Below are 109,759 nucleotides of genomic sequence, written 5' to 3' on the forward strand. Positions count from 1 at the left end.
AACTAAAACCAGTTACTGTTTCACTTTCATCCTGAACTTTTCACAGCTCCTGGTTCATGCTGGTGTGTTCTCTCTTTTTGTGATTTCTCTGAATTTTAGTTCGTTTTTTTGGTTCTTAATATTAGCAAGTTGTCAACAGGAAAGTGTTATGAAAGGGGTTGGGAGGGTGGCCTAATGGTTAAGGTGTTTGCCTTACAAACACAAGGTACAGGGTTTGAATCTCACAGGGGATAACTGGCTAGGCTTAAAATGGCTCGCAAGAGCAGTTAGCCTAGTACTAGCCTATGAATCTATGAAACCTATGAATCCTTGTAGGTATATCTGAGCAGGCATTATGCATCACAGCTCTGATAGTCAATGTAGCATTGTTTACACCAGTGTTAGGTCTGAGTATGTATTGTCCACCCATGTGCCACTTGGCTGAAGTGTACAATGTTGCCAGCATGTGTTAGTGAGTGGACAGTATGTGTGTGATGTGTGCATTACAAATTAGCAGGTGTACATCTGTGAACATGGTGGGTGCACACTGTCTGCATGTACATGCATAGTGGACATGGACGTGCGACATACCCTATTGTACACATTGTTAACATCTCATGGTATCTTTCGATGGCCAGTATGCATTCTACTACAGATATGTACTAACATGGGTACACGTGTGTATGACATGGGTTGACACTATGCTGTGGGTGATACTGTTGATATGTCAGTGATTTGCAGTCTGGTAGTATACACCACCTCAACAGCATGACTATAACCAATCATTAGATGATTTCCTGACAAATGACACAGTTGTAGGGAACTCATTAACAGTTGGATCCTTCCAGTACTATACTATAACAGTAACCAGTGGTATTGACCACCACACGTTCCTGGGACCACACCTGTGTGGCATATAGCCCTCTTGGGTACCATGCAAACACACTAGGGATATGTCCATCCACATCTGGAAATGCATGCATTGGCCTACACTGCATTCCCTGGATGGGACGCATATCCTACACAAAGGTATCATACAGACAGATACCTGTTGTCCAATACATGCTGTATAGCAGTAAGCAGACTATGGCATAGTCATCCACATTTGCTATACATACTATCCTGATAGTATCACATAGGTGGTAGCCCTCAATATGTATGTTGGGTACCAATGTGTACATACAGACACGTGTTATGTCATCTGTCCCTTGGTATCCACATATCCATAGTTATTGTGGGGTCCCTCAGTGTTTCACATAACACATTAGGGGCCTGAATGCTTATCCACAGGGCTGTTGTACACCTATGACTATCCATTATTGCCAGTCGTCGTTGTGTATGAACATGTCTGACATATACCCCAGGCAATTACCCTCACTCACAGTACTTTATAGTAAGTGTCATGGGTGTGTGTGGCACAGATGACCTTGGCCACAGAGCACTACAGTGGCCAGGCTTGTCGCATACATATGTGACCTACGATCTGAGAAGCAGCGGAACAATCTGTCAAAGGAAACAAATGTATTCATGTAGTATGCAGGCTTCACACCTATGTACTGATTGAGGACACATGTACACATTTATTTGCCAGGAAGATACCTGATGTGTGCAATGCACATACTGTTATAATCATATGTCATACCATAGTAAAAACAAAACCCACACTGCATTGACCAACTGTGGCACACACACACTCAGCAATTGCAGGATTCAAACCCCTACCTAACTATATGTTATGATACTAGAGAGATACGCATTAACACTGCACACTATATGCTTTACTGGGATGTTTCTGTTCTCCTGCTATATTTTTAGGATGCTGACGTCATCAGACATTCCAAAGAAGAATGTACCTCTTTTAATGTGTTTTTCCAGTCTCCAAAAAGGCCACTCCTCTCAAAGGGAATCACACACATACACACCCCCCCACACACAAACACACACTGTCAGCGTTTGCAGAATTCAAACCCCTACCTAACTATGTTATGATATTAGAGAGATACGCATTAACACAGCATGCTATATGCTTTACTGGATGGTATCTGTTCTCCTGCTTTATTTGTAGGATGCTGACATCATCAGACTGGACATGGTAATGTGTGTACACTTTGTTTTATGCAATCCCAGGAATGAGCCATGTGGGTCGGCAGGTATCAACAGCTTGAACAGGACCCCATGATTCTCACCTTGTGTGATCTATCTGTGGATACACTGACATTCCTTCATATGTCGACACATATCTATGCACAGATTGTTGGATTTGTGGATACGACACATCTGTGATGTTGATGAAGAGTTATTCAAAGTCTATGTGGGACATGTGTAGCTCTGTTCAGTGATGTATGTCCTGGGTGGCTGCCTTGCAAACAGTGTAGCATGTTTGGGAACCATGATCTGCACATGAACATACCACAGCTGGTAGGGTTGTGTTTCTCAGATTCCAATAGCTCTGTTTATGACTTCAACCATGATGGACTCCACGGCCTTGAAGATCAGACTTCATAGGCTTACTGGACTATACTTCCCTTGGTGTGTTGTGCACCCACACTTGTGGGGAGTGCCATATGTTGCTGTAACACATTCGACAGTTCCAGATCCTGTGGAGAGGGTGAAGCTCAACAGACTGTTCAGGTGCAGGGTATATTTGTTCTGTAGTTCATGCATGATACATATTGGGAAACAATGTACTCCAATTGCTGCCATGCTTTTGGCTTTGGGGTAAGCTGTTCAGCCATTCTACATGTGCTATTTCCTGGTATGATGACAGGGACTATCATTAGTGGGAGGTGGGTATATATATATATATATATATATATATATATATATATATATATATATAGGACATATGAGTGTACATTACTATTTATGACATAGCTGAAGGACATGCCATGATTCTCAGTCTGGAGTCCTTCTCAGCTACTCTTTACAAAACCCCAACAAACCTGAGCACTAATCCCGGTTATACTCTTTTACACACTTAACACCCTACTGATCCTTTGTGATCAGGCTACAGAGTGTGTCATCATAATATACTGGCATGTCCAGGGGTCGGTTTCGTGTGTACTCTCCAGTCCAACTAGTGAATATTGTGGTTTTGACACAATGTCACATCTGCCTCATGTACACAGACAACCCTCTCCTCCTCCCAACACACTCAGGTATATGTGAGAGATCCAACAATATTGACATACAGTAGGCTGAGCTCTCTCGACCCATGATTGGCATAGTATATCAGGTGGTGAAGGTAACCACACACACCACATATCAGTCTCGCATACACCTATAGTGACAGCAATCAAACCCCATTATCACACATACATATAATCAGAGGCTCTACATACACTCTGTCTAAGCAGCAGAGACCTCCAAAGCAGACACACAAACTGCTACCCCACTACAATACCCACATATCACATAGTTCACAATATCAGTGTGCCACACAGTCACTGCCCTTCGGGCTAAACAACACACCTGATACACTTGTAATAGGTGACACTTAATGTCAGACACACTGACGTCCCACTCACCAGGCCAAACAAGGGAATAGTCATGAGCTGTCTCTCAGGTGCCAGGATCCGCCACATAACACATGCACTCAGGTCACTCCAGAGCAAGTCCAGGACTGGCTCCATCATTGTCCATGCTGGTGCGTACAATCTCAGATGTTCCTCCCTGGACCACATGACATGATACATAGAGGAACTCTCTGATCATGTAGCCCAGGCCAGTATGACCCTGACCCTTGTCTAGCATCTTACACTCACCAAGTATGATGTCACAGTATACCAACAAACTGATCACGTTTAACAGTTGGCTAACATATTGGTGTTATTCAAAGGGGATACAGTGTTATGTCAGCCTGAGGTGACATGCTAGACATGTCACGTAGCTTCCCTATGGACAGCTTGCACCTGCCACCCTTGGACTTTTGAATACTGGCTAAGGCACTTGCTGCCACCATAATGCCTTTTAAGCAGGGCTCAAAAGACAAACCCACCTCCATAGACATTACAAAGTACATGACACTGAGGGTAATGCTGCTCAACACCAGATGTGTTACCCTCAAATTGCGCCCACTCAGGAATCTCCTCAGTATGGAGAATAGCAATATCTGTGCACTAACAGACACCTGGTTCAGGCTCCCACATGCACACCAGCACTACCAGGTTATATTTCATACCATGCTTTCTGACTATAAAACTCGGAATGGCTAACACAAATAAGGGGAATATCCATATACATCACAGATACACATACCTCCGGGTTGGTAGCACTGCACAAAGCATCACAGAGCATACATATGCACCTAACATTGTGCAAATCTGCCTTTTGGTTTGTTGCCTGCTACAGACTACACTCCCAAACTCAGCAACCACACTCAGCTTTCCTGGGAACACTGGACAATATGTAGGTCTCCCCAAACACCGTTATGTTGGGTGACATCAATAACCCACACATTGACTGGGGATAGTACTCAGGCCCCAACATCCTCGCCCAACAGTTGCTACTATTTGTAAACTCAAATGCTGTGGCCCAACCGGTCACCACACCCACAAGAGGGGACAACATATCGGACATGATCATCACCAACATGGGGACTCTATGTTCCACACCTGCGATATACCCCTCATTGGTAAGGTCAGAACATATATTTATCTCACTGGACATCCATATCCAGTCCCCACACCCATCCTGGGTAATCTTGGTGAGCTTCTCAAAAGCAAACGTCACACTTCTCCAAACCAACGTGGTATCCTTCAGAGACCCTGGGACAGTGGTAAGTATGGATCAGACTGCTGAATCCTTTACATACACATTCTATGGACACCTAGTGGACTGCATGGATCGTGCTATCCCAAATAACAACTGGACTCACTCCTCCAGTGGCAGGGGACCTGTCTGGTAGACCCTGGCCATTAATGTGCTATACAACAAAAGGAGGAAGCTACTACATGACAGAGCACAATCCCAGACAGGGAAGGCATCTGTGATCTGTACTAGCAGACAGCTACAATCACTCATTTATTTGTCAGGCCCATTTCTAACGTACAATTGCACCAGACATGTAGGACACTCTCTCACAAGGCCTACTTCAGTTAATTCAGGTACCTGGCTGGACACTCACTGATATGCTGTGAGTTACTGCATACTGACTAAACATACCCTGAACCCACAGACATTGCCAACATCCTGGCAAACAGGTTCAGTGCAGATGTCTCCCCCCATCCCCCCCTAAGGAGCTACTGTCCATCCCAACAGAGTGTAACCTCCCTGATATCACAAATAAACAGGTGAGTGCTGCCCTCCCCATAGCGGACAACACAGCATCAATGGGACCAGACTGTGTCCTGGCCTGTGTCATACACGGCCTTCATGACAAACGTAACCCTCGCATTACGTCACTGTTCGATATCAGAGTTACTGCAGGATATGTACCCAGAGAATGGCGTGCAGCGATAGTGGTCTCGCTCCACAGAGTTGCTGCCACAACAGACCACAGACAGTATCGGCCTATAAAGCTAACTAGCCTGTTCTGCAAAGCTATGGAGCATATTGTAATGGGACTCATGCACATAGACATGGGGAACCTACAGACACTGGGTCCTACACATTTCAGCATTGTTGTGGGCAGATCTTGCCTCTTGGACCTGTTCGTATTCTTTAGTTACCAGGTCCATCAGTGTTGGGATGGTTGTCCACACAGCCTGCCTGGACTTTGCACAACCCTTCAACACAATACCCCACTCGGCCATTATGCATAGGCTCACCGGCATCAATATTGACACATATCTCACACAATGGATTGCTACCTGGATCAGGGATAGCACCCACATGCTCAGTGTTGCAGGTGACATGTCTGACTATACACCAGTTACACATGGCATCACACAAGGATCAGTCCTGGGACCTCTCTTGTTCAGTATATATTTGTGTGACGTACAGGCTAACACAGGAGGAATATGGCTGACCATGTTCGCAGATGACTGCAAACTGGGTGCCATAATCAACTCTCCAGCTGGCACATGCATACTCAAACAGGGTTTCACAGAGATAGGATGACTGGTGCCTGAGCCATGGCCTACGGCTAAATGCCATTAGTTGCATAGTCATCCCCTTTGGGAATGACAACATGCCCACACATTACCACATAGGTAGTAATCTATTACATACGTTAGTAGTTGTTAGGGGTTTGGGGACACAACATGTTCGTAATCTCGCCTTTGACAATCACATTGCCAAAGTTGTTAGACAGTACCATGCTTGGTTACTATGCCACATTTGGGATGTACCTTACCCGACACCTGTAGCAACTGTAATGGCCACAAATGTTACTCAACAAGCAGATGTAGGGACTCACACGGATGCCCTGCACAGTTCAGATACAGTAACTCTAGCTATACTCCGTCGCTTACCACCTACACGGATGTGTTGTGTGCCTATAGTTTAAGGAAATATCTGACTCAGAATTAATGGACATGCTCCACCTCAGGATATCTGACTCCCTTGGAGCTACACACTCCAGGGACATATACCTCAGCACAGATGTTAATAGGACATGCTGGAGGGACAGATTCTTATCCCAAAGGCTCCACTCACTCCGGAGTGTAATCCCGGTTTCGCATAGGCAGAGCCACCCACTGACCACCTACAGGAGACATCTTGACAAGTGGATGGGTGATCGTATGTTTACCCATGGGATATCTTCTGGGTCCCTGCTAGACAGAAGCACAATACACTAAACGTAAATGGGCTATCTTGTGTGACCTACTATTCACAGGCACAGTGTTCTGATTTGACAGGGTTGCAAAAGCCAAACACACTCTGGCTATGCTTGTACATGCCCTAGGGCAGATAGCCTAGTATCAACCTCTGAACCTATGATAATGTTCAGGATGCACAATGTTTATTGCTGATACTGTTTGCAGGTTTTTATCGTCTTTGATTTCCCACTTTCTATGAACCGCTTAGGTATTTGCAGAACATATTTGATTATGACAGGGTTCCACTATATTATATACGTGTCTGTTGTCATATAACTGTATGCACAGGGCAGATTGCTGGATAGTGAGAGGTTCCTGGGTTAACACATGCAACTGCCTGATATGTGTGGCCCACTGCTGTACTCCGAAATGGCCTAAGTGAGTGAGCATGCCCAGTTCAGACTGTCAGTGTTCTGTTGCCTGACATTTGTCTCATTTATTCAAGTGTGTGAGCATGCCCAGTGTGACCTTTCAGTATGTTGCTGTCTGAGGTCCACTACATTTGTTGATGTATGTGTACATGTCCAATATTAACATTTCTACTGTGTGTGTTGAAAGTCAGGTTCTATTCTTACTGCAGGACTCACCTTTGTGTCATAACTCGACAGGGATTATGCTGTGTCTGCAGGGTTTCCATGGAATACTTTGCATAGACTTATCAACATTTCTTCATACAGGCTAACCACTGCAATACTGTCATGGTTTAGTGGTTCAGTACTATGACTGTAGTGCACAGTATCCTGGGTTCGAGGCCCATCACTGCTTATATTTTCATACTGAGAAGACCAGACTGCTTAAGGGCCAGTAGAGCAAATATGAGCATGTTTGCTTTTGTTCAGCTATGCCCTACTTAGACCCAGCTTGTCCAACATTGCTCAATATTAACCAACATTGCTGGACGTTGGCCAATATTACTCAACATTGACCACATTTGTGCTAGTTGGTGTGTGCGATTGTTTACATATACTACATGGTGGTAAATGCTGTTTAGCACTGCTTTATATTGCTTAACACATGGCAATCATGCCTCAGGTGATGGTGCAGGGCTGCCTATGTCGGATGCACATACTACACTCCCTATACATGTTTGAAAGCAGGTAGTGTCAACTTAGGCATCCCTTTTACTATATGTGTGGGTCAGAGAGAGGTATCATTTCCAGAGTTCCTACTGAGCCAGTGTATGTGCTATGCATTGCCTCTTTGCAAAGGCCAAAGCATACTGGGCACGCCTCCTTCTGCCTACTGGGGCAGGCTCAGGTTGTTCCTCCTCAGAGTCACGCTCTGCCTGTGATGGCCTTGGCAATGGTGAGGGGCTGTTTGACCCGGGCCTATGCTGGTCCTGCTGCAGCTGTTTTCGCAGGATCATATTATGCAGCATAGCACATACCATGACAATTTGGGTACATGTAGTTGGTGAGTACTGCAAGGCTCCACCAGATGCGTCCAGGCACCGGAACCATGACTTGAGCAGCCCAAACACACGCTCTATTACATTTCGTGTTTGTGCGTGTGCCTCATTATGGCGTTCCTGTTCAGGTGTGTGTGTTTCTGATGGGTGTCATCAGCCACGGCTTCAGTGCATAGCCAGCATCCCCCACTAGGTGACCATGTGGGATGTCCCCATTGGCAAATGTCTGGTACAGCTGCGTCAGATGCCAGATATGGGAATCATGGTAGCTTCCAGGGCAGCCAGCACACACATTCAGTATTATGCCCTGGGCATCACACACGACCTGGCAGTTGATGGAGGGGAAGCCCTTGCAGTTGAAGTAGACCCTACCCCGCTCACTGGCTGGTGCTTTGATGCATATGTGCATGCAGTCTATTGCACCCACTATCTCAGGGTATTCCACTATTTGCTGAAAGAGACACATATTGCTGGCCAATACCTCACGGGAATTGGGGAAATATACATGATCACCGACATGTGCTGACGTGGCATCCAGGAACTGGTGCAGTACCCTGGATGCTGATGCCTGTGATATCCCCATCATATCAACAGTTGGTCTCTGGAAGGTACCTGTTGCTAATATTCTTAGGACAACACATACCTTGGTTTCCACTGGGATGGGTTCCCCTCTGTTGGTTCTGTGTGTGAGGCATGGCCTGCACAGCTCAGCAATTTGCTGCAAGAGGTCTCTGTCCACTCTATAGCGTGCCACTATCTCCAGCTCATGTAGCCCCTGGTAGGTTACCCTGGGCCTGTACACTCTTCTCCGTCTCCTCACTGTGGGTTGTCCAGCAGCATTTGCATCATCACCACCCTCAGCATGTTGCATATGTCGCTTTATAACAGCAATGGGAGCCCCTAACATTTTTTGCCTCAGTAAAGCTTTTTCAGTTTTCACTTCTATTAGCTTACTGCAGTGTTGCAGTGTCTCTTGAGAGAAACATAATGGACTGTTTGCAGAGTTTTAAGTGCTGTGCTGGACTAGTGTACTGCCAGTGTAATTGTCTGATTCTGATTGTTTTCACCTGCTAGCTCTACTAGTTCTCCCTGTTAACTTCCTACTATTTGGTGTGCTTCCTTTTTCCTTTGTTTCCTCAGGGGGGAGCGCCGTGCACACAAGCACACAGCAGCTAACACACGCGCACACATGCTTACATGGACTAAAACTTGCTTATTCTTCTTAAAATGCGCGCACACTGGTGCAAACGCACTTACAACTGTTTACACAGCCTTACATATGCTTACTCAAGCTTACACACGCGCACACTGTCTTACTCTGGTTTACAGGCATGCACACTTGCGCATGCACGCTCAGCAAGAAACTTTGGTGTTATCCACGGCATACACCTTCAATTTCTTAACTTTACCTAGCCTACCTGTTGACACACCTCTTTCAGTAATATGTAAAGTCATCTGACACATGACACTCTGCTCCACTGAGCTTCACTTCTTTCATACATACCCCCTTCGTGATGTTACCTATCTTCTACTCTGTTACTCCCCTTATCCTACTCCTACACTCCACTGACTGTGCTCATTTGCTATGTAAACTTGTGATTCACTATCCTAACTCTCATTTGCATAGGATTGCCTACTAATGCTTGGTTACATCTCTTAGACTGAGTTTTCCACCTTAGTAACCTCTACTCGGTGGCCATGTTGTCTTCAGCCTGCCATTCACTTGCATTGTAAATTCATATTGGCTATAAAATCCACATTTGTGGATCTTAATTATTAATTTTCTGGTTTTTAGGGTGCAGCACGTTTGCACGGCTATGGGCTATGGTTAAACCCGGAGATCGGGATGAAAAAAAAGTTATTTTATTTATATTTTGCATCACTTCCCATTGCCAAATTTTTGGCCATTGGCATGCTTCCTCCTGTAAATGCATGCTTTTTATGGAGCTGTCACGGCTCTGTTTTGCTATTTGCAGAACCATACTCAGTTGTCAACGGAGTACATTTCTGCAATTAACACTACTCCTGCTCGGACAGGTTCGGGTTTCCTGGATCGCAAAATTACCTCATTTGCATAGCTTTCACCTGCAATTGAAGTAATTTGCATATCCAAGCTCTGTCCTTGTAGGACTAGTTTTGAGAGCTCAGTTGCACGCCCCTACCAGCTGTTCCTGGATCACTCGGCGGACATGTTGGCTGCATGGAGTCTTACTCTACTCTTAGACTCTGTGCAAGCCTTTGTGAATCTGGCCCATAGTCTGTGTTTATCATAGATGTGAAATTTGTGATAACTGCTCATGTTAAAAGAAAAGATAAAGAATTAGAAAAGTGTTGAATGCCATGTTAAGCCATGCGTATGGGCTGGCAGTTAACATTTTTGCTGATTCTTGTATAATGCTTATATAAGTAGTTACAGTTTACTACAGTTTAGATTTGCTTTTTTAGTGATTCTCAAGATACTGATATGTGCTGTTCTTGAATAAATCTGCTCTCTGCAACAAGCCTTTAAGTCCACAAGACTTCTGTCCATTAACATTGTCTACAGCTGCAAATACTTTATTGTGTGAATTGTTTGCTGTGTTCTTAGACTTTTATTTTACATCACCATTGTAGTTTTTTCACTCCGCCAATTGCAATAAAAAGGCAGTGTATGCATCCTGTAATCAGTGCCATCTATCAAAGATACTAGAGAAGTATAATGAATTCTCAGACTCATACCAGCACTAAAGTAGGTAGCCCTAATTAGTCCACTCATTTCATTTTTTCCAACTACATATAGGTTCATAGGTAGGTACTAGGCTATCGGCCCAAGGACCTACATAAGCCTAGCCAATAAAGTTCCATAGCTTACGCCACCCAAGAAAGCTATTTTCCTGTGCCACTGTCGAGCAGTGACACAGAAGTGATCCCCAGGGTGTATTTCCCATTTCCCATCCAATCATCAAGATTTTTCTTGAAGAGTGCTAATTAATTTTGCTTGACATAGATGGGTAGCCTGTTCCTGAGTATGGGAAGTCTCTGGGACAGGAATCTATCCCTCCAGCATGTCCTATTTATTGTGGTGACAAGATTTAGGTCCCTAGGGTGTGTAGCTCGGATGCATTGGGATTTCTTTAGGTGTAGCATGTCCAACAGCTCTGGGTTTGACATAGCTTTATATGTTAGGCAGAGATCACGTTGGAGTAGGTGATATGCTACGGAGTAAAGCTTTAGTTTTTTGAGGCAGTCAGTGTAGGGCAGGCCTTTCCAGCTGCTGCAGATGTTTTGTGAGGTACATTCCAAAAGGGCGTTGTACTCTATAATGGGTCTAATGAGTGTCAAGTAAAGGAGAACAATTACCTTTTTTTTCCTGGATGAGAACACTTTTATGATGCGGTGTTCCACGTAGGACTTCCTGACTACTGTGGTGATGTGACTATCAAACGAGAGACTACTGTCCACCTGGGTCCCAAGGTCTCTTATCACACATTCGTTGCTGCCTACGTGGTAGTTCATGGGTACAGAGTTTTTACCAAAGGGGATGACACTGCACATTTTGGCATTGAGCTTAAGGCCATGGCTCTGACACCAGGCATCTATCTCAGCGAGGCCTTTTTGTAGGATGTCCACATCATTTGTGGACTTGACTATGGCTCCTAGTTTGCAGTCATCTGCAGACTTCGTTAGCCAGAGGCCTTCTGTGTTAGCCTGTACTTCAGAGAAGTAGATACCAAACAGGAAAGGTCCCTGGATGGAACCCTGTGGGTACTCCACTTGTCACTGCTTTGAGGTCAGATTTGGAGTCTGCAACTTTTACAGTGTGTGTTCTGTCAGTGAGCCAGTTGGCAACCCATCTTGTGATGTAGGGATTTATACCTAGTTTAGCTATAATTCCAGAATGGGTGATGGTGTTGAAAGCCTTGGCGAGGTCAAGATAGGCTGTGTGAACCACCTTACTCCCATCTACAGCTTTGGTGACTGCCTCAAAGAAGTTGATCAGGTTCAGGAGGCATGATCTGCCTTTCAAAAACCTGAACTGGGTGGGATCCAGAGTTTGGAGGTTACCAATGTCTTTGTTAATGAGTTCCATGATGGTTCCCATTGCCTTGCAGACCAGGCTCGTCAGGCTAATAGATCGATAGTTCCCGGATCAGTGGTGGCTCCCCCTTTGTGGAGTGGGATAACTGTTGCTGTGCACCATTCAGTGGGCACAAAACCTTATGCGAGGCTATTATTGAACATGGTGCTTAAGTGGGGAGCCAGTTTGTTCTGAAGTTCATGTAAAACGCAGCCTGGGATGTTCTCCGGTCCAATGGATGCTGTGTTTTAGGCTTTAGAGAGTGCAGCTTTTATCCGTGTAGCTATGATTACATGGACTCTGCATTCCTCCTACATAGATATGGGCCTTTTAGGGGGGGGGGTAAAGTTAGCACTGAACCTATCTGCCAGGATGTTGGCAATATCAGCTGGTTCTGTAATTTTCATGCCGTTGTGCTGTAACTCAGAGCAGATCTGGGTGTTGCCATTGAGATTCTTGACATAGCTATAGAATGCTTTGTGGCTGTCCTTAGAATTAGTGGTAATTTTGTTTTCATAGCTAGCTTTGGAGGATCTTATAAGGGATCTCAGCTTCTTACTGAGGCTGACCAGGGAGCTCCTCCACTCATGGAATTTTACTCTCTTTTGGAAGAGTTTCTTCCTTCTGTTGTAGAGTTTGTTTATGGCAGGGGACCACCAGATCGGCTTCTTTTATTTGGAGGATAGCATCTTGGTTCTGTTTGGGATAACACGATCCATGCACTCGTGTAAGTGCTTATAGAGTGCATTTGTGTAGGATTCAGCAGTCGTAACTGTATTGTCCATCTGCATGGGTGTCATGAAGTTCACCACTTCTGCCTTAAGAAGCAGGAAGTTGGCTTTGGAGAAATTCTTTACCATGGTTTCCTTAATGGGGGGGTGTGGTGCAGGATGTGGATATCAAGAGTTATGAGCTTATGGTCGGATCGGACCAACAAGGAGCTGATCTTAGATGTGGAACACCGGTCACTCATGTTGGTAATGACAGGGTCTAGGATATTGTTGCCCCTGGTGGGGGTGTGGATAAGTTGATCCAGGGCACTGGAGTTTATTAACTCCAGAAAGCGCTGAGCTAAGGAGTTGGTACACGAGTAGTTTTCAGTTAATGGTGGGGTAGTTGAAGTTGCCCATTATTAGGGTGTTTGGTTGAACCCTAATATTTTCCAGTACATCAAGAAAAGGGGGAGTGGAAATCCTGGGGCATGGTGGGGGATCTGTAGCAAGCTACAATTTGGATTGCAGTTTTGCCCAGAGTTAGTTGCACTTGGATAACCTCAGATGCATTATGCTGAGCAAATAGCCTGGAGGTGCGGATATCTTAAAAGAATATGGACACACCTCCGCCTTTGGTGTTTCTGTCCAGGTTACATGGCCTAAAAGTGTGGTATGAGTTATAGCCTGGTAGTGCAGGGGTGCTCTCTAGAGCCTTGAACAAGGTCTCGGTCACTGCGCAGATATCGATGTTCTCCATTTTAAGGAGTGCCTCGAGTGAGTGCATTTTGAGATTTAGACTTCTAGCATTGAGTAGCATTACCCTCAGTTTTTACTTGCCTGATGTCCTTCATGGATGCATCTGCAGTCATAACAAATGGGTAGTCCTGTCGTCAGGCAGCCCTTCAGTCGGCCGGATTCCAAAGTCTGGGTCTGGCTTCGGCCGATGTCGCACTTCACCCGACGTCATCTCTGCTGGTCTTCGGGTATAAAAGCATCGGCCGACGCCATTTTCTTCAGTCTTTCTTGCCGCGGGCGCCCGAAGCAGAAGCTGTTCGCAAGTGCCGGTCGGTCAGATCCAGAGATTCCTTCTACCGAATACTACTTCGAAGACTTCTAAAAAGCTAAGTACCCCGTTGGGGACCTTTTCTTGCCTCAGCCGATGTCAGAAAAAGTAAACAATTGTTTAACCTGTGGGAAACAAATACCTCATAAGGATTTCCACTCTTACTGCCTACCTTGTTTAGGCCCAGACCACGACGTTGCTGCCTGTTTAGCTTGTTCTTCCTTCAACCGAACGCTTAGACGTCGGTCGGAGTTCGCTGAACAGTTTTTCGGCTCAGACTTTGCATACATTATGCCGTCGGAGCAACCGACAACACAAATAATTAAAAGCGCAAGAAAGGACCGACACTCGCGGTCCGTGGTTTCGGCCGAAACCACGGATAAGCAAACCGCGAGTGTCTCGGTTTCGGCCGAAACCGAGAAAACCAGTCAACCGGCAGCCGAATCCATAATTTCCACCGAGGCTTCAGCTACTTTAACTGAAACGGCCTCTGACACTTTACCTACTACTGCGGCCTCCACTGATTTATCGGACACCATCCCTTTGGATGTTTCCACCCCAGCACATGGTGCTGCTAGGCCTCCTAAAGCCATGTCTATCAAGGCCTTTGCCAGGGCCAAAGCAGCCAAAACTGCTAAAACAGTTCCTGCTAAGGCCCCTACTCACAGACATCCTTCTAGTTCTCAAATGCTTACCCTGGCAGAGGATTTGATTTCCTTAATTAGGGGATCCCAATCACACCCAGACAGGGCCTCTCAGCCTTCAGAAAAGAGACCTAGAACAGAACCTCCACAGCAGGAGTACTCTGATGATTCTTCAGAGGACTCGGATACTACAGACCAGCCAGAGGCTCCCTTGTCCACTTATGAAGATTCAGATGCTGATGAATCTATTCCATCGCCTCTCCTCCAGAAGAATTTTCTTTGGGGAAACCTTACATGCCATGAGAGAACATTTCCAGTGGCAGGAACAGGATTTCTCAGACTCAAGAAAAAGGCTTAGAACTTTTCTGCACTTACCACAACATAGGCCTTTAGCTATACCTCCTGTTTTGCCTGTTGTGGATGATGCATTTAATGATGTTTGCTCTGCTCCAGATTCTTTGCCTCCAGCCCCTGCCAAACCTGACAGATTTTACAGGGTACCCAACACCCACCACCACCTTTTCAGGGCCCCACTTGCAGATCCTGAGACTATATCCCAGGGCCCAAAGGCAGTAGCTTCTTCCAATACTAAAAACCCTCTCCCTTCTGAAAGGGAAGCCAGATCCTTAGACAGATGGGGCAAAAAAGTCTACACCTCGGCCACTCTCGCTGCTAGAGCTTTAAACTGTCAGTTTCACATGATCCAATACCAAGAATTTATGCTTGATCAGCTGTCTAAGAAAGTTTCCTCTGAGGAACCCTTAGATAAGAAATATATTTTAGAAATGGTAAATAACATACAGCAGGTTAGTAACCATTCTTTAAAATGTGGCTATGATGCACTGGAGGCTTCATTTAGATCAGCCATGACTGGCACAGTAATAAGAAGGCATGCATGGCTGAAAGAGCAGGTCCTACGGAGCAGGTAAAAGCAAAGCTGTTGGATGCTCCTATGGATAAGGACAGTCTATTTGGTACTTCTGCTCAACAAGTAATGAAGAAAATGGAAGAGAAGGCAAAATCTGTACAAACAGTTAAAGATTTCTTACAGGTTCAGCCACCTCGGTTTAGCAGAAATTGGCCTGCCAAAAATTGGTCCTTTCCAGATTCATCAAAGACCCAAAGAGGCAGGTACAGATGCTCTAGAGGCAGAAACCAACCCAGAGGAAATGCCTACAGAGGAAGACAGTGGCAAGGTAATAACCAGCGAGGTACTGCCACAACCACGGCCACTGCAACTGGACAATCTCAATGACTTGGCCCTAACACCACCTACCAGAGAGCAATTAGCAGCACCTTTAGGCAGAAAGCTAGCCTTATTTTCACAAAACTGGCATTATATCACAAAAGACAAGTGGATTTTAAAGACCATAGACCAAGGCTACAGGTTTCACTTCCACACCTTACCAGTAAAAAGAGGAATGCCAAACTTACCTCCAACTCAAAGAACAGAAGCTCAAAACCAGGTAATTCAGTTAACCAACATGAGAGCTGTGGAAAGGGTGCCAGTAAATCAACAGGGCAAAGGATTTTATTCCAGACTCTTTCTAGTCCCAAGAAAAGAAAAACTTGGAGACCCATTCTCGATCTGTCCGTCTTAAACACATACATCATCGTCCCAAAATTCAAAATGCTGACCTTACAACAACTTCTTCCCATGCTGGGCAAGGACTGTTGGCTGGTGACTCTAGATCTCAAGGAGGCATACCTGCACGTCCCCATATGACCAATTTGCAGAAGATACCTCAGATTCCTTGCAGGATCAGAGCATTATCAATTCTCAGCATTGCCTTTGGCTTATCTACTGCCCAGAGTATTCACAAAATGCATGGCATCAGTAATCGCTCATTGCAGGCTACAGAATTCAAATCTATCCTTACCTGGACGACTGCCTGCTACAAGCGGACAACAGAGACAAGCTGACAACAGATTTACAAAGGGTTATTTGCTTGCTACAAGCCCTGGGATACACAGTCAACTTAAAAAAGTCAAGGCTGATACCATCCCAGACAAGAACCTTCTTGGGTGCAGAACTGGACACAGTAAAACAAATGGCATTCCTGACTGCAGAAAAACAAGAACAACTACCTCTCTACTTCTTGGCATTAACAAAACAGAACAAACTAACAGCAAGAAAGGTGCTGCAGGCCTTGGGATTCATGGCATCATGCATAATTTTGATTCCTCGTGCCAGACTGCATATGAGAAAGCTACAGTGGTACCTAAAAAACTTATGGTCTCAACACAGGCACAGCTTAGAAACCGAAATACCACTAATCCCATGCCTGAAACAAGAATTCCTATGGTGGGCCCAAGCATGCCAGGCAAACCTAGGTTTGTCATTCCACAAAGGTCAAGCGAACCAAACCATCACAACGGACGCCTCAGACCTAGGCTGGGGAGCACACGTTGGACAAATGCATACAAGGATTGTGGACCCCAGACCAGCTGCACCTGCACATAAACCAAAAAGAAATGCTGGCAGTACAACTAGCAATTCAGAAATTCAAACCTTTCCTCAGGGAAGGACATTTATTGATAAGGACAGACAACACCACAGTGATGTGGTACATCAACAAGCAAGGGGCACGCATTCTTACCCCCTATGCAGAATGACTATGGACCTTTGGAACATGGCTCTGAGCTACAACATCCAGTTACAGGCAACCTTCGTGCCAGGGAAAGAAAATACCCTAGCAGATATGTTAAGCAGAGCCACCTCGGATGCTCACGAATGGATGCTGCACCCGGACATCTTCAAGACCATCACAAGAAATGGGGAATGCCACAAATAGACCTATTCGCATCCCCACTCAACCACCAGCTCAGGAAATTCTGCACAAGGACTTTTCACCCGCTTGCATGGAAGGTGGACTCCCTTTCCTTCAGTTGGAAAGGACTGACAGCATATGCATTCCCACCTCTTCCTCTGATACACAAAGTACTACTGAAAATCAAAGAGGAACAACCAAGGATGATTCTAATAGCTCCGAATTGGCCAAGGCAACACTGGTATCCCCTACTGAGGAGCATGTCTCAGGGGATAATGTGGTCAATCCCTCTGATGCCTTTGATGTTAACTCAGAACAACTACAACATCCTGCATCCAAACCTAAAGACCTTACATCTTACTGCCTGGAACATCACTTAAGAACAACTAACCCAGAACTATCTCAAAGGGTTAAAGACATTATACTGGAAGCCCGCAGACCTTCAACAAGAAGGAACTATGCAGGAAAATGGAAAAGGTTTGCCTCTTGGAGTGAGGAAAGAGGAAAAGAGGTGTCAAACATAGACATTGCTAACATCCTGGAGTACTTGGCAGAGCTTCTACACACAGGCCTGTCATATTCCTCCATCAAGATACATGCTTCAGCTATTTCTGCAAAATACAGTTCTGATCCTCCGGTCTTCTCACACCCTTTGCTTAGGCAATTCCTCAGAGGAATCAAGAATGTAAAACCTCCTAGAAACCACCACTACCAGCATGGGACTTAAATTTTGTACTAGAAAAATTGACACTTCCCCCTTTTGAACCAGCAGGAACAGCGGATCTGCAACACCTATCATGGAAAACTGCTTTTCTTCTGTCAATTACTTCAGCAAGAAGGGTTTCAGAACTCCAGGCCTTAATGGCAGTACAACCCTTCCTGATCTTCCATCGAGATAGAGTCTCCATGAGAACTAATCCTACATTTATGCCAAAGGTGGTATCTAGAGTGTCCTTAAACCAGGCAATCCACCTACCTACCTTCTTTCCAAACCCACAGAACGGGGGGGAAAGGCTCCTGCATACTTTGGATGTACATAGACAGTTACGCTACTACCTGGACAGAACCAAAGGCAACAGAAAAACTGACCAGCTGTTAGTGGCCTATGCACCAGGAAGGGAAGGAAAAGCAATTTCAAACAGACAATCTCCAAATGGATAGGAAATTGCATCAGGTTCTGTTACTCCTACCATGGAAAACCAATGCCACAGAACATAAGACCTCATTCAACAAGAGCCACAGCCACTACCACAGCTTTCTTACGAGGAGTGGCAACCAAGGACATTATTGAGGCGGCTACTTGGACCTCCGTGCATACATTTGCCAAGCATTACAACCTACCTCTATATTCCAGATCCTGAGCAGGGTTTGCCACTGCTGTACTGCAAGGGATCCTAACTACACCATAATTATCCTACTTCCTCCACCCCTAGTTTAGCTATGGTATTCTACCCATTTGTTATGACTGCAGATGCATCCATGAAGGACATAGTACAGTTTTGTACCTACCATAAATGTAGATGTCCGAACTGGATAGCATCTGCAGTCAGGATTACCCACCCTCCTTCCCCTCTGTGGTACTCCTAGGGTATTTACACTCCTAATAGCTAGCTGGGGGGGAGTCTCTTATGGTGTATTTGTTTGTATATATGTACATACTTGCCTACCTTTTGTATTTGCCTTCTACCTTATCTGTATACATTGGCATTTATCCAAATTTAGCCTTCCATGGGGGCAACTGGCATCTGGGGCAAGAAACACTGAAGAAAATGGCGTTGGCCGATGCTTTTATACCCGAAGACCAGCAGAGATGACGTCGGGTGAAGTGCGACATCGGCCGAAGCCAGACCCAGACTTTGGAATCCGGCCGACTGAAGGGCTGCCTGACGACAGGACTACCCATTTGTTATGACTGCAGATGCTATCCAGTTTGGACATCTACATTTATGGTAGGTACAAAACTGTACTTTCCTGCTACGGTGGTGAATTTGTCATTTGAACCTTGCCTAAAAAGGCACTATAGGGGCAGCAAGAGCCTTAGCCAGTATCCGGAATCCTAGGGGCGACAGGTGCAGGCCATCTGTGACAAAGCATCGTGGTTTGTTGATCATGTCATCCCAAGCAGACAGATACTGGATCCCCTTAGAATGACACCAGAAGCTTAGCCAATTGTTGAAGTCAATCATTTTGTCCTTGTACTGCAGTATCATTCTGGGCAATGGCAGAATGCTACTCAGGGCTAGGGTCATACCTGCCTGGGCTACAAGATTGGAGAGCTCTTCCATGACTATTTTTCAAGTAGTCCAGGGAGGTATGTCTCGGGTCATTCACACCAACATGGACAATGACGGAGTCATATTTGTACTTGTTGTGGAGTGACCTGAGTGTGTGGGTTATGTGGCTGATCCTGGCTCCTGACAGGCAGCTGGCAGTAACCTTCTCCTTGTTTAGCCTGGTGAGTGGGACATCAGTGAGCCAGACTATAGAGTCACCTTTGACTAGTGTGTTGGGTACATTGTTTTGCCTTATTGGCTGTGGTTGAGTGGCACACTGAGTCTGTGGGCTGTGCGTCATTTGGGTTGTGTGTGGGGATGAAGATTGCTTGCATTTCTGCTTTGCAGGTCGCTGTTGCTTAGCCAGATTATTATTGAGTCAGTACTGTCTGTAATATCAGTACATACAAGTGGAGACGTCCTCCTCAAAACCTCTCCATCAAGGCAGTTAAAATTTTGCCTTTCTGGGTGTGCTTTCTGAGCCTCACTTGCGCACACTCACACTCACTTGCACGCATACACTTGCGTGCACACTCACACGCATACACTTGCACGCACACTCACACGCATACACTTGCGCGCACACACTCGCGCATACACTTGCGCACACCCACTCTCACGCATACACTTGCGCACACTCACTCACACGCATACACTTGTGCACACACACACAGACTAGATAGCAAACCCTTCAGGATAATCTGGCTTTCTTCACGTCTTAGTCATCCACCACTGACAACTTCATTCCTAAATTATGGGACGTGATATGGCACAATGTACAGTAAGTCCCACAGTACTTTCCTGCAATCAACCTTGGTCTGGTCAGGTACAGCATCTCTTTACTTACCTATCCTTCATCTTTTGTTCACTGTATAAGGGATTCTGCATGCCAAACCTATATCAGCAATGTTTCTTTCTAAAGGAGTACAGCTGGATATTAACAGGCAGTTTGGTCATTGGTGCAAGACGAGTGAATGAAGACTTCTAATGAGCACCAGGCAAAATATTTTATGTTTTTTATGCAGTGCATACAGCTGAGGTTGAAAACTCTTCCTTCATACTGTGCAGGATGTTTCTGTCACAAATGCAGCCACTGCAATAGTTGGTACATCATCTTCTGATCAATAGGGGCAGCTGAAATTGCAGAGTCCTGCCTTATGGACAAACTAGTTAAATATAACAGTGCTACTCTGCTGGTTTATTTGCATGTAAATTAAAACACGCATTGATGTGAAATGAATAATATATACATATACTAGGTTAACAGGCACAAGCAGTTATGTGCCATAACCAGGTATGAACTGGAGTCTTCTCATGATCTGGAATATATTATCCAGTTCGCAAAAATGTTGCATAGTTAGATCAGGTATGTGGTTGTCAGTAATGAATGACCATAATAACATGTTTCTGACTAACAGACCCCACCTTTTTGGGACTGCTGCATATCCGCAAGTCAAGCTCCACTCGAGTAATCTGTACATGCGAACTCAACCTGGTCTGTGATATCAATAGGACTTGTTGGCGGAACAGATTTGTTATAGATTAATATATATATTTGTATATACACACACACATACATACATACATACATACATACACATGCACATATATACATACACACACACACACACACACACACACACACACACACACACACATAGTAAAACAATAGAGTCATTACTATTCAAAAACAAGCATGCTGATTGGACAGCTGAATTAAAGTCAAGCATATGCTAATAGAAGTCCAGCTGTTGAAGTATCACTGAGCAACGAGACTTGAAGATGAGAAGGCTAAATAGAGGATAAATGTAATTACATTATTAAAAGGAAATATAAGAAGTTAGAAAGGGACATGATTGAATAATAGGGAACATCATAGTTACCCCAAACCCAAGGGAACTAGAATGGATATCTACACGCATCCTCCCTGAATGTTAAGGGGCTTCATGAAAAGGGTGAGGTGCAGACACATAGGAGGGAATCCTCTAGTTTAGACAAAAATATTGCTGTTAGACACCTTGAGGACCCTTTAGAATACCCCCATTTATGGAGATTGGAAAGACTGAGGAACAGTCTGGTTCATTACAACTATTACAGGGGGAGAGGTATGGGACAAGAGAAATTTTAAACATGGATATTGATGAATTGTTGAACTTACAGAATGATGGTATTTCTAAGGAAGGTTGTAAGTTAACTTATAGGAACTTTAACGTCTTCGACTACACTCGATTACAATTTAACATTACTTTTTTTTAAGTTATTTATGAAAGGTATCAAATTCATCCTTGGTAGAAATAACTATGTTAGCAAGGTGTTGACTGACCTAAAATTATTTATTAGAAAAAGAATTTAGAACTGCTATTTGGTAGTAATGGTAACAGTAGGATCCAGAAAACAGACTAAAGGAAAAACGTACTTGTATTCCCCATTACACCCTCTTATTTATTTTCATAACGATTGATATTGCTAATTTATTTACTGTTATTCCCCATGATATTAGTCTTGTTTGGTTCAAGGAAGCCTTGTTTGAAATAGGTGGGTTGGAAAGGAATGTTTTCCACATTGTTTTGTAACTTATGGACTTGGTATTCAAAAATAACTACATCTCTTTTGAGAGTGAATTCTATAAGCAGATTTTGGGAGTGGCAAAGGGGGCATGTTGTGCCCTAGCTTATGCCAACATGTTACATACCTGGGAAAGGAAATGTATTCACAATTTGGAATACACAAGGTACTAGAATTATTATAGAAGATACCTTGATTATATTTGTATTTTCTGGACAGGAACATATGATAAACTTATGGAATTTATGGTTATTTAGGTTCCACCACAGATTTTTTACATTTTACCTATAATATATCGAGGGACATCCTTCATTACTTGGATATTCGCATTTTGAAAGAGGCACCTTCTGTTTTTAGGTCTATTTTATATCGTAAAGGGACCTTCTCAGATTTCTATTTGTTTTGCACAAATGCTCACCCTTACAAACAAAATAGAAGAACAATTAAAGGACAATGTGTATTATTTTATGTAGTTCAATTCAATAAACGTTTTTTAGTGAAGCCTTCAGATTGTGGCTTTCTGTCGGATCCGGACCAGCATCCTTTTGATTTTCTTGTGTTTATCTGGCAGAGGCTGGAATTACTGGTGCTGGTTTTATCCTTTACAGGTTTTATTGCAATACACACACACACACACACACACACATATATATATATATATATATATATATATATATATATATATATATATATATATATATATTATTGAAAAATGTGCCACTTTTTTTTCTGTGTGAGATCTTGGTATAGTGGGGATTGGAGAATATGCCCTTTCCCCACTGGAGCAAAGTCCATTTTCAGAGGAGGCCCGGGGAGAAAAGCTCCAGCATAAACAATACAAAATGATAAAAGATACACAAATAAAACTAACAATAATAACAGTTACAAACTCATTGGGATAGAGTACAGAAATGAGTATACAGGTTCATAAAAGCCTAGAGTTATATTTCAGCTTAAAATTCCTCTGGAAGAGGTAGGAGACTCAACAGTTGCTGGTAAAGAAGTAAATAACATTCCAGTGAGTAGCTTAGCCAGGTTTAGCGCAATGACAGTGCCAAGTATATTCCAGGTGTTGTTTAATTGCAGTTTTAAATTGGGCTAGGGAGGGGAGCAGGGTTATTTCAGAAGGTACTGTATTCGAGATCTGACCTATCGAGTTTGCGAAAAGGGCCATACCAGCAGCATTGTTAATTTTAGTAGTCTGAATTTGCAGCTTTTTTGAGGAATGGAGCAGTCTTGGGTTGTTATGGGGGAGGATGAAATTACTAAGGGCTGGTGTATTTTCAGGTTTGTGGAGGATTTTGTTAGTCCTGATCAGGGCATATTAGATAGTTCCAGCCATCCAAGCTGTTTAAGGTTGATACAGTGGTGTGTTCTAAAAGGCAAGCCTGTTACAAACCTGGCAATGTGATTGTAACAGGTTGTAAGTTTAAGATCAGTTTTATTAAGATTAATGAGAAGGGGGATGCATACAAGAGCTTTGAAAGGAGGTGTGATTGGGCTATGGCCACCTTGGCTGTTGGAGTGAGGAAGGCTTTGATTCTATACAGTGACCCAATTTTCCTATTGATATTCTTGATGGTTTGATTTACATGGTGGTCAAATTTTATGTTCTCAATAATGTCTCCCAGCAATTTTGTGTGAGGGTCAGGGGAGATACGTGTCCCATCTTTTGCATTTATGGTAAAGGTGAAGGGTACAGACTTTTGGTTAGGTGGAAAAAGGAGTAATTTAGATTTTTTGGGATTAAGTAAAAGCCAACGGTTGAAGAGCCAATTTTCTATGGTACTAAATGTAGTGTGGGTATCAGTTTCTAACTCCGTGGGGGTATTAGCAGAGCAGATCAAGGTGGAGTCGTCAGCGTATTGTATACAGCTGACATTATGAATGACAGTGGGCAAGTCATTAATAAAGATTGAGAACAGTAGTGGACCTAATATGGACCCTTGAGGTACTCCAAGGGTGTTTGGTAGTAGTTTGGAAAGCTTATTTTGCCAGAGGACGGCCTGTTGTCTCTCTTTTTTTTTAGATAGGATAAGAACCAGAGGAGGGCATTAGAGTCTAGGCAAAAAGTTTGCAGGGTACGAATTAGAAGCTGGTGATCAACCATATCAAATGCCTTGGAAAGATCCAAGAAGAGGGCAGAGGATGTTCTGCTGTTGTTGCAGTTATTGTTTATGGTGTTGGTAAATGTCATTAGGCCTAAGGTGGTACTATGATGAGGGCAGAAACCATGCTGGGTATTAGCCAGTAGGTGATTCTGAATAAGATATTGCATGAATTGTTTATGAATACATTTCTCCATGATCTTGGCCAGAGGGGAGAGTATAGCTATGGGTCTATAGTTAGAGTATTCAGTAGAGGAACCACCTTTATGTAAGGGAATTACATAGGATGTTTTCCAGATGGTAGGAATACAGGCTTCTGATATAGTGCAGTTGATTAGAATGGAAATTGGGTAGGCAGTGGTATCAGCAGAGATGTGAAGGAACTCGGCTGGGAGTTGGTCAGCGGCAAGTGTGGAGGTTTTTAGTTTTTTTAGCAGACTACGGATAAAAGAAGTAGAGACAGGCTTAAAGCTGAATGAGAGTTGACTATTAGAGGTGGTGGGGATATTAGTATCGGGGGGGCTAGGAGGCAATTGGGTGGCTATCATATAGATATCATATGAGCAAATCGCAGAAATTGTGAACTCTCATAATATCGAACATACCAGACCTCAAACTTCTTATTGTGGGGGGGTTGTGCCCCCACACCCCCTGCTAAATATACATTCCAACTCCGAGATCGCACTACAGTTAGGAAAGGGCAAATATCCCATGCTTCACTGTACCACAATCTCAGAAAAAGCACTTTGAGGTCCGATACATTCAATATTATGAGCGTTTGCAATCTGTGCAATTATATATAAAATATGCATATGGGTAAAAAAATCAGACAAACCATTCACTAAAAAAAATTTAAATAAAATCCAGCCAAGCAAGAGTTTTCACTGTGTGATACCTTAAACCTCCTGCAGTGGAGGCCTATGAAATATATATTGTTTGCAAGGATCAGTTGGCACCTCTAGTGGTGCTGACTGCATCCCACAATAGCTTGCACCCAGGGCAGCCACCCTCTTCGCCCTGCCCTTCCTCTGGCTTTGGCCAACATTTATGTTACTCTTATCATACTGGTGACTTGGCTCACACAGGATAATGTTAAGCAACACATCTTGACTGGCTAACAACTTTTCTTCCCAGTTCACATCACTTAAAAAAATAAAAACATTAGAAGCTTAAGTTTAAAGGCTACTATCCTGTCATTGAAACGGGAAGTTTTTCTGTCACCTTAGGAAAGCTTATCCTTTGCCTTCAAGATGTGCACACCTTATGATAACAGACATAGAGTTCAGAAGAAGACAAAAGAAAACTGCATGTATTTACCTTTAATATATATGCCCTTAGCACAGTCTGATCCTACACTGGGCACATCCGCAGTGGTTAGGACAGAGGACTAATGAAGGAAATCACTGAAGGGTCACAGACAGAATGATGCAATAAACAAAGAAAGAAGAAAATAGCTTACTGAGCTAAAATATATAATTTAAAATAACACATTCCACAGTCAGGACCTAAAATAAAATATAACTGCACAAATAACCTCTTCCAAGCAGATTTTATTAAGGTACACTTAACTAGGAACCATTTAGTGTGACACCTCTAATTCCTGTTATCCGGAGTATTATTTACAAGGTTTAGTACTAAATCATTTCCTTGCAGAAATATTATATGCTCTGTAGTACTTATGTAAATATGCAGGATGTACTGCCCTCTTTGACTGGCACAGGCTCCTAAGTTGTGAAGTTAACAATACTTACGAATTGCTGCTCTTATCACTGGAAATGCTTCTTTGTGACAGTGAGTTAGAAATGAAAGAACATGAATAATCTAGAATCCACTGACATCAGTTGCAAATTCTGTTCAGTTGTCAAAGTATTTCTAGTCACCTAAGGGTCACAGAGTTAAATTTCAACAGTCTTTGCACCACTGACAGTAGCAAATAAAAGGTACTGACTGAACCCATTTTGCAAAAGGCAAACTAAATGCTATATGCATGGTGAAGACAGCAGATAAACCTGAAACGTCGATGTTTGTACTTTACAGTATTCTTAAGGGGGCAGGACTGTAAAACATAAAGGATTCATTTTTGCACTTATACCACATTATGACATTTTCACAGTGTTTCTCCTTCATTTGGTGCCTTTTTTACAATTTAGTTTGTTAGTATTCTCATTGTGATATAGCAGATTATTTCTTTGGGGGAAGAGTCCTTTGCATCCAGTTTTGTAATTCAGTGGACTCAGGGTCTTACATTATGGTGACATTACTATGATTTCTGGTTACTAGTGTTCCTTTTCTTTTTATCTGCACCTAACAGGCATCAATAAGCAAGGAGAGAAATAAAAATCTGAAGTATTCAAAGTAAAAAAAAAAAATTAAAAAACAGAAAAAAAACAAGCCTAATAAAATTAATGCTATACAAAAATCATAATGTACTAGAATGCTGGTTTATAAATCAAAGTTTACATTGTAATTTGTTATGGTTTACTATTAAGCATAACCATAATGAAGCCTGTCTGTACTGCATCCAAATTACATTTAAAAAATTACATTTGTTTATTCAAGTTGCAATTATCTCCCACGTGGACATAGCACTCCTCTTTTGGTTCAGAAACAAGTCTTTGTTCATGGATCAGCTTGCTACTGGATTACAAACATTGTATTTTTCCATTTCTCAAGGAAAATTGTGACCAAGATCACTCGTCAGGATAGCCAGAGGTGATGAACAATTTGCTGATGAATGGTAAGGACAGCAATTTCAAGAGATGTGTAGCAAAGCTGTCATCTTGGGGCCAACACAATCAAATATTGTCCACTTAACTTTTTTCACATCTGCAAAAGTAAAGCAAAGTTAGTGCACAATTTACCACAGTCTTATGTTTAACCTTTTATAATTGTCCAAGAACAGTCTCTGGATCACATTTAGTATTCTTTTCATAAGAGTTCTAATGTCACTATTTTACACTTTATGTAGGGTAGTATGGCGGACAGGCACTGCCTCAATTTCTAAAGGCTTATGCATCCTTATGATCATAATGCACTTATAAAGTTGCCACAAATTCTTGCATCATAGTAGAATGGGAACCACTAGACATCCAGAGGATATAGCTAAAGGCTGTACAGTCATTACAAGTTTGTAGCAGGTTTTAAACCTAGAACTCTATAAATGCAAGGCTTGTAATATTCCCACTAAACCACCCTGTCATTAAAACCCTAAAAACTGAGGTCTGGTGCTGCTCAGTAATGACAATGTCCAACTTTAATCCAGGGGATTTACAGCTTTGTTTATTGATCAGGTTCACACCACTGTATGCATTCAAGGTTGTAGACACTAACGTGTGTGGGTGTACAGAGCTTGTGTGTGTGTATGTATGTATGTATGTGTATATATATATATATATATATATATATATATATATATATATATATATATATATATATGTATGTATGTATGTATATATATATATATATATATATATATATATATATATATATATAAACTGGCTTATGAAGCATTGGAAGTAACTTCAGAGTAACTTGTTGCCCAAACTGGAAGTCAGCAGGACTCTCCCTTTTCAGATCTGCAATCTTACTTCTTGTTCCTTAATATGGTTACTATACTGCTGTACAGCAGTTCCCCTTACTGAGTACTCCACTGTCAGCCACAGACATGACAGCATCGGCATAATGCAATGATGACCTAAACTTTTTATTTGGCTGTATTTATTTTATTTTTAGCTTGTTGAGCAATTCAGACCCTCTAGACACTTTGTTGGGGGGGGGGCATGGTCTAGTAAAGCATCACACTGCATGTATGTCGGAATTAAACCCAAGTTACAAAGTCATTATGTTTACCACTGTTGAGTTTCTGATTTTATGTAAAACATGCATATTGTATGCTAAAGCCTGCTTTACAGTACGAATCTATATAATATTACTGTAGGTACAACAGTATAGAGAAACATTTAGGTTTATATAGCAGATACACAGCTCATTCTAAATATATCACGGCTGGTAGCATTTAAAGCTTGTTGAATGTAGCACAATGGAGGAGTAATTAGGTGCCTTATGAGCACAGTTATTCACACTACTGCTCATACTGTTGTACAAGGCAATGGAGGAGTAATTAGGTGCCTTATGAGCACGATATTCACACTACTGCTCATACTGTTGTACAAGCCAATGGAGGAGTAATTAGGTGCCTTATGAGCACGGTATTCACACTACTGCTCATACTGTTGTACAAGGCAATGGAGGAGTAATTAGGTGCCTTATGAGCACGGTATTCACACTACTGCTCATACTGTTGTACAAGCCAATGGAGGAGTAATTAGGTGCCTTATGAGCACAGTTATTCACACTACTGCTCATACTGTTGTACAAGGCAATTATGAAACTCATGGAAAAGAAGAGCCATGGGCCACAGTCAAAATTCATGTTTTGCTTTTTTGTAAGCACTGCATCCCAAAACAATAATGTACAGACTGTACAATAATAATGAATAAAGTATGTATATAGGTTCTCTACTACACTTTTTAACAGTATTTTTCAGACCACATGAGATAGGTATTGTGGTACACAACAGAAAAGGAGTAGTCTAAAACAGGGTATGAATTCATCCAATCATTTTAGTTAAATATTCTAAGGTAAGTTTATAATGCAGTGAGTTAATGAAACTAGACCTTTGTAGCTTTTAGAGGTAGATAGTATCTTTTATAGTACCATTCTAATGCAGGAAACCATCATACAACAATATAGTTTTCCCAATCAATGCTATTAGAACAATAAAACTGAAAGACTATAAAAATTGCCAAAAACGCTTTCATGCACCTGCATGCACCCTCACACAGAAAGGGATGCTCGTGTGCATGCTCACACCACCCTCGCACGCTCACACACGCTCACACACTCACAAGCCAAGAAACTAGGAAGTAAAAGCAGTAAAATGCCTCTTCTGATAATTTTAAATAGATTTATTTCATATAAAATACTAATAAAATTATTAGAATGCATTTCTAATGCTTTAGAATAGACTGTATAGCATATTGCAAATGGTCATTGCTGTAGATATCAAGTTTAGAACAATGAAGTGTGGATGCTTCCTTGTAACAACACAAAGGAATTATTGTATATTAACAGCAGCTTTGCTCTAGGTCATCACAGCATAGTGCACAACATACAATGCAGCAGGTCTTTGACCAGCTCCATCTAATACTATGTGCAACTCCAAGCCCTACAGCATAAAGAGAATAATCTTCATGCACCACTTGATGCAGCTTCTCAAAGCAGCTTTCTAAAAAAACAACAACCATCTGAGTACCCTCTATCAAGTGAAAATAATCACACTCCAGTATTGCCAGACATGGGGTGTATAATGAAATTAGGAAAAAGCACAGCACTCCGAAAGCTATCATATGTTATCATTGGGAGAGGGTGCTAGGTATTAAGATGTCCTGCCATGGGCAGTACTTCAGATGGAACAAGACACCAGGTAGCTTCTCACACTATATAGTACTTCAACCTTCTTTAACTAATCTAGCTACTTGTAGTCCTTTCATACTACTTCCTTAAATCAGCACAATAAACAATCTGGGTGAAGGGCTCCTTTATGGGGACTGGGACTGGTAAGAGAACTCAGGACAGCAGTGATAAATTGTTTGATACAAGTCATGGAGTTCTAGAATCAGTGTAGCCAAATACAAGGTACTGTAAAAGAGTTTACATAACATTTGTATGTGTGCTGTTCTAGACATGTAGGAAAATACAGATATTAAAAACGACACAGATGCCTGAATGAATCTAAATAGTGTAGATCAGTAGGGCAAGGGAAAAGTAAGGTAATCTGTTCCCAGAAACTATCTGCCTTAGGATCTGTATTCTGGGATCAGCAATACAAAATGGGCATTTAGCTAGCAAGACAATCTGTACAATAAGTCACATCTGCTCATTTACTTAATCGCTTGCCTACTTTTTTATTGAGAAGTCAGTACCAATCGGCATGGTCTTTGGATAAATGTCACTCGGTCTTTTACATATATCTGAGCTGCCATCAACTTAAGCAGATGTGATCTAAGTTTAGCATCTCATCCAAAGGATGGCATCTCGCAACACCACCCTTTATGCTACCCTGCAGTGTCAGTACTGAAACTGGAATAAAAAAAACAAACCCACAGCCTTCTGATTTTCTGACATCAAAAGCGAGTGTGCTATATGCTGGCAGCTGACACTTGGTCTTCTAAGGAAAAGAAAGGGATAGAATACTCAGGATTTTTCTACTGGGAAAGCAAACGTATTTGGAACATGAACTGGCAAAACTAAAAGGATGTAAAAATATAACTAACTTCAGCATCATAGCTACTTTCTCAGAAGCAAACCAATAGTGTGTAACCATGCAGCAGGAAAAAACAGGAAACAGAAAAGCAGCTCACGTTGTCTTGCTATGCTGAGGAGCTCAATACAAACATAAAACGGATCACTTGTATAAAAATTCACAATGTCTTAAATCCACTTAAAAAGCCAAGGCAACTTCTTATGAAGTCCATTCATTTAGGATGAAAGCACTTAACCATCGTTTTGTGGTTAGAATAAAAGTGATTACTTTCGCACTGTTGCCTTGGCCAGGACACCAGGGAAATTGATTAAAAAAAGATTCCTTTATTCTTTCTTTACACTTTGTTGACAAGGGTAGTCCTACTAGCCCAATGGCTTCTTTTTAGAGGAGACACGAGGTGGTTTTCACATTGATCAAGTTTCAGAACATAACAGAGTCATGGCAAGTAGGTGGCAACAGGGAGCTGCTGAGGCCAAAGTTTTCCCAAGATGCACAAGGAAAGAAGAATGCAGGCCGACATTGGATTGTTGCAGAATACTGAAATATCATAAAACGTATTCTGAAGAGAAATAGTTGCTGCAGCATTAAGGAAGGAGGTCTGTAAACTCCTTTGTTGATGTCGATGATGGATGGAGATAACCAAAATGCTGATGAGTAATAAAGTTGGAGTACTAGGGTAGATTGCATGCTTGGAGAGGTAATGGGGGTACTGCCAGATGAATCGAGAGAAGGTGTTGAATTACCAGGGATAGGCATGGCTAGTGGAGTGACTACTTTTAAAAGCATACCCATGCAAAAGGGCGCTGCTGTGAGCAGTAAGACAACTTTTACATATGCAGAAATGATAAACAATGGAAAAAAGATGCGACTGCAGCTGAAAGAAGACGAGGACTGATGCAAGGACATCAAAACCAGAAGAGAGGAGCAGTGGTAAGAAGCAAAATAAAGAATTGTACATTATTAACTGGTATGGAGCTATGGACAGCATTATTTTACCTTTGGGGTTTAAAGTACAAGACATTAAAAACATTGATACACTTAGTAACCAATGTCTTTTTCAAATTTACTTTTGAAACTTTACAAATTTAGGAAAGAAATTGAGAAACTCATTTGCACAATGGAATGAGTATATTTTCAGAACATGAGACTGCAGTTAAGGAGATTTATATATATATATATATATATATATATATATATATATATATATATATATAAAATATGCTGTTCAGAACATTTGACATAGTGGAACCAGATTTAAAGATATTTTTTGTCTAACTGCAATAAGGTGAATGAGGTTCAAAAATGTTTGGAAGGGTGGTGCGTGGGCGGTATGAGTGACACTGGCTGTGCTTGAGGGAAATACAGTATTTCAAATGTTTTAACTGTGAATTCAAAAGGGGTTCAGTGATGCATTGTGGTTAATCTAAATTATTTTCTGGGGCGATGAGAAGCACCCAGTATAAGACTGCAACAAAAACAAGACATGATCAATTTGGAGAAAGGGATCATACCATCCAAATCTGTAGGCCTAAGTATAGAAAATGCAATGACTTTGGCCCTTTTTTGTTTTGTTTTGACTGTCCTTTACTACAGAAAGAAAGGTTAGAAGTGAATATTTCAGAATATGATGATAATATAACTGAAAATATTGATGGGGAAAGTATTATGGGGGAGATAAATGAAGAAGAAAATGCAACTAGTATGGAGAAGGATGAGAGGAATGAGGTAGGGAATGTTTTACAAAGAAAAAAATATTAAACTAGACGATACAAATTGATATGCAGCACTATGCTGTGAAGGAGAAGAGGGAGAATGTGAGAACAAAATGCTGATGAATCAATCTGAGGGAAGGTGCAGAAAAGGAAAATAAAAACTGGAAGCCAGAAATAAAAAATGAAAACAGCTGCCTTAGGAATATGTGCAATAAATGTAAACAGTATTCAAAATGATATTCGAGGTGTGGTAGTGACTGAATGCTGTAAAAAAATAAGTATGGCGATTTAGACATGAGATGCATGAAGGAATAACACAAATTAAACCAATATTGATTAAAAAGATTCTTTGGTCTGTGGGAATGATATGTGGTCAGGAAAAGTGAAAAGATAGACACGGGATGTGATGGTGCTAGTAACTAAAAGATTAGTAGTACTTGATATAACAAAAAGGGAAAGATATGCAAGGATAGTTGTAGTTAATTCATATACTAATATGATGGAGAGGAGAAATATATCTGAAGAACTTAAAGACATTATGCTATTAAACTAAGCCAATTATTATGGTAGGAGATTTTAGCAGCAATTTGACAAAGAAGGGAAAATCAACACAAATGTTAAATAACAGAAGTTATAAAACATGGAGGGTTAAAAGAGGAAAAAATAGAGAATGGACATATATACAGGGGATTTTTAAAACTGAAATTATGTGGTGTATTCAAAAGATATGAAAGAACTAACAGTCTGGGTAGAAATGATCACGTTTGCAGATCAGTATAACCTAAAATAGGGGATGACAGAGAAATAATAAAAATAGAAAATGAAAATACTAACTGAAGAAACTGCTAAACCAGATGAGATGGAAATAAGATTTTATGGGAACAGCATACAACAAGGGGAGTACATAATGAAAACTGGACAGATTGGTGCAGTGTTTATAAAGGAAAATATAAGAAATATTTTTGATTGTAGGGAAAAAGAGTGAATCAAAAGAACAGGAGAGTATATAATGAAATCATAGAAAGACAAAAATAAATAAAATGATGCTGTGGTACAATAAGAGAAATAGAAAGAGAGCTATATGGAAAATCAGAGAAAATGCTAAAATGTGTTGTTCACGCATAGATTTTTTAAAAGGAAAAAGAGCACGTTTCACCAATTTGAGAAAACCGGGGAATGGATGCAGTGTTTGATAAGGGAAATATTAGATACAGGCACAGAGAAATAATAATTGTAGAAAAGAGTGTGGGAGAATATATGAAACAGAAAGTGCAAGAAGAAATATGAATTGCAAAAAAAAAAAAACTGAAAATGTTAATTCTCTGGATAAGGAAATTGCTACAAGAGAAATGAAATAAATAATAAAAGGAAGGGAAAAATCAGCACCAGGAACAGATGAATTAGGTTATGAATATTATGAAGAGATGAATGAAAATGAGAAATTAATATTCTGTAAAATATTAAATCACTAGATAGAGAAAGGAATAACTGATGAAAAGATTTGTGGGTGAATGAATAAGTCCGCAATCCCCTTTTCCCATTTTTTTGCACATGGGGTCAGGGTGTCACTTCAACAGTGACAATCCTGTAGAGCCAAGGTTTACATTGCAAGGTGACTAGCCCTGCAGTGGCAAGTCTTCCACACCACACAGTCACATGCACACTCACACCTTTGGCCAGTTTAGTGTCCATTCCCCATATTGAATTTTTATTTAGCTGGGGAGTTCTCGTGAAGAATTTTGTTGGAGACGTTACCAGTTAATATATAATACAAGGCTTTAGACAACTCTAGAAATAAGCAGGAGACTAGTTTGTTATTAGCTCTACCTTTATTGACAATGTATAGGTTAGAAGTGTAGGGTCAGTACTACCAGAAGAAAGACAGCTATGATGTGTGAAGGACAGGCGATCTTGCAGGAGATAGTTTAGAAATTATTTCAGAATACATTTTTCAAGTATTTTGGAGAGGAAAAGATAATGTCACTATAGTTCTAAAGTTAGTAATGACTTTTGAATTTCCTTCTTTGTGCAGGGAATAACGTGTGACTTTTTCCAGAGAGAAGGAATGTGGGATTTCTGGAGTGATCTATAAGGATTGAGACAGGATAAGCAGTGCTATTGGCTGCTATTTTAGGGTACTCATTCGGAAGGTCATGAGCTGAGGCAGAGCTAGGTTTGAGTCCGTTTAAGAGTTGTTTTATGTAGGATGTGGGCACAGGTTAGAAGGCAAAAGTGGATGTGGTGATACGTGGCTGTTGGGCAGGATTAGATGTTGGGGAATCATTGGTTAGAGATGCTATATTATGTATGAAATAAGACTTGAATTATATTACAGTTTTTTGAGTGGTGAGTTAAGAGAAGGGTTAGGGTTGAATTTTTGGCTAGGATGCAAGATTTCTTTAATGGCTATCCAGAATTTTTTAGGGTTGTGTTTCCTATTCTGAAAATTATTAAAGTAGTTTTTTTTGTCATTTATTTGCTTTTTAGTACAATTGCAAAGCAGTCTGAATTTTTCAAGATATTGTTGTGTTTTACAGTTTTGCCATTTTCCATGCTTTTTCTCTAGCCTGCATTAACATTCTACTCTTTTTGGATAGCCAAATTGCATTATTTGTTTTTAGTCTCTTCTTTCTAGGAGGTATAAGGCTATTTATACATTAAATAAATTATAATAAAACTAAATGTTAGATATTTATAAATGGTCAAATCACAAAGATTCAAAAAAAGAAGAAAACCTGTTTTCTGCAGCATTCCTCATACCACCTGCTTTATATATACCAACTCAGAGAATGCATTGCAATTGGGAAAGTGCAAATCTCTGGTCACCATTGTACTGTGATCCCACACATATCAATACTGGCAATGTTTGAATATTTAATTTTCAAACTATTTAGCTGGTATTTCAAGTGCTTGAATGAAGCCCATACACACACACACATAAAGTTCTCACCCCCACAACACACCTGCTCAATGTTTTCTCCCACTGATTGACTGGTGGCCGCTGTGATTTTGTTTTTTTCCTCCTGCTGAAAACATTTTACTCAGCCGAGCAAATTGGGAGCCATGAACATTTCAGGGAGAAATCACATGGCTGATTAGCATTAGCCACTCCTGCAGACTGCTACATTAGCATGTGGCTTCACTTGCAAGGCTACTGTTTGGGTTGAGGCCTCCATGAGGGGACAACCTCAGTGGTTGAGTGATCTCTGAATATGGAAGACATATTGTAGTGCTGCAACCTTCTGAGCTAAGACTATCACATTGTGCCAAGTCTTTCTGAATCCAATTGCTTTTGTTTACCACTAACTACTCTCTTTGTCTGGTCTGTATTGCTCTATGGCTTTTATAGGAATCCATTGCATTACTTCCATATTGCCATTTCATCCTGGTACCTTTACTCATTGCTAAACTTTTAAGCAAATGTTTTTTGCTCATATTACCGTTTTCACATCCTGCACCTCAGTTGCATTTGTGTCACCCATTTGTTTCATATTTCACCCTTTCCCCTGTTACTGTCCATTGTTTCTTCACTTTGCCTTATCTAATGCCTGACTTATGACCCTATTCCACATAATTTTTGCTGGACATGTTCTGTATGTGAACTGTGGCATGCATGTCACTTTGTTGTTTACATAATAAGTCATATCTTCTTCTGAATCATCTTCTTCTAGCTTTTTCCCAGTTATAGGTCGCCACAGTGGATCACCTGTCCGCTCATGATTGGCAGTGGAGTTTTATGGTGTCAATTTGCCAGCCCAGCACTCAACCTTCCACAGAAGCCACACACACACACTCACTCCTAGGGCCAATTTAGTGACCAATCCACCTACAGCATGTCTTCTGGGATGTGGGAGGAAACCAGAGCCCCCGGAGGAAACCCATGTGACCAAAGGGAGGACATGCAGACTCCGCACAGAAGGCACCCCAGCCGAGGATCGAACTGAAGAACCTCTTTGAGGTGGCAACGCTAACCACGGCACCACTATGGCAGATATACTGTACTGCCTATTACTTTGCTACACTTGTATATGCTGCATTAGCCTGGAAATATGACTCTGACTATAGCTGGCTGTGTTGCCACATGCTGATTCCTGCAGCCCCATTGGCCACCTTTACTGGTCACACCTATCCAATGTGGGCTGTTGCTATACAGCACATTAGTGTATTCCAGGGGAATCTCTATGGTGCTGCAGTCGTAACGGTGTGTCCTTATCCTGAGACATACATTGTAGTAGTACTCATATGTTTTTTTTGTCCTTTATATCCCTCATATGTATTAATCTACCATGCCCTGCAGTACACAAACTGCAGACACTGGTGAAGAATTTCAACATTTTTTCTTTGGTATCTTTATGCCTTCAGTGTCATGTAACATGTCTCTCTTGCTTGCGCATTACAGGACTGCTGGCATTTTGTTGTTCAGTTTTTGTCTTCCTGCATTTCTTACCTGCTTATATCTGATGTATCTAGATGCACAGCATGTCTGCTTTTCAGTGGATGTACCTAACTCTGTTTGCTAACATTTTTTGTAGATGTGTGTGGCACTATCCACAGTTCAGTACCACTACACACTTTTCATATTTTTACATGGAGTTGCAGTCTCTTATTGTACAGCTGCTGTCTTACCTCTATCTTATTATTTGATGCACCTAGTTGGTTTTGCTTGGATTATACATTGTGCTATTTGTATACTTGTGGTATACATCAATGGTACAGAAACTGCACTGTGTCTTTCTGATAATTAACAATACCTATATAGATATAGATATAGATACAGACATAGTTGAGGAAAATTTATCCATGAAATGCTTTCAAGGCATGCTGCACTTCATGTAAAATGTCAAATATCCGAACAAAAAGTCATACAGTAGGTTTGTAAGCATCAGTAACAATCGCCTACAAATGCTACAAACATCTGTAAATGCATTCCATGGCATTTTATTTTGTTAATTAAAGGGTCAATATGATTATTTTTACAGCTAGCTGCTTTGCTCAAGTGCAAAGTTACAGGTCTTATTTCCGTTATTAGAGTAATGATTTTTACATTCTTAAAATATTCAGGTATAAGGCAATGTCTAGTGTCAAGGTACAAGAACAAAGGCATGTGCTGAAAGCTGACGTCCTTGAACTGTATTTAAGATTTTCACTGTTTTACTGATTTAAATACATGCATATGGCTTGCTAGCAGATTTAGAAGATAGCAAATGCTTTGCATTGGATTCTTAGATCAGACAGTGAACTGGTTCCAACACTTCAACGGGATCATTTTCTTTGTAATTTATTTTTGACTCATTATACTCTATTTTGAACTTCTCCGCAACAAAGCATACTTTACTCATTTTCACTTATGTTATAAACAATTCAGTCTAACCATTAAAATAAAAAGGTAAGAGTAATACCTAAAGTCTGTGTCTCCTTTTCAGGATCCCCAAAACAAAAAAAACAGTTCCTGCAATAAAACCGGTAATTCCGAAAGCAAAGGCCGCAGCACATAAGCCAGTCATCACAGGGTCCGAAGTTGGTTTCTGTTCTGGAACTGAAAAACAAACAAATATAGCAAAATATATTTCACTTTTAAGAATTTGAAATGAATTATGGCTAACAAATTTAAATACTACAATGAGATGCACATAAAGAGCTGTGACAGAAACAAATGTGTTTTAGGTTCTTACTGCATTCTGAGAAGGCTAGGATTGCCGAAGTACACTTGACTGACGATTTGCTTTCTGAAGCAGACTGTTTTGCCAACTGCACAACATTATGTGTGCTTTGAAATCTGGCTACTGAAGAACTGCATTTGTATAATGATTACACTAACAATACCGAAACTAATCCTTCCACCTTCCCAGCATGTCTCAAACTCTTCATGCAAGAAATCTGGACAAAGCCAAAAATAATGGGGGTACAAAGGCCCAAAAGTAGGGATATATTTTAAATGTTGCTCTTATAAACTTAGAAAGTTGTTAGAATAACAGGTTTTATGTTAGCACACATTTTCTGAAGGAAAAGACGTCTAAGACTCAAATGCATGTCATTATTTAGGGACTCCAGTCCCCAGTAGTTTGCCAGAAAACCACAAATTTTATAAGCAACAGATCAAAAATATGAGCAAAAATGTGTACATTCTGCAAAAATCTGGACAACTGAGACTGAGAGGTAAGTTCTGAGACATTCTGCCTTAATGACGAATGTTAATCTAAATAAAAGTCATATCAAGGAAACCAGTGCCCTGCTGATCATTTTGAGAAGACCAAAAGGAATATTTAGTTTTTTATATACATAGTGTTTTTCTGCTCTGGTCACTATACTTGCAATGTTTTATCTGGTCACTTATACTGGAATACAATTTTCTACTTGGTTATCCTTCTGGAAGTTTGTTTTGTTGTTTCTGGTGGCTTCCTTAATACCATCACATTTGAATAGCTACAACAAGGGTTTGTCCAGCTCAGGCACCTTTTGGATTGGATTTGATAATGATAATTAGTAAGATAAGTAAATGTGTTGAGACTTAAATGGTATCTGTGTACTAATATATGTATTGTCTTATGGCATGCTAGACCACGTAAAAAACAGTAAAATGTTTGCTTGAATTCTACAGAAGGAAATAGGAGCATAACTTGTGTGCTGACCAACCATGGACAAATGTAGTTGCTTGATGCATGTATGAGTACAGAAAGAAAAAAATCCCCTTTCACCATGGTGCTGTGACATCAGAGTTGATTATGTGAGTAAAGGGGTATATGGACACCAAAGAAATGCAAAATGTGAATGCTGTTTCTTTTGCACAGAAGCAGAATTTAACAAAATGACTACCACATGGAAGTCTGAGACTCAACAAACATACCTTTCATTTGCGAGTACATATATCACATTTGGAATGTACATTATATAATTTTAAAAAGAGGTTCACATTAATTTCTAAAGCTTATGATCTACTAGACTTCAGGAAGTTTATCTGTCTTACTCCTACGTCAATACTCCTGATAAAGTTCTGGATAAAAAGCAAAACCAGACAGCAAGAGGCTCTTCTGAATCGAACCATCCCAATGTGAGCCTAATGTTTTCAGTATATGCCAGACCAGACTGCTGCAGTTTCACAGCTGAATTGACAGCTGAACAGGACTTGGGGGGTGCTTAACAATTATTAAGCACCCCTCTAAGCACTGTTATAAACGTGTCACACTAGGGCCAACAGCAGACAGTACTGGCCAGCAAAGAACAGTAGCAAAAGGTAAAACAGCTTTATTTCTGTCTACTGTCCATGTCTCTCAACTCTTCTTGAGTTTGTGTCATAGTTTTTCTTTGTCACTCAAAAATGTTCTTAATTCTGGTAAATCACTGAGGATTGTGGGTAGTCAAATATGCCACATATTAGAATTTCATTCTTGTTATTGTTCAGAAAATACATAGTTGATGCAAACCCTGTTATTCCAGTTATCTCTTAAGTGAATAAGAACAATATTTAAAAAATGTCCCTGATTTTAATCCTTTGTCAGCCATTACTTTTTGCATTTGTCCAGAAGTCTTAATCGAAGAAGCTTAGAGATATAATGCTGTCTGCCTGGCAGTGATAATAGTTTTACAAGCATTAAAAGCTGGTAAAGCACTTCATGCTCCTGTGCTTTTTATCTGCAACTGGTAGTACATGGATCACATAAGGTTCCATGCGGTCACTGATCATAACATTTTATTCCGTGTTCCCAACATGGATGCAAAGATTCCCCTTGGAACTGAAGTTCTTAGACATCCATGTCTTATCTGCATAATAAACTGGTTATGATTGGATACCTGATCATTATACTCTTAGTTATTCTTAATATTAAATGTACAACTCCATTTTCCTTTAAGTCTATATTTAATGCTGTAGAGGTATGTAGATGCCAGGAAGGTTTGACAGTCTTTGCTTTCATCAGTGTTAGCCTTTTGATAAATTTAATTTGAAATAATTCCAGGAGATACTTCTCATTTTGCAAGTATAAACAGAAAGCAGTATTTGAGGACAGGTCATATTAAAGTTTTATACAAATTGCCCAGAACTCTAGCTTCCCTTGAAGTGAAAGATTTGTATATTGAACTTAATGATGTATTACTCTTAATCTTACTTAGTAGAGCATTGCACCTAAAGCTTAGTGTGTTGGACAATAGGGTCCAAATCCTTTAGATGTTTCATGATCTGTGGGTCGTATTGGTTTAGATTGATTTTAACATTTGCTTGGGGCCCGTGTGTAGTGCATAACATTGGTTACTGTGAAATATTAAACCCAGTTCCTACGCCCATTTAGTAACAGTCTTTAAGTAGTTATTTAAGTTGCTAATATCTTCTTTTTTGTACAGTGCATTATTTTTGCAATTATCATATTCTGATAACTAATAGTGGCCATTGCTATAAAAGAAGAAAACAAAACGTTAAATAACAGTGGTCTCAACAATGAATTCTGCAGTACACCCTTAAACAGAATTGCTCATTCAGAGACGTGATGAAACATTGCATCTTTCAGCTTTCTCTCAGTTAATCAGTTTGAGATTTATCGAAGTATGGATTAACTTAGCAATGATTCAGACTGTCAACAACTCCACTTTGGGAAACTGAGTTGAATACTCTTAAAGCCCATATACACAGCAATAATAGAGATGCCCATTCCTACGTCATGAGTGGAAGACTCACGTAAGTCTACGTTGGGTTATCACACAACAAATAGTGAGCAAAATTACAAATTTGAGTAATTTTTAGACAGAGTATAATGTGTGAAGGTACATTCTAAAGCATGCCTATTATAAAAGTGAGATTTATAATCCTGAAATTCTGTACTATGTCAGAAGAACCACCTTCTACTTTAAGTACAATTTCCAGTCATCATGAGCTATACCTTCCTGAAGTAATGTGTTAAATAATTTATGAATAGGAGTTAATACATAGTTTAACATATATAGTAGTTTACTATGTTTAAAATATAGACCTGTTTTACTCTGAGGTTTCTCCTTAAGTAGAACTTTTGTACTGCTTCTAAGGATATAATCAGGCACTGAGAGCCAGGAACTAATGGAGGGAGGAGATCAGTGCTCCAAATCCAGACTGGTACCATATAAAATGGGTATTTATCAACTGTACTACATAGATTGCTAGTCTTAAACACAGAAGATAATATTTTATCTTATTAACTCAAAGTAACTCAGAATATTTGCTATATTGTGAGGTAGTCCAAGAAAGACCTCACCAGAACTATAAGCATCTGATAATGTCAGCCGTAAATCATCTATGCAGACATAATAGTTTAGAAAAAAATTCTGAGGGCTGTATAGGTTTCAGCTGTGCATTTCCCACTCAGACTTGTCAAAATAAACAAAAAAAAAAGCAAGGGGGAATCTGTGTCTCACCCCATTTGACTGGCTGAAGCATGAAGATTCCTAATTGATAGGGCTGTTACTGTATTCTTGAACTTCATATCATATTAGCTAACTGTTTAGGAGCTGCCATCTTTTCTAAAACTAAACAGATCATATCTCTTACTATGAGAAAAGTGCCTTGTGCATATCTATGAAAAGGAAAGCCAGATCTGCATGTTGCAATTGTTATGTAAGTAAATGAATAATGATTGACTGCAAGTCCTGACTAAGCTGTTAAAGTTGTCTTCCGGAAGTGAATTCAGACTATGATGGTGAAATTACTGGAGGACTGGCCTGCAGTAGAAATGGCTGTAATTTTGTAATCCACATAATGCTGGCAATTTCTCATCTTAGCCAAATTCTGATAGGGAACAGGTGACTAATTAATAATAGAATATTAGTGAATTAAATTTAATATTGTTGTTGTGTCTTTTGACTTTTCTCGGTTAGGGGTTGCCACAGCGGAACTCTGGTCCGCTAATGATTGGCAGTAGATTTTTACGTGCTGAGTTGCCAGCCCTGACGCACAACCTTCAACGAAGGTACACCCATTCACGCATGTCTACACACAGAAGGCGCTCTAGCTGAGAATCGAACAGGACAATGTCTTACTTTGAGGCGACAACGCTACCGCAGCACCACAAAATATGTTGGAAGCTTTTGCAAAATTAAGAAGAATATTTTTCTGATCCTGGAATTTTATTTGACTTTAGTTTATTTATAATTGATAAGACATCCTGAGTAATAGCATCTGAAAACTCAAGTTTTGCTGACTTAAAGCTGAGCCTTTAGCAGACATTCTTTCAGTTGATGATTGCCATATGGTTGATTATACAGGTCCCTAAAAAGGAAAGAAAGGAAAAAACAGCAACATTCTGACACAAGAGGGACACACTGGAGCTCTCAGACTATGTGTACAAGGCAGGTATGAGCCTAGCATTGAGCAGTATTCTACCCCTCTCCAAGGATGATGCTGTGATATGAGGAAAAAATAGTTCAATAACTGGCTTAGTTTTGGGTTACATTCAAAGGGGGTCCAAGTCAGCCTGGGAGGACATGATTGACAGACCATGCTGCTTCACCAGGGATGGGCTGCATCTGTGCCCTCTAGTGCTTCAATTATTGGTAAAGACTCTGTCCACCCCCACAGTGCCTTTTTAGGCACTGCAAACATGATAAACCTACCAACATAATGAAACAAGCAAAGGAAAATTATGAAGGTATTACTGATCAATGCTAGGAGCCTGAACAAGAAACTCCATTCCCTATAAGCCCTTCTCACTCTGGAAGACATTTACACCTGTGTAGTGATTGAAACATGGTTTAAAACGGCACAGAGCACTCTGGTTGTGCAGGACAATAATGCCTTCTATACATTTAGACCAGCTACTGTGCAGGAGAGGAAAAAAGTTGGAGATGTCTCAAATGTCATCCAGAAGAGACTCGCATCAATGCTGGAAAAGACACATGATCCACTAGAGCTTCTTCATTCTTGGATGACTATCAGAAATGTCCTGTACCATATATTAACTAACTACAGAACTCCCTCTATGACAAAAGAAAGCCACAATGCCTATCTATAGGAACTAGAATCATTCCGTATTAAAACCAATACCATTTTCCTAGTCCATATCCAACTACAGACTGGAAAACCTACACCACCAACCTGCACTGAGATTCCTGGACTTTGTCTGGACAAATGCCCTGAAATAACTAGTCAGAATACCCAATAGGGGGAATAACATCTTAGATGTTCTGACTAATATGGCAGAATCTTACATCATCCCTTGCATATCCTCTTCACTTGTTAGGTCTGACCGTAAGTAACTATCTTTCAAAAATGGAAACTCCAGATAGAGATCCCTACCATCCAAAGTGCCTTTAGAAATTTCTTTAAGACAATCTACCTACTCCTAAGTGGTAGATTGGCAAGCTTCATGTTCCAACCAAACCCAGTTAACTCAACTGAATATGCAGAAATGTACACCATCACTCCACACACCACACACAGATGCAGCTGTATCCCATATGAACAAGTGCAGGGCAAACCTCAGAAACAAATCCACATGGTAGAATCAAGACATCAATAAGTTGTATAATAAAAGGAAAATAATTTTGACCAAAAGTAAGGAAAGTAATTCTCAGAATGCTAGAGCCCTTGTCAATAAAATAAACAAACATCTTAGGAACTTAATAAAATTCACCAAAGCCCAGTTTGAGGCTAAAGTAGCTACCCAATTAAATGACAAATCACAAGAAATGTTTTAATGTTCATAATCTCAAAAGCGCTCCACAGCAATGCACTGGCTGATTATTAACAATGTTACCTACACTGAGGCTGAAGATATAGAGAACCTACTGAATGATAAATTCAGTTTAACTTTACCCCTCCCTCCCCCTCTATCTGTCCTTCAAGATATGACTGATACTGACTAATCTCCATTTATCACACAAGACCAAGTCCTAAACATGCCAACAAAAGCTAAAAATACTGCATCACTGGGTCCAGACAATATCCCTGGAAGAATAGCATGAAGGAAGATTTAGCTACAATTCTAACAACACTGTTCAGCCTCAAACTCAGTACAGGTTTAGTACCAAGCACATGGAGAACAGCTACAGTCATTCCCCTGCATAACAGAGGACTTTCCACAGGCTCAAGCAATTACAGACCCATAAGTCTGACCAGCATCATATGCAAAGTCATGGAAAGACTTATCATGAAATTAATCATTCAGGACCTAGGAATCCTCCAAACATTGGACCTGTCTCAGCCTGGATCTGTCAAGGGCTGGTCATGCTTACTCAATCCAGTGAATTTTTTTGAAAAGGTCACCAAAGCAATGGATGAAGGCAAAATGGTACACACCACATACCTCAAAACCTGGCCAAAACTTTTGGCACAATTTCCCACTCATGCATAACAGAAAAGCTAAATAAACTGGGAATAATCCCGTATGTCACCCACTGGATTGTCAACTGGTTCACAGATAGGGAGCATATAATCAAAACAGAGGAAGTTACCTCCACAAAGAGACCAGTCTATAGTGGAGTCCCCCAAGGTTCTGTACAGGTACCTCTCCAGTTTTTATCCATCCTGCAGGAAGGTTTGTCTCAAATAACTGGTGTTAAAATCAAGCACTGAAACTAAATGCCAAAAAATGCATTATTGTATTCTTTGGGAAGTCATCTACCCCAGGGAAATACTTAATTGACAATGTGCCCCTAAGAGTTGGCCCAGTTGTTCAGAATTTGGGAACTTATTGAACAGTGACCCCTACTTTTGATCAGTATGTGTCTATTGTTGTAAAAAAGTCCTTTTATATTGCACAGCTTATAAACCAAGGGACTGCGTCTAGATCATTAGGTCAGTCTTTGAATATAACGCCACCTTTGGCATGTATCTGTCCAGACACATGCAGCAAATGGAATGCCCACAGAGATACCTTACTAAAAGGATACAAGGCCTAAACAACAAGGTCCTACATAGACCGACTCAAAGCCGTGTCACTATACTCTGTATCCTACAGACTGCTCACAGGTGATGTGTGTGGCATACAAGGCATCCTGCAATCCATTATTGATGAATTTACTGCACATCAGCAAGTAAAATGGCATAAAAAATATTTAGTCTAGGGATTTGAACCTCTTCAGCGATATCAACATAACAGTTTGGAGAGGCAGGTATATCTTGCAGAGGATACTGACATTGCAAAAACAGACTCCCCAGCCACATAAAACAAAGTTCATCCCTGTCCATATTCAAGCACATCTTAGCTCTATGGATGGGAAACATAAAATTTACCCCAAGACTGCCCCCTATACTACTAATGGACAGGGGCAGCTCATAAATAGTTTATCCCATGCATAGGTCCACTCAGATTATCTATGGTATGGTCCCAGTTATTCTCATTAGGTACAATATATAATTATCGACCATGGAATGGGTAAGGCCAGTTTATAACCAAATGAGAGAGGTTATTTTGAGCACAAAAAGGGAAACTGGCTAGGCTTAAAATGGACCGCAAGGGCAGCTAGCCTAATACTTATCTATGAGCCAACCTATTAAAATGTATTTTCATTATGACTTTAGTTATATAAGATTTTTTAACAAAGTTTTTTTATTAATGTCTTGCATTAATAGAGTGCCTGCTGCATCTTCGTTACAATTAAGTGTATTCTTTTTGAGTATGAATTTTTGTTTTAATAGCCTAATACACAAAACTGATGAACTATTGCTTAAACTCTACACATTTCTGATAATATTTATTTAAATTGACTGGTAATAAGACTTCTATTACCTCTAGCTGAGCCATTAAATCTTGAATTTTGATCTTTTTATTTTTGTTATAATATGATGAAATTATTAATTTCCCCTAAAATAGAAGCATTCTTGATTTTAAACTGGATTTTATAAGTTAAAATAAACACAGTAAATTTTAATTTTTGTAATGTTTGGGAAACCACTTCAAATACCTCAGTAAACGCTCAGGCTACATACATCTGAAGTGTCTGACATTCACAAGTAAGTGGCCTCCTAAAAACAGCAAAACACACTGCAGTGGTAGACAAAAAGAAAGGGCATTTAAAAGCAGTGGAATTATTCAAATGGTAAATGAGGTGATACATTTGTTAGGGCTATCCACTTGGCGGTGTAAAGGCTGGCTCTAGTTGATTTTGTCACATTGACTAATGTTGATGTGATGCCCCAACAGCATTTAAAAATTGGAAAAAGGAGGCTAGTGATGACAGTGATCCCAGTGTGACCCCTCATTAAGTGGTTCCTCCAGGGAAGAAAGGCCCATTTCTTCCATTTATGGATTGCGGGTATAAATCGTTGGTTGAGGGCGAAGTACAACTGTCACGTATCTATTAGTAGCATTTTGTTCATCTAACTTTTGAGCATTTAAATGTCACTAAAGAGTTCTGTCTGCATTGCTTGGTTCTTGAAATCTTTAGAGAAGTCTGAAAATTATGACAATAAAAATAAATGGTATGTGCACAATATCTGATATCTCTTTAATACAGCTGCATTACCTGTCATGTAAACATGAAGATTAACTATTTCACTACCCTGCATGTAGAGTGGTTTTGCAATTATTAATGTAAATAAGAACAGGCAATATTAGAATCCTAGAGGCCTCCCTAGACTGATCCTAGAGAAGCACATGGAGATGTCACTAGGATTTAATTTACAGTACTAAGATGGTCAAGTTCACTAAAGGGGGAACTAAACCAGATAAATTGTATAGATCTTTGTGTCTCTGTGTCTATTTTAAGCACTGTTAACTTTTGGTTCATGCTGTTGTGTAGTAATGTATGAAGCTGATCTTCCTTAATCAGAACCATCGTCTCTTACTTTCCTCTTTTACAGTTAGTAGCTGCTGCTTTGTTAGGGCCCCTTTACTGTAATATTATGGAATTTATTTCTTAATGGAGATAAGTTTCCCAAATTAAAAACAAATAACTTGCTTTTCTCTCTCAAATTGTTCGCTCTGTTTGAATAGCCAGTGATGAGGACTGCGTTGCAAACAGGGCAAGACATGAAACTTAAACCAAAATACTGGCGTGAGATATATACATCTGTATACAGATGAAAGCGCTTAACTGATTTCTTTGTCGTTGTTTGGAATTGTGACCTGTGGACTACAATAAAATATTTTTTCCTGTTCGAGCCGTGGTTATTGTGGAGTGCCCACGCCAGTATTTTGGTTTTTGGTTTCTAGTGTTGCCTGTTGTTTTTGGTTTAAGACATGAAACTTGTATAAAAATCATAAAAGTGTGAGTGCTAAAAGGCACTGACTTGATAGCATAGTGAGAGGGCAGTCATTTCTGCTACCAGTGGCTGCAGTTTGGTTAGCAATCCAGGGATCAGAAGGATTCATATGTGACTGACTTATCCCAACATTGGCTCCTTATTGTCAATACGATTGCATCTGTAAGATGCCTAGTTAAAGACACCCACATGACTACTTGTGGGGGGTGTGGAGTTACGCTGAAAGCAAACATTCAAATGCTGCACACGTGGCAGAATGTCACCACATGGTCTGCTCATCCCTGGGAACAGTCAGTTCTTAAAACTCTCTTCTTCCAAAATGTAATGGCTGTACCTATCCCTCAATCCTCAACTTATACCAGCAATCTAGACCTGATAGAAAATGGGCCTTTCATCCCTGGTGGAACCCACTTAACAAGGGGTCACATAAGGATATCATTCCATTTACTGCTGCCTTCACTAAAATTAAATGCCCTTTCTTTTAATCTGCCATCTGAGTATGTTGTGCTGTTTTTAGGAGGCCTCTTACTTGTGAAACTCAGGCACTTCAGGTACTGTAGACAAGCTTTTATTTTGTGTTACATTTGAATGCTTTGCATCTGCAGCTTCCAGTTTTGCTTTTCATCTGTGGCTGCAACTACATTTGCAGTTCTTTACTTGTAGATTTTTGTTACCTTGGTAAGCTTTTGTATGACTTCTGACAATTTTTTTCAATATTTTATGGTAAGCAGTTCATTTCCTGCTTGTGCTTTAGCAGTATTTCACAAGAGGGTCCTGGCATTGCATCCATTTGAAAAATGCATCAGTGGATTATTTACATTGCATTAGAGTTGCACCAGAGTTTCTTCATACCTGCAGCCTTTCCAGGAACTGGAAGCATTTCAGTTGTTACATTCATGGGTTCAATTGGACTCTGTCTTGTGTACTCGCATGCTTTCATTTTTATAACCACTGAGTATGACAGAAGTTTTTTATGTAATTTTTGACGGTTATCTTTTAGTTCTGAATTTCTGTTTTTTTTTGTTATGAGTTCTAATAACATTTCTTGGCCAGCAGGTTTCATATACAGCACTACCGTTTTATCTGTTATAATTAATGGCTTCATTGTTATTTACATTGTTTGAATTGAGTTGTACATTGTTTAGGTTTAAGCACTATAATACACTGCAACATGAACTTTAACAGTAGAGATATGAATGATTTGATAAAGAAACAACATGGGCTGATGCTGAGTAGTAGGGAAACAGAAAAGTGTGCAAAACATTGTAAGTGCCTGAAGTGTTGCTACATCAGTTAGCACAAAATTTTTTCTATAGCTCATGATGATAGAGGTATTGATGGTTTATAAACATAAACCATCACAAAGTCAGTCTTGAAGGGCTACAGTAAAACCTTTTGCCAGATCCTTCTTATTTTTTTATTCCGATCTGAGGAATGAGAACCTCAAATAGTTTTTCCTTATTTGTAAGTTGAGGGTTTTTTTTTTTATATTTTTTCCAAAAAAATCCCCATTCACTCACCCAAAATAATGCAGCACTATGCACCCTCATACAAACCCTTTATGGTTATAAGGAGTTTCCAATCCTCTAACCTAAGCAGTACTCCTGGTTCCCTGTTGTCAAGTCTGTTACAAACCACAAGTGTGTTTTTCTTTTAGAGTTCAGCAAACCTTTTCATCCACCCCTTGCAGTACCACATCCACCTCTTGTGGTGCCTCACTCCCAAGAGTCAGTGCATTCAGTGGCTCTTGAATTGTCCAATGCTTATATTAGTTGACTCCAGCAGCCCCTCCTCTTCTAGATCATTTGCTCCTACTAGTCACAATGGGATGACATTAAGGTTTTCCCCTTAAATTACTCAAAAGTGCAGCTACCCTTCCATTTATATTTTCAAATAGCTCTTTACTGAGATAACAATAACATTAATTTTTTATCCAGATTACTATTGAAATCTCTACTTTATTCAAGCACTTATAACTTGTACTACTGTTATAAATGCAAACACATAAAGTATAAATCACATACAGTATAATGTGCACACTAAAGTGAAAACCAGTTAAAAAACTTTCCAATTTTGTGGTCGTTTGGCAAGTTTAATACACATTTCTCTGATTTATATTTTTACATAGTAGGGATTTCACTTTAGGTTAGGAATGGAGGAACAACAGAAGCTAATTTTCAGACACTTAATAGATGACAGTTATTTCTGTCCGTAAAAAAACAAAGCCACACGCTCATGAAAATAGTCAGTCATTATTGGGAAGACCTAAAATAAATATGCAATATGTAAGCACATCGAATAGCTGGGTAACTACAGCAGAGCGGGTAAGGGAGACAGCTAGAAAGGTGCTTTGTGTGACATCTAGACAGAGGAAGGAGGACAAGGAGACTTGGTGGTAGAATGAGGAAGTACAGTAGAGTATACAGAGAAAGAGGGTGGTGAAGTGGGATTGTCAGAAAGATGAAGAAAGTAGACAGGAATATAAGGAGATGAGGTGTATGGCAAAAAGAGAGGTGGTGAAGGCTAAAGATAATGCTTCATAGGAATCCCCAGTAGTGTGCTCGCATTCCCTTCAGCAAAAGTTACATCCTGTATCTTGGTCAACCTCCAATCAACCCAAGGCTATCTCATTGCCCTGCACTGTGAGACCCTGCATCAGTGGAACACTAAGGTGCTTTCAGCTACACTAGTGTATGTTAGAGTTGTATTTAATCTGTCCTCCAAACTGAAGACTGTTTCCCCTTTCACTATATGCGTGCACACTACTGGTCGTCCCCCCCCCCATTTCTCTCTTCCTATAGTACTCCTAGGTCAATTACTTAAAACTACTTTCTCTTGAAAAAAAGTTTACCTATGTACCTGCAGCCCATACTTCTTTTTTTTTCCCTGCAGAAGTGGTGGTCCTTTTCATCACTCTGTACTACATTAGTAGCATAACATTTGTAGTTATTAGGAAAATACTGCACCACACTGACCTGGAATTAACTTGGCTTTGTTTTCCTGTTTTCTTTTTAGCAGCTGACTTAGCCCAGTTTTTCTGACTCGCAACCTTGTATTACTTTGTGTCTACCCCCTCCCCCACCTTGAACCTGCACACCGTCCCTCCCACTCCTGCTTAATTACAGAGGTATAAAAAAGCCTAATGTAGAAAGGTACCATCTTTTGACTTAGCTTTTCTGCCTTGCTTCATAGGAATTCCCAGTAGTGTGCTCACATGTAAGTAGCCCACTGCCCTCTAGGTGGATCCATACTATTAGTGCATCCACGTGCCCCACCTGCCCACTAGGTGGCTCCATACTATTAGCTTTAGGGTCTCTAAATCCCTTTACCTACTCTTCATCAAATTCCCCCTAACACAGTTCTTAGTCATCTCTTTATTATTGTTCTCTCTCACACTGTGGTCACACTGTGGTCCCAGTATAACCATACAAATATTTTCTTATATCACTCTGCTATAATCCCATTTTTTATCTTATTTTAAGCCTCTTACCTTCTTGTATATCTCACCACACTTACCTTCAGACTTCAGCACTCCACTGATTGTTCTCCTCGACCTTCTTCTTTTGGCTCTACCAGCTCCGTTCGCCCTGCGGGCTCAATCCACTCCCCTACCCTGCCCCCAATTTCCACCCCCCCAATTGTCCTACACTTATCACCTTGCCACTCCCCCTCATCTGACACCACTCCCACTCATCAGAATCCATCAGCATTAACCAGTCATTCACAGGACCCCACCCTATTACTCAAACTCTCATCCAGTCTCAAACTATATGCCAATTATAAACACCCCAAACTCTATTTTAAACCAGCATTACTCAAATACCCCTACAATGCCTCCACATACTTTTAACAAATCTTCAAACTCTAATCCTATTTACTGCCTAATACCCCCACTTATAATTCTCTATCTTCTCACAGCCTATGAATACCAGCACCTCCCTGGCACCCACTACCCTAGAACCAAAACCAGTACTACTAATCAGCCACATAATTTTAACCAACCACTACCCCACCTCTCATCAAACTCTTCTAACGCAAAAACTCAACATCCCATTCGTGCTTCATATATTAATCCTAGAACTAAATACTACCACAAACTTATTAAAACTTCAGAAACTTGCTATTAGATTACTAACTAACCTCATAGTGGATGGTGACATCCACCCTAACCCAGGCCCAACCCCACCAGTTACTATCAGCCAACAAATAACACCCATACTAGCCTACGAAACTCAAATAATGCCCCCAACTCACTCCTAGTGTGTCACCTAAACATTAGAAGTATAAACAAGAAAATTCACTACTTGCATGCCCTCCTGCATGTCCACTCCCTTGATTATACTATGCCTTACCGAGACCTGGCTCAAGCCTACTACCATTGATAGAGATTATACCCCCAGGGTACAATACATTAAGACTTGATTGCATCTCTAAGAAAGGAGGGGGGGTAGCCATCTTGTATAAATCCACTCTGAAAGTATCCAAAACTAGTACCCCAAATGCCTTGTTTACTAACAATTCAGAAATACTCATCACAAAGGTCCAACTCAACAAACGCAAATCTATAAACATTGCATGTATGTATATTCCCCCAGGTGACAACACAAATACCTTGGAGGGTATCCTCCAATGGCTCTCCACTAACTGCCCCCAGGAAACTATTATTCTCGGGGATATTAATATCGACTGAAATACTTGCTCTTCAGACTTCCCCTCCACCCATATAAATTTGCATGGCTTCTCCCAGATGATATCTTCCCCAACCAGAATCAATAAGCCTAACAAGGAAAGTATCCTAGACTGGATATTAATAAACAACCTACCCCAGATATATAAAACAGGCACCCTACCTGAGGACTTTAGTGATCACTTCCTGACCTATATAATCAGAAAAAGAAATGACATCCCTCAACAATCTTCCTTTAAAACCATTAGAAGTTGTAAGAACTTTATTTAGACTAAATTTCAGAATGAACTTAACACATGTGACTGGTCCAACCTATGCCTACTTCCACTAGATGAAGCGGTCTCCTACTTTAACTCTACATTTCTTGCTATCCTGGATAATCATGCTCCCCCACTCACTATCAGAACCAATAACAAAGTAGCACTATGGCTGTCCAATGATACAAGACAAAAAATTATTGGCAGAAACAAAGCGTGGACCTCCTGGAGAACCACTAAATCCCCAAAAGACCACCTTATATATAAGCAGCTGAGAAATGATACAAAGAAGTCTATTATGCTAGACAAAAAGAATTACTACTGTAATCTGCAACAAGCACCAAAATCAACCACACAAATTCTGGTCCGGCACAAACATCTCCACCCAGGCCAATCAAATACCCCTGCCTCCTTAACTGTCCTGCAACAACCTCCTAAAATTGTTGATAACACCTTTTAACACTTTCTTTACAGAAACCGTGCAATCCCTAGCCAGTAAGCTATCTCCCTATACCCCAAGTACCACCAACCCCACACCTGATAATAAGATCCCCTTTAAGCTTGATCCAATACCAACATCTTTTATTAAGTCCCTACTTAAACTGAAACCCACCACCCTTTCAGCAGATGTACTACTTGCAAAATATCTCCAAAAAGCCACTAATGAAATTGCATACCCCATATCAATTTTAATCAACAGAACTATCCATGAAGCCTATATCCCCCACATCTGGAAAATATCCCACATTGTTCCTCTTCATAAAGGGGGAGATTCCACTGAACTTTCAAATTATAGGCCTATAGCCATTCTGTCTCCCTTGGCTAAAATAATGGAAAAATGTATCCACAAGCAATTTCTTGCCTATCCGAATCAAAACACTCTCCTAGCCCACTCCCAGCACAGATTTAGTCCTTGTCATAGTACAACTTCAGCCTTTCTCTCCTTTTCCCATACAGTAAATCAAAACTGTAATGACAACCAGCTCTCCTCAGCCCTCTTCCTTGACCTATCCAAGGCATTTGATATGGTAAATTACCAGCTACTCTTAAACACATTAAAATCACTCTCCATAGATAACCTAGCAATTAACTGGTTTCATTCTTACCTAAGTCACCAACAACAAGCTGTACTATGGAAGAATAACCTATTGTCCATTTACCACAAAGTCATCCCTGATGCAACTTGTATTCAGTATGCAGGTGACTCAACCCTAATCTGCTCTGCCACCTCCCCCACAGATTTACAATCCTTGTCCCAAATCACTTTCAACAAAGTAGAGAACTGGCTCACTGGTCGCCAGCTACTATTAAACCCAAACAAAACCAAACAATTACTTTTCTCCCCCACTTGCAAGGTCTCCTCACCACCTCTCACCATAATATCTAACAATGGTACCATCATTTCCCCAGAACCTAGTACTAAACTACTGGGAGTGATCATCGACAACAACCTCAAGTTTGATGCTCACATAGACAAAACTATTAAAACAGTTAATAAAAAATTAGGCTCTTTATACAGGATTAAACCATTCCTAACCCCATCTGCTAGAACTGTTATTGCCCGTACACATCTGCTATCGACCCTTCTTTATGCCTCTCCCATCCTCAAACCTAAGCAAATCAAACCTCAATAGATTTACTAGGTGCTACAATAATATTGCCAAATTTTCCACATGATCAGCTTATAGAACCCATCACTGCCTTAAACTTCAGTCGTTAGACTGGCTTGAACTACAACTGTAATATAACCAATTAATAGTTGTTCACAAAATCCTCTACCAACCAGAAAGTACACCCATACTGAAAAATATTACCCCCTACAGTAACCTAAAATCCCTTCGCTCTTCCAAAAAATTGCTAGTGCAAACTGTTAAAACCAACAATTCAGCTGGTGAATCACTATTCTCCAACTCTGCCAGTAAAAACTGGAACCTACTTCCTGCTGAACTCACCACTGACCCTCCTTATCCCAATTCAAAAAATCCCTTAGGAAATACCTAAAAATGCAGTGGCTTTGTCCCTGTACAAACCCTGACTAACCCCCACTCAAACTTAATCATAAATGAGAACCTCATTACAAGAATAAAACTCTGACTCTCTGTTTAAAATTCTGTGCATCACCCTCCTACTGGAAAGATTTAAAGTTAACACTACACCATGTATGATAACCACCTTAATATATGTGTTTTCCTTTTTCAGATGAAATCTTTAACTATTTCTTTCTCCGCTACTTGCTTCCAACCTTTGCTGTGTGTATGTGAGAAAACATGTACCTGTGTGTACATATCGTTAATGTCTCATGTTTTATGATAACTCACTGTAATAATTTCATTGTATTTACATTTGTTTTTGTACATTTGGATCTTTTCTCCCCGGGCCTCCCCTGAAAACGGACCTGTATCCAGTCGGACTTTCCCAGTTAAATGTAAAATAAATGGTGAGCTGTATGAAAGGATGGACGCTAAGGAGGAAGAAAAGGACCTGTACCGATTGGCTGGACAGAGGGACTGAGCTGGGAAAGATGTGCAGCAGGTAAAGGTGATAAAGGATAATGAGGGAAATGTACTCACAAGCTAGAAGAGTGTGTTGAGCAGATGGGAAGAGTACTTTGAGGGGTTGATGAATGAAGAGAATGAGAGAGAGAAGGGTGGATGATGTCGGGATAGTGAGTCAGGAAGTGCATCGGATTAGTAAGGAAGAAGTAAGGACAGCTATGAAGAGGATGAAGAATGGAAAGGCTGTTGGTACAAATGACATACCTGTGGAAGCATGGAGGTGTTTAGGAGAAATGGCAGTGGAGTTTTTAACCAGATTGTTTAATGAAATCTTGGAAAGTGAGAGGATGCCTGAGGAGTGGAGAAAGTGTTTTGGTACCAATTTTTAAGAATAGGGGTGATGTGCAGAGCTGTAGTAACTACAGATGGATAAAACTGATAAGTCAAGGCATGAAGTTATGGGAAAGAGTAGTGGAAGCTAGATTAAGAATGGAGGTGATGATTAGTGATCAGGAATATGGTTTCATGCTGGGAAAGAGCACTACAAATGTGATGTTTGCTCTGAGAGTGTTGATGGAGAAGTATAGAGAAGGTCAGACAGAGTTGCATTGCGTCCTTGTGGACTTAGAGAAAGCATATGACAGGGTGCCTAGAGAGGAGTTGTGGTATTGTATGAGGAAGTCAGAGTGGCAGATAAGTATCAGGTAGTGTGACAGTGGTGAGGGCTGCAGTGGGCATGACAGAACTTTAAGGTGGAGGTGGGATTACATCAAGGATCAGCTCTGAGCCCTTTCTATTTGCAAAAGTGATGGACAGGTTGACAGACAAGATCAGACAGTAGTCCCTGTGGGCTATGACTGCAGATGACATTGTGATCTGTAGTGAGATTAGGGAACAGGTTGAGGAGACCCTGGAGAGGTGGAGATCTCCTCTAGAGAGGACAGGAATGAAGGTCAGCAGAACTAAGACAGAATATATGTGTGTGAATGAGAGGAAGGATAGAAGAATGGTGAGGATGCAGGGAGTAGGGTTGGCGAAGGTGGATGAGTTTAAATACTTGGGATCAGCAGTTCATAAAAATGATGAGTGTGGAAGAGAGTTGAGGAAGAGAGTACAGGCAGGGTGGAGTGGTTGAAGAAGAGTGTCAGGAGTGATTTGTGACAGACGGATACCAGTAAGAGTGAAAGGAAAGGTCTATAAGTTGGTAGTGAGACCAGCTATGTTACATGGGTTGGAGACAGTGGCATTAACAAAAAGACAGGAGTCAGAGCTGGAGGTGGCAGAGTGAAAGATGTTAAGATTTGCACTGGGTGTGACGAGGATGGACAGGATTAGGAATCGGTATATTAGAGGGTCATCTCAGGTTGGACGGTTTGGAGACAAAGCCAGAGAGGTGTTGGTTTGGACATGTGCTGAGGAGAGATGCTGGGTATATTGGGAAAAGAATGCTAAGGATGGAACTGTAAGGTAAGAGGAAAATGTAAGGTTTATGTATGTGGTGAGAGAGGACATGCAGGTGGTTGGTATGACAGAACAAGATGCAGATGACAAGAAGAAATGGAAACAGATGATCTACTGAGCCGAAGCCCTAAGAGGAACAGTCGAAAGAAGAAGATGTAAGCATATCCAGAATATTGAGGCTAAACTCTTAGCAGCACCAGCCCTGCCCTGTGAACACACACCCCTCACTACATACACAATGATTCTAAAAACTACTAGCAAAAGTCTCAACATATATCTCAACAAAACCAGAACCTCTGTGTGACTCCTTGCACAGTCCTATCAATAATCACAGTAACAGAGCAAACAGCAGGGAGGGTCTATAACAACAAAATACCTGAATTTAAAAGTGAACCAAGCCAAGTCCAAAAGGTAGATGCTGTCACACAAGCAGAAAAACATGTAGTAATTGCTCAATCTATTGTGTGTTAAACAGTCACATTTCACTAGACTTTGCAAAAGACTTGTGACAGCCTATGGCCAAAATTAAGGACATCTCTACCAGGTTAAAAAAAGGATTAATAATGATTGTATAACATGGCTATTATTCATACTGGTGTGAGCAACTTAAGAAGTTTCTCCCTTTTGCGTATGCAACAAGACACAATGTGGTCATCAGACATCCTATCGGGCATGGGAAAAATACATCTGCATAGCAACCCCTTCCTATCACTGCATGTGACACTTACATATTGGGATAAAATGTCAGCATGCAATCAATGGCTAAAGGCATAGAGTCAAAAACAGGGTATTATATAACATTAAATTACATTACAATAGCTTGCAGGCAGGAGGAGACAATACGTCTATATAGTCTTACCTTTTATGTGCCTTAACATGCTATCTCACCTCAATCACTGCCTTTGTCCTTAACCTTTGTGCACTTCTAACATATATTATTGAATATCTCTGTGAATTCTCTCTCCATCACAGATTCTGGAAGTCTATTCCTCTGGACCAAAATCCTGTCTTTGAAAAGGTATATTAGGAGATCCACAGAGTTCTTAATCCCAACAATTGACTGCCTGTGTTCCCTCCCTCACCCTCTATCCTTCATGTGCAAATCAGAATGCCCCCCTTTACAGTACTTGATATGATATTTTACACCATTATCATGTGCTCTCGTATCTTCTGGTTTCAGATGAGTAGAGCTGTATCTCCTGTAGCCTGCACTTCTATTCCATTCTCTCTGTTCCCACAGATATTGTAGTATTCCTCTGAATTTCTTCCGGCAGGCTAATGTCCTTTTCCTTATATGGCCCAAAGAATTGCATGCAGTATCAATGTGTGTTGTAACCAAGGCCTATATAAAGTGTAAGCATCGACTCTTTACTTCTAAAATCAGTCTCTTCCTGCAAAACCACAGTTTTAGCTATTTGTTTTTAAGCTTATTTGATGGGTTCAATTGAATCCTTCAGTTTTGCTTGTTTATTTTTTGATGTATTGAATCTAAATGTTCTAGCATCAAAATACATAATATATATATATATATATATATATATATATATATATATATAATGAGCCTCTCATAGTTTTCTTTGTTGTTAAATATGTGTAATTGTACTCTTACAAGCCAGCACAGTACTACATACTGTTTGGCCAATTATCATGTTAGCTTTTGTATTTTTATTGTGACTCCCAGACTGGACTCGGTCCACACTGGATCAGTCCACTATCCCAGTCAACCGAAGTAAATAAATAAAATAAATAATACTCCTTTGTTTTGTCTACAGCTATGGCATTTTGCTTTGTATTTTATCTTAACATATGGAACAAACATGTACCTTGGCAATTGTGGGCTGTTCATACTAATAAGCGCTGCACCTGAACTGTACTGTTTTAACTGGAGCTGTCATGTGGTTGTGGGGCTTAGTGGTACTGTGACATTTTGTACTGAACTTTTCAAAAACAAAGAAGGTGATATAAAAGAGAGGGGATATGTGCATATGGCTTACAACGTATAAACTGCTAACAATCTTTTTTTTTTTTTTTTTTTTTTTTTTAACGTCCACAGTTTGACAACTGTTTTGACAGGTGTCAGAAGTGTTGTCAAACTGTGGCATTTGAACTAGAGCTATGGCATTTGACAGCTCTTTTGACAGTTGTAAAATAAACTATTAAACTAAAGAATTTGACAATTATTTTAAGTTCAGATTGGAGATGTAAACCAAGAACATAGTAACTCTATACTTATGAACTTATAACCAATGCTCTAATGTATCACCTTGACATTATACTTTGCATATATTTTAATTAAAACTATTTATTCTCCCCTTTACCACTTATAGTGCAAGAGGTTACCATGGATGTTCAGCAGACTATCTCTGAAGCTCAGCCAGGCTTGGTCTAGTGGCCTTGGTAGCTCCATTTGGAGAATGTTTCTTGAACACTGTGTTCTTCAGGGCTCCAGCAGCATCTCTGGTATGGACATGTGGACCTAAGAAAGTCTACCAGTCATCTCATATATTATTTATCTTTTTTGATTGATGTAATACAGGAATCCCTCATCAAGCCTGATTTCTATTCATGTATAATGGGAAATAAATATCTATGGTCATCCTTCCCATTCATTGCATGGGCTTCAAATAAAGATCTGTCATATTCTGCAAGTGCATTTGGTCATTGTCCTCCCCTTCTTATATGTAATGGCTTGGTTATTTGTAAAGCTCCAGTTCTCAATGCCCAGGATGGAACTCAAAGTCTGTCAAGTCAGTCACTCAATTTGTGGCTTTGGATTTTGATGTCTTAAATCCTCAGACATTTCTGACACTTAATTGTGAGTGCACGAAATCAGATGTTGTCTTTTTATTACTGACAGTGTGGGATACTGTTTGTCCTAATCAAGTCTTAAGCTTGCCTGTTCATTGTTGTGTTTGAGTGAATTTTACTTTTGTTAGTAGGCTTGTAGTGATTTAGATGAGATCTTGTATAGTAATCAGAGCTCCTTGGTAATAATAGCACCATTTCCTTCAGAAGACATGCCAGACTTCATCATTGTTTTGGTCATCCTGAGGGGTCATTCACAATTTTCATTAAGAATTTATATGAAACTGCAATTTAGAACTATTGTGAGGCTTGTTGTTAACTTGTGACAAGATTTTTCTAGTCTTGGATCCAGCTTCCATTGTGACACATTCTGAGACATAACATCTCGTCCAGCTTCCATTCTGCCTACTGAGTTCATAGGTAGGTACTAGGCTATCTGCCCTAGGGCATTTATAAGCCTAGCCAGAGTGTATTTGGCTTCCACCTCCCTATTAGATTAGCCTACTGTGCCTCTGTAAAGTAGGTCACAGAAGGTACCCTTTTAAGATTAGTTTACTGTGCCTCTGTCTAGCAGGGACACAGAAGAGATCCCAGGGGTGAATTTGCAATTTCCCATCCACGCGTCCAGATTACGCTTGAAGAGGGTCAGCGAGGGGCTATGTCTAACATGAATTGGGATTCTATTCCAGAGTGAGGGGAGCCTCTGGGAAATGAATCTGTCCCTCCAGCATGTCCTATTTATTTTTGTGCCGAGGTTTAGGTCCCTGGAGCGTGTAGCTCTAAGGGACTTGGATTTTTTGAGGTGGAGCATGTCATTAATTCTGGGTTTGACAGGGCTTTGTATGTCTGGCATAGATCGCCTCTGAGTAGGCGGTAAGCAACTGAGTAGAGCTGGAGTTTCTTTAGTCGAGCTGCATAGGACATTTGTTTGTAGCCCATGATCCTCTTGGTGAGGTACTTTTGGGGTCTCTCCAGTTGCTGCAGGTGTTGGGTAAGGTACATCCCAAAAGGGGCATTGTATTCAATTATGGGCCTGATGAGTGACAAGTAGGGGGCACAATGACCTCTCTTGATCTAGATGCGAACCCTTTCATGATAAGGTGGGCTATATAGAAGGTCTTTCTAACCACTTTGGCAACGTGATTATCAAAGGAGAGTTTACTATCTACGTTGGTCCCCAAATCTCTAATTACTTCTTCCGTACTTAATGGATTACCATCTGTGTGGTAATTTGCGGGCACCTTGTTTTTCCCAAAGGGGATGACTATGCACTTTTTAGCATTTAGCTTGAGGCCGTGGCTCTGGCACCAAGCATCCGTCTCTGTGAGCCCCTTTTGGAGGATGCTTGCGTCAGCTGGAGATTCTATTATGGCCCCCAGTTTGCAGTCATCTGCGAACTTTGTCAGCCATAATCCCCCTGTGTTAGCCTGAACCTCAGAGAAGTATATACCAAACAAGAGAGGTCCCAGAATTGAGCCCTGTGGGACGCCACTTGTAACTGGTTTGGATTTGGACATGGCACCTGCGATTCTGACCATGTGGGTTCTATCTCTGAGCCAGTTTGCAACCCATCTTGTGATAAAGGGGTTGATATTTAAGCTGGTAAGCTTATTTATGATGCCCGAGTGGGGTATTGTGTCGAAGGCTTTTGCGAGATCCAGGTAGGCTGTGTGGACTACCTTGCCCTCATCTATGGCTTCGGTAACTGTTTCAAAGAAATCAACTAGGTTTAAGAGGCAAGATCTGCCCTTAACAAAGCCTAATTGGGTAGGGTCCAGTGTCTGGAGGCTCCCAATGTCTTTGTTTGAGTTCCATGATAATACGCTCCATAGCTTTACAGAACAGACTAGTCAGGCTTATGGGGCGATAGTTTCCAGGGTCCGTTGTGGCACCACCTTTGTGGAGTGGGACCACTGTAGCTGTATGCCATTCTTTGGGTACATATCCTGTAGTAAGGCTAAGTTTTAACAGTGACTTAATGTGATGGTTCAGTTCTTCTTGGAGCTCATGTAAGACAGCCTGGGACACCGTCCGGTCCCATAGATGCTGTGTTTTTTGCTTTGGAGAGGGCAGCTTTCACCTGTACATCTGTGATGTCAGGGAGGTTACATTCAGTTGTGAAAGGCATTTGCTCCTTTGGGGGGGAAGGGGGGGAGAAGTTTGCGCTGAATCTGTCTGCCAGGATGTTGGCTATGTCTGTAGGTCCGGTATATTTTGTACCGTTATGCAACAATTCAGAGCATATCTGGGAGTTTCCGCCCATGTTCCTGACATAACTAAAGAAGGCCTTGTGATTATCTTTGGTGTCTAGGGCAATTTTTCTTTCGAAACTGGCCTTTGATGATTTTTTTGAGGGATCAAAGTTTCTTGCTAATACTGATCAGAGATGCCTTCTCTTTTTGGGATTTTGCTCTGTCATGTAGTAGCTTCCTCCTTCTGTTGTATAATTTATTTATGGCCGGGGTCCACCAGACCGGTCTCCTGTTTTTGGAGGAGCAAGTCTTGGTTTTATTTGGGATAGCACTATCCATGCATTCCTGCAGGTGCTCATAGAATGCATTTGTAAAGGATTGTGTGGATTGGGCTGTATTATCCTCTGGCCCAGGGGCTTTGAAGGATTCCACCTCAGTCTTGAGAAGTGCAAAGTTGGCTTTTGAGAAATTCTTTACAGTGATTTCCTTGGCTGGGGGTGGGGACAGGATATGGATGTCCAGGGAAATTTGTTTATGGTCTGATCTTACCAATGAGGGGTTTACCTCTGGTGTGGAACATAGTCCCCATGTTGGTGATGACCAGGTCCAATATGTTGTTCCCTCTTGTGGGAGTGGTGACCAGTTGTTCCATTGCGTTAGAGTTTATAAATTCAAGGAACCATTGGGCGAGGGTGTTTTGGCTTGAGTAGTTTTCCCAGTCAATGCTTGGGTATTTGAAGTCACCCAATAACAGTGTTTGGAGAGACCTTCATATTCTCCAGTGTTCTCAGGAATGCCAAGTGGGGTTCCTGTAATAGGGAGGGTGTTCTGTAGCAGGCTACAAACTGAAAGGCAGTTTTGCCCGCTGTTAGTTGCACATGGATGGTTTCCGATGCTTCGTGCAGTGCCACTAACCTGGAGGTGTAGGTATCTTTGAATATAGATACTCCCCCTCCTTTTGTGCTTCGGTCCGAGGTTTGGGGCCAAAATGCATGATATGAGTTATAACCTGGTAGTGCCAGGGTGCTCTCAGGAGCCTTGAACCAGGTTTCTGTTACTGCACAGACATCGATTTTCTCCATACTGAGGAGAGCCTCGAGTGCGTGCATCTTGAGGTTTAGACTTCTGGCATTGAGTAGCATTACCTTTAGTTTTTTTATCCTTGGGTTGTCTATGGAGGTGGGTTTGTCCTTTGAGCCTTGCCTAAAAAAGGCACTATGGGGGTGGCAAGAGCCTTGGCCAGTATAAGAAAGCCTAAGGGTGACAGGTGCAAGCCGTCCCTAGCGAAGCAATGTGGCTTGTCGAGCATGTCATCCCAGGCTGACAGACACTGGATCCCCTTTGAATGACACCAATACTTTAGCCAATTGTTGAAAGTGATCATTTTGTCTTTATACTGTGACATCATTCTTGGTGAGGGCAAGATGCTACTCAAGGTCAGGGTCATACCAGCCTGGGCTACATGGTCAGAGAGCTCCTCTGTCTCTTTTCATGTAGTCCAGGGAGGAACGTCTCAGGTCATTCACACCAGCATGGACAATGACAGAGTCATACTTGTACTTGCTTTGGAGTGACCTGAGTGCTTGCATTATGTGGGGGATCCTGGCACCCGACTGGCAGCTTACAGTGACCTTCTCCTTGTTCAGTCTGGTGAGCGGGATGTCAGTGTGCCGGACAACAGAGTCCCCTATAACAAGTGTATTTGGTGTGTTGTTTGGCCTTAAGGGCTGTGACTGTGAGGCACACTGATTTTGTGAGATATGATTCGTGGGTATTGTTGAGGGGTGGCTGTTGCTTGGATATCTGCTTAGGAGGTCTTTGCTGTTTAGGCAGATTTTTATTTAGAGCCTCCGAGTATGTTTTTGTGTTACTGTGTCCAGTTTTAATAGGCGTACATTACAAATTGAACATTGGTATGTTGCAGAAGTTATTTTGTTACTAAATATGCCCTCTTTTCTAGCTTATCATAACATTTAAACTAGAGGGACATATACATCTGTTTATCAGTGAATTATTCACAATGAGCATTTTGCCAACATTTTGTAAAGCTGCTGACAAAGCCAAAATACAGCCCCTGCCTACTCCCAGTTTCTATATCCTTGGTGTGCCAAAGTGTAGACTTCCTGTTTGACTACATGAAAACAAATACATCATTTCTGTTTTCTTTTGAAATGTCACTGGTACTTCAAGCATACATTTTATGGATACGTTTCTCACTAGTTAATGCTTTAAAACACTTTGATTTGTGCTAATGACATCACCAAAAGTAGCTCATTAAAATTAGCTAATAAAATAATAGATATCAGTGCCCCTTTATCCAGTTCTGCTGGCAGTTTTACTCCTGCCTCCTCTGGCAAACCCATTAGATTATCATGATCTCGTCTACTGAAGCCCGGATCCCATATCACATGCAAGCTCTATCTTAGGTATACTATTACATTTGCCTACAGCTTCCACATTGGTCTTTCTCTGCACTGTATGGCTGTCATCTGACCATGTACTCCATCTAGCATAGCCTTTCTTATGGCATTTGTTGCAGTACTTTTCTTAAACCAAAAATCATTTCCATAAAGTAAGATTTTACTACAGTGAAAACATTCTGCCCTGGGAGTTGGTTTAGTAGTCACTTTATTAATGGTACTGTCAACCATGTATTACTGAAGTACGACTGAATCTCTCTCAGCTGCTTGCCTTGATCTTGCGAACTGCAAGGCCTTATGTCTGTGATATACTTTAGAAAACAGTGTTTTGCATGCATTTTTGATGTGCATGCCACATAGTAATCAGTCTCTTAATGTTTCAGCCAGCCCCACCTGGAGCTGGCAGCATTAAACTAGTCAACACAATTGTAATGTATGACCATATATAGGTGTCTTTTCTTTGTTTTTTTATGCATATCATGCAGCAATTATCATGAGGATTTGGTTTTACATAGCTTTATAAAATGGGTACAATGCCTTAAAATTGTTTGGCTCTAGGCTTCTCTGCTGTAACTAAACTGCACAACAACAATATATTCTATTACCCTTTGCAGTAAGTAAGGCTTCGGAAACTTTACTGTTTCCTTATGTATTACAAACTTTGTAGTACGGTTCTTCTTTTGAAGCATGAATTTTCCATAACTGCATTAAAAAAAACCCCAGAGACAACTTGATGGTGGTGTAGGCTATGCCCAAGTGCTTTATTAAAATACAGAAAGTTGACTTTACCCATTCATTACATACTTTCAAATTCAGAAATATTGCTATCACAGGCTATTGTTTAAATGACTAATGATAGTATCTTATCTTCAGTCTGTTTCCTTGAACTCCTTTCTGGGTCATACATCATTCAGTTGCAAAATACTCTCCTTGATAGTAAAATCCACTTGCAATTGCTTAACTAATTAACTGAAGGCAATACACAACTTATATGCTTGATGATTTTTGGTATAGCTGGCAAGTAGTCTCTTACTAGGGAAAAAGTAGATTTGCATTCATTACATGATGCATTACCATGCACAATTTGTATAAGCCATTTTTCACAAGTTACTTATTGTTAAAAAACTGCCCTTATAGCTAATTATTATATACAAGCATACTGCACAGATCAACTACAGTATACCATTGATAAATTTGTTATGCATAACTCATTTCCCATGTCAGAATTCCCAGCATACCTTTTGTTACACAAAAACGTTCATCTTAATTCAGCTGCCATCACAGAAATTGTACTTACATCACCATCTTCACTAATTATGTAGCAAAAGGTTTCTCTGACACAAGCTCTGCCCTTTACCCAGTACTCATTTTATTTTGTTTTAGCCTATCCAGCTGACCAACCTGTTATTCCAGATTTTGTTTACATGCATAGTTTGTGCTCATCACTGATATGTTGTGGCTGAGTTAGGCTGAGCACTGCACAATATAATATGAATGGACACAATGCTGCACCAAAGATAGATGTTCTATATTTGTTTACTGCTGCTCAGGCTGCACAGAAGGGAGGACTATATGTATCTCCGTATACTTACATGAACACCTTTGTATGCTCAGTCACATCAGCATACCCTACAGAGGAAGAGATAAGATGCCATGTTGATGGTTGTTGATTCTCACTTAGTGGTAAAAAAGTCTTGTACCAGAGAAAGATTAATAATCGGACAAACTGGCTCTGCAGAGTTAAAAAAACAGCCTTTCATGTTATCATGGCCCGGCCTACTTTTGTCATTTCCTTGATTTACTTTCTCAGAGTTGTTTTGAAACAAAACGGTTTGATCTAAGAGCAGGGCAGTGTTGTATCATCAAACTATGCCAGTATGAACACTATTTTTGTACAGAAACTGTTAGTAGTTATGGTGAAAGCTATTTTTCTAGACTATTGAGGATAATATTGTCACTACTAAAACAGATGTTGTTAGATTTGTTTTCTCATCAATGAGTATTTGATTCCCATCACACTATTCCTTGCAGTAATTTACATTGTACTACATCAGTGCCTGCCTACAAATATTTCAGAGGATCCGAAACCCTTCACACTATATAGCAGAGTCACTGAGCTTCCAGCTTACTCATGGCTAGCATGTCATTCTTATCAGGAGTAAGCCATTGTTTGATGAATCTATTATTGTGCATGTGTGTGTGTGTGTATGTGTAAACATGCATATGTGTTTCCAAGTGTGTGTGTAGGCATGCATATGTGTGTGTGTGTGTGTATATATACATATATATATATATATATATATATATATATATATATATAGGTATGTGTGTATATATATATATAGGTGTGTGTGATTGTGTATGCCCAAACCAACCGAATGTCAAATGTAAAACTTTGACAAAAATAAGTTTGATCATACACAATAGCAAAAAAAAATATCAAGAGAGGAAAACCATTTCCTCTCCCAGTATTAAAACTAAAAAACATTGTAATGCTAGCCTCAAATTTTTCTGAACAGTGGTAATGTTATGGGAAAGTTTTAATGACATTAAGTTCTAGGGTTAGAGTTGGGGGAAGGGGCAGCATTAGGGTTAGGGTTAGCACCCATTACTAAAGAGGGCATGGGGACCCTTTTTTTGTAGGTCCATTGCACCCCTACTTACCCACGGCTATAAATATGTTGAATCCATAACTCAATAACAACAATAGGGAAAATGACATCCTCTTACCCACTGTCACACTATATTGGCAAAAGCACACTGTCAGTGCTTTTACTAGGAATATAAGTGAAATGTATAAACCCCTGTTCGGTTACTTTGCTGCATTTTTACAAAATGCACCATCTATACAAGTTTTTTGATGAAACACTCATCAGTGAAAGTCATTCCAGAGATACTGAGGACTCCACAAACACACAAAACTAACCCTCTCTCTCTCTCTCTCTATGTATATATATAGGTTCATACTAGGCTATCTGCCCTAGGGCATTTATAAGCCTAGCCAGAATGTGTTTGGCTTTCGCCACCCATTTTAAATTTATTTTGCTATGCCATTTTTCGAGGTTAGTATACTGTGCCTCTGTCTAACAGTGACACAGAAGTGATACCCAGGGTAAACCTATGATCTCCCATCCACTCATCAAGATTCCTCTTGAAGAGAGTCAATAAGGGACTCTGCCTAACCTGGACTGGGATTTTATTCCAGAGTGAAGGGAGCCTCTGGGTTATGAATCTGTCCCTCCAGCATGTCCTATTTATTTCAGTGCTGAGGTTCAAGTCTCTCAAGCGCGTAGCTCAATGGGATTTGGATTTTCTGAGGTGCAGCATGTCCATTAATTCTGGGTTGGACATGGCTTTATATGTCCGGCACAGATCGCCTCTGAACAGGCGGTATGCCACTGAGTAGCGGTGGAGTTTCTTTAACCGGGCAGCATATGGCATCTGTTTGAGCCCTTTGATCCTCTTGGTGAGGTACTTTTGGGGTCTTTCCAGTTGCTGCAGGTGTCTGGTAAGGTACATCCCAAAAGGGGCATTGTACTTAATTATGGGCCTGATGAGGGATGAGTAAAGAGGCACGATGACCTCCCCTGATCTAGATGTGAATCCCTTCATGATTAGGTGGGCTATATAAAATGTTTTTCTAACCACTTTGGCCACGTGGTTGTCAAATGAGAGATTGCTATCAACTTGGGTCCCCAGGTCCTAATTACTTCTTCTGTACTTAATGGATTACCACCTATGTGGTAATTTGTGGGCACTTTGTTTTTGCCAAAGGGGATGAACTACACACTTTTTGGCATTTAGCTCGAGGCCATGGCTCTGGCACCAGTTGTCTGTTTCTATGAGGCCCTTTTGGAGGATGCTTGTGTCGGCTGGAGAGTCGATTATGGCGCCCAGTTTGCAGTCATCTGCGAACTTGGTCAGCCACAGTCCTTCCGTGTTGGCCTGTACCTCTGAGAAATATATACCAAACAAGAGAGGTCCCAGGACTGAGCCTTGTGGGACACCACTTGTAACTGGTTTGGAGTCTGACATGGCTCCAGCAATTCTAACCACGTGGGTTCTGTCCTTGAGCCAGTTTGCAATCCATCTAGTGACATAGGGGTTTATATTTAAGCTGGTGAGCTTATCTATAATGCCCGAGTGGGGTATTGTATCGAAGGCTTTTGCGAGGTCCAGGTAGGCTGTGTGGACCACCTTCCCCTCGTCAATGGCCTTGGTGACTGTTTCAAAGAAATCAACCAAGTTTGAGGCAGGATCTGCCCTTAACAAAACCAAACTGGGTAGGATCCAGTGTCTGTAGGTCCCCAATATCTTTATTTATGAGGTCTATGATGATCCTTTCCATAGCTTTGCAGACCAAGCTAGTCAGGCTTATGGGGCAATTGTTTCCAGGATCCATTGAGGCACCAACTTTATGGAGAGGAACCACTGTTGCTGTATGCCACTCTTTGGGCACATATCCTGTAGTAAGGCTGAGATTGAACAGTAGTTTTATGTTTGGGTTTACCTCTTCTTGTAGTTCATGTAGGACGCAGCCTGGGACACCATCTGGTCCCACTGATGCTGTGTTTTTTGCTTTGGAGAGGGCGGCTCTTACCTGAGCATCTGAGATGTCAGGGGGGCAGCACTCTGCTGGGATAGATATTTGCCCTTTTGGTGGGGGGGGGGAAGTTTGCGCTGAACCTGTCAGCTAGGATGTTGGCAATGTCTGTGGGTTCAGTGTATTTTTTGTCATTCTGGACTAATTCTGAGCATATCTGGGAATTACCACCCGGGTTCCTAACATAACTAAAGAAAGCCTTGTGATTATCCTTAGTGTCCTGTGCAATTTTTCTCTCAAAGCTGGCCTTAGACAATTTTATGAGTTCCCGTAGTTTTTTGCTAATACTGATCAGTGATGCCTTCCCTTTTTGGGATTTTGCTCTATCATTTAGAAGCTTCCTCCTTCTATTGTATAGTTTGTTTATGGCTGGGGTCCACCAGACAGGAAGTCTGCCTTTGGAGGATTGGGTCTTGGTTATATTTGGGATCGCATGATCCATGCATTCCTGAAGGTGTTCATAGAATGCGTTTATAAAGGATTCTGCGGTCTGGGCCGTATTTTCCACAGACCCGGGGGCTTTGAAGGATTCCACCTCGGTTTTGAGGAGTGTGAAATTTGCTTTAGAGAAGTTATGTATATGTGTGTGTGTGTATATATATATATATATATATATATATATATATATATATATATATATATATATATATATATATATAGGACTTTTGATCAAAAGTCCGAATCCATTATCACCGAACACCCTTTAGCGAAAGTGCTTTTTACCGAAAAAGCACTTTCGCTAAAGTGTGTTAAAAAAAAAAAACAGTAAATTAACGTTTATGCAGGGGGCAAAGCCCCCTGCACCCCACCCCACTTTATTATTCTCACTCCGAGATTCCACTAGAGTGGAGAAAAGGGAAAACTTCCCTTAACCGCACCGTAGTACGATCTCCATAAGAGTCACTCCCCACAACTCCCTCTACCTCCAGGCATACTTCAAAGTGCTTCTTTGGTGAAAAGCACTTTCGCGTAAGTATGCCCTGCCGTTTTGGATTCAGTGAAATGTCCGTTCGTGCATTAGTCCTAGACCCATATATATATATATATATATATATATATATATATATATATATATAGAGAGAGAGAGAGAGAGAGTTAGTTTATATTTATATATCCAGTCAGCTCTTTCTAGTTTATGTAGACTTGCTTCTTTGGCATCTTAGTTTCATGGTTTAGGGACTTTGTCTGATACCGTGCCTAGTATTTGGTCCAAAAGGAAGTGATTGCCTGACAAATGATTAAATATGAATGGTTCTTCATCAGTTTACATAAAATACTGAGCTGCAAAGAAAATGGACAAGCAGAGTCTTTCTGCAGTTTTTACTGAATAGCTATAAGAGTGCAAAAGACCATACTGTCTCATTATTACCATATTTCTGTCATTATGTACATTGTTAAGCATTTTGCTCAGCAGGCTGTCTACCTGACTTGTTGCGGTAGGTAGATGGATATGTATATTAAGAGAAGGCATACCAACTGACAGTTAAGTTTGACACCAGTAAGCTGGGACTATACTGCTTCATCTGATAGGCTACTGCAGAAAGGTCAATAGGCAGGTGTTCCTTAACTTGGAGAAGACTCCTTCCACAAATCATTTCACCAGTTCTGCCACACTGGAAGAATATTTACCCAGATAGAAGGTGAATAAGAGTGGCTGAATTTGGTTTGAAGTAGCCTTTGTTTATTCCAAGCACATCTGGACTGCGCTGCTTGACAAAGGCCCTTAGATCATATAACTGATATAATATACTGTGTATATTAATCAGAACAAAGTGAATTTTGTACTTGTCTGATGTTGCACACTTACCAAGTTTTAAAGATCAGTTATGTTTTAGGTAGCCCAAGGTTTAATTTGCATTCTCTAGCTAAAACACGAGAAGCCCACTAATATAGCTAGTGAGCATATGATAGATTGCTGTATGATAAAATGAAATCAATATGCTTTGTTTGGTGATATGTCATAGACAAATACCTGTTCTTGATTCTGCCATTCATTGTACTGGAGAACTGGTGAGGCAAGTGTCCCCTTCTCTGCAGGTATTACATTTTGACTAACAAAGTGAACCAAGTACAGGCGTAATAAAGGAGAGATACCTCTAGGGACACACATACTCACACACAATCTCCTTCTGCACAATGTCCTTTTTGACAAGATCTGCCCACCTAAGGGAGAAGAATGTTAGCTGCAGAAGCTCTGTCGAGTCCTCTGACTCTCGAGCTACCCTCTTCTCCTTGCCTGGAGACAGAGTAGTGTGTGAAAGCACTTTCAATGATAATGGAGCTTGCCAGTAGCGAGACATATAATTAGTCCCTGCCTTTACATGTATGTACATTTCCATACATTATTTGATTATTTTAAATTCTACCATTTTGCTTTATTCGTGATGTAGATCTCATTTGAAACATGAATCCTGGACATCTTGGGAATAAAAGGGTGATTGAGTAAGGCGTCAGTAGTAGTTTGTAATGAGTATGTGTTTTTGCAAGACTCAAGAGCAGTCAGAGTATGAAAGTATTCAAGTCTGGGGATAGGAACATTCTTGGTAACATCATCAAAGTCAGAATTATTTAAATGGCGAGACACAGGGTAACAAGTGCTTAGTTGTGGTCTGACAATGGAACGTATGTTAAATGTATGATGTATGAAGGAAAGGGAGGAGTCGAGTAAGTTCAAGTATTTATATATCGCTAGATCATTTTACAGCTATGGATGATAATGTGAAATATATTGGAGCTGACTTGTTTTTGACTTTGACTAAATAAAATGGTAGCAGCCTTTGCAACATCTAGGAGTATGTTGTTAGCAAGCCATCTACAGAGAAAACTAAAGTTATTTTGAAGACTGATTTGTTGACTCTCATTGTTATGACCCGAGTCATGCATGGCAATGTTATCAATGTAAAGGGCAGGATAATGGAAATTATGTGGTTAATAAACAAGGATAATATGGGGTCAGGTACTGGTTTCAGAAAAGCCTAGACAGAAGGTGCTAGGTCCACTGGTTGGGTGGTACAAGAAATAAAGAAGGTACTCTGTCCGACATGGGAGGTTACAGAAGAGGCCGTAAATAAGTGTTTTAAGCATAGCAATAAGGATATTATTGTTTGCACTCTAAAGTGTACATTTAACCAGCCAGGGGTGCAGCCATACTGGATCTGGTCCTTAATAAAATGGGAGCATGGTGCACACCCTCTATTATAATGTCTTCTCTAGTAAAGTCAGACCACAAAATGGTCTCCTTTGAAGTAAAAATGAAACCTGGACCCCCAGCTAAACCTGGAATACTCAGGAACTATTATAAGGCTAACCTTCTGCAATTCAGTGAGAACCTGGCAAGGTTCACCTCCCAAACCCCTGCTTACACTTATCAAGGGTATCAGAACTTTTCAGAGATTTGGGATGCATGGCTAGGCTTAAAAAGGCCCTTGTAGTCATTAGCCTAGTAAACACCTATGAATCTATAAAATCTATGAATAAAGCACAAGAATATGTCTGCTTTTCATTAATATATAAACTTTTAAACAATGCAAATACTTTATTAATAAAATGTTTCAGTATACCATACTATGCAATTCCTATGTGCTGTACACTTACCAGTAATCAGTGCAGAAATAACAAAACCATTTTATAATTATATACTTATACACTACTAATAAAGCAGCCTCATGTCAATTAGTGCTTGCATTCAGTTGTCAATATGTTATTCGTAAGCATGTAAATCCAAGTATAACAATCAGCTAGTCAATTCAGTCTTAATACCTTGTTTGAGTTAACATTGCTCACTAAAAAAACGTTAAACACACAGATTAACTATTTAAAATCTAAACTGAGATCCGAAATTAATTACCAACCATATTATTTTATTTACACACTACTACATGTCTTAATAACTGGGGCAGTGACTTCTCACCTTGTACTGGAATTTATTTACTAAATAGACAAAGATCTCAGGTACATTCTTTTCAGGCTCAAAGTAGAATATAGCATCCCATGGAGCTCCTTCTGTTACTGTGATGTCTAATAGTTCTCATTTCCATTTTTTAATCTCTGTAAGCATTTTTTTCACCTCACTTAGTATGGTTTGCCCTTGGTTTTCCATTTTTAGTTACAGGTTTCTTAGTCACTATCTATTAAATATATCAATGCTTTTACTTTTATGCATGTTATTTTGGGTCTATGTTAAATAAACAAATGCTTAAAATGTCGAGTACAACATACTCGAACACTTAAGCAAAAGTTTATTTAACCAACCACTCAGAATATCGAATCACACAATCCCGAAAAGTTTTGTTTGGCCACCTACCCCTCCCAACTGCTACAGTACACGAAACCAACTAATACCATGGTACATACACACAATAAAAAAAAAAAAAAAAAAAGGAACACATACTTTAACATTGCAAGCTGGGGGGCAAGCCCCTCTGCACCCCCCACACCCCCCTACTTAAATATACCAACTCCGAGACCGCACTTCAGTGCAGAAAAGGGAAATTCTCCCATTCCACACTGTACAGCGCCGTTAGCACTAGCTTACATGACATATTACGTCACATACGTCAGTGCTGGCCAAACAAAATATTTTAGAACTCCATTTTCCGAAGTTCTGAGCAGTCGATTAAACGTTCGCTTAAAAGTGTTCGAGTATGTTGTACTTGACATTTTAAGCATCCGTTTATTTAACATAGACCCGTTATTTTAACCCAACTCAACAAACATACCTCTATACTGAGGTTAAATTCCCTTCCAGGTATAAAACAGCATATTATTCAAGTCACTTTTGTACTGAAGCAACTCCTGATGTTGAGTATTTGCTCTGAAGAACTTCTTTCTGAACTAACACATCTCCAAAACACACCTCGTCCGTGGGATTTCATAGTGGTATAGAGATAGCCGTGTAAACATTTTTATGCAAAAATTTTATTTTTCCTGATTTAGTGTCATGTCTAGGATTAAGACTTATCTTCCTCCCCTACTAAGGTCTCTCCATGTTATTTTTACCTGTGTGTTGTACTGTTTTCTGAAATCTGATATTCCCTTATATGCTCCACTAATTACACTCTTCTGGTTTGTCATTTCTGTTCTAGCCTCTATTATAAAATCTAGTATTTGTGGTTAAACAAAATTGTTTTCCAACCTCCACATAGTCTCCTTGAGTTCTAATAGTCGACCTGCATATGCAAGCTGATCTAGGTTCAATAACTCAAAAATTTGTCTAGCTTCAACCCATTTTATTACCTCATCTTTTATCACCAGCTTCCAAAATCATGGTTCCTTGTGCTTTCTTCTACAAAATGCTCAAGACATTCTTTCCTGTGTCTTTCTTTTTACTATATGTAGTTTAACCTATTGGTGTTATTTTTTTCCCAGGTGCTAACTTCCTTTAATCTAAATACTTGTTTAATACTTTTAGGCTATGCTTAATGCTCTTTGCATTCAAATCCTATTGCTGCCCAAATCCCATGTCTGATCCTGTTGTCACCTCATTGGGTACTATGGATATATATTCATTTTATCATCCAGACAATATATAGCCGCCCAAGTATTACACCATGACATGAATCCATTTTGGCAATGAATGAGGATATCATATTTACTTACATGTTAAAGGATTTGATTGTATATGATTTTTGTAATATTTTAGAAAAGGGGCATAGGATGGAGATGGGTCTATAATCCTGTGCTGCTGTGGAACAGGACAGTTTTGGGATTGGAACTGTTAGTCTTTCATATTGTATCTCCTCAGTTCAAATATACACTGAGTATATGGGAAAGGAGTTTAAAGATATACAGAGAGGCCATATGAAGGGTGGAAGGATGTAAGGCTTTAGGATTGAGATTAATTTTATATTTTAGTATTTTAACCAGTTTTGTGATTGTTTTAGAAGTTTTTGCACATTTTTTTGCACATTTTGCAAGTCATTGCCTGAAAGGAGAAGGGGATTTTAGGGAGGAATTTTACTAGAAATCTGTCTGTGGATGGATGGAGGTGGTTGAGAACCTGGGGACAAGGGAAAGGGGGGTGGTTAACTGACTGTGGAGTTACAGTGGGTTTGACTCTAATGTGGAAATAAAGATAGCAATCTCTTCTAGCAGCTTGGAGCCTACTGTGGAAGAGGGCCTAGTTTGTTTTTGTTGGTGTATTCACTGTAGACAATGTCTTTGGTTACCATCCAGAACCGTTTAGGATTGGAGAATATAGCTACTTGTTTGTTTCAACTTTTTTCATGGCATGCTTACATTCTTGAATGAGTGTTATCTAATCTGCATGGTTGGGAGGATATCCACTTACTCCACATTTTATCTGTAAAAAATATTACATTTTTAATATCTTTGTTTAGCTATGGGCAATATTTGCCTTTCATTCTAAATCTGATGGAAGAAAAGACCTTTTGTATAGCTAGTGCAAACAGTAGAAAAATCTCAGTTGGATGGGAAATAGTAAATTCACCCCGGGGATCACTTCTGTGGCACTGCTAGACAGGGGCACAGGAAAATAACTTTCTTAGGTGGCGAAAGCCAGGGAACTTTTTTGGCTAGGCTTATATAGGCCCCAGAGCCAATAGCCTAGTACCTACCTATGAACTATGAAGGATGGTTGCAGGGGAGGTTACCCTGGTAAAGGTGGGAGACGAGTTTGTGTGTAACTGACTATCCTTTGTTTCAGTAATGGGTCTATGAGTGAAAAACACAGGAGGAGTTTTTTGTTAAGCATCTTTATTAAATCATAGCTATTATAGTGAGGTCGTAGGCTTTTGTTGGGTATTATAGCCTGAATAGTAAGGTAATCAATGACAGCATGTGGAAAGCAAGAAACATGCATAAACGTGTAATTAATGTTTGTGTCTAGAGAGGGATTCTTCTTTAGTGCTTGGATTCGGTCTAGCAGGTGTGAATACCAGCTATGAGAACTTATGCAAGGAACGATATCTGGTGATTAGGACCTTTTATGGGCCTAGAGGGTCAGTGTTTATATTCCCTGTGATCACTATCACTGAATGTTAATTTAAACTTTTTTGTTATTCAGAGAATGGGGTTAACAGTATAAGATACCATCTTGTAACATAATTTAGCTGAATATGCTGCATCTCCACATCATAAAAACATACAGCAGTCAAAATGACAAATGCTTATGCTCCCATTTTTCCACTAGACTACTGTGATGCCAAGTGTAGCTTACTTTTTTTTTTTTTTTTTTTGGGGGGGTGACAACTTTATTTTGCATTTTCACATGGCTTAAAATTTGCTGTTGCCTTGCTTGAGTTCCCACTAAAGCTATGTTTACATCTGCACTGATCTCTGTTGTATTGCCCACCTTCACAGTTGAGTCTGGGGGCTGCATTCTGAGACACTAAGGCAGTTTTACAGAGGATCTTCAGAGACACAGAAAAAAAGTACTGACCTGGCTGTATTCTACTCTCAATGTGAATCTTGACATCCATGTGAAGAACACATAATTAGTTACTTATGATCAAACAGACCTAACCAGAATTATTTGTAGTGGATGGAGCTTCAACTTCTCTGATGTACTATTAATGACAGAAAAAAGGTTAGCACCACAAAGCTTTGAATGCTGTAAATTACTTAGCATTGCTACACAAAAAGTGGGCAGAAAAAGTATCAGTTTGATAGTCTACCAGCTTTACAAGGTGTTAAATATTTCAGTGAGCTTTATTTGTATTGCAAGACATTGTTTTTCAGCTTTTAAACCCCTATCAACATTTCCTTGTACTGTTCCATGGTTGACGCTGTAAATGTTTTAGTGTAATGCTAGAACATAACTGCCCTAAAAGCAATTTGTTATACACTTCTTTGATGTCAGAGAAGTGTATAACAAGATTGTCTTATTCCTGACTTCAGAGTATAATCAGCACATTCTAAACGCAACATTTTTTCTCAAAGGAAAATGAATCCAAAATATCCTATGACATATGTGGACATTGAGGTATACTGTGAAACAGGCTGAGTGGAGGGCAAGAAAGTGGTGCAGTAGCTAGTGTTGCCTCCTCATATTTTCCAAGTTTCTTAAATTCAGTATTCAGATCAAGTGTTAAGTGTGAGATGAAAACTTCTGCTCATGAACAGAAGGTCCCACAGGGGAAGCATGCCTCTACCCCCAGAAGGACCATGATACTGCAGCAATAAGCCAATAGAGAAGGAGAAGAAATATGTAGGAAAGGTTGGCTTATTTGTGACTTATTTAGTTAATGATGACCTGACAGGAGTTCTATATAAATTATTTTTCTTAGGCAGCATTTAGGACATGATTTTTATGTTAATGAAACTGAAGAAGTAGCAGACCTTGTAGACTAAAAAAAAGACATGATATTCTGCTTAAAAGAGGGATGGCTACAGTTTAAAAGACTGCATCCATACAAAAAAAAAAAGCATTGCAAAACAAAATACAGACACTGGTACAGAAAATAAGCTATGCAGGGCATTGTCAATTCAGTTCATTGTATAGAAATGGATCATGTGAAAAAGTTATGCATTATACTATGTTAATTTAGTTTGCAGCCTTGCTTTTTATAATGTTGTGCATGGGTCTATATCATAACAGCGAACGCTAAAAATAGCGAATGCTGTTATGTCGAACTCAAATGTCTGAAATCTGAAAACAGCGAAGGAACGGATCAGCAAATTTTTTCCCAGGGAAATAATTCGCTGATCAAAAAAAAAAGAGAGTATACAGTCAAAGTTAAGTGGGGGGCTTTGCCCCCCATGCCCCCTCCATGTGGGGGGTTGTGCCCCCCACGCCCCCAACTTAAATATACCAACTCAGAGATCGCACCACAGTGGAGAAAACAGCAAAGCCCAGAGAATGGCCCAGCAATTTTTTTCCCTGGGAAAAGATTTTCTGATCCGTTCCTTCAATGTTTTCAGCTTTCGGACTTTGAAGTTCGATATCAGCATTCGCTATTTTTAGCATTCACTGATGTGATATAGACCTGCTGTGCATGCTTTGCCCTAGTGTTCTGAGTCAAGGCTCTGCATCTTACCACATACACCTGAATCCAGAAACATCACAGCAGACCAGTAAAGTTGTTCTTACCCCAGAATTCGATAAATGGATAATCTGACACATGCTTTACATGACAGGTGTACCTATCACCATGCTTAGGGATGAAATCCAAATATGAGAACATCTGGAATCCGAAGTCTTCAGTGGGATAGGAGTCTGTGAAAGTGACTCCGTCTGTTATCTGGATGTTGTTCAGGTACCAGCTGACAGAAATAACTGGTGGGAAATATCTGTCCACAAAACAGATCAAGGTGTTTCTTTTCCCATACTCTAGAGGGTTTCTGGTGTAGACCTGTGAGACTGGATCAACTGTAAATGAGACAAATTGAAAGTGAGTTAAATACCGAGTATGTTGTGCTAATTCTAAAATGTCACAGTTGAACTAAAATACCTTCAGCTCGCTAACACCCATTCCTGTTTCCATAAGGCCACACACATTCTGTGAATTACTTGTTTGCATATTCTTAAAGCAGAGATAACGTAGTATGTATATTTATTACACATATTTTCAAAACAATTTTAAGGTTTGGATTTATGTTTTGAGATTGTAGCAGTAACATCTGTACTCAGGAGCAGCCTTAGGTCAATTGGTGCCCTAGGCAAAAGGGCTCCATGGCACCCCCTACAACACCACCCGGTGTACCCATCCTGGTCTCCCTACACCAGATAAATACTGGAAAAGCGCCCCTGCTACAGCGGCGCCCTAGGCGGTCGCCTAGTTGGCCTATGCCTAAGGCCGGCTATGTCTGTACTAATTAGTTATAAAATTATAGCATGCACATATATTTGAGAGATCAGAAGAAGACTGGTAGTCTATCTAGTTTGCTCATGCATTATAGCCTGCAGCAGCCCCTCCCATTCCACCCCCACCACCATTTTCCAGTTGTATGAAAACTTGCTCTTTTAAAAGAGTCACTTGTTTTGTTCTATTCTACCCAGTCCATGGGCTCATTTGTCCACAATACTCTCAAATGTCTCATAACTTTTTCATGCCAAACTTGAAGCCTAACTCTTCATTTTGGAGCTTATGAACTCTCCTAGCACAGCCTTTGTCTTCAGTTCAGGTCTCTTTGTGCTTATCCTTAGTGATTTTGAGGAGTAGATAATATTGCCCATTTCATTTGCATTGTCTGGGGAGAACAGTGACAATCTCTTTAGTCCCTTCTCATACAATTCACTCCCATTCCCTTTTACCATTTTGGTGGCATCCCTTTTTCTTCTCTGTAGAATCATTGCTTCTTTCCCCGTATGGTCTGGATAAATTATTTCATCTAAGACCTCATCAGTAACCTATACAGCATGAGAAATAGTCACTTTTCCCTGGAGTCTATACACTGGGAGATTTATACAAAGCTTTGGCTATTGTTTGACTGCTCTATTCCTCATGTGTCACAGTTGCAATTACAGCTACCTCCAAGTCTTTATCCTGTCGTGTGGCTTTGTGTTGCATTCTTCCCAATTTACATACCATCTTGTTATCTTCTCAAGTGCAAAATCTTGTACAGAACCCCAGCTGCCATCTGACAAGCCCATAAGGAAACATTTGTCAGGTATTTCTTAAACCATCGCATTCCTCATCTCCTGCTGCATTAAATTTGTGTCATCTACAAAGAGATTTATCCAGAATTCTATGCCTCATATGAAGTTGGCAACAAACAATTGATGCATCTTGGGTCCAATGAATGACTGCTATGCCTCACTCTACTTTCCTTCCTTTCTCCAAACAGAAATCCCCACAGTACTACCTTCTTCTGCCATCCAGTCACCTTTACATCCATCTAACCTTTACCTCTTGTAAACCCATCATCATCTGCTTATCAACCTTCTCTGCTGTGTCAAATTAAAGGCCTTGCACTGGGAGTTGTTGTCATATATATATATATATATATATATATATATATATATATATATATATATATATATATACTTGTTCTATTCATCTGTTACCTGAGCTAGCTCTTAAGAGACAGCCTCTATTCAGGGGTAAACTGGAAACACTAGAAAATTAAAACCAGGGTTACAGGATATATTTTTTAAAGCTCATTTCCCTAACCCTTTGTATTCCCTTCCTCCCATATTCCTTGGGTCTATATTAGAAAATCGAACTTTCAGAACTTTGAATGTTCTAATATCGAACCCTATTCAGCAAAAGCTGAAAATATCAAACATACAGAACAGTGAATTTTTTCCTAGGGAAAAAATTTGCTGTTCCAAAACACATACACGCAACATAAGCACACCAAACAAACAGCAATCCACACACATACATCTAAAATCTTACACCTAACCCTACACTAAACTATACATACACCACTAACTATCCACTTACCTTAACCCAAACCCTAACCCTAAGGTCTGTCACTATCACACACTCTCCTAACCCGCGCCCTAATCCTAACTCACCAAACCCGCCCTAACCCTCACGTCCACACAATCGCACACATACCTAACCCGCACCCTAACTAACCTAACCTGCACTCAATCACACACTTACCTGAATCTGACCCATAACTTTCCACCACAGCGCTGAAAATACCAAAGCAATAGAAATGGACAACCAAATTCTTTCCCTAGGAAAAAATTTGGTTTTCTGTTGCTATGATATTTTCAGCTTTCGCCTAATAGGGTTTGATATTAGAACATTCGAAGTTTTGAAACTTCGATGTTCTAATATAGACCCTATTCCTTTCCATAATTGCCTTGAACCTTCTAATCTACCCATCTTCTTTTTGGCTTCTTTGTACTCCTGTATGACTATATTTCAGGACCCCTTCCACGTCTTATAGGCCCTCTCCTCTTCTCTTATACTTTCATGGCTTCTAATTTGAGCCATATTGGTCTTCATCTTCTTTTTTTCTGCCCATTTCTTTCTCAAGTCTCTTCTACAGACTACTACATATTCACTTCTCGGTTCCCTTTATTCATTCACTGATTTCCAATCTTCCATGCATAAGTTATTATCCCCACAGTGTCAATATAGTCCACCCCAGGATCCCACACCAAAATTCTGGTATTTGGTATCACATCACTTGTGCTGAGTATGAACCACAATTGTTCACCAGTGGTTCTGCCACCTCTGCCTTATCTGTCTGCACAGGGCTATGTCAAGTGTTCTCCCCTTCCTAGTGTTTTCCTGTACAAGCTGTGCAGATACTTCTTGGCCCATAATCTCTGCTACCTTCATGCCAGAATGCTCCAGTCAAATTTTAGGAGACTGGCCCCCCCAAATACACACGCACACTCACATTAATACTACCCTCTTATTGTGCGTTGGTGTTGCTCATGTCTTTCACCAGCTCATCGCCCTTCTTTGAAACATCCAGCATCCTGCTTATAGTACCTTTTGCCAGCATTTCCCTACTACCCTTCAACTTTAGCTGCTAAGACACTACAGAATCTAACTTCTGTGGCTCCAGACATGCAAATGGCAGCCTCTTCTAGAAATCTATTGTGTTGTAGAAAAGGTTACTGGCAAGCAGTGGGTGCAAAAGTTCATTTTTTACAGCACACGTTCAAGTCTGTCTGAAAGGAGTAAGGTGTTCAAGTTGTTATATGTTACAGTCTGATTTTGTTTAGAGTTTCTTTACTTGCCCCTCTTACATTCCTCCCCATCCTCTACCTTACCTACAATTATATCCCAAGCTCAGCACAGTACTTTCCCTGATAGTGCTTCCTTTCCATACTTTCCAATTCTGTCCAAGATACCCAGTATCTCTGCCACTGAAGAGCGACTTGGTCTAGGGAGCTAGTGTTCATTAAGTCTATATTCTTCTTATTCTAGTAGGCAATAAAATATGCTCACTGTAATTTCCTTGGTCAAAAGTTTTAAATATCAACAAAAAGAAAGTCGCTGTGTTCTTTACTCCCAGGTAGTATTAGTCCTCTATCTCATTTGCAGGAAATTGATACAAATTTGCTGAATACTAACCTAGATACACTTGATAGCATTGGATACTCTAAGTACTGTAGGCACTGTAGTTTTGAAAAACAAATTATTGTTTAAGCACTTTTCCAAGAAATGTATGTGTAAACACACTGTGCTGCCAATTATGTGTCCTCTCTCAGACCCTCTGCTTCAAAATAAATTAACTTCAAATATAGTAAATCTTTGATGCATTTGCAATATCTACTTGGTTAAAGTTTTTTTTATATACACACACACACACACACACACACACACACACACACACACACATTAACATACTATTTTTGACTCTTGATCAATGTACTTTCATGCTGTAGGTGGATTGTTCACTCTAAATTGGTCCTAGGTGTGTGTGTGCCTTCTGTGGAAGGTTGGGCGCTGGGCTGGCAACTCAACACCGTAAAACTCCACTGCCAGTCATGAGCGGACAGGTGTTCTGCTGTGGCGATCCCTAACTGGGAAAAGCCAAAAGAAGACGAAGATGATCAATGTACTTTCTATCTATTGTTATTGATATATGCATATATAAACACTCAAGTTTTGACTCTGTATATATGCACATTCTCTCTGTTATAACTGTAGAGCTTTTCTCCCCGGGCCTCCACTGAAAAATGATTTTTTGTCCAGTCAGACTTTCCTGGTAAACAAATGTAAAATAAAATAATAAATAAAATAAATTTAGATACTATAACACTCAAGTTTCAGCAGCATTTTTTTCCAAACACCTTTATTGAATTATCACTTGTGACATAGGCAAACTTACATTCATATGAAAGTAATCAAACTATATTAACATAACAAACATTATGCTTCATATATACTGCTACATATATAACCTAAGCCATATTACATAAATTATTCAACTCCTGTCTTTTTTTTTAAACAAGAAATGTCTTTATTAAACCATCACTTACTACATAGGCAATCATACAGTTATATAAATGAAAACAAACCATACCGACACAATCCTAGTTGCAAGCATTTTACATCACAAACCATACTGACAGTCCCAGTTGCAAACATTATACATCACTTATAATCTATCCAATCTTTCTCACTCAAACATTACATAGCTCATTTAAGTCCTGCCAAATTTTAGACCTCATTCCTCCCTTGTGGTTTGCTCCTTACTATATTTACTACTTCCTGTATAGTTAGTTTAAATTCTGATTTCCATTTTCTAGTAATTGCTTTTATGGCAGCCACCATTACTGGACACAGCAAGGTCTCACCATGTCTAGGTAATTCCGATTCTGTATCATAGCTCAGAAAAATAATTTCTCTTGTCAGACCAATCTGCCCACCCAGCATCTCTGACAGTACATCCAGAAGGGAATCCTTAAAATCCACCAACTCTCCACACTCCCAGAAAATATGTTCCCAATCACCTCTTTCTTCCCCTTCACACCACCAACACTTACTGTCTGCCTGAAGAAAAATTCTCTGGAGTCTACTTGGGGTATAAAAACATCTATGTAAAAATTTCCAAGCAAAAATCCTAAATCTTCTAAATTTTGTTGCATATTTGGGAGGCATACATAGATTTCCCATTGTATCTTTGTGAATTGCTTATCCAATCTCTCTTCCCAATCCTTAGTAACCTCTTCTGACTTGATTCTTCAATTTTCAGCAATATTGAGGGTCCACAAAGAGCTTGCCATACATTTGGTATTTTTTCACTAGAAATCAGGGTCTGCAAGATTCTACTGAGGTATATATGGCTAATTTAAGGCACATAGCTGAAGACTGTGAAATCAATGCCTTGCATAATTCACTGCTGAGAGACAGAACTGCGTGTGCTATCAGGGAAGACAGAGTGAAAAGAAACATTCAATATTGGGAAAAACTGTGACCAGTGAACAAAGGAAGGAGCTTGCTGAAGACTAAGATGTTTGTAACATTAAAAAGAAACAAACGTCTTCTGTTAATAGATATATTGCTACTGTGAAATCATGGAATGTTTTGAAAAGTGTGACCACAAACTACAGCAATGAGAAAAGCTTCACTAATTTATGAGACTGATCAGGCAGTTAAAAATGAAAGGTGTTTAGGTTTTATTATGCTATTTTAGTCTAGTTATGATTATCAGTGTGACAAAAAAGCAATGCCCAGCTGTTGACAGACTGCTGCAAATGTGACCAATCTAATCATTTTTCTCAAGTGTGCAAATCTAAGAGAAATGGTAAAAAAAGTATTATGCAAGTAGATAAAGTCAACATAACAAGAAACAATGCAAGTGACAATGTGCCCAGTACTTCACATGATCAGTGTAATGCAAGCAACAACATTTATGACTGCTGCTGATTTGCATGTTCAGACTGTGAGATGTTTCTACAATGAGTTAAAATGCAGAAAATATGTAATTGTAGAACTGCTGAACTGAAAAGCTGTACATAAATTATACATTTATCACATTTAAGCTAGATGCCAGTGGCAAGTATAATATCACAGAATGTGCATTTAACCAAGTGGTTATGAGAAATTCACTGTTTACATCTAAAGCTATATTAGTTTCTAGTTACAGACTCAAGCTACTGGGTCAAATATTGCTGTAGTGTGTGTGTTTGCAAAACAAAGAATACATTTTGACGTATCAAGTTGTATTAATTTAGCAACCAATATTTTAATGTCGTGAACTGATGAGCATAATTAGTCAATACACAGTATGCAAGTGAATGAACAGTACACTGGACAGTGTAGTGCATTCTGAGGCCTTGAGTCACATGGTAACAAAAGCAGTAATGTACACAGCTTCAAAGTGAATGATTCACAGAACTGTAGAGTAAATGATTCACACAGCTTCAAAGACAACAATTTGTATGGGTGCAGGAAGTAAATTAAGCCTCAGTAAAAAATAAATGCATTGTGCAGTGATGCATAAACATAATGCACAATAAGGTCTTCTTTGACAGAGCTTGCAGACAGTTAGAATAGTGCACTGATTACAGCTGAAAACAGAAATTTGTCATGACACTATATGACTTAGGACTGTAGTTGCTGAGAAACGTGCTTTTGTCTGGCTGGCCAGATAAAAAGAAAGTTATATTTCAGCTCAATCTTCCTATGCTTATTATGATGAAATTCATGAGTCATACGAATTGGTGTTCAGGTCTAAGAAAGTGACTGCGCCTACTCAGCTTAGCAAACCCATATTATGGAAAACACATGAAGCACACTTGTGAACACTGAAGTGCAAATAAACAGCATGTGATGTCAAATGGATGGTAAAAATGGTGCATTTATAATATTTATCACAAAAATAAATAAAAAAATGTGATGATTACTTGTGAGATTCCAGGCTACCCATGAAGTAAAGTTGCTCTAAATCTTTTCCACTTTAGACATGATTGGTATAGCATTTCTGTTGACAGTAATTCAAAGAATCCTGAGGTGATCATATTCAACAATATTTCATTACAGACTGTCATTATATTGGTGGTCAGTTTTTTACTACATGGTATTCCAGATGTTTTTGTCACTAATACAGGTCTGCAGTATGGGAGTTAAGATTTCATTTTTTTACAAGAATGGGATTTCAAATGCGTTAACTCATTGCCAAGATACTTAGTCAAAGGGGCAAGTATAAAAAGCAATTCAAACAGTGAAAACAGGCATTATGAGAAAATATGTTGGCAGTTGGACGCAGGGCTGTTTTCTTGAACTTGAGTAGAGAAATACACCTCTTTGACCAATAGGCTTTTCAAACTCATAGCTACTGACAGGGAGGTGAATGAGAACAAAGTTGCCGGCAATGTCAGCTTTACTACAGTCAGAATAGATTCCTAATGTACAATTAACATGGCAAACTGTACAGGAAAACAGAAATTTTATTAGGACTCTTCTGCTAAGTTTTTACAGTACTGAATCCTGGTGAAATAGTCCGTATACAGACTCTAAATGACTTCAGAATCTAAATGACTAGTGTTTAGAGCAACAAGAAGTATTTGTTGTTAGAATGTCCAAAATACCATACATAAATTAAATTCTGACAGGTTTAGGTGCAGAATGGTCATAACTGTAGCTGAGATGAATGACCTGTGACCCAGTAGCTCCAATTCCCTGATTGTTTTCCATGTATGTATGTGTGTGTGTGTGTCTCTGTCTGTCTGTCAGCACATCTATTGCTAACAATTGTTTTATTAAGTGAAAACTGAGAACTATTCACATAGGAAAAGCAGTCAGTCTTGTCCTAACAATGTAGATATCTGTTTAACCTATAGGCAGCTAATAGATATCTTTTACTAGCTACCTGTTCACAGCTCATAGTGTGCTGTGTATAATAGCATGACTATTTAAAGTACCAGCTTCAAGTTAACTCGTGCAACTAAGAGAAAAAGATATCACACTCAAGCCACCAGCACAAACATTGTTAATGTCCACTAATCTCACAAATGACTGTGTGAACTTAAAAATAATCTCTATACAACTTTTGTTTCTACAGTCAAGATGTATTCTGTAATCACAGACGGGTTTGTTAAAAACATGGTTGTCTGATTAATTTTTCCTGTTACAATGTTTTTAGATCCTTTTATACTACAAGATGTCTTAGTAATGTGTGTCGAAAATAATGTTTAATCAGGCTTTGGGATAAAATACTATTTACAGTTATTTAAGATAAGTCAGGAAACTAAGCTGCCCTTGCCATCAGCATCCTTGTGTATCACTTCAAAAACACATCAGTACTGAAGCACATTTTTGCATCTTCATATGGAGCACAACACCACTCCTTATGGACATTTATTTTGTACTTATTCAGTCCTACGGATTGTTAGTAAACTTACCAGATAGTCTCAAATAAAAGTAAGGAAATGAATAGATAATACTGACAGTGTGTTTACCTAGCCCTATACTATAAATTGTCCAAGAACTAGCAGCGGTTGGAAAAAGTTATAAAATAAGAATAACAGTCTTATCGATGTACTAGGATTGCCTTGTCTTAAAAACATATCACAACTCTAAAACAGTCTGCACACTAAGGATCTTATCCAAACCCAAGGAAGCACCAGCAACCTGCAAGACAGTAGCACTAAATAAATAAATTACAATACACCACAATTGTTCATAGTCCCAGGCATTACAATTTCTCCAATGACCAGCAGCAGGTGCAAAAAAAAAAAAAGTCATAAAATAAAATGAATAAAATTCTTCCTAATTAAGGTACAACAGTTGCCCACATCTTTATGGACAAACGGAGACAGAGCTATGCATATATGTGTGCGGTAGGGAGGTATCCATCCTCACAAAGGACCAGTGGCTGCTCCAGGTGCCTTTTTTGCCAGGGCACAATATGGGCAGCACTTGATTAAGAGTACCTTGGGCTGTGGATAGTTTTTTTTTTTTTTCAAACCTCTCCCACAATACCCCCCATCGACCCACACACACCTTTTTTCCTGTTGTGAACTACACATAAATGTGTTTGGCCTTTTAGACTCACTTTCCTAATTGATTTAAACCACAAAAGACCATTTGAACTGCTGTGATTCTAATACACCAATGTCAGTACTCTTCAATTACAGCCTCCTGACTGTCTAATCCTCAAATGTCTGACACTGATTAAAAAAATGTCCATTTTAAATTATTCACAGTTGCATTACACAAATATACACTAGTCCTGCAAATACAAGTGTTAAGTGAGCAAATATTAAGAAAGTCAGGTACTTCAATTCGCCAACACCCCATTGTCCCCAACTAGCAATTATAGACCCTTTAGTGTGTGCACATCATCTGACTCTATTAAAAATACCTCTAAGCCCCTTAATGCAAGAATTAGGGACAGCTGAGAGCTATGTAAATTCAAAATTGTTTCACACATATTAATATCCTCAAGTATTCCAACTTATTTCACAGAAATACACAGTAAACTAGTCCTGCTAAACTAAACAATTAACTATAGGAAACACTTTCAACCTCAAACAGCCCTACTCTCCCTAGTCAGGAATTAAAACCATGTATTGCAGAGTACACCTCACCTGAGAGTGAATAAAAATCTTCAAGGACAAAGCCAAAAACTGATAAAGGAGAAATTCTCCCAAAATAGGACATTTTAAATACTGTTTTTATATACTTAGAAAGCTGCTAAAATTACAACTTTTGTATTGGCATTTATTTCCATTTCTTGCTCCCCACATTGTGTTAAGATATTTATATAAAATTTCCTGACATGACCCATTGGTAATCCCACTTTCATTTTCTTTTGTGGAGTCCAACGGCAAAAGAAATGTAAAAATAGGCATTCCCCTCGGAGCATGAAAAATTATACATACATTGCTATAACATACACAAATAAATGAAATATTACTTTTTTTCCACAAAAGAATGTAGTAATTTTGGTTCTCGTTTCATAAGAACACAGAAATACTATGATTCAGATGTACACTGAGTTTATTAGCTTGAAAAAAAATACAAAATATGCATTTTATTTTTGAAACAGAGCAAAACCAGAGCATGCAAATGTTTACATGGACCATTTCTTTGTAACAGAGCAAACCATTACAGCAAATTCCTCAGACTAATACATCATTGCTCTCAGATAAAAATTTCACTGAGGTTATTCCAACTGTAAAGACACATACTAATCTTTATCTTTTTGTAATGCAGCTTACTGCATGCAAGTTTAAACTGAATGTGTTTGGGGAGGGGGGGTGTCGTAAGTCTGACAAAAAAAAAAAAAAAAAAAAAACCTTCTATACTCAAGAGAAATAAACAGGACGTTTGTTCTGTTATAATGACAACCCAATAAAGTATTACTTTAGATCAATAACATACTCAGCATGCCTATCAGATGTTCACCAAAGAACCCACAATAAAAAACAATTACAATTTAGAAATAACCCAAGACTGGGTGTGGGTGTTACAGGATTTACCCACACTTGGCATGGTTTGATCACAAGGGTGAAGCTTGAGTGATTAAAGAGAGCCATCTGTGGGCAAATTCTGTGATACCCACACAGAGGAGTGGGTTATTGCTATTATGTTGTTTGTCTTTCCCCAGTTAGGGGTCACCACAGCGGAACTCCGGTCCGCTAATGATTGGCAGTAGGTTTTTATGGTGCTGAGTTGCCAGCTCGACACCCAACCTTCAATGATGGCACACCCATTCACTCATGTCTTTTGGAACGCCACTCGACCTGCGGGGAGGGCATGCAGACTCCACACAGAAGGCACTCCCCGCACTCTAGCTGAGAATCGAACAGGAGAACTTCCTGCTGTGAGGCAACAATGCTACAGCTGCACCACCGTGGATACCTGGGTTATTGCTATTATACAATGACATTATTTAAGAAAGAAATTGCTTACCTTTCTTAAATTTAATTTTATAAGGGTACTGTAGTGTTCTTCTGTCTCCTCCACTCATTAGTAATATACTGCCTAAGTATGGGCACTTAACATCCCTATGCTTGTATGGAAGGCAAGATAGTCACAGAGAAGAGAGTATCTCCATTTGTCTTTCTCCGTTTTCTTTTTTTTTTGCCAGGTTACATCTAGGCTGATTTCAAGACTTCTGTGTAAGTAAGAAATAATGGGAGGCAAAGGGTATAAGTCTTTGGCATACATGCGCATTCTCCAAACATAGCTCTTTATGAAACGTATTACGAGGGACAGGGCAGAAATATGAGGAAAATAAGGGGCAGTCTGAAAAACTGTTTACATTTGAGAGGTATTGTCCCACCAGTATGACAATGCTGCTGGTAAGTGTGCCACTCAACTGTGTAGAGTACGTCAGAACATTCCTCCTTTTATTCATATTTTGCTCTATCCCTTATAAAATATGCTATGAGAGTTATGCAGCATATGCAAATACAAAGCCCAGCAGCTGAGGCATTGCTGAGCATACAGACTTTTTTTTGCTAATATATTCTCAATTTACGAAGTACGCTCTGCTTGGGCTGTCCAATCAGCATGCTTAATTTTGAATAGTAATCAGCCTTTATTGTATAATACAAAATGTCAAACTGTCAGTAAAGGCACATGAACAAAAGCCACAGGATCATCTCTTCGAAAGGGTATGTCTCTGTCACATGGTGAGATTTTAATGCAAAAAAACTTTCAGTTATCAACAGCAGCATTTTCAGCAATAGTACTCAAAGTCTGCAGTTCTTACCTCACAACTTCCTGTGCAGCATACCTCTGAATTTGACTAAACACCTTTAGCTGCTTAAAATCACAGCACTTTATTCATAATATAATACAAAAAATATATATATATATATAAATATATATATATATATATATATATATGTATATATATATTTATATATATATATATATATATATATATGTGTGTGTTTATATTTATATATATATATATATATATATATATATATATATATATATATATATATTTATAGGTCTACTATATGGGTCTATATTAGAACATCGAAGTTTTGAAACTTCGAATGTTCTAATATCGACCCCTATTCAGCGAACGCTGAAAACAGCGAAGCTGCAGAACACCGAATTTTTTCCTAGGGAAAGAATTCGGTTGGCCATTTCTGTGGCTTCGCTTTTTTCAGCACTGTGGTGGAAAGTTACAGGTCTGATTCAGGTAAGTGTGCGATTGTGTGGATGTTAGGGTTAGGGCACATGTTAGGTGAGTTAGGTTTAGGGTGCGGGTCAGGTGAGTGTGCGATAGTGACAGACTTTAGGGTTTGGGCGGGGTAGGTGAGTTAGGGTTAGGGCGCGGGTGAGGTGAGTGTGTGATAGTGATGGACCTTAGGGTTAGGGTTTGGGTTAAGGTAAGTGGATACATAGTAGTGTATCTATACTTTAGTGTAGGGTTAGATGTAGGATTTTAAGTGTATGTGTGTGGATTGCTGTTTTTTGGTGTGCTTGTGTTGTGTGTGTTTCTCGGAAAAGCAAATTCTTTCCCTAGGAAAAAATTTGGTGTTCTGCAGCTTCGCTATTTTCAGCGTTCACTGAATAGGGGTCGATATTAGAACATTCAAAGTTTTAAAACTTCGATATTCTAATATAGACCCTACTATATTTGGTCGAAAATGATTTCAGGCAGTTCACTTCACCGAAAATGCATTTCACTGAAAACCCATTTGGTCGAATTCCAGTTGGTCAAATGGAATATAGCCCCTGCCCCACTGCAATGCAACCCTGGAGTGAGAATATAAAGGTAGGGGGTGTGTGGGGGGCACAGCCCCCCACATTGGGGTGTGTGGAGGTGTAGCCCCCCACATAATTACAGTGTATACACTATTATATACATGTGCATATATTAAAAATACATTGAAACATATAACATCAGTAAAAACTAGTTGCAAAATGTGGGGGGGTATGCCCCCCACATCTCCCCAATCCCCCACACCCTCTATCTTTATATTCTCATTCCAGGGTCACACTGCAGTGGAGCAGGGGCTATATTCCATTTTCGACCAAATGGAATTCGACCAAATGAGCCCTCCAGTGAAGTGGGCTGCCTGAAATCATTTTCGACCAAATGTAATTCGACCAAAAGCAGTAGACCCATATATATATATATATATATATATATATACACACACACATGCAATTTTCTAGTGAGATATATAAGATTTTTACAGAGACCAAATAACTCCCATGTGGAAAGTAAGTGCACTTCAAACTTTGACAGCAACAGCCCTATGAAAGTCTTGATTTGCTACCTGATTTGCCTTTGCACCTTGCACCTTTGCCCAACGGTTCTTGGAATTCATAAATTCCAATGCCCTGGATCAGCTAATCCATAGTCCCAGCAGGGGCTCTAATATCCTAGACCTGGTCATTACCAACATGGGAAATCAATGCTCCACACCTATAGTCACCCCCTCGTTGGTCACGTCTGACCATAAGCCAATTACCCTTAACATCCACATCCCACCCCCACCCCCAAGTAAAGAAACCTCCATAAAAAACTTCTCCAAAGCCGACTTCATGCTACCCAAGTCAGAAATGACAAACTTTATGACACCCATGCAGATGGGAACTGAAAGTTCGACTGCTGAATCCTCTACTAAGGCACTGTAAGAGCACATCCACTCATGCATGAATCATGCCATCCCAAATAGAACCAAGATGCTCTCCTCCAAAAAAAGGAAGCCAATCTGGTGGTCCCCTGCCATAAACAAACTTTACAACAAAAGGAAGAAACTGTTGCAGAAAAGAGGAAAATTCCAGGATGCAAAAAACTCCCTTACCAGCCTCATTAAGAAGCTGAGATCCCTTATAAAATCCTCCAAAGCTAGTTACGAAAATAAAATTGCCAAAGATTCCAAAGACAATCACAAGGCATTCTATAACTATGTCAAGAATCTAAATGGCAATGCTCAGATGTGCTCTGAGCTACAACAGAATGGCATTAAATATACTGATCCCAAGGATATTGTCAATATCCTGGCAGATCGATTCAGTGCCAACTTCACCCCCCCCTCTCACCCCCTAAATGGCCCATCTCAATACCAGAAGATTGCCAAATTCCGGTAATAACAGCCACACAGGTAAAAAACGCACTCTCCAAAGCTAAGAATACAGCATCCATGGGACCAGATGACATCCCAGACTGTGTACTACATGAACTACAAAATGAATTGGCACCTCACTTAAGTGTCATGTTTAATCATAGCCTCACCTCTGGCTTCGTGCCCACTCAGTGGTGCACAGCTACAGTTATCCCACTCCACAAGGGGGTATCCACCTTGGATCCCAGGAACTACCATCCTATCAGTCTGACGAGCCTGATCTGCAAGGCCATGGAGCATATTATCATGGAACTTATAAACAAAGACATTGGCAACCTTCAAACACTAGACCCCACCCAGTTTGGGATCATGAAGGGACAATCTTGTCTCCTGAACCTGATTGACTTCTTCGAATCAGTCTCCAGAGCCGTGGATGGGGGTAAGGTGGTCCACACAGCCTATCTAGGCCCTGCCAAGGCCTTTGACACCATCCCCCACTCTAGAATCATGGATAAACTTACTAAGCTGGGCATTAATCTCTACGTCACCCAATGGGTTGCCAACTGGCTTACTGACAAAACCCATGCTGTAAAAGTAGCCGGTTCCAAACAAGTGACAAGTGGAGTACCTCAGGGTTCAGCCCTGGGACCGCTCTTGTTTGGCATTTACTTCTCTGAAGTACAGGCCAACACTAAGGGACTCTGGCTAACAAAGTTCGCAGATGACTGCAAACTGGGAGCCATTACTGAATCCCCAAATGATGTGGCCACTCTACAAAAGGGCCTTACAGAAACAGATGCTTGGTGCCAGAGCCATGGACTCAAGCCCAATGCCAAGAAATGTATAGTTATCCCCTTTGGGGAAAAAACATGTACCCGTGAATTACCACATAGGTGGCAGTACACTAAACACCGAAAGTGTGATAAGAGGCTTGGGTTCACAGGTGGACAGTAGTCTCACCTTTGATAACCACATCGCTATAACAGTCAGAAAATCCTTCTATGTGGCACACTTCATCACTAAGGGTTTTTCATCCAGAAAAAAGGAGGTCATTGTCCCACTGTACTCGTCCCTCATTAGACCTATTATAGAATTCAACGCCCCGTTTGGTCTGTACCTCTCAAGACATCTGCAACAACTGGAAAGGCCACAGAAATACCTCTCTAAAAGAATCACAGGCCTAAAGCAGATGCCCTATGCTGACCACCTTAAAAAACTCCAGCTATACTCTGTCACATATCGTCTACTCAGAGGCGATCTCTGCTTAACATACAAGGCCATGTCAAACCCAGAGCTGTTGGACATGCTACACTTAAAAAAATCCCAGTCCCTCAGAGCCATACACTCCAGAGATCTAAACCTTGTTATCACAATAAACAAAACATGCTGGAGGGATAGGTTCCTGACCCAGAGACTCCCCAGACTCTGGAATAGACTGCCCATACATGTCAAGCAGAGTGCCTCTTTGGCCCTCTTCAAAAGGAACCTTGACAATTGGATGGGAGAAAGGAAATTCACCCCGGGGATCACATCAGTCGCCCTGCTAGACAGGGGTCCAGGGAAGTAAATAGTGTGGGAAGAAATAGCCAGGGAATTGTTATGGCTAGGCTTGTATAGGCCCCTAGGGCCGATAGCCTAGTACCAAACCTATGAACCTATGATTACAAGCAACAGTAAAAACAATCGGGAACCTCTGATAAGATACTTGGGGACAAAACACAAAAAGTGATATCAAAATACTGTATATTCCTGATTTCTCATTGAGAAGAAAACAACATAATCTTCAGTACTGTATTTCCCCTTATTGCTACAGGGCACCCCAACACACATTGACTGTCATAAAAATAAATTAAAAAATACATAGAGTACTGTCTTGTGGTCAGTGTGTATTGTTACCATAGCACACAATTCTATGTGGTTTTCTGACCGACAAAATGAAGCATTCAGTTACAGAAATGTACTTTAACTTGGAGTTTAAAGACACTAAGGTCTGTACCCAATAAGACACAGCAATCATCACTTTGATGTAATTGTCTTCAGTCTGCCATTTGTTTACTTCCACCAAGTTCCTCTTATTACTCTCAACATCCATCTACAAAATCTGGAGTACTCTCTTTCATACAGCATGGAACAAATGGGCAGAATGTGGAAAACAGGAACACTTACAACCCCAACTAGTAAAGTCTTAGCATTGTTGCTAATTTTTCTCATTTATTAAAAAGTTCTTCTGATGAAGTAATATTATTCAGTCTATCTTTCAAGAATCATGGATAGTGTCAAAGTAAAAAGGGGGCAAAGCCCCAAAGTTGGGGACAAATTTGAAATCATACTTTAATTCACTTAAAAAATTAATAGAACAACAGTTGTTTCACTAATGTGCATTTTCTGAACAATAAGAAATATGAAACTCGAAAGTCTTGCATTATCAAGTAACTGTAATTCCTAGTGATTTACCAGAAAATCGAAGTTTTTTATTTATTTATTTACACTTGTTGACCAGGAGTGTCCGACTGGACGTAGGTCCATTTTCAGCGGAGGCCCAGGGAGAAAAGCTCCACAGTTAAAATATACAGACAGTAGTTACATTGGATTTAAATAGCGATTAACAATTTGATTAACATAGCAATTAATTATAGTTACAGATGAAGAACATAGTACATCAGTAGACAACTAGAATCTTTATCTGCAAAGTACATAACAGACATTAACAATTGTTACAATAAGAAGTTCCTGCTGTATAATAAGTAGTAGGCTTATGAGCATCCAAGCTTGCTACAATCAAGGTAGTTAGTGGGATGGAAAGAAAGGTAGTGGTTGGATGGGGTGGGTGATATTAGAGTGGGAGTTGCAAGGGCATAGCCGGCATGTTTTTAGGTGCGCTTTTTTTGTTTTTATGAGATACAAGGTAAAAATATGAGACAAAGTCAGGAATTAAGGTATTACTACATGGACACCCCACACACACGCACACACACTCTGACTGTGGTAAAATTAAAAAAAATCTAAAACATCTGTATTATCTTCTACTGGGGTAGTATCTACTTTCACCACTGACCAAGGTTCTATCTGATTTCCTGTCAGAGTTTAAAATAAAACACATCTGCTAAGGGAGGCATATACAGGATAAATATTGCCCATACACTTTAAAAAAATGACAGAGGCTCTCTTGCTTGCTTGCTAATTACTGCTGCCACTATAACCACCTCCAGAAAAATGCCCACACCCATCTGTAATTGCTTCCACCTTTCTTAACATTAGGTATCCAATTTTGTGCCATTATATATGAAAAAAGACACAAAAAAATGACGGACAAACTTTCGTGCCTTTTGTAAATTCTATAGGCTTCTCGATATTGCATCTTTGAATTTGTGAGCCTCTCGAGCAGTTACCAGCAAGGAGAGGCAAGTGCAAGCTAGCCAGCAGTGTTTTTCTTTTTGTCCCTCCTTGTCAACATAGTAAGTGCGCTGACATTATAAATAAATAATGCTGAGCCTGGGTAAGCACCTAAATAGTGCATCAACCACTAAGAATTGGAGCTTTTGGTCTCAATACCAGACAACTTAGATGCTCCACTTCCAGATAGTCTAAAAAATGGAGAGGTCGATTGTGGGATAGAGAGGAGCCAGATACAGGTGGGGAAAAAAAAATGTCTTTACATTTTTACTGGGGCGCTCGTGGGACACAACATTTTATAGATGCAGCATATGCCCCTGTGTGCCCCAGTGCAGCAACGCACATGCAAATGACCCAAATATCCTGGGTAATAAGTACTCATCTCAGTCAATGTATAAGTAAAATGCTGATCTACATGTTTGGAGCAGCATCAAATAGTTGTAATATTTATTTACACTTTAAGGCTATCATCATGTAATGACATACAGTTTGGTGGCATCTTAAGACTCTAAGAATGACTGTTTCACGTATTCTATTTGCATTTTAAGGGTGGCACAGTAGCACAGCAGATAGTCTTGTCACCTCACAGCCAGAGGTTCTCTGGTTTGATTACTGGATCGGATGCCTTCTCTGTGGTGTCTGCATATCTTACATTTGCATGGGTTTTCTCCAGGTGCTCTGATTTCCTCACATGTTTCAAAGACATGCAGTAGATGGATTGGACACTCTAAATTAGCTATAGGTGTAAGTGTGTGGTGTGAAATAAATACCACAGCTGGGCTAGCCACCTGGCAGTGTAAACCTTGGCTCTACATGATTGTTATTGTTGAAGTATGACCCCATGTGCAAAAATGGGAAAAATGGTGCTATGGATGGATGTACATTTTAAGTGTTATTAATTATTAGAAGGAAAGGCATATATTTTTTCAAGATAGTATAGAATTATAACAGACAAAGCAATTCCTGTGGGATTGGTTGAAGTTTGGCAAGTTCCTACCTGTTTTTTTGTTCTTTGTGGTTATTTTTGGGTGTGTGGAAATAGTTTGGAGAAGTGGTTTGCTGTATTAACACACCGGGTTTTCAGGTTGGTTCCTGAAACCACTTTGCATTTTGATGGCTGACTCTGTGGAACCCAGTCTACCTTCTCTTTTTTTAGAAGGTAGAGAAAGTAGAGAAAATTGGAGACTGAGTAACATTGGAAATGAAGCTGTGACCTTGACACAGCTTATGAACATTATCGCCACTCTAACAGGCAAGGTTTCTGAACTGCAAATGGCAGTCGAGAGACTACAAGGCCCAGGAGGCTGTGCGGGAAGGACGGGAACCAACCAGGCTCCTTCTACAGATGTGGGGTGTTCTGGGAACGAGGAAATGGCAATACGAGACCTAGGGGCACAAAAGAAGACAACACAAGCTGTTAATAAACAGTTTAACACACGGGAATCTATTCCGTGCGGCCAAATAAGGCAGAAAATCACTGTTAACGAAAGGAGATCTACACTAAGGGATTGGTTCAATACGGACATTTCTTCTACTAATACTACCTCACCAGGGACACAACCAAATGAAGGAGATATCAACAAGAGACTGAGGGACTTGAAAAATAAACTGGTGAAGGTATGTAACCTTCAATATGATAATGCATTCTTAAATGAAAGCATTAAGAATAAGAGGATACCTAAGGGACTGAGGCTCTACCATTTTCCTAATGGGTTAACAGAAGACCCTGATTTTTGTAAACTTATTGAAATGTTTGACAGGCATGGCACAGAACGTATGGAGTTCATCATAAGTATTAATAATAAAAAATAGCTTATTTGATGAAGTGGAAACAATTAATGAAACTATTGTGAATGATGTTTATTTTGATGATGTTTGCAATAGATATGATGCTGTTTTCCAAAAAATAGAGGAACAAGTGAATGAAAATGTGAAAAGGAAGCGCAAGAAACTCCAGAGGAATTTTTGTGATTACAGGGACAAGATAACTTACCCTCTTCCTAGATCATACTATAAGAATAACAATGAAGGGAATGAGGAAGTGTTTCACCCACCACATACCCACATTAATGGCAGGTCAGATAACTATGAAAAGGAATATCCAGTTTTAAGGAGATCTGAACGGTTATTGAATAAAAACAATGTATCTAACGGCAGGTATTTTTAGAACATCAAGGGGGGAACAAGGGTGTGGGTCAGAAGGCTCCCCATCAGAAATGGAGGAAGAACAGTTATTACTGACTGACCAAAACAGCACAGAGGAAGATATTATCTCCTCTTTTGATGAGGTATTACTGAATTATAGGGGGTTTAAGATATTCAGCTATGCTGGGTTAAGAATTGGTAAAAATCATTTTTCTCTATTGAAGGGTATAAAATTTGTGCCTAACAGGAAAGGAGACCTTTAACAGTTTATTACGGATTTCAAACTATTTACAAGGAAGTTAAATTTAAGGTACCTATTCAAAGGTACTTCTAGTTTACCACCACAATTAAATTTTAAAAGGAAAAGTTGTTTTAACCCACCCTTACACCCTACAATATCTACATTTGATAAGGTTTGTACACAGGAGATTTACTAGTCTTATTATAATTTTAAATGTAAGCAATATAACCTATCCTTTGAGGAGAACCAACTTTTAAAAGAACTATGAGGGAATACTAACTTGAGGTTTATGAAACCTGACAAGGGGAAGGTATGGTGATTGTGGAGAAGACAGATTACACTAATAAAATCTATAGTATGCTACAGCATGATGATAAATCTGAGACATCTTCCTTGAATGAGATTAGTATTGCTCATAAAAAATACAATTATGTTTGGAAGATTCACTTTTACAAGGTGTTAACAAGGACGTTTTTGAGTTCCTTTGTACTGACCATCCTAGAATCCCGATTATGTTCGGGATACCGAAAACCCACAAAAATATCACCACCCCCCCCCCTTACAGGTTAATTACTTCTGAAAACAGTATGACTTATCCCTTGGGTATCTTCATAGAAAGGGTAGTAAGGGACAATTTGAAGAACATCTATTACATCCTATGTGATTCTTGGGATTTTTTAAGTAGGATTAAAAGTGACTATAATAATGGGAATAACACTTTGCTACTATTGATGTCGTAGACTTGTTCACTTCGATCCCCCATTATGAGGGGTTGACTTTTTTTTCTATGAGGCCCTCTTGGAAGTATGTGACTTAAGTAATAACCTTCTAAATTTTGTTATGGTCCTCATGGACATTATTTTAAAAAATAATTTCTTCACATTTGAGGGTGAATTTTTTAAACAGACTAAAGGGGTGGCCATGGGTATTAGTTGTGCTCCCCTTTTTGCAAACTTAGTAATGTACAGATGGGAAAAGGAACATATTTTTAATAGTAAATTCCCAGATCAATGGTGGACCTTCCTCGGCTTTCTGGATGATATATTTATTTTGTGGAAAAAAAGATGGGGAAATTATGGACTTTTTGATTATATTAACAGAGTATGTAATTATTTTAAATTTACTAGTACTCTTAGTAAGGATTCCATTAATTATTTGGATGTAACTGTTGTTTTGGACAGGGACAAAAAAGGTTTCACATCCAAAGAATACAGGAAGTCAACTTTCTTGAATGGCTATTTGGAATATAATAGTAGTCACCCGGGTTACACAAAGAGAATTATTGTAAAATGGCAGATGGTGAGGTTAGCCAGAATGTGTTCAAGTCAAGAGATTTGTAAGAGGGAAATGGCTACCTTGGTAAACCTCTTTATAGAAAGAGGCTATCCGACACAAATGCTATACCCCATATGTGAGGAAGTTATGAATGAATGGGGAAAAAGATTTAAACCTTTATTAGGAACAACAACTGAACCTATATGGAACCCTGAGGTCCAGAACAGGGACAAAAATTATAGTCAAGCACTGGTTTTAACATTTGGTGAGCTGAGTAAGGAAATTAAACAGATAGTGAGAAGGAATTCGGTTATGTTCAAAAGTACAGACGACCTTATGGATTTTATAGGTAAAGAACCTGTGTTTGTATTTAAAACTAATTATAATTTAACATTTTTATTGGAACACCCTATTCATTCAAGTGGTCTACCAAGAGACTAGGAACTGTGGGTCATGTGCCTACTGTCCGTATATTTTGGGTGTTGAGTACATAGAAATAGGGTCCACTAGGAGAAAAGTTACACTGAAAAGGGTCTCTTGTGGATCTAAGGGATTAGTGCATGCGGCAGTTTGTCAGAACTGTCAACAGTTCTATGTAGGCAAAACTGAAAGGGCTCTCCGTAGAAGGATATATGAACACCTCTACACTATTAGACGTGAAGATGAGAATAATGCCCTATATAGGCACTTGAAGGGGAATGTATTATGTAAAACTTTTCACTTTGGGATTTTAGAAATTGTAGGAAGTGATTTGAGGGGAGGGAATTGGAAGAACAGACTTGAGAGGGAAGAGTTAATGTGGCAGTTTAGACTAAATTCCACCCCCCCCCGGTATAAATGAGGCATGTAGTATCATGCCAGTATTGAAGTACAAGGCATTAAAGCTTTAGAAGACATTTTTTATCAAAAAAGATTTTTAAATAAGATACATATAAAATGTGAATTACAGTTTTGTAATATTGTATTATTGCACATTTAAATATTTGGAGGTGTTCTTATATATTTTTTATGTCATTAATAAGATGGTTCTGAACTTATTTAAAAGCATTTTTAACTTTTGCCCTTATAAGGACTTCGTTACATTTTTGCGCTTAATTGACAATCAACTTTAATTGTTCATCAGGGACTATTTAAGTATGGTATTGATGTATTTTAAATTTGTTCTGAAGAAGTCTTAGGTTACAAGACGAAAGCGCGCTTGACTACTGGTTTGAATGATTGGATTATTGTAATAAATCAACTTTTTATCTACTTTGGAGGTTGCTGCGACACTTTTTTCCTACTGTTTACACAGGAATTGCTTTGTCTGTTCATTGATAGATTTGTAACAGTTATTCATGCAAAGCAGTACAGAAGTGAGTGGTGTTTTATACTCATAACTGTTGCACTTTTTGTCAGTGATCAAAAAAGACCTAAATGTCATTTTCACATTTTTGACAGATAAATGTGAACGTTTCAAAAAAATACTACAGCAGGTTACTGTGACTACAAATCTTGTTCAGCATTCAGTTATTTATAAAATTTATTACATTTTTTTATTCATATATCCTGTAATTTTATACAAATGGTAAAAATGTGAAAAGTAAATTTTAATACGTGTCCCATATTTTAAACAAATGTGAATAGCTTTAAAATAAAATAAAATGTCAAGCTAGTAACAGTACAATAATTCCTTAGCTTCACTTGGGTTAAAGATTTCAATGGCCTTTTAATTGTATTTGTAAAGAAAGCTCAGAAGATTATCTTTGTACTTTTTTTCTTCAGAATTACAACATATTTTAAGATGTTAAAAAATAAAATAAATTTGCCCAAAACAGAAAAAAACTCCGATAAATGGATTAAGTGAAGTCCAGGGGGTTGGGAATGATTTTTTGTACCACATGGAGTTGTACTTCTAAGTTTTCTTTTCTTATGTAATTTTGTTTTCTAATCCTTGTTGAATACCAGTCCTTCCAATTAAATGACAAGCCCTTTAGTGCCACTATATCATAATTTTTCAGTCAACGCAGAGGGAAGAAAAAACCAGCATAAAGACGAGTTCAAGAATTTCTGGTTTCTAACACCACAAGGCTTGTGTTTAATGCACTCCTCCACAGCATGGATTGCAATATATCCCACTGGCATGAACATGCTTCCATGGAAGCATGCACTGCTTGGCAAAGGTGGGCAATTGTTCTGGCCCTTCTACTACATGTTTTTGTATTTGGTCTCCACAAAGTGCTAGTGTTATAGCAGACCAGGCCACCTGCCTAGCCCAAGATGAATAAGCTGTGGTTGGCTACTCATTTTTGCTCCTTCGCTCACGTTGCTCCAGCTCCTGGTTTGATAATCAGTCATAGGTCATCTCAGTCATAGTCAGGACTTCCGAAATAAGTTCTACCGTGCTCAACCACTGGACTTATATGTGCACTCTAAATGTGTGTGTGTGTAGACATGTGTGTAAATATATATATATATATATATATATATATATATATATATATATATGTGTGTGTATGTGTATATATATATAAGATTTATCATTTATGCCCACTATTTTGCAGTCTTGGAGTCGGCATATTTAACTTAGGAAGGTGTGGGGGCAAAGGGTGTATGGGGTTTCTTTAAATGTCTCTTTTTCCCTTTGTTTTCAAGTAACATTTTGCTGGATGTATAAACATTGACAATATGTTACTAGTTGAAATATTCTTTGTTTAAAGATATGGGAAGCATAGTACCCTTACAAATGTCAGAATCCCTGGCCTCACTCTAACAGTCACAAGTAATAATAACAAATCGGTACAGGACTGCTTAAGCCAGAAAATATTACTGCCACAGTCTTAAATGATAATACCAAATCTAAACACATTATGTAAAATCAGTGTATACATACATACAAATGTTTCAAGCACAGGCATTAATGCCCTTCTAGCTTGCCAATATACCAAAACACTTGTTCCCATAATAAATAATATATAATAGTATGTACAGAAGAGTTAAAATATATATCTTACCTTTCACTTTTGGTATAAACAATGAGCTCAAGCTGTTTAAAACTAATTTGCAGAAGCTACTGTCATGGTGCATGCTAGTGTTATATTCTGCAGTAGATTTTTCCTTGGCCCATTCATCAAAGTCTGGGAGCCTTGCTTGAAAAGTTCCTGTATTGAAATTGTAACTGAGAATTTCATCACCATCAAACATTTCTGTTGCTGCAACTCCGGGTTCATCTGGCTGGCAGAACATCATTTGGGAATATTCATGCTGTGCTGAAAGAGAACAAGAAGCTTTTGTCAGAGCCAAATGACTTGCATTGGTGACTTAACAGCAGCAAAATTATAGTCAAGTGCAAAAGACAGAAACCGGTTTAAAATAACAAAACCCCTGATGTGTTCCCTCCTGTTTATCTTCATCCCCTCCATTTCTATGTCTCTTTCATTTTATCCCTCTGTCCCTGACCCTCTTTCTTGTACAGGTCTTCCTCAATGAAATATACATCATGGAACAGAGACTTATTTTCAATCACCTGCAAACAGAACCTCCATGAGTTTGTATGAATGTATGCACGAAATAGGAACTATAGACAAATACAAGCTAATATGCAAGGCCTACATTAGTGTGTACGCTAGTGTGCATGTGCATGTGTGTGTGTGTATATATAATGTGATACACATGTGTGCACATGCATCTGTTTTTGCCTGTGCTAGTGTCGTCTGTCTGTGCATGTTTGCGTCTGTGTGTATATCTGTATTTATACACACATGAATCTTAAAAGTTCTAAAGTTTGCTAAATGCCAGTTTCTGTATCAGAAACTTCAGAGTGGATTTATGTTACTAATGGCAAGGGACATCAGGCAAAAAAGCCTTAAATATGGCAGGATACACTAGAAGTCAGAACATATTCCAGAAGTATTGATATCTTTTTTTGTAGAAAATATGCAGTCTGCTTAGGAAGACACAAGGGCTAAATTAAATTTAGTTGCATTAAAGATGTCTGCAGAAGCCACGCAATATGTAAGGAAGAGAATTGTCTCTGTTCAAGTAAATCCCAGTGACCGCTATCACGGTGGCTTTAAAGCAAGACATTTATTACAAATAAGCTGAATGAGAGGGTTTTTTTCCTTATTCTCACTGACAAATCTAGCTGTAATTCATATAACTATGTTATTTTATACTGAGGAAGTAACAGTCACCATAAGGGGTGGGAGCATAGATACCCATCTTTAGGGATGTTCAGTACTGTCTTTTGCTGTCAAATTACAGATGTGGATATGGGCTAGAAATTCAGAATGCAAATGTAAAAAGAATTTGTTGAATTTATAAAATACAGTATTTACATACTTCAATGTATATAAGTTGCTTCAGGTGTTTTTTGTTTGTTTTATGTAGGATGAGCCAGGTACTGTTGTAAGAGTTGCAAACTCAGACGTCAGTTAGGAAAGTTTAAAACATTAGTAGCACAGCCACTAAGCTTAAAAAGGCTTTATCAGCCCAGATACCAGTTATCTACCTACAGTTTCACATTAACGACAATCAGTTGCTACTTACATTAAAGCAAAAAGACAATTTATAGCAATGACAAAATAATATTCTGGCTTTTAATGATAATGGGGTTCTACTCATCCAAGCCCTGTCATATATAGACACTGGTAGTTTCTGTAATGCATACCAGCTGAGAATTTTGCTGATCTTGTACACCACATCAGGTTTATTTTAGGATCATGTCACTGAAATGGCTGATTAGTAGAATGGATCTATGTAGGACATGAGGAAGGACGCAGTAGTGTAAGATATTATAATTCATAAACAGGATGAGGAAGATTTTTTGCTCAGTAAAGGATTCTAATGAGTGGGTTTTTAACTGATATGAGGCTTTGAATGAGGAGCTTATTTATGAGATCCTTGTTATCAACAAATGTAGACCATTTTGTGAACTCGGTTTCTTTACTGGTGTTTCAGTATAAAAAAATATATTTCTAAGATGTTACCTCTGTTCCATTGCAAGCCAATAGGAATAAGAAGTCTGCATATGGATTTGGAAACATTCAGAAAATACATGACACAAATAGCCATAGCAGGAGTTGATGTTTTCTCACTACTGATGGCAATGGATGGGAAATCTGAAAACTACGGATACAGATGGTAATAGATAGGGAATCAGGACACTACAGATGATAATGGATGGGGAATTGGGGAATTACCGATGGCAACAGACAGAGAATCAGGACACCACAGATGGTAATGGATAGGGAATCGGGACAATGCAAATAGTAATGGAAGGAGAATCAGGGCATTACAGATGGTAATGGATGGGAAATCAAATCACTACAGATGGAAATGGATGTGGAATTATGAATTTACAGATCCTAATGGATGGTGAACCAGGAAACTACAGATGGTAACAGATGGGGAATCAGGACACTACAGATGGTAATGGATAGGGAATCAGGACACTACACATGGTAATGGATAGGGAATCAGGACAATACAAGATGGTAATTAATGGTGACTCATGACATTACAGATGGCAGTGGATGAGGAAACAGGACACTGCAGATACTAATGGATGGAGAGGCAGTACACTTAGTATGATAATGGATGGGAAAAAGGAAACTACAGACAGTACTGGACAGGGAATCAGGGCACTACAGATGGTAATGGACAGGGAATCAGGGCACTACAGATGGTAATGGAGAGAGAATCAGGGCACTACAGATGGTAAATGATGAGGAAGCAGGACATTGCAGATGGTAAAGGATGGGGAATCAGGGCACTACAGGTGCTAATGAATGGTTAATCAGGGTACTATAGATGGTAATGGACAGGGAATCAGGGCACTACAGATGGTAAAGATGGGGACTCAGGGCACTACAGGTGCTAATGAATGGTTAATCAGGGTACTATAGATGGTAATGGACAGGGAATCAGGGCACTACAGATGGAAAAGGATGGGGAATCAGGGCACTACAGGTGCGAATGAATGGGGAATCAGGGTACTATAGATGGTAATGGACAGGGAATCAGGGCACTACAGATGGTAAAGGATGGGGAATCAGGGCACTACAGGTACTAATGAATGGGGAATCAGGGTACTATAGATGGTAATGGACAGGGAATCAGGGCACTACAGATGGAAAAGGATGGGGAATCAGGGCACTACAGATGGTAATGGACAGGGAATCAGGGCACTACAGATGGTAATGGACAGGGAATCAGGGCACTACAGATGGTAATGGACAGGGAATCAGGGCACTACAGATGGTAAATGTGATGAGGAAGCAGGACATTGCAGATGGTAAAGGATGGGGAATCAGGGCACTACAGGTGCTAATGAATGGTTAATCAGGGTACTATAGATGGTAATGGACAGGGAATCAGGGCACTACAGATGGTAAAGGATGGGGAATCAGGGCACTACATGTGCAAATGAATGGGGAATCAGGGTACTATAGATGGTAATGGACAGGGAATCAGGGCACTACAGATGGAAAAGGATGGGGAATCAGGGCACTACAGATGGTAATGGACAGGAATCAGGGCACTACAGATGGTAATGGACAGGGAATCAGGGCACTACAGATGGTAATGGACAGGAAATCAGGGCACTACAGATGGTAAATGTGATGAGGAAGCAGGACATTGCAGATGGTAAAGGATGGGGAATCAGGGCACTACAGGTGCTAATGAATGGTTAATCAGGGTACTATAGATGGTAATGGACAGGGAATCAGGGCACTACAAATGGTAATGGATGGGGAATCAGTGCAACAAAGGTGGTACTAGATAAGAGAATAAGAACACAACAATATAATAATGGATGGTTAATCAGGACATTACAGATGGTAATGGATGCTTAATCAGGACACTAGATCGCAACAGATGAGGAATCAGGATATTACAGATAGTAATAGATGGGAAATCACAACACTACATATGGTAATAGATAGGGAGATAGGACACTATAGATGGCTGTACATGCGGAAGCATGACACTACAGAAGGTAATGGCTTGAGAACCAGCACACTAAATATGATATTGGATAGGGAATAGGATACTCAAGATGGCAATGGATAAGGGTATCAGGACACTACACTAGTAATGGATAGGAAATTGGGCTACTACTAATAATAATGATTGAGGAATCAGGACAATACAGATGGCAACTGAAGGGTAATCAGGACATTACAGGTGGTAATAGATGGGGAATCAAGGCACTACAGATGGTTATGGATAAGAAAACAGGACACTACAGGTGGTACTGGATGGAGAATAATGACATTAAATATGAAAGTGGATGGGGAGTAAGACAATAAAGATGGCAATGGATAGGGAATCAGGACACTACAAATAGTAATGGATAGGAAAACTAAACACTATACATGGTAATGGATGGTGAACCAGGACACTATAGAATGGAACAGATGATTGCAGTGAATAGGAACTTAGGGAATTACAGATAGTAATGGATGGAGAATCAGAACACCACAGATGGTAATGTAAGGTGAACTCAGGCAATTCATATGATAATGGATGGAGAATCAGGACAGTACAGATAGTAACAGATGGGGAATCAGGACACTACAGATGGCAACAGATGGAGAATCGTTGCACTACAGATGGTAACAGATGAAGTATCAGGACATACATTATAATGAATGGAGAATTAGGACACTACAGATGGTAACAGATGGGGAATCATGACTCTACAGTTGGTAATGGATGGTCAATCCAGACAGTACATATGGTAGTAGATGGGGAATCAGGGCAACACAGATGGTAATGAATGGGGATTCAGGACACCATAGAAGATAATAAATGGGGAATCAGGATACCATAGATGGTAGTGGATGGGGAATCAGGACACTATAGATGGTAGTGGATGGGGAATCAGGACACTATAGATGGTAGTGGATGGGGAATCATAACACTACAGATGGTAATGAATAAGGAATTGGGGAATTACAGATGGTAACTGATGAAGAATCAGGACACCACATATGGTACTGGCTTGAGAATCAGGACATGACAGATAATAGTGAATGGTTAATCAGGACATTACAGGTGATAACAGATTGGGAATTAGTACATCACAGATGGTAACGAATGGAGAATCAGAACACTACTGATGATAAAGAATGGAAAACTGCGATACTAAAAATGATAATGAAATGAGAATTAGGACAGTACAGATGGTAATGGAAGGGAAATCAGGACAATACAGATTGCAGGGGGGTAGGAAATCAGGAAGCTACAACTAGTAATAGATGGATAATCAGCACACTACAGATGGTAACGGAAGGGAAATCAGGACATTACCGATGGCAAAATATAGAGAATCAGGCAATACAGATGGTAAATGATGGGGAGTGAGAACAATACAAATGATAACTGATGGAGAATCGGGATACTACAGGTGATAATGGATGCAGCAATCGGGACACATGGTAAAGGATGGGGAATCAGGACAATACAGATGGTAAAAGATGGAAAATCATAACAGTACCGATGGTAATCGATGGAGCATTTAGACACTGCAGATGATAATACATGGGTAATGAAGACATTGCAGATGGCAATGGATGGTGAACTAGGATACTACAGATGGTAATGGATGGGGAATTAATACACAACTGATGGCAACTGATGGGGAATAAGGGCACTACAGATGATAGTGGATGATGAATCAGAACACTACAGATGGTAACAGATGACAAATAAGGCTATTACTGTTGGTAAAGGATGGTGAATCAAGACATTACAGATGACAATGGGTGGAGAATCAGGACACTACAAATTGTAATAGATTGAGAATCAGGACACTGCACATGGTAACGGATGGGAAATCAGGGCACTGCACATGGTAAAGGATGCTGAATCTGTACATTACAGATGATACTAGGTAGGAAGTAGGACATTCCAGATGTAAATAAATGGGAATCAAGACACTACAGAAGATAATGGACAGGGAATCAGGACAATGCAAATGGCAATGGATGGGCAATCATGAAACTACATAAGATAATGGATAGGTAATCAGGACAATGCAAATGGCAATGGATGGGGAATCATGACACTAGCGATGGTAACGGTGGTTAAGCAGGATACTATAGATAGCAACAGATGGGAAAGTAAGACATTACAGATGTTTACAGATGGGAATCAGGGCACTTCAAATGATAATGGATAGAGAATCGGGACACTAGTAATGGTAATGGATGTGGAATCAGAACAACACAAATGGTAATGGATGGGAAATCAGGGCATTACACATGGTAATGAATGGTCAATCAGAATACGATATATAGTAATAGATGAGGAATCAGAAAACTACAGATGGTAATGCATGCAGAATCAGGACATTACACATGGTAATGGATGGTCAATCATAATACAATATATAGTAATAGATGAGGAATCAGAAAACTACAGATGGTAATGCATGCAGAATCAGGACATTACACATGGTAATGGATGGGAAATCAGGGAATTACAGATGGTAAAGGAGAACACAGATGTTACTAGATGGAGAATCAAGTTACTAGAGATGGTAATGGATTGTAAATTAGGACATTACAGATGATAAAATAAAAATAAATAAAATAAAAAATAAAGTGGTTGTATTTCTACTTTTTTCTGCTTTGTTTAGCAATAACCTCATATAGAAGTTGCAGACAAATGCTAGCTACATCTTGTATTCAATGATGGCCTTTATTCACTTTATTTTTTTTTAACTGTGACTTTATTGGAGGACAGCTTCTGTTTGCAGATATATAGTACTTGTTATATTTATTTATTTATTTTTATTTTTATTTTATTTTACAAAGGTTTTTGTCAGGCATAAATAGACTCCTACACCCTGGACACTCTAGCTCACCATCTCCACAAGGAGCTGATAATAACTCCCCCAGGATACTGCCAATGCCTTCAATTCCTTCTTTACAGACACCATACAGTCCCTAGCCCATCAACTGTCCATAGACAACTCTAGTCTCCCTATCTCCTTACCTCAACTACAACCCATCCCTACTACGTGCCTCCAAACAATCATCCAAAAGCTTAAGCCATGCACCCCCTCTGCAGACCAGTTGCCCTCAGAATACCTGCAAAAGGCTGCTAAATACATTGCCTACCCTATATCCATCCTTGTAAACAGAACCATAGATGAAGGAATCATCCCAGACATCTGGAAAATCTCCCACATAATCCCATTACATAAAGGTGGTAATTCCACTGATTATTCCAATTACAGGCCCATAGCTCTCTTATCACCCCTAGCAAAGGTTATGGAAAAATGTATTCACCATCAGCTAATAAATCACTTAACCAAACACAACATCTTAGCTAGCTGCCAACATGGCAATCAGGACAGTACAGATAGTAACAGATGGGGAATCAGGACACTACAGATGGCAACAGATGGAGAATCGTTGCACTACAGATGGTAACAGATGAAGTATCAGGACATACATTATAATGAATGGAGAATTAGGACACTACAGATGGTAACAGATGGGGAATCATGACTCTACAGTTGGTAATGGATGGTCAATCCAGACAGTACATATGGTAGTAGATGGGGAATCAGGGCAACACATATGGTAATGAATGGGGATTCAGGACACCATAGAAGATAATAAATGGGGAATCAGGATACCATAGATGGTAGTGGATGGGGAATCAGGACACTATAGATGGTAGTGGATGGGGAATCAGGACACTATAGATGGTAGTGGATGGGGAATCATAACACTACAGATGGTAATGAATAAGGAATTGGGGAATTACAGATGGTAACTGATGAAGAATCAGGACACCACATATGGTACTGGCTTGAGAATCAGGACATGACAGATAATAGTGAATGGTTAATCAGGACATTACAGGTGATAACAGATTGGG

The 109,759-nt window shown here is 39.8% G+C and overlaps 1 protein-coding gene across 1 annotated transcript; it reads right to left on the reverse strand.

Annotated features, from left to right (window-relative positions):
- Window positions 1-25,872: 25,872 nt before the first annotated feature.
- LOC122811462 (class II histocompatibility antigen, M alpha chain-like) lies at window positions 25,873-102,148 on the reverse strand. Its single transcript, XM_044083317.1, has 4 exons — window positions 101,875-102,148; window positions 77,509-77,787; window positions 37,779-37,915; window positions 25,873-27,168 (listed from the first exon to the last, which is right to left on the reverse strand). The coding sequence occupies exons 1-3, from the start codon at window positions 102,107-102,109 to the stop codon at window positions 37,779-37,781; spliced, it is 651 nt and encodes a 216-aa protein (XP_043939252.1). The 5' UTR covers window positions 102,110-102,148; the 3' UTR covers window positions 25,873-27,168.
- Between the last annotated feature and the right edge of the window lie 7,611 nt (window positions 102,149-109,759).

This window comes from Protopterus annectens, chromosome 9.part0, assembly GCF_019279795.1.
Source record: "Protopterus annectens isolate FY-2018-M chromosome 9.part0, PAN1.0, whole genome shotgun sequence".
NCBI classification, from domain to species: domain Eukaryota; kingdom Metazoa; phylum Chordata; order Ceratodontiformes; family Protopteridae; genus Protopterus; species Protopterus annectens.

Excerpts from the sequence above, each read along its gene's own strand:
- LOC122811462 (XM_044083317.1), bottom strand. The coding sequence starts at position 102,109 with ATGATGTTCTGCCAGCCAGATGAACCCGGAGTTGCAGCAACAGAAATG. Across the intron at positions 77,788-101,874 it reads GTTTATACCAAAAGTGAAAG|TTGATCCAGTCTCACAGGTC; the intron begins GTAAGATATATA and ends TCTCATTTACAG. Across the intron at positions 37,916-77,508 it reads TCCATTTATCGAATTCTGGG|TTCCAGAACAGAAACCAACT; the intron begins GTAAGAACAACT and ends TTTGTTTTTCAG.